Source organism: Bombus vosnesenskii, unplaced genomic scaffold, assembly GCF_011952255.1.
Source record: "Bombus vosnesenskii isolate JDL3184/JDL3185 unplaced genomic scaffold, Bvos_JDL3184-5_v1.1 scf7180000013301, whole genome shotgun sequence".
Taxonomy (NCBI): Eukaryota; Metazoa; Arthropoda; class Insecta; order Hymenoptera; family Apidae; genus Bombus; species Bombus vosnesenskii.
Window position 1 is genome coordinate 1,185 of NW_022882950.1, and position 104,025 is coordinate 105,209.

The 104,025-nt window shown below is 41.4% G+C and overlaps 20 protein-coding genes and 1 long non-coding RNA gene across 21 annotated transcripts; 3 read left to right on the forward strand and 18 right to left on the reverse strand.

Annotated features, from left to right (window-relative positions):
* Positions 1–8,217: 8,217 nt before the first annotated feature.
* LOC117233948 lies at positions 8,218–10,196 on the reverse strand. The gene is made up of 2 exons (XM_033494689.1): positions 9,302–10,196; positions 8,218–9,170 (listed from the first exon to the last, which is right to left on the reverse strand). Exons 1-2 carry the CDS (start codon positions 9,855–9,857, stop codon positions 8,908–8,910), a joined length of 819 nt encoding a protein of 272 aa, XP_033350580.1. The 5' UTR covers positions 9,858–10,196; the 3' UTR covers positions 8,218–8,907.
* On the forward strand, positions 9,092–16,798 carry LOC117233951. The gene is made up of 4 exons (XR_004493457.1): positions 9,092–9,178; positions 15,818–16,283; positions 16,337–16,460; positions 16,687–16,798. It is a non-coding gene; the product is annotated as an uncharacterized LOC117233951 (long non-coding RNA).
* Positions 12,564–13,705, reverse strand: LOC117233949. Its single transcript, XM_033494690.1, has 2 exons — positions 13,451–13,705; positions 12,564–13,215 (listed from the first exon to the last, which is right to left on the reverse strand). The coding sequence occupies exons 1-2, from the start codon at positions 13,649–13,651 to the stop codon at positions 12,667–12,669; spliced, it is 750 nt and encodes a 249-aa protein (XP_033350581.1). The 5' UTR covers positions 13,652–13,705; the 3' UTR covers positions 12,564–12,666.
* Positions 15,629–16,750, reverse strand: LOC117233950. The gene is made up of 3 exons (XM_033494691.1): positions 16,647–16,750; positions 16,154–16,515; positions 15,629–16,076 (listed from the first exon to the last, which is right to left on the reverse strand). Exons 1-3 carry the CDS (start codon positions 16,748–16,750, stop codon positions 15,796–15,798), a joined length of 747 nt encoding a protein of 248 aa, XP_033350582.1. The 3' UTR covers positions 15,629–15,795.
* A 713-nt stretch (positions 16,799–17,511) lies between the features above and the next one.
* On the reverse strand, positions 17,512–22,108 carry LOC117233947. Its single transcript, XM_033494688.1, has 4 exons — positions 20,648–22,108; positions 20,318–20,550; positions 19,478–20,229; positions 17,512–18,776 (listed from the first exon to the last, which is right to left on the reverse strand). Exons 1-4 carry the CDS (start codon positions 21,291–21,293, stop codon positions 18,638–18,640), a joined length of 1,770 nt encoding a protein of 589 aa, XP_033350579.1. The 5' UTR covers positions 21,294–22,108; the 3' UTR covers positions 17,512–18,637.
* Positions 22,109–27,845: 5,737 nt separating this feature from the next.
* LOC117233932 (keratin, type II cytoskeletal 1-like) lies at positions 27,846–28,602 on the reverse strand. The gene is made up of 2 exons (XM_033494671.1): positions 28,577–28,602; positions 27,846–28,539 (listed from the first exon to the last, which is right to left on the reverse strand). The coding sequence occupies exons 1-2, from the start codon at positions 28,600–28,602 to the stop codon at positions 27,846–27,848; spliced, it is 720 nt and encodes a 239-aa protein (XP_033350562.1).
* LOC117233955 lies at positions 28,502–30,053 on the reverse strand. Its single transcript, XM_033494696.1, has 4 exons — positions 29,887–30,053; positions 29,183–29,601; positions 28,865–28,963; positions 28,502–28,792 (listed from the first exon to the last, which is right to left on the reverse strand). Exons 1-4 carry the CDS (start codon positions 30,051–30,053, stop codon positions 28,632–28,634), a joined length of 846 nt encoding a protein of 281 aa, XP_033350587.1. The 3' UTR covers positions 28,502–28,631.
* Positions 30,054–31,158: 1,105 nt separating this feature from the next.
* Positions 31,159–33,510, reverse strand: LOC117233981. The gene is made up of 2 exons (XM_033494732.1): positions 32,167–33,510; positions 31,159–32,083 (listed from the first exon to the last, which is right to left on the reverse strand). The coding sequence occupies exons 1-2, from the start codon at positions 32,687–32,689 to the stop codon at positions 31,701–31,703; spliced, it is 906 nt and encodes a 301-aa protein (XP_033350623.1). The 5' UTR covers positions 32,690–33,510; the 3' UTR covers positions 31,159–31,700.
* A 2,923-nt stretch (positions 33,511–36,433) lies between these two features.
* On the reverse strand, positions 36,434–41,443 carry LOC117233963. Its single transcript, XM_033494705.1, has 2 exons — positions 39,996–41,443; positions 36,434–38,499 (listed from the first exon to the last, which is right to left on the reverse strand). The coding sequence occupies exons 1-2, from the start codon at positions 40,459–40,461 to the stop codon at positions 38,162–38,164; spliced, it is 804 nt and encodes a 267-aa protein (XP_033350596.1). The 5' UTR covers positions 40,462–41,443; the 3' UTR covers positions 36,434–38,161.
* Positions 41,444–42,162: 719 nt separating this feature from the next.
* Positions 42,163–45,022, reverse strand: LOC117233960. Its single transcript, XM_033494703.1, has 3 exons — positions 43,924–45,022; positions 43,535–43,720; positions 42,163–42,749 (listed from the first exon to the last, which is right to left on the reverse strand). Exons 1-3 carry the CDS (start codon positions 44,144–44,146, stop codon positions 42,358–42,360), a joined length of 801 nt encoding a protein of 266 aa, XP_033350594.1. The 5' UTR covers positions 44,147–45,022; the 3' UTR covers positions 42,163–42,357.
* Positions 45,023–47,039: 2,017 nt separating this feature from the next.
* LOC117233962 lies at positions 47,040–49,281 on the reverse strand. Its single transcript, XM_033494704.1, has 2 exons — positions 48,473–49,281; positions 47,040–47,741 (listed from the first exon to the last, which is right to left on the reverse strand). Exons 1-2 carry the CDS (start codon positions 48,657–48,659, stop codon positions 47,422–47,424), a joined length of 507 nt encoding a protein of 168 aa, XP_033350595.1. The 5' UTR covers positions 48,660–49,281; the 3' UTR covers positions 47,040–47,421.
* A 1,744-nt stretch (positions 49,282–51,025) lies between these two features.
* On the forward strand, positions 51,026–53,388 carry LOC117233958. The gene is made up of 3 exons (XM_033494699.1): positions 51,026–51,861; positions 52,082–52,547; positions 52,959–53,388. The coding sequence occupies exons 2-3, from the start codon at positions 52,289–52,291 to the stop codon at positions 53,144–53,146; spliced, it is 447 nt and encodes a 148-aa protein (XP_033350590.1). The 5' UTR covers positions 51,026–51,861; positions 52,082–52,288; the 3' UTR covers positions 53,147–53,388.
* Positions 53,389–53,852: 464 nt separating this feature from the next.
* Positions 53,853–55,958, reverse strand: LOC117233959. The gene has a single exon (XM_033494700.1). The coding sequence runs from the start codon at positions 55,206–55,208 to the stop codon at positions 54,426–54,428; it is 783 nt and encodes a 260-aa protein (XP_033350591.1). The 5' UTR covers positions 55,209–55,958; the 3' UTR covers positions 53,853–54,425.
* Positions 55,959–58,460: 2,502 nt separating this feature from the next.
* Positions 58,461–61,213, forward strand: LOC117233944. The gene is made up of 3 exons (XM_033494684.1): positions 58,461–60,143; positions 60,771–60,953; positions 61,035–61,213. The coding sequence occupies exons 1-3, from the start codon at positions 59,858–59,860 to the stop codon at positions 61,181–61,183; spliced, it is 618 nt and encodes a 205-aa protein (XP_033350575.1). The 5' UTR covers positions 58,461–59,857; the 3' UTR covers positions 61,184–61,213.
* Positions 61,214–61,394: 181 nt separating this feature from the next.
* LOC117233942 lies at positions 61,395–62,591 on the reverse strand. Its single transcript, XM_033494682.1, has 3 exons — positions 62,225–62,591; positions 62,068–62,127; positions 61,395–61,980 (listed from the first exon to the last, which is right to left on the reverse strand). The coding sequence occupies exons 1-3, from the start codon at positions 62,589–62,591 to the stop codon at positions 61,739–61,741; spliced, it is 669 nt and encodes a 222-aa protein (XP_033350573.1). The 3' UTR covers positions 61,395–61,738.
* A 2,182-nt stretch (positions 62,592–64,773) lies between these two features.
* On the reverse strand, positions 64,774–67,155 carry LOC117233952. Its single transcript, XM_033494692.1, has 2 exons — positions 65,931–67,155; positions 64,774–65,396 (listed from the first exon to the last, which is right to left on the reverse strand). Exons 1-2 carry the CDS (start codon positions 66,514–66,516, stop codon positions 64,975–64,977), a joined length of 1,008 nt encoding a protein of 335 aa, XP_033350583.1. The 5' UTR covers positions 66,517–67,155; the 3' UTR covers positions 64,774–64,974.
* A 78-nt stretch (positions 67,156–67,233) lies between these two features.
* Positions 67,234–69,169, reverse strand: LOC117233954. The gene is made up of 3 exons (XM_033494695.1): positions 68,542–69,169; positions 68,244–68,416; positions 67,234–68,161 (listed from the first exon to the last, which is right to left on the reverse strand). The coding sequence occupies exons 1-3, from the start codon at positions 68,793–68,795 to the stop codon at positions 67,842–67,844; spliced, it is 747 nt and encodes a 248-aa protein (XP_033350586.1). The 5' UTR covers positions 68,796–69,169; the 3' UTR covers positions 67,234–67,841.
* Positions 69,170–73,784: 4,615 nt separating this feature from the next.
* On the reverse strand, positions 73,785–76,413 carry LOC117233953. The gene is made up of 3 exons (XM_033494693.1): positions 75,262–76,413; positions 74,632–75,134; positions 73,785–74,377 (listed from the first exon to the last, which is right to left on the reverse strand). The coding sequence occupies exons 2-3, from the start codon at positions 75,113–75,115 to the stop codon at positions 74,088–74,090; spliced, it is 774 nt and encodes a 257-aa protein (XP_033350584.1). The 5' UTR covers positions 75,116–75,134; positions 75,262–76,413; the 3' UTR covers positions 73,785–74,087.
* A 1,234-nt stretch (positions 76,414–77,647) lies between these two features.
* LOC117233933 lies at positions 77,648–80,568 on the reverse strand. Its single transcript, XM_033494672.1, has 3 exons — positions 80,037–80,568; positions 79,630–79,805; positions 77,648–78,504 (listed from the first exon to the last, which is right to left on the reverse strand). Exons 1-3 carry the CDS (start codon positions 80,291–80,293, stop codon positions 78,110–78,112), a joined length of 828 nt encoding a protein of 275 aa, XP_033350563.1. The 5' UTR covers positions 80,294–80,568; the 3' UTR covers positions 77,648–78,109.
* A 4,617-nt stretch (positions 80,569–85,185) lies between these two features.
* Positions 85,186–86,666, reverse strand: LOC117233965. Its single transcript, XM_033494708.1, has 3 exons — positions 86,240–86,666; positions 86,053–86,155; positions 85,186–85,937 (listed from the first exon to the last, which is right to left on the reverse strand). The coding sequence occupies exons 1-3, from the start codon at positions 86,573–86,575 to the stop codon at positions 85,603–85,605; spliced, it is 774 nt and encodes a 257-aa protein (XP_033350599.1). The 5' UTR covers positions 86,576–86,666; the 3' UTR covers positions 85,186–85,602.
* A 6,330-nt stretch (positions 86,667–92,996) lies between these two features.
* On the reverse strand, positions 92,997–100,486 carry LOC117233956. Its single transcript, XM_033494697.1, has 5 exons — positions 99,979–100,486; positions 99,248–99,599; positions 94,192–94,634; positions 93,994–94,110; positions 92,997–93,337 (listed from the first exon to the last, which is right to left on the reverse strand). The coding sequence occupies exons 1-5, from the start codon at positions 100,484–100,486 to the stop codon at positions 93,069–93,071; spliced, it is 1,689 nt and encodes a 562-aa protein (XP_033350588.1). The 3' UTR covers positions 92,997–93,068.
* Positions 100,487–104,025: the final 3,539 nt, after the last annotated feature.

Sequence of the window (104,025 nt, forward strand, 5' to 3'; positions counted from 1 at the left end):
GAAGCTTATTGAGATCATGTTAGAGCTTATAACTTTTCAATATCTTCAATATCTTATAGTGTCGCAAAAGTAGAACGTTAAGCAGTTTAGTACAGCGACTCGTATGTCCCTTCTACAAGACACGAAATGGTATATACAGTGTCAGTAGCTACATTTTCTTCTTTTCGTTCCAAGTTAGATAAATGTGTGTTTGATACCGAATGCCGCCAGTAGGGATGCGAATTATTGTATGGTATTTGTACTGATCGATGTAATCGTTGTGTGGGAGATGGATGTTGCGTTACGTAGGCTTTGTTCTACGTTTGTAAAGATTCATGTAAGCGCTGCGTTGGAGATATGTGTTTCGCAGTTAGGCTACGAAACAACTATTTCCATACGCAGGCCCATGGTTACGTAGAGTCAAAACTCGTCATTCTGCCAACGGGTTGAATGTCGAGATCGATATGTAGTGTTACATAACCCATGGGCGGGTCTCGTGCGTAGTCACCTCCTCGTGGTGAGACCTGGTAATTGGCATCCTTTTCCAAAAATTAATCAGTTGATTAATCTTTGGAAAACGATGCCAAGCTAAGAACTACGCACCAGTCCGGTTTGGATCTCCAAATGCCGCCAAAAGAATTTTGGACGATCTAGACTGGACTGCACCGTGGGACACCGTGGGATACCGTCGGTCCAGTTTGGGTCTCCAAAAGCCTCCAACAGAATTTTGGATGATCTAGACTGGACTGCAACGTGGGACATCGTTGGACAGCGTTGGACACCGTTGGACGTCGTTGGACATCGTTGGACACCGTTGGACATCGTTGGACACCGTTGGACATCGTTGGACGTCGTTGGACGTCGTTGGACGTCGTTGGACATCGTTGGACACCGTTGGACATCGTTGGACACCGTTGGACATCGTTGGACGTCGTTGGACGTCGTTGGACGTCGTTGGATGTCGTTGGACAACGTTGGACATCGTTGGACACCGTGGGACATCGTTGGACACCGTGGGACATCGTTGGACACCGTGGGACATCGTTGGACATCGTTGGACACCGTTGGACACCGTTGGACACCGTTGGACGTCGTTGGACGTCGTTGGACGTCGTTGGACGTCGTTGGACGTCGTTGGACGTCGTTGGACGTCGTTGGACACCGTGGGACACCGTGGGACACCGTGGGACACCGTGGGACATCGCTGCACACCTTGGGACACCGTGGGATGCGTACGTTTTGTCTTAATTAATCGTAAGGTAGGTACCTATGTTAAGTGCATTGTGAGCTCATTCTGTACAACGACATTTATCCACCTTAGAACGAAAAAAAGAAAAATCTCGTCTCCCTTCACTCGCTTACCACACAGTACTTATTGTACTCGCGATTTATCGGATCGCGATCACTCAGTTCTTTCAAACCGTAGCGTGACGTACTCGCTCGCGCGTATTCCGCGTACGTGCGGGTCAACGTGCACTGGATAACTCTTTGGATTCGTAAGTCGCCCCAAGGACACCTCTGTCTTCGTGACTGCTCGACGACTGCTCGACGTTCGCATCATATCGCGGGAGTTGTCGTCGCGCCGGTGATGCTAGCGAATCTGTTGGGGATTCAGTCGTGGATCTGCAGTCCTGTCCGATTGGTACTTTGGTACTCGGTCAGGGACCTGCAATTTCACGTCCTCCGTAATTCTGTTCGGGCCCGCGGGAGTGGACCCCACTGTTCAGTTGAGGTCAATGCCTTCGTAATCCTGTTCAGCGGTCCCTCCCCGTGAGTGGACCCCACTGTTCAGTTGAGGCCTCTTGCCTTCGTAATCCTGTTCAGCGGTCCATCCCCGGGTTCCACATGTTCAGTTGGAGTGTGTTAAGTTGCTGGCCTATGTGCTGGATCCACGGCTGAATTACCAGTGGATCACTGGCATCATCGGTCGGCGCCATCGACCGCGACTCGTGTAAGTTTCGAACGGCGAAACAGGAATCGAGTTACGGTCAATTCTTGGCCTTTCCGCTGAACCTCGGGGTTATCCCGTGTACGAGGGTACGTCGCGTAGGTTTGTTAGTTCTTTCGAGAGATCGCGATCTCGTTCGTTTCGGGCGCGCCGCGATTTTTTCCTTTATCATCTGATTCATCGGGCATCTTCATGCTTTCCCATTTTTAAGGGAAGCTTATTGAGATCATGTTAGAGCTTATAACTTTTCAATATCTTCAATATCTTATAGTGTCGCAAAAGTAGAACGTTAAGCAGTTTAGTACAGCGACTCGTATGTCCCTTCTGCAAGACACGAAATGGTATATACAGTGTCAGTAGCTACATTTTCTTCTTTTCGTTCCAAGTTAGATAAATGTGTGTTTGATACCGAATGCCGCCAGTAGGGATGCGAATTATTGTATGGTATTTGTACTGATCGGTGTAATCGTTGTGTGGGAGATGGATGTTGCGTTACGTAGGCTTTGTTCTACGTTTGTAAAGATTCATGTAAGCGCTGCGTTGGAGATATGTGTTTCGCAGTTAGGCTACGAAACAACTATTTCTATACGCAGGCCCATGGTTAAGTAGAGTCAAAACTCGTCATTCTGCCAACGGGTTGAATGTCGAGATCGATATGTAGTGTTACATAACCCATGGGCGGGTCTCGTGCGTAGTCACCTCCTCGTGGTGAGACCTGGTAATTGGCATCCTTTTCCAAAAATTAATCAGTTGATTAATCTTTGGAAAACGATGCCAAGCTAAGAACTACGCACCAGTCCGGTTTGGATCTCCAAATGCCTCTATGAGAATTTTGGATGATCTAGACTGTACTGCATCGCAGGAAACCACGGGATATGTCCTGACTATGTCAAGTCCATCGTAATTCCATTTCGTACAATGATACTTATCTGACTTGAAACGAAATATAAAAATGTATCCTTCTTTTCCACTGCATCTTGCGATTATTTTGTGCACGGGAGTGTAACACGTGGGTCCATTGATTCTTTTGAAAAATAGCGAATTCGTTTATTCGCGCCGCGATTATTATTTTATTCTCTGATCGATCGTGATTTCTCTGTCGTTTCTTCCTGCATACTTTGAAGTGAAATTTCAATCATATCGGAGTTTACAATTTTTCAATATTTCCACAAGTTTAATGTCGCGAAAATAGAATGTTTAAAACAGTTTAATACAACTCGTTTCTTGTTCCTTTCGCAAGACTCGAAATTGTATATACAGTGCCAGTAGCTTTATTTTCTTTCTCTCGTTCCAATTTAGACAAATGTGTCTTTGATATCGAATGCTGCCAATAGGGCTACGAATTATTGTACTATGTTTATAAAGTTCGATGTGATCATTGTGTAGGATGTAAACATTGCATCTATACATGCTTCGTTTGATATTTGGAAAGATTCGTGTAAGCGCTGCGTAGAAGATGAATGTTTTTGTTGATGTTTATATTTTTTTTGTAGATCGTTAACTGTGTTCCTGATTGTGTCACCGGCTCGTGCGTCCCCTCCCCTTCCCCGCCACTTTGGAAGATGCACAGCGAAACTATGGTACAAGAAGTCATTCAGTCGTCTGATTTCGTACCGATAACATGGATCGCGTTGTGTCAGGTTTGTAACGTATTCTAACCTATTGGTGGTGTCGGTTCTTTATTGTTATTATTACTATGTTTTGTACTATTCATTATTATATCTTTTACCATCGTCTATATCTCATTATTAATATCGTTTGATTAATACACATTTTAATTATTTATACATTTGTTTTAACTTGTAGTTATTCTTTGTGTAGGTTATTGATCGATAGCAGGGATAATATAGAAGTAACTGGAATATTAATATGTGGACGCAACGACGATTAATGATGAATCCGATGAATTTTCATGGAAATTTAATAGTGTTTAATTTATTTTAACCAAGACAGCTGTGTATGAACAATTCTATTGCCTTGTTATACGAGCATAGGTAACATTTGATATTCAATTTATATTTACTTTATAATATATTTGATACATATTTCATAATGGATAATTTCGTAATTACTTGGAATACTAAGATGAAAGTAAATACGATTAAAGAAATCATTGTTCTAGTTCGAACATATGAAATCATTCTCCTGTTCCAAACGAATTTGCAACGAATTATTTTACTGTTTCAATGTAATTTGCGATATAGAATTCTTGATAATTTAACGATAGCTTCTTGTAGACAGTTTAAAACATAGAAATCTTAATAAAAATAGCTTTAACTTATTTTGATAGGCATTGTAACATTCACATATCGAATTAAAATTATTTTGGTATATTATGTGAATTTGCTACAGTTAACGTCATATACTTGTAAATTCGTAGCTTATATCTTTTTCATAGAGGTGGCGCGCTAGTAAGCTCAAACACTTCAAAGCAAAGTTTCGTGCGCATTTCTGTAGTATTCTTTAAGTATATTTAGTTGTGAACTTTTGGATTCTTGCAAATATTTCCGAATATTTATAACACGCTACTACAGTATCGTAGTGCAGTGTATATTTCATATTCTAGTAACGAACATTTACAGTATAATTCTTGTAAATGATTGCATTACATTCACGGTATTTGTAAACATTTGTTCAATATCGAAAAATATCTTATAATTTTCAACTAATATTTTTCATACGTATTCCAAATTCTTAATAACAATTTTTTAGGTGCACAAAGAATAGCAGTATTTTCTAAATAAACGTTCGATAGAAAAAAGAAGAAAGATACCGAAACGATATTTCGCTTCGTTTACACCCCCTCCTCAGTCCGCCATTACACAATTTTATTTTTAGAGAATATTTGGGACCGAGCACAATGCGGCTTGCAGAGTCAGTGTTTGCTATGCAAAAGTATTTTTTAATACTTCCAAATCATGATAGTTTTGATGAAATTCAATCGAATAATCACACACGAAAGTAATAAAATTTTAAAAAAGAAATTTGTACGCTATATTAGAGTCTTTATATATATACTCCTTTTTTTTTTTTTTTTTGAACATTCGTTTTCGGTATTAGAATCATTGCATCTCTTAAGAAGATAAAGCCTATCCAGGAGCTCAAGAATGTAAGTAGTTTTATATATTGTACTTCACTTTGCTCAGTTTTTTGTATTTTGTTTCAATTATTGTTAATTACAGAATAAAAGTGATCGATAATTTAAAAAGCTATAAAGGTTTTTTTTAAATTGAAATTGTCTTAAAGTGTTAACATTCAATTACAATAAAACTGTCTGACACGCATCAAAAGTCAGTGAATTCTCAATTTTTTTATTTCAAACTTTTATATTAGAATTTCAATTTACACTACTTATTGAAGTTTATTAGAATTTCAGTCCTTATTATTGCTAAAGTTCCAAGTTTGTTATTATGTATTAACAATATTAATGATATCTTATGTTTTGTTATAGACATACCATTGCTTCGACTTCTTCATCTTTTTTTGGAATGTTCTAACAGTGACTCGAAAGCCAAGAAGTAAGTATTTTTACATATCGTACTTCAATTCTGTCTATTCTGTATATTTTTCTTTGATCACTATCAATTAAGAAATACAATTTGATTGTAATTTGAGAGGTTAGGATCTTCTGAGGTTATTCTTTTATTAAAATAATATAAGTGTTAAAGTCTTAATACTGAATTATGAAACAAATAACTAACATATTTAAAAAATCATTAGATTCATTAGATTAATTTTTAAATTTTAAACTTTCATATTAGAGTTTAAGTTTTTACAGTTATCAAAGTTTATTAGAATTTCAATCTTTATTATTACTAAAGTTATTAAAATTAATAAACTTTCTAATTATTATAAATAATAACTTTCTCCAACTTTTCTAATAGTCAGGAATCACTCATCGTGTTTTGTTTTGTAACAGATTTTTCGCAACCTCCATTTCCACCATTGGCCTTTCAACGGTTCCTGACTGATGTTAGTCTCCCTGATGATATTCGCTGGGATGGTGCAGCATCCATGGTACGTCCTCTGTTTCTCCGCTTCGAACATCATGTCGACAATCATGTCGTAGGATGAAAGGTCCGAATCGGCACGGGTGACTGGTTGTATTACGTAGAATTTTTTGCGAACGAAATGACCGCGGGTATTTTTTATACCCGTGAGTAGTAACAGTCTTTATTTAAATTTATTAGTTTAGGACATGTCTTCTTACACAGCGCGATTATAATAATTAGTCTTTTAATAATTAGTTTAAATATATACACTTGAGAATATATTCGTGTTATTTATAAATATGCATGTTAACATTCCGTATGAATATTTGCAAATGGCAAATATCTACACGAATATATCTGTATGACATAAATATACTTGATCTTAAGCGATTAATTTATCGTGACAATATCAAGTCACGTTCGTTTATTTCATTTCGGTTAGAATTTAAAATATGAGTCAAAATTCATTTTTCCCGTACAAGAATGTGTGAAATTCTACGTGCAAGAAGACACTTCGCGACAGGCAGATTTTTGAATCAAAGCAATAATTTGGAACACTGCTTCTGCACTTTCGAGTATATGCTTTGATAAAGAGATCGCCTGAGATTATTTCTTTCTTAGTAATATATTTAGAGTCAATTATTCCATTTGATCGAGTCTCAGTCTTTTAGAATTAACGCTACCTTTTTTGCAATATTAAAGTTTTGTTCTGATTTATTAAATTAATAAAGTAGAGTTACTTAGTTACTATTAAATTAATAAAGTAGATTTAATCAGATACGAAGTAGTAAAATATAAAATCAAAGAACGTTAAATAATAAAACAAAGTCCGTTAAATAAAAATTACACAAACTAATCATTTCTTTTAGATCAGGATTTTCAGGTTTAACCCTTTCCGTGCCCATTGTCAGGATCTCATTCACGTGCCCAGGTGCTACTTGAATGGGAGAAAGACACTGGGCACGATGATCTAAAATTAAGTAATGTAATAATTTGTCAGCGACTGACGATGTGTTAGTGTATCGTGCGCGACGTATTTCCCACATTGTGTGTGTGTGTGTGTGTGGTTAGGCTGTGGAATTGCGTCGTTTTTTTCATTCACTACAACTTAAACTATTAAAAATGTCGAGACATATATCGATTCAATTTACGTCTCGATACAATTACAATTTCTGATAATATCATCCACGCGATTAAGTGTAACCACGCTTTTAATATTGCCGCAAATTACAATTATAACTCCAAGTTTACTTACATTTATTTTAACGATATCATTTCCTCAAACGTGTTTTATCACGTTTTACGCAATGGTTATTAGCCTTCGTCAGTCGATTTCAGGAAAACGGTACATACCTTAGAGTGTGCATGCTGTGTGTTAAGCTCGGGTATCGGAGGCGTCCCGGGACGTCCTCTTTAGTGTAGGACCTTTGCGCCCCGAGCGTTTGTCTGAGAACTGTGGAGCGAGTGTGTTGCTGTGGAAATTCGCGATCGCAAGGTACGCTTTTATGAATTTCCATGAGTAAATAGATTTAATGTTCAATCTACCATTTCTTTCGCAAAACGTCGCGCGGAATTGTCTACGTTTTTGAATATTGTGTTCTTCTTCTTTATGATTTGTACAAGGTAAGCTACCGCCCATGTGTCGTTCGGTTTGATGATTACACTGTCTACCCCGCTGCTTAGGCTGACCTTCTTTTGTTCGTGTAAGGAGGTTTGCTCACATGCAGGGATATTTTTGGCCGATTTTTAATTGTCAATAACTAAGAAACAAAGCCGAAAAGGCTATCATGTTATTGTTGATTTTCGTCTTCTTGAATCATGGTTTATTTCGGCTTCAAGAATCACCTCTTAAATTTTTTGACATCTGTAGCCGAATACACTGTATATATGATTTCGAAACGCAGCTATGTACATAGTACTGGTCAGTAGATTTACACACTCTGTTTGAAGATACGAAATTAATTAATATTTGGAAATTATAATCAACTATTTCTTTTTTATATAAAATCGAATAATTTTTTTCGTGAAAACTTTCGGTTTTATCTCGTTAATGTTTATAAGTACTTGTTATTCCAATATTCATACTGTGTTTTTTGTATCTCCTTCACCAAACTTTAACAAATAAAAATGTTTATTCATATCAATTTGGGAAAAATTTATTAAAAATGACAAAGACTGGGAAGAACGTATGTCTTTTAAGATTACCTGCCTTACAGTAATTTATGGAGTATGGCACTTTCTGGCGCTTATACTCCCTACGCGATCAGAATTATTTAACTTTAATTAAAGGAGAAAGCACATTTGTCTGCACGTCACATACACGAAATTTTATTAATCCTTTTCTTGGAACAAAATTTCAATGAATACAATTATTCGCTAAGGAAAAGTGTGTAAAAAATAGGAAATCATACTTTGTTATTCACATGTCTTTATTAACAAATGCGAGGGGATAATAAATAATCGTGTCGCGCGAGTAATAAATAAAATACAACAACGTCCTGGCGATTGTTAAAAAATGAAAAACTCTTAAGCCAGCCTCGAAATTCGACCTCTTCGACTCGTCGTCAATCGAGCCAGGTGCTCGTCTCTTTATCCTATCAATTTCTTACCGAATCAGTTACCTTTTACCGCGTACACGTGTTGTTGAACGAACGGTCCTAATGTTCCATTCTCCCGTCTCTAAACTATCAATTTCTAATTTATCAACTTTGATCTCAAAAGAGTCATAAATAATTTGATTGTTCGCACGACGAGATAATAGAACTTTTCTTCCGCTATGTGTGGCAGAATGATCGACAATCTTCGATCGATCGGTCGTATAGCACAAACTAGCATCGATCGACGATCATCCATTGTGGTTCTGGTGGTTATTTGGCGTGCGTCTCTTTGGTCTCTCGATCGTACGATCGATCCATCGTTAAGAATATGAGTTAATCATAGAATGAATCATGGCGCCGATGGCAATCGACGCATTTTTGTAACCGCGATCTAATAGTTTCCTGATGAGCTACCGGAATTGATCGACGACGAGGAGGCCGAGGAGGACGAGGAAGAAGAATACGAATTCGATCCGCTGCCTGGCGAATAATAGGAGTATGCGAGATTCTGGGCTTCCACACCGTTGGTCGGCGTCCAGACGCGGGAATACGGTCCATTTCCGTCCCATGTGTTCGCTGGATCGTAGCTCGACGTGGTCGAGGGCATAGGTGGAGCTCCGTACGCCGGTGACGCAGCTGGTTCCATCGACATTCCTGCAACAGTAAGTTTCGCTGTTCTCATCTTTTTCGTCGAAAATTGTTGTTCGCATTGTAATGATATTGAATAAAATGTCGGTTTTCTCGATACCTAATGGAATTTATCTGATTATAGTCGCAATACATACCCATTGGCATCATCATTCCACCCTTCTTAAAGAACTGCACAGCGATGAATCCAACGACTAAGAGGATCGCGAGTTTCGAGAGCACTAGAGCCTTCAATGCTTTCAAACCAATGATAGCAACGAAGATAGGCATCAAAGCCTTCAATTTTAGTTTCAACAACAACAGGAATGGCAACAGCAGCTTCTTCTTTAACATTCCCCTAGCTTGACTGGTCGCAACTTCGTTTCCTTTGAATTCGATATCCAAATCAGCCAAACTTCTGCTGGGTCTGTACTTGAGACTAGCATCCACGAAGGGTAAATCGATTCCATAGTCAAAGCTCTTCAGGTACTTGAAAGTCCTCGCAACGATAGCTTCGTCCACTGTATCCAACGACCTAGCTTCCGTGCTAGTCCCGAGTTTTCCATCTAAATATCCAAGCACCTCTTGCTTCAAGCAAGACATCCAAGAGTCCGCGGCGATGCACTCGTTGAGAGACTTGGAGAGGAAATCTTGACTGGCCAGGCAGCTTCCTGCCATCAACACAACTGCTACTGTCGCTACGAAAATCCTCATGTTGATCCTTTGATTATCCCTGGAATTAGTTATCCCAAAGTGGTCTTCGCTGCACGACTTCTACACTTTGTTTCTCGAACAAAACGCGAAACGATCGATCGTCCACCCGTATGTGTGCGAGCGAGCGATCGCCGATCGAACTGCGACTGGCAGAGGAGTGGCCCGCCCCTTTTATTTAATTTGCCCCCTGTGAATCTATGTTATTCGGTCGCGCATGCCAGGAATTGACGATCGAAGGAAAATTATTCAAATTTCACTGGCACATAGAGCGGCTTCTCCTCTACACCCCTCTCTCTCTCCTCCTTAAGTACGTGCGTGCACGCGTCCCGACGCGTTTACGACCGCGTATACGTATGTAGCGTCGCGTATCGCGTACACGATGGCATGCGCGACGCCTCGCCACACGGGAAACGGAACTTGTCCCGCGTTCACCATCGATTCGTGCTCTCCTCAACTTGGATGTCGTTCCTAACGCCCCACTCGCAAGCACGCGATCTCTATGCCTTCTATGATCTGTAAAGAACACACGCTTTGGACAGCGAATAACCGTTCTCGTTGTACGTCGACAGATGGCCGGTGAACGGGAACGTTTTAGTTTCCACCGACGATTTTTGATCGTTTGACACGATCATATATGGATCGATGGAATGTTTGCTGGGTTTTAATAGATTGTGCTATTTCAATAAGTCGTTGGTATGCAGGTTTCTTGGCTGGTGTTACTGTTATAGGGCATTTCATAAAGTGAACCGATCTGGTTATATTATTATTTATTTGTACAATTATTTTCATTAATATTCGAGCTCTTTAAAACGGTATAACTTTTTTAATATTGGACTAAACGACTTGAGTTTTTTTAAGAACTTAGAAGAATCAGTTTATTAAATGTCGTGTAGGAAAGATTTTGAAAAAGCTGCAATTGGCCAGAACTGGAAAAAAAAGGAAGAGAAATAGTACAATACATTCTTTACAATGTTTTTTATCTTAGTCTGTACTGAAAATTCAAACAATGCATTTCGTAGATTTTTGTCAGTTGCATACGTATTAAAAATTTCATCGAGATCGATTGATTGACAGAAACAAGCGGCAGGCACCGAAAGAGACTAACAATTTTAAGACTTTTTATTACAATTATAGGTCGAAAGTTATGAAAAACTGCGATTTTCCCTAGCCTTAACTGTTTGTAGCTCATAGCAACGTTTACAGATTTTGATGATATATTGTACACGTATATAACTTACATGAATTTACAAACGTATTTAAATTTTCATAAAAAAAAAATGAAGGAAGTGACTTCCGCTACGTTTTTCAAAATTCTGACAAACTGCAATTTCCTTAGAATTTTTTCCACATCTAGTAAATTAATTCTTCTAACTGATCTTTCAAAGAAAAAGAAACTCGTCGTGTAGTCCAATTTTAAAAAAGATATTCTGTTTTAAAGAATGTCCGAATATTAATGAGAGTGATTATATTTTTTAGGGAAGTTTTGCATATTTGAAAAGATTATTTCACAATTAAGCTAAATTTTATATATCAGTTAAAAAATTCGATATTTCAAATGACGTAAAGATGGAACCTTATAATTTCAACTGTGCGTACGAGATTTACTTGCAAGAGATACGTTAGACTATTGAGTCCGATTTAAAGCTTCAATTATAAAATATCAACTGTTACTCCTAAGATGATTAAAAAATCGACGCTTTAGTGGCCTGCAAGAAATGTGTATAACTTTAAAATGCTGTAAATCGTTGAGTGAAATGTTGCACTTCAGTGTGATAATTGCATATCATCTACTACGATAACGACATAATCGGAAAGCGTAGTTTCGAATAAATGATGTTTAAGGGTTAAAGAAAAAGGAAAGCACAAGGTGCTGGAAGGTCACTGCAAAGACGAAACTGGATTTCCATTTTATAGGAACACATGTGCGGAACAAAGCGATGATTTCCAAGCCAAGCGAAGTAATAGCTGCGTCTGATTATTGTCGGGCATAATCTTCTTGCAAAACCGGACTGCGTCTGATTCTACTTAACAATAATTTTTTATCGTGTTTTTATAATTAATTGTCGACAAGGATGGATCGTATCAATTACAGGGGAGAAGTTCCATCGCCATTCATGCCGTTGAGCTATAAAATAAGCTACACCGTTAATGGGCCATTTACGTTCATGATGCGATAAACGTTGCTTGAAATAGTTTCACGCATTACCGTGAACGAAGATCTGATTTCTTGCGTGCTAGATGAGACACGGGGCCATTTAATAATATCATTTAATGAATCGTTTTGAATCTTCGTCGATGTCTTTTTGTTCTCAAGATTGGGTTCCAGGGCTATTAGGATAATGATAGTAATAACAGGTACATTCTTATTGTAACACGGTTATATTAGATCCTACAAAGACATCATTGTAACGTGATCAAAACCTAAGGCTACATATTATTACAACGATAATCTAGATTATCATCTTCTGTGAATTATTTCGCAGGTTAACTTTTATTATGAAGAACTTTCTATTACTTTTACTTCAGACTCAGATTGCTAATTTTAATCTGAAATACTCCTTTCAATCCTTATAAATAATGTTCTCTAACAGATTTCATCCTGTTATTATCCACTACTTATACACATTAAGTAGATACTTCATAAGGATTATGAAGTTATTATTGCAGTATAGGAGTCTATATAAAGAGAAAGTCAAACAGGCCGAGTAAATTGCAATAATAATTTATTAAATAAAGAGTATAGAGGAAAGGTGGAAGACAGGTATTTTACAAAAGTCGCGACAGTAAACAAGATGTACGGGTGAGTGTTCTACGATTGCGCGTGTCCAGAATACGCGAGGTTTTGCGCGAACGACGCCAATGGCTGTTCGTCGTCTTGGAAGGATCTATATTGAGCTTGGTACTCCCATGGCCCGTGAGCGGTCAATGGAGCTGCATGACCGTCAGCGGCAATTTTCTTGCACAGCTGGAAGATCGCCATACCGACGGAGACGATGAAGCTGAAGAATGAAAGTTGAAGAGCGTTCCAGGCTTTAAGACCAAGGACACCGATGGCTAGGGGGATGAGAGTCATGGCCTTGAGCAAGACGAACACCAGAATGGGGATGACGACCTTCTTCAACTTGGACTTGCGAGCCTCTTCGACGGCACGACCTTGGCCAAACTTGACGTTGAAGGTGAGCTGATCGTCGTCAATGTCCCTGGCGCTCACCTTCACGGACGAGTCCATAGGCAGCTTAAAGGTCACGTCGTGAGAGGTCAGGTAGGTCTGCACATTGTCCAGGAAAGAGCCCTCGCTGCGAGCCGAGACTTCTTCGACGGGGTACGAGTTGCGAGTCACCTCCACGGTTTCAGAGACCTGCGACCGACAAAGAGGAAAGTGAATCTACTTTCGTGAGCATTTCGTCAGCAGTTCAAACCAGGTTAAACGGAATCATGCAACGCCATTTCACTCTCTAAAACTACCAAACCGTAAAAGTGATTGGGTCACAACCACTGTGGTAACTGGTTGTGGATAAGGTGATAAAAGTAAAGCGAGAATGGAAAGATGATTGCTTGCATAACCGGGTTGGAACGAGTTAGCAGACACTTGCCTTGAAGCTGTCTTTGCGGAAGATCTGGTCCAGGAGATTTAAGACCTTGAATTTCATGCAGGAAACCTCGTCGTTCTTTTGAGAGCACTCGATTTTCGTCTGATCAACCATCTGGTCTATACCACTACCCTTCCAGAGGTCGTTCTTCGCGGGTTGAGCGGCCGCCAGGGCCAACATGGCGCACAACACAAACAGCTTCATGATTTTCCAAATGTGGAGACGAGAACTCGTGGTACCCTGAAGAAGGTCTTGAGGACGATTGCACGACGACTGATGCCAATGGGTTGGGCATCAGGCTATTTATACGGAGCCCCCGTCGTCGAATCGTCGGACGTTCGTCGCGTAGCGGAGCATCCGACATACACGACGCCCCCACTTTCATCCGGCCACGAATTTTCTTTTCGTTCAGTATGGTGTTCGATTATCGAGGCCTCGAGGTGATCGTGACGGGAATATGGGATTGTGCAAGATCAGCAAAGCCGAAAGAAAGCTTCGCCGCGACCGATATCTGTCAAGAGGGTCGCGTGCTACGTTAAAGACACGCGATTATGCTACACGATAACGGCAAGTGTTACGTTGATTCCCACCAGGAAGAATTTTGTTAACTATTAGCTGTACGTGTTTTGTGCACTATTTTGTAATCTACTCTCGATTGTGAGATCAAGTTTAATATTGATTTAGTATAAATTACATTTGGTATTTATATCTTAGGGTTGAAATGGAAAATAAGACATGAGAAAGGTAACTTTACCATATTGCGGTTTCGGTTAATAAGTATTATATCTATGATTAGTTTTTAAAATTTCTGCTATTGACATAGAAGTTGTACAGTTGATATTACTCTATGTCAGAATTGAGGGTTCGCTTGACATTCATACCAAATTGATCAAAATATCTATCATTTCATTAACCTCGATCATGTATTCATAAAAAAATCCACTCACGCATTAAGCTGGGCGAAACTTTCGAATATTTGGCCTGCTATCATACAGCATCGTTTTAGCTAGCAAAGCGGAAGTGGCGTGCGCAAGCCAGTAAGAACAGAAGACCCTTCATCCTTGGCACCAATGCCACCGTAACATTGGCATTGAATCGATCGTTCATTCATACCACGAACACGGTACTTTCCACACGTCTGTTTCATCAACACTTGAGTGCTCCCCACCCCGTTTCGAATGACGACAAGATATCTACCCTTTGAATCAATCTTTGAAAATTAGGCATACCTGAACGATACAATTTTCATTTTATTACATATTAATCTTTATTTCATATAGAATAACCTTATAAAGTTTCCAATTTTATTACAATTTATAAAATTCACGAAATATCTTAAATATAATAAAAAATGGGATCTACGAATAGTATTTATAGACACAAATTTCCTTCGCTTCGTTTATTTTCTGAAACTAGCTTTTGAGAAGTATATTTATTTGATTTATTTGGATTATGATGTTTAATGAAGTTTAATGAAGATTGATGCGTACATTTTACTCTTTAATGTTTCAATTAAACCACGTATACTATCAGATTTGATAAAGAAATTGTTCTAATCACATTAGAGATGCGCGTTGCGTGCGAGTTTCTCGTGTGAGAATGTGCGCGTGGGGTTGTGACAAGACACTTTTGTCCGCCTTGCCGACTTCCTTCTGCTCGTAACAATGAACCGGTAATTGGAATTTTGGGTCGAGTTTGCATAAGCATTCAGGACGTTGTAGTGCCATCGATGTCACCTTTCCGACTCTTCGAACACTCTAATTTTTCCTTCGTGAATTTCCACGCTCACGACCTGTATTTTCCCCGTTTACGTTCCCTTTTGGCTTCCTGTCCACGCAGAGCCGTGGTCGATATGGAATCATGGAACACGGGTTTATTGTAATGAAATTGCACTCTGAAATTCGCGGAACTATTTAGAACGGAAATGAAGAATTAATTCTAGTTAGCTTCATACATCGATTTTGACAAGAACAATATCTACTTTTACTATGTCATGAACGATCTCAGACTTTGCTGTTCGAGTTGATCGATTTAATTACTCCCACGATACTCGATTTCCAGCGGATCTACCTGAACGACCACTGAATGCCAAAGTAACTTTTTCCACTTTCTCGGTCATTAAACACCCACTTTGATCGATTCTCATCGCGTAGGCAAATGAAAAAAAGGAAAGTGATCAAATTCGCCCATTTCTTTTTTTCTTTGATGATTAGGGTGAGAATGACAGATGGAGACAAGATATGATGAGACCATGTAAGAAATTTTATTTATAAATAAGTCAGAGTCGCGCTTTAATAAATAATAAATAGAACGATTCTAGGGGGAGGAAATTGAGGTTCTTCGTCAGCTTATTTTCTGTACCCCCTATAGGGACCATGAGCTGCCGTTTCCCAGTGTGGTGGGTGCTCTACTGGTGGGTGTCCGTAGTGCACGACCTCGTAGGCGACCTTGGGTTTCGTCAGCTTGAAGATCATCATCGCTCCACTGAGCACCATCGAGAGGAGACCCAGGGTGAGAGCTTTCCAGGTCTTCAGAGCAATCAAGGCAAGAGCGAGCGGCACCAGAGCGGTAGCTTTGAACTTCAGACCCAGCAGGAACGGTATCATAACCTTCTTAACGAATCCACGGCCTATAAATATCATCCAGATAAGTATATGAGATCAGTTGTATTTTATTTCTTCCTCTTTATAAAACAAATTTTGTTACCTTGACCGTTCGAGGAGTCAGACAAAGGAACAGTCAAGCTTCTGGGCATGGTATCCACTAAGGCTCTCGGCACAATATTGGAGCCAACGATAGCCTCAGGCAGCTTAGCCTCCAGCTGGTGACTCGACAGGTACGCGTCTAGTTTCTCCAACATCAAAGACCTAAGAAGTTCTTTCCTTGCAGGATCTACTGAGTCGTACTGCGGAGGGTAGTATTCTTCATTGCTTTCTTCGGCCATGTTTCGCGATTTAACTATTGCTAAGTCGTCCGTAATGGCTAGTCTGTCTTCTTTCACAGCTTGGCTAAGGTAGGCCAGAACTTTGGGTTTCACGCATGATAACATGGACTCGTTGTCGATGCATCTGTAAGATGAAATTAATTATTGATCGCTAAATCCAGAGCATAATTTTATTATCTTTGTTACTTTTAAAATATATTGCAATAACTTCATTTTTTTAATGAATAAATTTTTTGTTTTCATCTTCGAGCTCACCTGTAATAAATGTTTTGAAGAGCGTCAGCTGTTGTTTCAGTCCTCTGCGCAGCGGTGAGGGCGGCCAGAAGGGCGACAGATGAGACGATCGTTGTGAACTTCATGACGGTACCCACCGATTTGCGAGTCTAAGCACCGAATGCCGACTCGAATGAAGACGACGCGGTTTTATAGTCGATGGAAGCCACGCACGGCCGATGAATTTTGATCAGGGACGTGTGCCCGGCTGAAAAGAAAGAAGAAAGCCTCATTATCTAGGGTGCCGATGTTTTCACGGCTCCGTATCCTTTCCCTATGGGACGATTTTGGTTTCGACATTCGCTATTTCCGGCCCATTTTAGCTCCACATATGACCCGAAACTATATAGAGGAAATTTTTCGTTTCTAGCTGTCGTGGCGCTCGCGAAATAACACGATTATGGACGATTCGGGAAGACAGCGTTTAAAAAAGAAGGCACAGCGTGATAGCTACTTCGAGCAAAGGAAAACTAACGACGACGAAGTGAAATTGTACGAGGGTCGATCGTGAGAGGAGAATAGATGAAAGTAAAAACTGTTTATGTGTGAGGAGTAATGAGGGCTAGTGGAAACTGGTAGAAAGTAATTTTATACGAGTATTTGGCTCGCGCTTGCGTAAGATTCGTGTGAATGGGTGGCGCAGTGTTTGTTTTCTTAAATAAGGTACGAATCACGAGCGTAAATTGATCTTACCGTAGTAGAATTTCAGCTCTGCACAGTGAAAGATAGATGATTGTCGATATATTAATTAAATGAGTTTGTCATTTCATTCTTCTAATAATTATGATAGAAATGTGTTCGTGGAATGCTTAGCAAATAATAAATTTATAACATCGACCGAGGTTTTGATAAGCATTGCATTATATTATACTGGTTTTGGTAATATAAAGTATGATACAATAGCAGTTGTTCTTTTTACATCATTTATTACGAACGAAACAATAATATACGTTACAACTTCGAGGTAGTGTAATCGAAGTATTAGTTTATCTTTGTACAATACATAACTTACAGACTATACATAACCTAGTTGTTAACGCGTACAATAAATAATAGTTGGGTATGGCACCCGAGAAGGTAATAATAAATAATCATATCTAAAAATAAATAAATCATTGGATGTAGTATTAAGATTCCCGTATTCGATCCATTCGCACGTATAATGTATCGACTTACATTTGAATTAAATTATTTATAAATTACACATACATAAATTACCACTTTCTTGTGACTACACAACGATATCGTACTGGGTAAAATGTCACAGAGAAAATATTTTTAATTACATAAAATATGTAAGAAAATCTACTATTGAACAGTAGTACTTGGAGAAACGTGAAACTATCATAATCACGCAATCCAGTGCATGATCGAGGATTGTTATCTAAGAGTTACATTTCTGTTACTTTCCTGACAAAGTGTCAAAAGAACGAAGTTTGACATTTCATCAGAAAATTTCATTCTGCTTCAGATAGTACCGAAGATTGAACAAGTGCTTAAGAAACACTTCGTAACAAAAACTCCAAAAAGATCTTGTATTTACATTCCTAATAGAAAGTATTTAATGAAATCGAATAGAAAGCTCGTTTCTTCTCGATTTAGTATTCGTTCCATCACAAATTCCACGTAACGCTACCATGACTGCAAGCACTAAGCTTCACAAGGAACAATCGAAGTACTTTTACATATTACAAAAAGTGTCCTTATTATCATAGAATACTTTAATAAATTGGACGTAAAATTATCTGACATTCTCTACCCAAATAATCAATTCATGGCCTTGACACTAACTAATAGCCTACAGCCGTGTCCGTGGCCGCCTTGATAACGCCTAGCGGAACAGACCCACCAGTCGTACCCATGTCGGAGACTTCAACGCGTGGCGATGTGATGCCAGAAGTTGGTGACTTCAACATATGTTCTTGTCCCCACGACAATTCTTCATTACTTAGTAACAAAAATTCACACCGAGTTTATTCGGTATTTATGTGACATGGATACGTTCTCAAGCAATCTCCACCATCTTGACCCAATCTAGCCGCGTTGAAATATCTGTGGAACTTCTTGCTGGACGAGCTTTCGGTCCCCGTACGTTTCAACTCCTGTGGATCTCTGAAATAGAAAAGAAAAATTAAAATCAAGTTGTTAATGTACTCCTGACACCTTTTCGCATCGAAATCAGTCGATAATCATGTTATAACATAAACCCTGACCCTGTTTTCCTTACCAACGCTTGCATCTAGTCGACACGCGTGATACTTTCGCCATTTAGCGGCTCTAGGTTCGCTAACAAGATAATTTCTCTTTAATAAACGAACTACGGAAGAATTTGCCAAGAGATTGCATTACTTCCTGCTGGAACTAATGGTTCTTTTGTGAGCCGCGTTTATTGTTGTCAGAGAACAGTCAACGGAAAGAGCGTAAGAAGAAAAAGAGTCGAATCCGCATGGAACGTGATTCAACGTTCCGATTCGAGCGATTCGGAGTAGTGGCCACCTTTCTCTTTATGATTGACGCCCGAAGTGATCGAATTCGAACGTGGTACACAGGTGAATGAATAATTAATAGCACGATGATCGATACGACAACGATCGAATTTTTGCATAATTTATAGATTAAAAGAAATTAGTTTTAGAAGAACTCCAACGGTAGTGGAAGCTATTCTTCGTATTTGTCTACCGGTAGACGAAACTACATAAATTCGTTCTCTTTTCCACGCTTTCCAGTACGATCATAAATTAAATCAGCTTCCTTTGGATAATAATAACGAACGATGGATTTAGTTGACCGTACGATTCATCTTTTGCTCTTACCTGGACAGTTCGTTCGAAACGAGGTTGCTGTGCGGCGTATACACAGCCGGATTCTTGTACATACTGCACACGAGCCTCTCTTTGCAACTTTCTTCGACGAATCTAAGTTGCTTAAATATATCTTCAAGTCTGTTAATTATCGGTCCATAATATTCATCGTCGTATCCTGATCGTTGCGTAACCACTGTTGCTTTCGAATCTATCTGACTGCTCTTCGCCGAAACTTGTCTCGCATTTTGCTGTCCAAACGCAATGTACGAATTCTTTATATTTGTCGCAGTTGGCAACATCGTTGACGGCAGATTTGCAGGATTTAAAGGGACATTGACGACAGTTGGCGAAGCTGGTTGAACAACTGTTCTACGATTATTATCAACGTATGCTGAGTAGGCCAGATTATGAGCAGATGTCAGTGGACGTTTTTCTAAATACGGAGAAGCTATTGGCTGCGCGTTTGGCGCATATTGAGGAATACCATACGTTCCAGAGTAAGTGGGCGCTGGGAATGGCGCCGGCAGCACTCCTGGCGGAGGTCGAACTGGCACCGTGCCAGCTCCTACAGGCTCGGTTTGAACTTCGTAAGGCTCTTCGTAAGGTTCGATGCCCCATTCCTTCAATTCCTCGATGTCTTTTCGATATTGAATATGAGGATGAGCATAATCGTAGCCATCGAATTCGTCGTCGTGATGGTGATGGTTGTAGTAAGTTGGAACTGGTACTGGAACTGGTACGTGGTGATGGTGATGCGCTACCTGGAATAGTAATGGAATATTAATGGTAATATTCGAGAGATCAGCCCTTATTGACATCAAAGTGTCGTTAGAGTGATGTAATAATCACCTGATGATGATGGTGGTGGTACTTTGTACTGTGCGCAGAATAGTAGCTCGAGCATAGCTTAAAAACGTGCGCAAATGCTGGGATAAAGAAAAGTAACAATTTCAGGAAGAGCTTCTTCGCTGTGCCGACGCCGAACAGGAACGGTATCACGAACATGAACTTCAATTTGATTAGCTTGATGATGAGCAACAGGGCTAACAAGCTTGTCATCAGCTTGTTCTGTATAAATTTTCCTGAAATAGGAAGGGTCGATTAAATCCTTCAGAATGTTTAACTCGCTAGAAAGATATTGATATGTATTATCACAAATTAAATAATTATTCATCGTACTAATTTTCTTGAAGATTCTTCCTTGGCTTTCTAAGCCTTGCTGACCGAAGTCTACTCTAACCAAAGCGCCATTTTCATCAATCTCACGAGGACTTATTCGAATCGTGGCTCCTTCGAAGAAAAAATCGGGTAATTGAATCTGATAATCCCTGGTCGCGAGAAATTTCATCGCCCTCTTCCGCAGCGCGTTAGTCACTTCCTCCAAAGGTGACTGCTCCTCGCCGAACTGTCGACCTCTTTCCTCTCCCTTCTCCTCTTCACTTTCCTCTTCGTCGCAATTATCCTTCCTGGACCTTTCCACCAGATTCTCATCCATGGAATCATCTTGATCACTCTTCCTGCGACACGTTCCATAATCCAAATTATTTTTCGTCATAGTCAAACCCTCAAACACTGTGATATTGTCTCTCTCCACGAAAACATTGTCTAGGTATGTGTAAGCATTTTTCTGTATGCAGGAGAACGTTACGGATCGATCACAGTCCCTGATCAATCCTTTCCACAATTCATTCTCAGTCTGGTTTAGCGACAAACCACTGAAGTTAAATATCTTTGCGTAATTCTTCAAATTCTTAACATCGAAGAACTGGCAGTTTGCATGCACCACGCACAAATATACGATCACGATCACGGATCTTAAATGCATCCTTGACGAAGACTAGATTTCACCGGATAAGTATTTTTTAAATATTTAAATAGAACTTCACCTGTATCTGATTGAACAAGATTTAGCACAATCAAAGATATAGATAGTTGAAGCGTGTATAGACCAGAAATCAGAACGACGATTAATACACTTTTGATTTCGTCACACCGATATTACCCTATCCACGTGCACCTTTTATCACTTCCGTTGCCCCCTCCAATGATCACGACCTCGATATCAATCTGAATGGATCACACCTCCTTCAAACGTTTTAGGGATCGGCGATTCCTTCCTTCGATTTCAAACAATCCAGTCGCATCGTAAATTGTTTATCGATTCGTTCGACATGTCCGTGTCATTTAGCCGGCATGTCAAATCATCTTCGCCCAACTTGTTCGCCTTCTCCGTTCCTTCTCGCGAGACGCGTTCCGTTCGATCTCCCGCTCAAAACTAACCACAAGCTTCTCGGTTCTCGGTTACAATTCACCTGAGCGTCAAGTGTGTCAAAGACCCTCCTACTCCGTCTACGGCCGCTCCGTGGAAGGTCATTATCGTCTCCTCTCTGACTGCAACCGGCCACGCGTCCAGCTACACGCGCGCGCGTGTTAAAAGGCGTTGACGAAGATTTCGGACTTTGTATGCACCGTCAATCCAAGCTCCTTGGCAATGCGCACGGTGAAAGCGGCTGGGAAACCTGTCAACTTCTCTTCGCAACGTTTTCAGTCGAGTTAAACCGCGTGAATCGCATTATGGTCACCGAGGCATTTTGGTCACGTGCGACGGCACTCGACGCTGATATGAAAATTACAAGTTATACCAAGTACTGGAATCTCTGTGATTCAGTTTGTTGCTGCTATTATGAATATTACGGGTATATAAACTCATTAAGCATTAACTTAAAGCTTACTTGCATTTAATGGCAGGGTTATGAATAGCGCTAGATATTATTAACTCGTTTTATTGTTGTATCTGAGAGGACTCGAGCCTAACAATTATTTTAGAAGTTAAAAAGCTACTGCAACGGTATTAGATAAACAATTTTCTATGTAACATATTAAACCGTTAACAAGTATCCATTGTAACTGTCGTGACAGACAAAAAGAATTCGCAAACTTGCGACAAATGTCGTCGTTTCTCGTTAAACTTCTTCTATGGATTCAACAGAAACTGCAAATCATTGGACCGTTGCAGATTGCTGTTTATGTGCCATCAGACCGGTCTGGTGCGAGTTCGCAAGTGATCCCGTTTCGATTATCTCTCGATTATAGCCGCGGGACGTCTAGGATTGCTTCTTGCGGTCGTAATCGGCTACCAAAGAGTCACTGTATATTCGAATAAATGCAAAACATAAGACAAAAGTAAAAAAGTGGAACGCGAGAGTGAAATTCAGAGCGTTCCGTGAAAAACGAAGCGCTAAATGAAAAAGTCCACTGTGTGGAATATTAAGTAATACTATCTGTTCGTTACTTTTCATATCGAGGTTAATTATCGTGGAAGATCGCAGCAAAATTAGAGATTTGACTCGGTTAGGAAGAGGAAGTAATTATTACACAGCGATCTGGAGCAAAATCCAAGATGATCGCCGGGTCTTTCCAATCAGTGTCTGTCGCTGTGTTCATATTTTTCGTTTAAATAGCGTCGTCATGTACTTGGAGGATACTTTAATTGCATTGCGTTTCTCCTTTAATTAATCGTGATTATATTTTTAGTAAGCTTTAGCAAAGGAACAAGTGTTGTTAGTTGTTCTACTTGTTAGAATAAATTCGTTACATCATTCTGGTGTTATCTACAAACTTCATCTGTAAATAATAATTCTTTAGTTCTTGTTGATGAATGTAATAGCTCTATCATGGACATCACACTGTTACGAATTCTCAGCCAGGCTCCACACCGGAGTTTTCGCTAATAGATTGTTGGTGAAGGTGTTCCCATTATCGGGATCGACGACTCCAGCGTCACTTCGACAACCTACATTCGAGAAGAACGGTCGATAAGCGTATCATCGCGTGGCTACAGGCACAATTTTCATCGATCAATGTTTTTGTCAAGGAAAAATGATTTCAGTGTCGTTTCTTCTCGGCTAGGAAAATGCGACCTTGAAACGGGAAACCGGAAACGTAGCAACAACATATTTCACAGCACGCTTGAAACACCTTCTAGATTACGGATAATTATACAAGTAAGTGAGTTATGCATAGTTACAGAATGTGGCTGTGAAAGAGGGCAATTTCACTGGTACTCTACTTCCTCCAATTCTTCTTTTAAACCTTATTCTTCTTACGTAAAATGTTCAATATCAATTAATTTACAGTGAAGAGAAAGAAACTTCAATACAAAATCAATCAACATTATAGAAACTGATTACTACTACTATTACACCTCATTTACATCATTTATTACTTCCGCTTGAACTCAGAAAAATGTTGCATGCTGAGAACTATCTGAAGTACCTTATACAATCTATACATCTTGCTACGAAACACATGACGTGTCGAGTAACGTTATTCCACCTTGCTTGGTTATGTTGGGTTCCAAGATCGTAAGGAGGATCGGGTGGGTCAATACTGGCGAACGTGGTCCGGCCGAATGAATTCCATTGACCTACTATTGATCTGGCCGGTAGGTAGGTAGGTTGAGCGACGACCGGCTTGGTCGCTCAATGACCGCCGAAAAGCGATCTTGTAGAGCGTACACGGCATTCACGGAAACGAACGCTCGTACGCGCGACTTCTGCCTCTTTTTTTCCTGCGGCCCTCGATACTCATGGAGGAAGAACGGGTACGTTTCAACCAGCCTAGATATTAGTACCAATGCGTAGAATTCCTTAACAGTGGTTTCACATCGTACACACTCTACCATCTAATTAGTCAGGAGGATATTCATAACAGTGGATCGCTTTAACCCTCCGATCGCCATTGCTCAGATTACGAACTTGTTCATTTTATCAAATTTTGCTCATTTCTACCTCTATTGAAATATTGATACAAAACATCAGGCATAATAAAAAATGGACGAAATCAAACATAATGCCAGCAGCATTATGAATTAATATATCAAACCCGATAGTAGACTAAAACGTAAACTGAAACACATTGGAAACTATCAAGTTATTTATGTTGTTGAATAAATGAAAGCTGGTATCTGCTGGTATCTACGGAAATCGGAGAATGAAATCTTTTTTTACTACAATTCCTAGGGAGATATGAATCAACAGAACTCAATTAGATTGGAATTTTCTGGTTGCTTGTTTTATGTAAATTTCATTAACGATTTCATGAGATTCTAAGAACCGATAATAAATAGGGGTTAGACAGACATGGATGGACTTGAAAAACGACTAGATGTGGCGGGTAAACAAAAAAGAGAAACTCAAGTGTCGAAGTAGGCTGAAAGAACTGTGTCGCCATGTACGATAGGAAATTCCCCAAAACGCGCGAATCGCGCAAGCTGCTTCAAATCGTAAGCCTATACGCGTTTTCAAGTGAGAAACCCAGGCCGCGTCGCGTCGGCCGGCTGAAAGTATTTGCACAGACACGGTGCATCGGAACTGGTTTGCATGTGCTTGAAGTGAACCAAGCAACTGGGACACGTTACATATATTGGGTGGACAGAAAAATTTCGTGCGTACATGGCACTCCTGTTCGACGTCACGTACACAATCGAAAATTGAGATCGAGAGTTTAATACGTATTATTAATCATGTTCTGTGATAGCTTCGAATATTTGAAATAACACGGGATGATTAATATCGGAATGGTAAAAACGGCGGGAGGAATGTCGAAATGGTGAATTTAAGAATTCAGAAACACGTATGCTGTCGAAAGTCCTAAATTTATGATTTATGTTTCTATATGTATAGGCAAGATTGACCTACGAAAGTCCAAAAATTGCCATCTGTATATTTGATTATTAATTTTATGGAATAAAAAATAGCATGAAGCCATTCGATACTTTATGTTTAACACCCCGTATACAGGAACAAACGACTAAGTGGTCGGTGAACTATAATCGTTTCCATTGAAGCTTGCGTAACGTTAATAGCGTATTCAAAATAATTAATAAAGACCTTCACCGAAATAGAAGGTCAAGAAAGTTTGTGTACTGAGAAAAAATGAACGGGACATGACATACATTTGTAATACGGAAGAAGAGTAAAATATAAAACGAGGCTTTTACCAGGATTCATCGGAATCATCACCATGTGCGTTGAAAACATACAAACATCGTGTACATGTGAAAACAGATACAATTTCTGTACTCTTTAATCTATCATCCGCGATTTACGCCGTCATGGGAAATGATCGCAATAAATAGATCACAATAAAATCGTTTCACATTTGTGTTCATTTTACTCTCAGGTTGCTTCTTCGTGCGGGTAATTTCTGTTACGTCAACGAAGGATCGGGCAAAGATTCATCGCGAGACACGTGCTGCGCGCGTAGGAAAGTGAACCGATCCGCGAACTCTTGGCGTGACACGTTCTACCTATTTCTGGCGTGATAGCAGTCCCGTCTGGACTCCTACACTGTAACTTTCACCGATTTTCCAATTCTTTGGTTTCTGTTATTCTCTTGTCGATCGATGACTTAATACTCTCTCCATTAAATAATTAAATCCTTCACTTTACTTATCTTATCACTTACTATAGACGTTTTTATCGTCTAAATTTCTTAATTGAGAGTTCAGTACTTTCTGTATTTACGTTACTGATTATGTGTGTTTGAATTATCGATTCTATGAAAGTTTTCAAACGTGTCGTAAATTTAATCTAAAATATTTCAAGCTTAAATGAAGATAGTTTGCAGAATTAATGTAACTTAATAATTCGAAGTGATCTTTGCGGAGAACAACCTAACACTTCGATTAAATTAAAATTCATTTGTATTCGTAATAGTTTCGAGATATTTGAATCTTTCTACGAGAGAAGAACGTTTCTTTGAAGTTATTGACGACGAAGAAGCAGTTGAAATCGTCAAGCGTCGTAGCTGAAAAATCCGTTATACCTTTCAAATCAGATCGCGTTGTCTCCAAAAATGCTACGTGTTATGAGTATAAAGTGGCTAAACTCGTGGACCAATGTGGGTCAGTTATTGTGCAGGGTCGATTCTAAGACGAGCTCGTCAGCACATTCTTATGTACAGCATCGAGACACGTATTTCGATGTGCGGTTCAATTCCACGACGTACAGTTATCACTCAATTAATGTGTGTACGAGTCATTTCTATGCGTACCGGTTGTGTACATTATGGAATCATCGATCTGTTACGTTGCTCAAGGTACTCGTTCCATGTGGGTTACCTAGATGGTAGCTAATTTGAGATTCGCACGTTGCATACTACTATCATCTAATATAAAATATCTAATGTAAACATCAGACATGTAATATAAAATCGCGATTTGCATAGAATTTGATGCAATAAACGCGATATTTCGATAGAGAAGGATTAAATAGAACAGAAAAAGAAAATTGAATAGATTAAATGGAGGGAGATTTTAAAAAGTTTCCTTGATAATTTTGCAATTTAAGATCGTTGAACGAGTAATCCAGATTTCGCGCTAAGAAAGATGCCTATAAATTATAAACAGACCTGATACTGGATCGTAAATTCCACTTCCTTATGATTACGAACCACTGGAGAAGGAAGAAAGGAACGTAGAAAAAAGTTTAATGATTATCAATTATACAGTCTTAGAAGACATCGCTGCAGCGTCACAAATAAGTTAAAAGGTGTACGACTTTCTGAAGATAACTCACATTTTGTAGACCCAGCTATACCGTAAATATTATTATTGTATACATATTATTTGAACTATTCTGAATTTCACAGTGGAAGTCGGCCGATGGCTTTGGACACCTAGTGACAGTGTTCTTCAACTTGTAACATCTTACTCAGTCGATACCGCGCTATCCTGTAGTCACAGACAAAAGATAAAATCTATTCAGAGATCAGCTGAGAACCATAGCACTTTTTTACCATATATGTAGGCAGATATCTTCTTGATTTCTTATTATCATATTTAGATATTTATGTAGGTAGGTGGTTTTCCTCAAAGCTTCTTCTCTTGTTCATTTCTGATAACGATCGTAAGATCAAACATTTCGCAAAACTTATTTAAAAATGTGAAATTTATGTGGTATTGGTAACGTTAGAAATTGTTCAATCATTAAAGTGCTAAAAGTGCTCTAGAGTGTTGGAACGTACATGGGACGATAAGTCTATCTTGTACCTCACCTGCATTTATGCTTCCTCTTTGCTTCAATGCTACGAGGAATACACCTAGCGAGAACAGGTAGAACTCTCACCTGTGAAGAGCCTTAGTCAATTGTTCGAAAGATTGCGCCACCGCCTTGCGACCAGTGATACCGAGTTTGAAATCACGGTCGCTTACACATGAAATTATTTATTGGTTTCAAGCCACTTTCACAGACAAAATACTAAACTTTCAATATTAAATTTATTTCCAAACGATACATTTAAATTGACAATTTCTCTAGGATTATATTACATTCACCATACAGAAGAATTTTCAATATTCGAACTCCTCACTTTCTCAAATTCTGCTCAAATTTGATGAGAACTTTTCCTCCGTGGGTTGCCATTCGTCATTATATACCGAATGCATTACACTCGTATCATGATTGCTCGCTACATGATTTGTCGAAGTGACATGACCACTATTGTCCAAATAGTTTGGCTTTGAATCTGTCACATAGCCTCTCGAATCACCTATCGAATCATCAACCTGATACGTTTCAATGTCGTAATTATCGGATTCTGAGCTCGATGATGGTTCCATTTTATCACTGTTTACCACATTAGCGACGTTGTTAGTCAAATATTGGTATTTCTGTGGTTCCACGGTATTACTGGAGTTCCAGTTCAAGTATGTAATATTGGCAATAACAGAAGGATGTCCATAATTCTGATAGGCAATTGAGTCTGTCCTTGATACAAGTTGTTCTGTTTTGAGGGACGAATCTTTCGATTCTGTTGCATATCCTGTTTTCCCAAGATTGCTTGTTATAAACCGCCTTCCGAAGCTGCGACCCCAACCACCGTAACCACCACCACCACCGCCACCGCCTGACGGTGCACCATAGCTCGAAGGCGGTGGAGCACCATAATCGCCTCCACCACCACCATAACCTCCTCCACCTCCACCACCGTAACCTCCTCCACCTCCACCACCGTAACCTCCGCCGCCTCCACCACCATAACCTCCTCCTCCTCCTCCTCCGCCTCCACTAGATTTTGTTAGAAGAACGATTTCTTTGTACTGACCTGAAAATATTAAAGTGATATCGCATTTAATTCATATCGTAATAAAGTTGGCAATTTACAGCAATTCATGATAATGTTGGTAATTTGTAGCATTACCTCCTCCTCCTCCTCCTCCGCCGCCATTGCCTCCTCCTTTCATATACTTTTGCATCAGCATTGCCATGGATATCATTAGGGACATCCCAGCCATCATCATGCCCTTCATCGTCGCTACTCCTGATATTTAGAAATTTGATTAGGTATTTTAGAATGTCGTAAAGAAATAAAGGGCTACAATTTATGCGTTACCCATGAATTTCATTTTGAGCATCATAAGACCAGCCATCATCATTGTCTTACATTTGCCACCTTTGTCTTTGCCGCCTTTGCCTCCTCCTTTGCCTCGCCCTAAAGGAGAGCGTATGTTTTAACTCATTTAGAATCAATTAAGACAACACTTATAATAATGTTAGAAATACTTCAATTATTTTTAAATTTTGTAAAATTGTAAAATCTTGTGTAGAAGAAGCAGTGATGCAAAAATTATTAAACGAATCCTTAGTATTTCTTTCCATAGTTAATATAACATTTAATTATCACTCGTACATCAAGTATTTTGATACAAACCCTCGGAAACAGGAGTTTCGTCAAACATAACATCTATCTGATTTTTTTCTCGGTTCCCATTCCACCTGGGTAGTGTAATTCTTAAAGCAAACGTATCGAAGAAGTCATTGATACTTCGTTCTATAGTGTCACTGCTATCATTCACGGATCTATGGTCGTTAATCATTCTGGTTTTCACTAGTTTAACATCTTGACCCATTAAATAAATCTCGTTTAAGTCCCTAATAGAGTCCAGGAATCGGCCGAGACGTTTCTTCGCGCAGATTAGCGAGAAATCGATGACACAGCGGCCTATGTCTGTCGTTGGGAACTCTGGGAAGTCATCGTCTTTCACAGAATCGTTTTTCAGTGACGGTACCACTCGAATATCCACTCTAAAGCCGTTCCTTCGGAAATCGAGCACTTGTCGACCAGCGTTACTAAAAATTTTAATACAAATATCAAAATTGAATTAACCATCATTTTATTTAATAATTCAACGAAGATTTTATTTCTTCGACTATCGTAGTTATTTCTTTAATTATTTCACTCATCAGAGACTATTGCACGCAAGTTGAATTAACCATCATTTTATTTAATAATTCAACGAAAATTTCATTTCCTCCACCGTTGTAGCTAATTCTTTAATTATTCCACTTAGCAAAAGCTACATAACACTCAATAATGAAATGGGAGCAACGATTACAAAATAAATTTCACAGTACTATTGACGACCGCTGGTCCCAATAATCTTGTACGGATCCACGTTAACGTTGCCATCCGTGTGTGTTCCATTGTTTACTTGATTTCGAACTTGCTTTACGATCGAAAGCACTACAATCGCGACGAATATGGATCTGTGCACTACGTAAATAATCTTCAGCGTTGACATTGCTCGAAACCCGATGATCGATCTCGTACTTTACCGTCAGCAAAGACTGAGTTCCGTCAGATCGTAATCGCTTAAATACAATAGGATTTATGTCATTTGTCAGATTTTTTCAATGCCTTGTCACGATTGCCATTTACTAGGCCGCTAGAAAAATAACATAATAATACGTCTGCCTCGTAGTTTGGTCTTACCGCGGTTCCTAACCTGCGAAACAAGATCCCGCCTTTCGAGATTTCAGGGGCAACTCGATGACTTCCTGCGTGAAGAATAACGAGGGCTCAAGATCTAGTCTATAGAACTGAAATATTTTTTTGTCGGCTATTCGAAAGTTGTTAGCGTCCGCTGAGTGATGGTTGAAAGAATCTAGAATGTTTAGAGGAAGTGGTATGTACGTTGCTGTTCAAAAGTCTTAGGATAATTTAATTTATTTTTTATAAAAATGTAGTGTATTTGATGCAGATTGTGAATTTTAAATTATATGTATTTTTTAGTAGTATCGTTAATTGATTAGCTACTTTCTTTGTCATATAAAGTATGTTGATTATAATTTTTAGTTCACTTTTTCTTTAATTTCGAAATAAATAATAATTAACTCGTGGATGTTTGCACATATTTGAGTTAAATCGGGATATCTGAAGAAAACCAAAAGAAATGAAAGATCTCTATCCTTCGAAACGAGGTGACTCACTTGTGTATGTTAAAAAATTCCTTTCTATTCCTTCTCAATAAGGAACGTTCGAATCCGATTACATTTGTTGGCTGCACCTGAGAAATTATGACCGTGCGCACCTCGATGACCAGAGAATGTCTAGGTAGCCTAACGTACGCGCCTAGAAGCGGACGACCTTGTTTCGCATCAATTTAATTGAGTAACCATTCGTCTCGTAATTACGATGCGACACATATAATTTTCTTTGCAGCAGACCGAGCAAAGAGCTGTCTTTATTTTGCGCAAACTGCTACTTGATTCCAGCCACCTTTTCTTCCACTATAATCTATCATATAGTGAATCAAACAGAAGAAAGATTCGTCATAAATCTTCAGAAATCATAGTTGGTTCCTTTCGTGAAACGTAATGCGATCTTATAAGAACGACAGGGCCAGGGAGCTTCTTAAAAACGTGATTTATTAAAACTTTACACTGCGCATAAATACATATAAATAACAAGAAGGAGAAATCATGTACATGATACGAAAATGGTCCATGTGCAACGACGACCAGCTCGAGCCGTGTGACCGTGGGGAGTAGAGGTACGTGGGAGCATGCTTGGCAAATAAATACCTACGAATCTACGAATATAAATTGGTGATGGTGGTGATGGTGATGGTGGAGAGACGGGGCGATGAAATGAGACCAGGCGATGTGACTGAAGTGACGGACAGAGGCGCGAGCAACAAGAAAGCGAAACGAAGTTAAAGATGGGAGAGACGTGAAGGAGGAGTAGGAGAAATATAGTTGATGGCAGTGGAGAGCGTGATGAAGAGGTGGAGGTGGAGTAGGAGCTAGATACAGATTGAAAGGAACCGTGAAGTGTGAAAAGAGGATAAACGGAAACAAAGTGGACTCGGTGAGGTAGAGACGTGCTACTAGATCTCTCGCGTGCCACCAGCTGCTCCTCGCTGGCGGCTCCTCCGATCACGAGTTCGTTAATTTTGCCGGAATAGCGATCGACGATCCCGCGCGTTGCCATATTTCAGAACGGCCTGCTGGACGCTGTCGTGGATCGTGTCCAAGGATCTCCCGTATCCGGAATGTCCATAGCCGTGGCCGTGGTGCTCCTCGGAGCTGTGAGTATGAGAACTCGAGTATACGGGTTTACTGACAATCTCGTAGGTAGTCTTCTTTTCGCCACCACCGGCCAAAGATTTCAAACCAACGATGGCTGATAACATGAGGGCCATCAGGCCAGTCATCAGAGCTTTTCCGGCGAGTAGGGCGAGGGCACCGAAACCGATAGCGCCGAGGGTACCCTTCATCATCATCAGACCAGCAAATAAACCATTCATACCGCCCTTCTCCTTCTTACGTCCTATATGATGATCAATGAAATCGTTATCATGTGTTTTCATTCACGATAATCTTAATCTCTCTCTAAGAAGAGTAATTCCTTACCAGTTCCGACACTTTGTCCACCGCCAAGGCCAAGTTGAGCCAACGTTTCCTCGTTAAAATTCCTAGCAGCCTCGAAGGTCCTGGGGTCGAACAATTTGATGGATATCGAGTGGCTGTTCAGGTAGCTTCCGACCTTGTGAACCAGATACGCGTCCAGTCTCTTCTCCACGTCGTTAGGGAAATCCCTAGCCAGATTGGCGACAACCTCGGAAGCTGGCATACTGGCAGAACTATTTTCTTTGATCACCGACACTCCCGGTAGGATATTGATGTCTTCCTGTTCAGATAATCTATCCAGGAAGGACACCACGTCTAGTTTCAGGCAAGTGGCACTGTAGGACTTGCCACAATCCTTGCTCAGAGTAGAGGCTAGAGTCTCCGGAGATTCCTCAACCATTTGTTTCGAGGTACGTCTCTCGATCTCGCCGACAACGGAGCCGACGAGAAGAAGAGGAAGCAGCAGCAGCAACAGGGCCTGCTGACGATAGACCGACGACTGACCGAATACCGCAAATCCCTTCATCGTGCTGCGCGAATTATACGACGTTTCTGAACCCGGACGCGACAAACTCTGATCTTAAAGAGATCCTGCTGGAGAAGGTCCGGCGGTTGGGATAAACGGCGTAAAACGGACTTGTTGCACGTGGTTAGGATTCGATCTGCTGACTGAAGCTGACGGACGAGACGCGTACCGTGCACTGGACATACCCTCGGATAGTTGCAGTATATATAGAGCGAGTCACCGGGTAGTCCTTTTTCCTTTTTGCCTTTCGGCCGTTCCATACATTCTCCTAAGTCGAGAGCAACGCGCCGGCGACGGTGTGCTCTCTTCTTTCACGGTGGTCCAAGAGAGGAGGCGAGGGGCTCTCTCGCGTCCACCACCGCCGCTGCCTTGTTCGTACGCGGCGAGAGGGAGCGTCAAATAGAGCGGAGAATTCGAATCTCTGTCGAATTTGCGGAAAAAAAAAGGATACCGGAGACGTTCTAATGAGAGCGAAGCCTCGTGATCTTGGACTTCCATTCAATTGTCGCCACGGAATCATCTCAGTGAATTCGCTCAGTGGTCATTGTGGATGCTGCTCGGCCAAACTTTCTTCGATATCGATTCCGTTTGCTCTAGAAATCGTTACACTCGCAATCTGGATTCAGAAAGTACTCGTATCGCGCTTCGTACGCTGATCACAGGGAATTATAGACAGCTGTTAAAAGATGGAGTGGATTCTTCCTGCATCGATAATTCCGTCACGTTTAATTATATTTATGAAGTAAATCAACATCTGTATCACTAGTTGTTAAAGTTTAATTCATAGTTTTACTGGGAAAAAGTAGCTCCTGTATCTATGGACATATATTTCAGCTCGTTTGATCGATTGGATATTGCTAGCAGTGATTTTTTTCGTACTCAAACGTACAGATCAATCGAATAAGCTAGGATCGCAGATCGTCTGTGGCCGATGGCGACAGTGACGACCCGACATGAACCACTTTCGATCTCGACGACGAAATCGAGGCGGTCGATGGTCGGACAAAATCGAGCCTCCATATCCGGCTATGCGAAGAGCATCTGAATATTTAAGAAAACTACAAAGGGAGAGGGAAATCACGGAGTATTATTTCCCTCGACTAAGCGAAACGAGACGGAGCAGGCCTACTTTAAATTAGCCCAGTTAACTCGCGGGAGATCGGATTTTCGCGCCACGCTCGAACGACAGCGCAACAGACGGATCTGACGGCGAGAAAGTGCGCGGTCAATTTTCACAGGATCCACGCGCGAGAGATGCATCCAACGTTTACTACGCTTTGGAAATCGCGTGGCCACTTACGCGTTCGAGGAACTTGCATGACTTTAGACTCCATATAGTCTGTTCGATTTTATCGAACTTTTGTGGGTCAATCGCGTGGCGATGGTTAAGAATATTGGTTTCTTGAATGATTTCGAAGAAAAGGAATTGAAAATAACAAAGAAGATACAGTACGAAGAATAGAATAAAATAGCAATATTTATATTATTGCACGTTAATTTTTTTATGATCGACATAATCTTGATTATAATCCTGAATATAATCTTGATTGAGTAAAGGTATCTCTTCCAAGTAATTGATAATTGAAGGAAGGACAAGTTTGGATAAATCGATTTCTATTTTGAAAATAAAGGAGAATCATCGCTCCGAGCTACTGAAAATAAATTCCGATAAAAGTCAGAGATACGTATTTGATCAAGTTTCACCAAACATTGAGAGCTTCTCATCGTCGCATTCGAACTAAAGTGTTACATTTACGCGGCCGCACGCGAACTCGAGAAAAATTCCAGGCTGCGCATTCCGTTGAAATTATTTATCGTCAATAGGGCATGCAGTTTCGAGCGTGGTGAATTCGCGGCGTGAACACCGCGTAAGGCGTTCATGGACGTTTCGTACGGCCGAAACGATGCGCTCGCATGCTCGACCAGCAGGTGTGTCGGAAAGGAGAGGATTAGCCTTCTTTTCCAGGTATCTATTTCGCTACTTGTTACTTCCTTTTACCGCAACGCCTTCCTTTCGTTAATAATCGCGCGATCTCCGGTGAGCTACTCTTGTTTCGATCCGGCGCAGAGTCGGCCAGTGGCTCTGTCCTTTGCGACCGTAGTCTATCGAATCGTATAAGTTCCCATAACATATCATATTCTTTCAAATTTACAGTAAAACTCTATTTTAGACAGTTGGCTGAAAAGTGAAACCCCATTTTAAACAGTTGAGACGATTGGCGTGAAATTTGTTTAAGAGCTTGCAAAAGTTTAAACGTATAATATCGATATTGGTAGAGTTAATGGGAAATGTCGTGTTACAATGTTACGGTTTGCCGATTAGATTTGATACTTGATTTTCATCGATCGATCCTGGTCATGCCTTTCCAATCACCGGCAAGTACCGAACGTACGCGAACTGTGCCGCAAGTGAAACGTGAATGGGCGCTCCTCCTGTTTCCCATAACTGTTCCTGATATACTGTTACTATCCTTTTAATACATTTAATACGTAACTCGAACGAGTATATCGAACATCGGCCGAATTTCCTCGACGGTGTCGATCGCGCATTATTAAATCTTTTTGTCCTCGACAACCTTCTGTTGGAGAGTCACGCTGAACAAAAAGTTATAACAAATAGAAACGACATTTCCTACTCTACTTTCCAGAATCCGCGAAAGCGAAAATTAAAACCATTTGACGATTTTACGATCGATTTGCAATTTTATAAGCGTCCTTAATTCTCTGGCCAAGTTTCTACGACCATCATCCGAATGATATAACAGAATTTGCCAGCTTTCGACCGCTTGAATTATCGAAATATCGTACGACAAATATGAAATAAGTTGGACGAATTAGTTGGAAAACTAATAAGTGGAAGGTTTTCAACTTCGTAATAATTAACATGGAAATCAGAGAAAACAACCGATTAAAGCGATCGAGTTGTCCATTCAGTGGATAGCTGTTCGATTTTACTCCACTGTCCCTGTCAATGCCACAATTGGGACAGATCTTGTTTCCGATTTCTTCATACGATTCTGTTTTGTACGTGTTTAGTCGCTGGATTCGATTCAACGCGTTGTACATTGGAAACGGTGAACGTAATTACATGGCATTTGCCGATTGATCGCGCGCGGTTAGCCCATTTTCGTTTCGAAAATCGAGATGGACGTTGAGAAAGTCGCTATTAGTCGCTAATGCACATGGACCACGAGAATTCTCGTAAGATCCACTGGAGATCCTCGAAGGAAACGGCCCGATCGTTTCCCGGCCAGGATCGCCGGTGAACGGCGCGTTATTTGGAAAACCGTGTCGCTTGGAACGAAGAGCGACCGCGTGTCTGACCAGGACGGATCGCTTTATTGTTCCGTTCGGAATTGGGCAATTTGCGATTTGCGTAGTCCTTATGGATTTGGAACTTTCAATCCTCTGCATGCAGGAGAACGTGCTGATAGTACTTTTTGTAATATCGTTTTTGTTGATATTTTTTGTTTTTTTCTTCGTTCCAAGCTTTTACTTGAGATACGAAACTTTCATACAGACGTATTTGCAGTATTGTAAATTTTCAAAACATACGGGAGCCCCGATTTGTCTGAAAACATTCGATGTTCGACATTCGTACGTTGAAGAGCAATTCAGGCTTGAAAACTGTTTACAGTATTAAAAGCCTGCAATATTTTGGACATTTCTAATTCCAGAAGCTTGCAATTGATTAAATTTGCTTCACCAGAATAACATTCCAAAGTAGAATATGGATTAGGTGAAACTATCCTTTAATCCACCTTTATTTTATATTAATATGCTCTCATTGTGATTTACACAAATATCGTGTAGTTTCTTTAAACCGTACACCTTCTCAGGCTGTTCATGCGCACGTGCATTCGGTTAGTTTAATGTTCTCAAGTTTGTTGAACGCATTTGCGTTATCGAACCGTGGGTCAGACGGTACAAAAAAAGTCCGAGGTACATCGACAGCGACTGATGCCGGTTGCTGGCCGAGTGGCTGCGTAGACCTCATTAATTCGACACAGAGCACCCGTTATGCGCTCAAAATGCATCGTGCGCGATCATACTTTCGCATTTTTTCAAAGTCAATTTGTAAACGTCATGAGTTTCCCGTTCATATCTAGCCATTGTCCGAGCGATCGTTCTGGTATCTACATTTTAAATATTCAGCAATGAAAGCATTGAAAGATCAAGTTTACCGAAATCTCTTGAAAGTTACGAGGATTTAGCCTGAAACTATTTTTATGATAGTTCGTAGAATGATGCGAAGTGTGTTAATTGAAAGGACTTCGATATAGTATACTTTAAATCGTTTGCTCACTTTACTTATCAGAGAAAATCTTGCTTTTTTGAGAGATATATACATGACTAGTATGTTTTAAATAAAACTTTTAACGAATTAAAAAATCACGGTTAATAAACTTTTTATCGACTTCGGAAATCAACAAAGAGCATTCAGAAATATTTCAATCAACTTCTGAACTCGACAAAGGAAGAGAAGCAAACTCACTCTTAAACCAAGACATTTATAACAAAACCAATCTTCGATAAAAATGAAACAACAAGTTCATTAAATTAACCTTTTCCTACTGAAGATAGAGAAGAGAAGATTTAAGAGAGAGGAGACTTTGTAAAATACTCCAAGTATGTATTCTTATCGATTTCCCGAAATACTTCCAAAGAACTTTAAAATGCCCGGTGGTAATCAAATTTATCAACAAAACCGTAACCCAGCATTCGACTCATTAACTTCTTTTCGCCTCGAGTTCTCCATTCTCTTGACAGTGCTGTCCTCTCGATCGGCTTGTATATACCCAAGGTTTCTGCCCTCTCCACGCAACCTAATCACAACTGATACCGTTACTCGCCGTCTCTCCACTCTGAATGGGGGGAGGCAATGATCGCTCGACGAAGAGGGGAGAACGCAAGGTGGGAGTCCACGTGGAGGTAATGACCCAGTGCCCTTGATCCTGAGAATTCACCCAGGGGGAAGCAGAAATGGCCAATCACCAGCTCGGCCACTTTTCCCACCTTTCCTGTCACAGTGACCCCGATTCCTTCCTGTTCCTACTCCCCTACCTCTTCCTTTCTCCCCACCTGTCGTTCTCTCTCCACCGTGCGCGTCGCACGACTCCTATTTGGGTCGTTAGCCTTCCCCGTCTCCGTGATAACCTGCTTTACCTCGGCGGTTATAGATTTCCAATTATTTATTTAATTATTTTAACTGTCAATGGCTGTCCGCTCCAGCGGAGAGAGGAAAGTGCATCGATGTGTTCGATGGTTCACGTATTCGAACACTCGTGGAAAATTCGAGGAATGAGAATAACGAAAAACACGAAGATTAGGAAGGGTGGAAATTAAAAGAAAGCGCAAGATCGTAGAAACGAAAGGACGCGATGTCTTTATTCAACACAATGGGAGTAATAGAGAGGAGATAATAAATAAAATGAAGGGATGAGAAGATGAATCTTAACTTGAAGACCGAATTTAAGGGATGTCTTGGTAGGGATACTGCTCAGGCCCGAATTCCGGGGCCCACCCTCTGTACGGTTGATTCACTTCTTCCTGTGACCTGTGCCAATGTTCGTGGTGAACTTCAGGTTTTACTATTCCGTACGAGACCCTGGTGGGATAGGAGGGTGGTGGTGGTGTTAGTAGAGCCTTGAGAGCGACCGCCCCGGAGAGAAGAAGGGACAGTAGACCTGCACCGAGTCCCTTGATGCCTATCAGACCGATCAGAGTGATGGCAATAGGAAGGACGATCATGGCTTTGAGTTTGAGAGCCAGTAGTAACGGCAACACGATCTTCTTCAGCTTGGTTCGGGCTGGAACGAAAGCGAAACGATGCAAAATCTAAAATCCACGTAATCGTCGTACATTACTTTTATCGTAGATACTCCGTAGATCTTAGAAATTTGTTAACAAATACAAAAATAATAAGAAGAAATTGAACAAAAAAGAACAAAAGTGTTCATTAATGCGTGTCGACGAATTTGATGGATCCGATGAATCGTCAAGTGAAATTCATCAAGCTGATCAGACTGCGAATCTGGAAGGGGTATCTAGAAGCCTCTAATGGCCATTTATCGGCTATCTACTTTCTTCGACATGTGGCACTCTCGTTCAAGGTCCTCGTTCGTCGTGTTCTTCAGGCAGCTGTCCCAGAAACCCGGAATCCCATCGATGGCCCACTTTATCTCAATCCCTGCCACACTAACGTTTTCGCGGATGCAGAGGAAGTGGGACGCGTCTTCGTGGCTTTCTATGCTCGACGCACTGCTACTTTCCTCCCTCCATTCTTCATCGCGTTCCAAGCGTTTATTCCTTGCGTGGGGAACGCAGGATACATCCCGACGACTCAGTTCGGGGAGAAGAAAAAATTTGTGAAAACTTCGAGGCGCGTAAAAGAGGCCGAGAAAAAGAGCAGCAGGCAGAGGCGTTGGTTCGTCGACGAAGCCAATCGGAAACATCGCCATCTGAAGTCCCACTTTACGACCAATCGTTCCTCGTCTTCGTGGCTTACTTCCATCGTATTGGAGAGAGTTTAGAAAGGCGAAGTACTATAAGTTCGTGGCCGTGGTCCAGTCGATTCACAGCAGCGATTCGACGCGACGGAGATCCACTTGTCTTGACGTTGAAGTATAAAAGTGTCTCCTGGAATTTAGTTCCTCCTCGAGATCACTTCGGGAAATCATGAATATTTCCCCTTTCTTTCAGTGTTTTACGCTTTGGTAGTCGAGAGAGTGAGTCTCGAATGCTGAAGATGTTAATGTAGGCTAAAGGAGAGATCGAAGGAATACTTGTAATAGAAAGTTTCTTCGATCTTTCTTCGTGATAGATTCTTACTTCTGTTGTCTGTTTTTGATTGGTTCTTTTTCGAGCAAAAGCTTCGTACCTCTTGCACGATTTAAGTGAATTTTCGTTTTCTTCTTGGGACATAGTCTCCTTTTCTCTGTAGATTTTTCGATGATTAAAAGAGATTGAAAAAAAGCTGTAGAATTTAGCACATCGTGAACATCGTAAACAGTACATGTGTCCAAGCTCGATCTACGATCGAAATCTTTAGAATTACAATCAAGATTGATGTTCATCGCGACTGCAAAAGTTGATTACCAATATTTAAAGAGTTATATAATTAGAATTTCGCCTAGAAAGTAATCAAATACTTCTAATAACCTTCATACCAATACTGAAAAAGTTTCATACAATCAAAATTATACTTAAACCTCACCGTTTCGAAGCAAAATGACGTTTGGAAACATTAAATTTCTTCAACCAACTTAAAAGTCTTTTAACATATTTTCTAAAAAATTAATTTTACCTTCAGAAGCTCCTGTAGTCAGACCTCTAAGGCCAATCTCCATGTCCTTCTGTCCCATAGCTCTGCCAAACATGTCGGCAGAAGATCCATCGCTTGGTAGATGTACATGAATTTTCCTGTTCCTCAAGAACTGTTCGATCTTGCTCACTAGAGGGTCCTGACTAGCTCTTGCAGCCTCTTCATCTTCCACAATGTCTACCTTCTCCAAAGTGATCATATCACCGTAGATCTTGATGGTGTCCCTTTTATTCAGTTCGTCCATCGTCTTGGTTAGGCTGATCTCCACGCTTCTGGCGTCTTCAGCCGCGACGATGGCGATCGAAAACAACGCCAATATCGCGATCAATGATTTCATCATGATGATCGATTGAACTGGACGGACACGAGGATTTTGACTGTTTGTCTCGAGGTCAATTTTTCTTTTATACTTCGACTCGTGATCGATGGTGGGGTCGGTTTGAACCATTTGGCAAGCGACGTGCAAGGGCTGTGGTGTCAAGAATTTTAATTTCGGCGTCTCACCGGCTAGCCACTGCACAACGCGTACATTTTCGTGACGTATCGTCTAACGATAGAAATTAATTTTCCTTTTCAGCGAGATCACTTTCGAGCGATCTATCAACTTCGTCTATGATCTGTGTTTAAATTAGACTTTAATCAACTGAAAGTAAAAATCGATGGAATACTAATTTTATTACTTCCACGAGTGATATAAGTTTGACAGTTATTGTACTGAAGCCGTCGAATACCAATTTTATTAAACTTTAATAACCACTTTTTGCGTTCGAATTAAATTTTAATCGACTGATAAAGGAATCGATGAATTACAGATTTTACTACTTGTTGGAGTGGTAAAAATTCAACAACAGTACTGTTCATTTTTAAAGTGCGAGAAATATAAACGTGAAACACAGGTTTGTAGAAACCTTGAGGATAAATAGCTGTTAACTAGAATGGACTGTCTTTAGAGTGATTGAAACCTGGAAAAAGTTGAAGGTTTGTCAAAGGTGCGACTGATTTGTTTTGGAGGAAAGTAGGAAGTTTTCTTTCAAGCATTTCATTTACCAAAGAGAAAAGTTGGAAATTACAAGCGTGATTTATTCGAGAAGTGGGACCAATCCGTGGAACTGTTGTTCCTCGTTCAAACTGTAAAACTCTCTCTAAATTCTGTCCACGAAGCGGTAAGGGACAGAAGACAGTATCGTACTTCAGCGTACAATGGAACGTCTCGTTTCTGGAGTTGGAAGAATAAAAGGGAGGCGCCGAAACGAGCGTTCCTTTGTCAAGTTGACACAATGGCGTGTTTCCACGACCAGAATCCGCTCTTTCAATCGTGGCTTCGACAATGACAGAGCCACTCCCGCGTGTTTCTCGCGGTACATCATATTCACGTGACAGTTGGTAATAAGTTCTTCGGTGAAAATTAGATTTCCGTGTCTGTTCGCGCGTGTGACACGGAACGGCATGCAGAACCGACTGTCGTGTCCCGAATCTGTTTTCGGTCGGAAGTGGGAGAAGGAGAGAGAAAGAAGGAGAGAAAGGAATGGAAGGATAAGCGAAGAAAGAGGAAAGAGAAGGCGCAAAAATAGGGTACAACCGCGGTGGGAGTGCAAACGAAATGGTATGTCCGATCGGAATCGCATATGAGCCAGACCGATTGTCGGCTCGATCGACGATCATGTCGATATTTCGCGCGCAGGGCAAACACTAATCACGTACATACCGTTTTCTATGCACCTTCTCTGCCTTGCGTCGCTCGCACATGCATAAATAATCTCTTTAAATTAGAAATCGTCTTTCCTTTCGATCTAACACTCGATCCCAGTTGGTTAAAGAGATGAAAACTGATAAACGAACCTCTCAGAAGACAAAATGACCAACACCACCTTCGTAAGTGTCACAATTTGATTGTTCAGCTACACGATTAATCGTCGATTCTCAAGAAACGATTGACTTACTTTCGCTTGTTGTATTCTATTTAGCTATTCGCATATGACATAAATGATAGCAAATTCCAAGATGAATTTTCAAAAACGATGCTTGTAACGTTATTACTTTTCTCTACTTTCCAATTCTGAAATCGGTTATATCGAACTATTGAAATTTTGCAGCTTTCTCAGTGACTTTCAAGTGATTCAAATACACGACAAGTATGTGATAGACAATCTGCAATAGTACAAATAATTTATTAATACAAAGGATTATTAATAATTTACTCGGTCCATAAGTTATTCGCTTAAATATTAATCTAACAGTCGAGAACGAGTCTAGCGAGTATTACACGCACTAGATTCGAGAGATATGGCCCCCAGGTAGCCTGGAGTCTTTCGTTTCTCATAAACGTAGACTCAGGATCGTCGTTTCAATTGGTTTCGTTCGTGATCGGCGCCTGCGCAGAGTATGCCATCGAATGGGCGTCTATTTTTCCATTTTCAGCGTCGAAACTTCTCTTGTAGTAGCCCTGAGGTTGAACACCTGCTGCGACATTGGCTGCCCAGCCTTGGTTGGCGTTGTCAAACCATCCAGTCGATGGTTGAGGGTTCTTGCTGAAGAAACTAGTAGCTCCAGAATTGCTGCTGCCAAATAATCTCTGGAAAGCCAACACTCCAGCTAGCAGAAGGGCTATTTTGCCCACGAAAAGGGCCTTCATGACCAGGAGACCAAGACTTCCGAGGAGAATTGGGATTAGGGCAAACAATTTTATTCCTGCGGCGGCGATCAGAGGAAGTGCCATTTTCTTTATTTTGGCGCGACCTGGAAACAAGAGTTACGGAGTGAAAATTAATTTCGGTAGCGGAGATATCTCTAATTTAAAAGAGGTGAAATAGACATTTCGAAACTTTGCTTTAATAGATAAATTTTAAGTTGAAGCATCGAATTTAGAGAACAATGGATAATCGTAGAAAAGTAGATTTGGAAGTTTTATTCTAAATTAGAATTATTTTAATGCGAAAATCTAAAAGAGAAAATTTTAAGCAATTTTATCTCAATAGAAAGATTGAAATGCGTATATTCTCAATGTAGGAGTTGCTAAACGATCTAAAAGTAATGATATCACCATTCTTTAAAAAATTGCGAATATATTCCCTGTATATTTCATATGTTTTGCTTAAAAATCGAATACCACAGTACTAAAAATGAAACTTCACTTCCTCGAAATTTAATCTGTAAACGGAACATTGAAGAATAAGAAGACACGAAAGACAACATAACAAATGAAGCATATTTGCTCACGTCACTTAGCTACCCGATCCTAAGTGTCGCTAATTAATAGCCTGCGTGTTATCAAGCGCAGTGAGCCCCTTTTTTTCTCTCTCTGGAGGCGATGTATAATTTCAGAAGGAAAGCGAATGGAGGAGGTAGTGCGCGAGGAACGGGTTTATCCGGAACAGGTTACCGCGGCGCGTATAGATATCACGAAGGTGAAAGGCGCGGTGAACAGTTTATTCGTTCATACCGGTGACGCGTCGGGGCGTCATCAAGGTGGGAAAGATTACGTAATAGAAGCATCTCTATCATAGCGCAAGATAGAAAGTTACCTTCATCCAGAGCGCGGGATATCGAGCCCTCCTCGGGCATGCTCAGCTTCAAACTATGGGACTTCATAAACGACAGGGCTGATTCTACCAGCATAGTGGCGAGCTTAATGGCCCTGTCCGACATGTCTCTTGGTAATTCATTCATAATATCGACCTCCGTCTTCAAATCTTTTCCGCTACGTTCCACTAAGAAGAAGAATGACATATAAAACTTCAAGGAACTCAACGATGTTTGTTTGAATGTCAAAATTTGCAAATCGTAAAATAGATTAGATACAATTTATGTGACATTATCAAGGGATTAAACTTCCAAGAACCAAGTAGCTATAAATTTAAGCAACTCTGCGAAGGACTTAAAAAATGTTAGACAGAATTGAACTTAAACTTACTCGGTGTTTCCCTCACGAACTTCACACCATCGATGATCTCGATGTCGCTAGACCTGGCGGCTCTATCCAGCGCGCTGACGGTCTTGACGAACATGCAGCTAAACAGCGCGTTCTCTTGCTCGAAGCAATCGAGATTCCTGTTGAGCTCAATGTTGTTAAGTTCCGGCGTGGGCACAGCCACGGCGGATGTAGCGAAAAGACACAGTATCACTATTTTGTTCATCTTTTGTGTCTGATCCAACGTGTTAACCGATAATTGCAAAGAAAACGTATTGAAGAGGATCGAGCACGTCCCTCGGAAAATTTTCGGAGCAAAGTGTGATCTGACCCTCCGTAGCTTCTATCTTTATAGGTCTTCACCAGCTGGGACCCTCCCCAATATCCCCACTCTAACCGATGACGCATGTGACGACGACAAACGACTAAGACACACAAGGCGTCATCGCTGGTACATGTCGTTGCCCACCTCTCCGTCAGAAGAAACTTTCTTCAACAATTTTTTAAACAAACGACCGACCACTTCCATGGATCAGCGGAGTAGTTGAAGCTGGGCGGACCTTAGCATCGGCGATCCCTGATATTAGTGGCCCAGCAAGATTCTAAGAATTAGGTTAGTAGGGGAGACGAAGACGTTATAGACGAAGGGATTTCGATGGTCCATCGATGCACCTCGAAATGAATTATATTAATACCATGGTATAAACGAAGAGAAGCTGAATTCTTTGAGGGAAAATCATTGTTTTAATAATTATAGCAAAAATTAGGCTCATAGTTTTATTAATTATTGGAAAAATAATACAAGAGATTCCTATTTTGTATATCCAAATAATTCTAACAACCTTTCTCGAACTTATCCACCTCTGAGAAATTAAGTTGCATCGGTATTACTCTTTAAATTTTGTGATATGTGTATATTGTATATTGTATATTATTAATATAAATTGCAAAGACGTCAGACGGTTATAGTGTACCCATCGATAAGTTACCGTCTTTAACGTCGAGAACACGTTTGATCGAGATTCTGCGCATATAATTCACCTTAATCTTCTCAGGCATTCAGTAAATTCTATTCTCTAAATATTCCTACAACTGGAAAATCTTCCATGATCGAGATCGATGTCTTCAAATATTTCCACGTGCAGCAAGCAGCTCGCCTTGGCCCACAGACATGGCCATCGGTCATGCCAAGCTAGAAATTGCATCGTGGATATATTTTCTGATATAAGACCCACTCTAAACAGTTTCCCTCTTGTGAATACCGGTGTCATTCTCTGTAACTTCTGCGTATTTTATTCAGATAATCGTCTCCTCTCGGTGTAAACTGTTAAGTACAATGTTTACAAAGTATGTTTTCGTGAGGGATGGAATTTTTTGTGCTTTTAAGGTTGTACCATTCACAGATCGTCGAAGAAAATTCTACTTTCTCCGACATTGTTTGCTCTGTCAATAGCCGGTATACTAAAGTGTGGCTCAATGGGACAGAGTAAAAATTACGATAAGCGAATTTCTTGTCAGTGCTTCAACAGTTGCATTGGTAATTATTCTCGATATTCCTTTTCGATTGCTTTCTTAAATAGTGCATAATAGCAATTATTAATTAGATATTATACCTAAACACTTGGATAACTGTTCTCTTTTTAATAAGGATTTAACGCGAATTCCTGATTCGATAATGGGCGCGAAGTAGTCCAGCCGATGTCATTCGTACAGCAAACAATGTCCAGCAATGCGTACATCTCATCGGGACCGTTTCTTTTTTTCGAATGGCGCATGCCTCGGAATGGCAACTGCCTTATTCGCGAGCGCTGCTCCATTGTCTCGTTCCGGGTCTCTTTAAATATTTAACAGTCGCGCGGAACTTCGTCATCTTCGCGTTAACGGTATCCCTTCGATGGATTTTCACGATTAATTTTCTAGGTTACGTCCGTTCATGAAGTCGGTGACTTCCGATTGTTACAACGAACCATTGTGCCTTCCACCAATTCTATAGAACCTCATCACGTTCATTTGCATGGTTAACGCAATAGAATCATTTATAGTAGCGATCCTGTAATTATTTCTGGTAGCGTAAATTTTATACAGTTATGGAGAACAGAAAAGAATACATCGAGAAAAGTAGAATGAAGATGCTGAATAGGTATATCGGATGTTAAATGGAGAAATTTCTTCGCGACTGCTCACTTTGCTTTCAACGATGATTCAATTTCTGCTGTTGCGTCTGAATGACTTTCTTCTGATCGTCGTCTCATCTGATTTCGACTTTCAACCGGCACGGTTTATCTAAACGCGTGATTAATAAGTGTTTCGAGGTTTGAAAGCTATGTAATATTAGGAATTATTGGAAGGTAGTGAACAAAAGTTTGGTGAATCGGATTACCTTTCCACGAATTTTAAAGCACAGTGGAAGGTTGTAGGTTTTAAGGTCGACGACTTGTCCTATTTAATAGTGGCTCATTCCTTTCTTATCTTTATCATTTCCTGGGTTTCTTAGATGGTTGTGGTATCTTCCGTGGTTAATCTTTTTGTCTATTCTCGACAACGACGATTTCACAGTTTTATAAATAATAATCTCCAACTTAGAAAATATCTGTCAAAGTTCATACTTCTTCCTTCTTTAACCGTGCTACGGTCTTGAAACTTTTTATTTCTCGATACCGCTTTAGTTTCAACCAAGAAGACTTTTAATGTTTTAAAACGATCTTTATAATACAGTTGGAACAAAAAATTATGCGTATTACGATAAATGTTTTTTCATATTTCCTTCAAATTTAGCAATCTTTGTATCGATGTTAACCTGAAGTGAATAAATTAAATGAAAAATACGATTCGGTCGAAAATGATCTAAAAGACGCAGGTTAATTACTCACAATTTAGTGAAAGAAGAGTTACGAGTAATTTTTAAAATAAGGTATAAAATACTTAAAATAGTTATGAAAATTTAACAATGGAAATATCGATTTGTCGATAAGGTTTATCAGTAGCGATGCTTGCCACACGAATTTATAATTCTGGTAATTCGAGATGAACTTTCACTTAGCGTACCAGCGGTGCAATTAATCACAATCATGACAGGTTAGAGCAATTAATTATACGCATTGTATAGAATTATACGCACTGTATAGAATTATACGTATCGTTTCCAAGGAATCGAGCATCCCTTACAGCAAGCACGATTTGATTTGCAAGCGTAAAATGATGATTCGCTACCGTTCGAAAACACTTTCTACGGTTCGCTTCGTTTTCCGTTTATTAACCTCTCGGCTTTTTTCTGTTGCATTATGGAATAATTAGCAAGTTTCGTTTGCGTCAGTTTGAACGAGGAAAGTTTTATCAGCTTTAAGCTTGTTTGACAGAACAGGCAATGGATTCTCTGCGTATAGTTAAGTCACGGAATAAAATTAATATTTGATTTTCTATCGACCGACGAATTATAAAATACGTAGGGGTCGAGGGTGAAATGAACAAAACGTTTTTAACATTTTCAATAGTAATGAGTCTTTACTTTTTCCTGTGGCGTTCCCTATAAAATTTGTAAGGCTCAGTGTCCACCGTGTCGTCGCCCTCGAAAAAGTCCTGTCTCTTGTATTTATTCACGGGCATATTTACCACCTCGTAGCTTGTGGAGTGAGCCTGAGCGACCTTCTTCAATCCTACTATAGCTGCCAGAATTAGACTCATCAAACTCAGAACCACTGCCTTCCCACTTAATATAGCCAAAGTTTTCAACGCTATAGGCAGAAGAATCGATTTGATTAATATAACTCCTACAATCAAGGGGAGGATGTATTTGTTCAGCTTGTGTCTCTTCTTCTTGCGAGCTGCAACAAAAATGAATGATATGTGTATTATAAACTAATTTCCGATTCTAGTGAAAAAGAAGTATTATAATTGTAGTGAGAAAGAAATATGATAATTGTAGTCAGAAAAAAATTCGAGTTTAGATTTGATTATTTCATGATATTTGGTCATTTAATGCTTCATATATTGTCGATCGCTATAAAATCGGGTACCGTTTCTATGTCATCGGAGATGCACCAGAAAACGCAGGTCATCGGAAGCAAAAAAGAAGCACTTCTTATTAGTCACGTTCATGAAATATACAAGGTAATAAGGTGAACTGGAGTGGAAAGCATTTATGGCTTTTGTGTTAACCGACCACGCACTATGAACAACCGAGCTTCACATTATGATACACATTAGACGTCGCTAACTAGCTGGTGTGACGTTCCTTTGTTACATGGAGCCAGTCGACTAACACATCAACGTAACGCCCTCCAAGCTATCGATCACACGAATTTCTTACATTCACATTCTTACATTCACGAAAAATACTCGATTTTTGACAACTAAATCCACTAAATCGGATTACAGTTGTTAGTACTAATGGATTATTATGGATTATTATAACTGGTAGTAAAAGCTCAATTAAATCAAATTACAATTATTAATAGTAACGAGTCACTAATAACTAGTAGTTAAGGAACTCTAGTATCTAATAGTAGAAAGATAAATAAAGGACCATTGAGAATCTATAGTCTAGTCCGTATACCTTCGAAAGAAGAACGTGTCACAGGAAGAACATCGTCCACAGCGTTTAGAATGCTGTCACTGATCCAGTCCGCAGGAGTCGTCGAATTTTCCAACTGAGGCTTCCAACTCTCCTGCATCATCGTGGGCTGCGTGGTTTCGGTCGCCGTTAACAAAGGCAGAAGAAACAGCGGGTATACCATCAGCATTCTTCTGTCTCATCTGAGAATTTCCTTCACCAGTAGTTAATATTCTACGGAGAATCGAGAAGCAGCGCGGCACACACTTCGTGAGAAATAAAAAGATTCAATTTATCTTACTAAAATTCATAAAAAGAATGGATGCCACCTGAAGGCTGTAGTAAACTATGATTCACGATCATCGAAGGATCTGACGATGAAAAAAGTATGACGGCACAAGATGATGACAGGCGAACTGTCCAGCTGGCAAATGAAATGTTAACTGACATTCGCCCTAGGCCGGACCATTAGTTTATATAGGTGAAACGTGAAAAGCCCAGAGAAGGAGACCGCCATCTAACTTGGTACTGACGCGTGACGAAGGATTCACTGTCCATTCACGTCCACCTCCGTCTCTGTTCTCTCTGATCATTGGACGACGTCGAAGACGATGGGTCTTCGTAACATTTTCAGCGGTGGAAGAATCTGTCGATCGTCGACGACGATGAGACGATGCGAGATTGTGTCCCGTTCTCGATCGTTAATCGAGGTTCGTTTCACACTCGAGTAATCGATCTGGATTGTTCAAGCGTGGTCTGTTTACAGGGCGGTGTCTTAGCAAAGTGGCGGCTGGCAATATAACTTATATGACGACGCGATCACATCGCGAAAGGAAACGTTCTGGCTAATCGTAGAAATCGATTTTGTTGAGATATGGTGACTCGAATTTTAAGGAAAATTGTTGGTTAATTCGTATAATTGGATCTGGAAGAAGAAGTATTTTTGTGTTTATGCATGCTTTGTTAATTGCTTGATTAACGTGTATGAAATCATCTACTCGTTAATTACGCAGAATCACGTAAGAAGGATCGTCTATAAATTTTCACGGTGCATCATGCTAAATCGCCGAGTAATTGCAAGTAGAAGGATAAGCTTTCGTGATTCCGGATGTAAACACGATCTGTTTAACGTGTTGCGTGCGCACAACGGATCTCCCGATTATCCTTAATTATAATATGTTTTACTATGGGATCAATTAAAATTTCTTGCCCTCTGAATCAAGTGATACGCACAATTACTTAATTACGATTGATCAAAGAAAGTATAAAATAAATCATCTCTCTGATTGAGTTCTCTGAAAAGATATCACGATCGTTCTGGTTATCGCGCTGTTTCCGATAGTTTTTGCACAGACATCTAGAATCGAGTTCGTGTTCTTCTCCATTTAATCGTCAACAACACTCGACCGTTATATTTCTTTGGAAATAAAGCGGCAATATCGATCATTATAACGACATGCAACGCTCGAAACAAAGAACAAAAGAGGACCGCAATGATGACTATGACTTTGCAGGTCTAGGCTTTTCGTCCTTCCTTTTCTTTCATCTGTTTCCCCTTCTTTTTGCTATTTGTCCCGTTTCTCGCGCAATTATTCGCGTCACCGTATTCACGCAGGAAGCTACGAAATTGCCCTTCGCTTCCTCGTGGAACGTTACAATGCTTTTTCAGCTGGCACATGAATAGAACTGCTCCGACAACGTTTCTGTTTTCCTCGATTTGTACACGACATGACTATTTCTGCTCCGGTGGCTCTTTTCTGGAAGACTCGTTTCAAACGAGACTTTTGTGTTAATCTTCACTCCATTTCTTCAATTGAACGTTCATTCTTAGTTGAACGTCCGACTTCTTAAAATTTCATTTTCACGAAAATCCAAGCTTTTGAGAAATTATATTGATCTTAATTGTGATCTCGAATAATCCTCCCCTATTATTATTAGCTTACTATTATTTTTAACGATAACATTGTGCATCTCTCTATTATCTCAAGCCATAGAAAAGAAGGTTTGGAAAGTGTGTTTATGGGCAATAATTGTAACATAATTTCCCAATTAACAATACGATGTCAATGCTTGTGATGTACACTGCATTTATTCAGAGGAGAGCAACTTTCTACGATTATATTTGTACATACGCGATTAACACAAGGATTCTGTCTTCATGTTAGATCGTCGTAAACTGTATCGCGTGCTGTCCGCCGATTTCCCGTGGAATCGCGGTTCCTCAATTCCAGGAATTCCGCGCTACAAACCTCGTAACAAGCGGAACTGTTAAAACTGCAGACCTTTCATCCCTTCTACTTTTATCTTTTCAAAAATTCGCTATCACTTTTTTTATCTCAGCTTGCTGTCATTACTCTATCAAAATAGATTCAATTCTTCCTATCTCACACTAACACCCAAATACATTTTACCCATTTCAACTATGTTCTTTTACAATCTCGAAAATTGGCATTTTTTCCCCTCTTCGTTATTATTATTCTATGCAAACTTTTCTTTTGTAATTTTGGAAATTTATAGATATATTATTTTTCTCGCCCCGTTACTACTATTGGAAGGAAAAGGCTTCGGTTCTTGTCATTTTTCATCCCCAATTTTCTTTCCCCTTGTTCTTTTACCACATAAGTACCAGCATTCATACGTGTTATTTTGACTGCACCACCCAGATTCAAAGACATTCAACTTCACTTTACCATTTTTCGTTCTCAATCCCCTTCCTTTGTGCTTCCATTATATAAATACCAACGTTCATACATCGTACTGAGACTGCACCACCCAGATACAAAGCAGTCATCGATCAATCCCACTAGTCGGCTTGTCATCGGCCCGGTTAGCAGTGCAGCGTAACTAAAAAATCATCGTTTACATGGCACAATCTTTGGTACTATGTGATTACTCGCGATATCCGCGCGCCCACCACCTCCCCATTGTTTTTCCTTCTTCGTCGTGAACGTCAGGGTAATCCGCTGTACCGTTCGGCAATATAACCTGACACATATATTGCCGTCGACAATTTGGATCATAGCGCTTACCGCACGCATATATTGCCGCCTCGTCGCACGGTGCTCATTTTTCACGGACTGTCGATCCTGCTGGTAACTGAAGCGTGCCCGGCGTGGTACCCTGCCCAGCCCCCCAGGTCGCCGTCGAGGAAACAAGAGCGCATCAGTTAGTTCGCGGTCGCGGTTGCACGCTGTTGCCGTCCGCTACAAACCTGGCAACGACCATTTCGTCATTTGCATTCGAACGTGAGTGTTGTAATTTGCTATCGCGAACGTTTCTCAAAACAGATCAGATACAGGCGTTGATGGAATTCGAGGAACACACGAAGGAGCACTCGCACTGTGTTTTTGGAAGCTTCGTCGAATGATCGTCTCCGGAGATTGGATAGAATCGTAAGTTATATACTTTGATATGGCGAGTATTTGAGATAGCTTCCCTTTCAGGGAATCAATCTTCCCTTTTCTAATTTTTAGATGAAATTAGTTCGTTGAGCAAATTTTAATATCTTTGTAATTTTGAAATATTATTTCGCAAGGCTATGAGTTTAGCTTAATAGTTATTCTTAAAGTTAGTCATTCTACACCAAACTAAGTTACCATTTCACGCTTTCAGAAACATCGAAATAGACAATTAAGGAAAGCCATGGTTCGGGTAGTATTGGAAGAAACGGCTTTATCGTGATCGCTGGAAGAACGAAACTTTTAACGGATCGAATGCGGTTGAGGATCGTCGTAAACCGAGGAACTGATTGCGAATACATCGACGATGTAAGTGAGAGTCGTGTTTGATCGTGAATAAAACTCACACGAGCTCGAGAAGATGAAATCGAAAGTGAATCTAGTTACGATTTTATTAACTCTGAGCTGCGTATTACGCGTGATGGAAGCTTTGAAGTCGGACAATCAGCATGCGAACCACAAGGAGTATCCTGTTGCGAAAAAGGTTATCAAGGAGGTTCACAATAAAGTTGCACCTAATAGTGCGGCTCTCCTGCGTGGGGAAGATAAAACGAAAGTGGTGAAAACTCTAACCAGGAATACTGGTTTGAGTTTGTCGAAAGATTACTTACACGCACCAGGTAATATCGAATCCCCGTATTCATCCAACAGATTTCTCTTAATATTTCTGTATATAACAAGTACATAACGTTGAGATCTCTTTCATTGGAATTATCTAAATTTCGCACGTTTACAGAGCTTAAATATCTTTGAATATTCATTGGTAAAAATTCAGGAATTAATCGATAGCGATTTTATGATCAAATAACAACGGTTAATAATACAATTTTCAATGTCATTTATTAATTCTTTAACATCTACATTAAAACACACACAGAACTTCTCGAAAAGATACGTAGTCATTAGTTACGAACAAAAGGGAATTCATTCTTAAATAAATAATTTTCTAACATCTATAATAGACTGATCGATTGTAAAACAGCGGCAATCAACGAAGAACTATGACAATTACCTCTTCCAATCGGTTACAGACCGTCCTCGCCGAAAGAAGCGGAAGATGGATCGCACAATCATGGCGCTGCTAATGGCCTACAAGCTGAAATTCGTCGCTCTGATTCCAACCATGATCGGAGGGTTAATCCTGTTAAAGGCCACTGCGTTACTCGCGGGCTTCTTCTTCGCGTTATTCGCCGCGGTTCTCGGTCTGAAAGTAAAGTGAGAACAACACCGCTGTCAAAGAACGAGATCGATACTGTTCCTTTCGGTAACAGAACGATCGTCACGATCGGTCGATGCATTTAATTTTGAATTCTCGATCGCGTAAATCGCGAACACGTATCGTCTTGCCGCGAACCACATGCTCCTATCGGACGTAGGCGTAAGAATGTAACATATTATGTATCTCGTTTGTGTAGCGAAAGAATAAGCGCTAAAAATGATTAAATCGTTGTATCTTCCTTATTCACGTCGATTACGTGCCTGTTTATTCGATCTCAGTCTTGATCCATCGGCAAAGTCGATGTTACAAAAATCAATGGGTTAACAATAGTTATATCGTAGTAATAAATATCATGGCGTTCAATAAATATTATATAATTCGTATCTTAGGTAATTAAATCATTCGAGATGTGAAGCTCGGAGTATTTGCGAAAAAACGATTACAAATCGGATTTAGAAGCTATTTTCGTTGTTTACAGGTCGTTTCGAACGCAAAAATGTCTCGACTCGGTTCCGTTAGAAGCTCGCGTGCGTGGAAACCATTCCGTAGCTATTATCGTGCCGAATGCTTTCCCGGTTGACGGGAAACGAAAATGAGTGACAGCTGGAGTATACGGTGTATCGACCGTCGCGTGACGGCATCTGAAAATGTCACTGACGTTCACGGTATGCATTTAGCTAATGATTATCACGCTTGTTTTCCGCATTGTGATAAAATTTCGGCTACGATCACTGCTACGTGTGTCGCCTAGATACTTCTCAAATTAATTTCTACAGGGTAAAATTTAAAAGAAAATAATTAACCAACTTTGAGAGTTAGATGATTCGCATGTTTCTTCATAAATGATTGAACAATATACATCGAAACGCCAACGATTTCTTGAAGAGAGACTTGGTGTTTCTCGTGGAAGTTCTCACGGCTATAATATTCCCTTCCACGAAAAATCTATAAACGTCTAACGCTCAACGAACATCTCTCTATGTAACAAAGAAAATCGCATCGTCGCTGTAGAATTGTTAGTCGAAATTTCTGTGCAGAGACGAGAAGATGTATATCTTACGTATAGATATAGAACTGTATCATACGTGCCTATTTTTACGATTCCAATGAATCTATCAATTAGAAATTATCAACCAGATCCGCATTCTTTCGCTTACTTATCTTCTCGTCTATGCACTGTAAATACGTCGGTCAGTCTAGAACGTAGAACGGCTACCATTGAGGTGCCATGCACGCCGAACGAAACCGGAAGGCCTGCTATTCCCCTCGTTTGCTGCGATCAGTGCTGATGTCGCGCCGAGTAGGCCAGATTCTGCGCGTAGTTGCGGGTTAGTTCCGTCGTCGTCGACGACTCCGTGGAGCCGAAAACATTCTTGAGACTCCTGTCCCAACCTCCGCCACCCTGCTGCCAACCACCGTGATCGTGGCTCTGCTTCTGACTGAAGAGTTTCTTCAGTCCAATGATGAGAGATAAGACAAGAGCGATCTTGCTGATGATCAAAGCCTTTCCAGCTAACAAGAAGAGCACTCCAAGGGCAATGGGAATCAACGCAGCGAGTTTCATGGCCATTCCCATCATCATCATGCCCATCATCTTCTTCATTTTACCACGTCCCTCTTCCATGCCTTGTTTCAATTCACCAGGGCTGGTTCTAGGCAATCGAATTTGAACGTTGAAGCTGTTCAGTAGCGAAGCCACTCGGTCGAATAGAATCTCGTTCAGAATCTCGTCTTTGCTGGACATAGTTCTACCAAGGGTGGCTTCTAATTCGGACACAGAACTCTTCGGCGTTTCGTCCGTGATCCTGATTAATTCAAAGTTCTCCGACAGAGGAAGAGTATGCATTCTGCCTAACCTCTCGAAGAACGCGATCGCCTTCTTCTTCAAGCAAGGCGAGACTGCTATGTTTCGATGCTGGCAGTCCTCGTATACCCTGTACATCGCTCTGAAGCTCCTGTCCACGAGACTGTCCTCCTCTTTAGCAATCGAAGACGCGTAGCAGACCACACAGCACGCCAACAAGACGAACACACACTTGGACAAATCGATCATCTTCATCATTCTCCTGGTAATAATCTTCCGCGAGTGTTTAATCCTCGACGAGGGACACGGACGAGCGTTGTGTCACAAGAACGTGAATATTCACGAGATCACTGAGCGCACTTCCGCGGTCTTCAGGATCTAGACAGGGTACTGGCGGTAAGCAGCATGCGCCCGGACAAATATATACCATCCAGCGATCCGCAGTCCCTCGCGAACCGTGCTGAGTTGTCTCCCACGTAAGGAGCTGTGCCAACAGCCCGAAGACTGTACCACTGGTACACATGACAATGCCCCGCGCATCTTGAGGGTTCCCCTGGAACGGCCTCTAGACAACCAACCTTCTCTGTTGTTCTCTTTGTCGCTTCGTCTAGTCGCACTCGCTTTACTCTATCTATGTATCTCCTTCCTCGCGTACCACTCGCTCCCCGCGAAGATTCTCTCACACCGCGAGCATACGATTCGCTCTGACACACAGACCCACTCAAGCATCGAGATCAAGATAGAAGAAGGTGGAACGACCTGACATTAAGTTTCGCTGATGTCTAAAGGAATAAGAGAGGGGGATAAGATACAGAAGGATGTATCTTATAGAAGCGCCTGGCACCGTGACCTTGTTGACCTCTCATCACGATGGTTGGAAGTAGTTTTAGGTCGTGGACGAACCGCGGCCTTAACTCTCGCGCGTGTCCCTTCCACCTATCGTTTCTTCGTCTCCGTATCTTGCGACATCCCGGTCCAGATTCGGTTTATAGTGAATCGAATGATATTAAAGCGGCCGTTACACGAGAATTTCCTTGAATCGTTTGATTGGAATTATTGATCAGGTTTTCTTTGATAAATACGCGTATTTAATCTATGAATCGCACGAAGCATATGAATTTGCATAAATGGTCATTGTCTATTAATAAATTGATAATCCTGTTTGACGCGGTTTTCAGTAATATGCACAATACGCAATATGTTAGGATAACAGATGTAGTAATAGAGCGATGGAAATTATTTGGATCGTTTCACCGTGAATGATGAATTAGAGTTTCGTTAGACAGGTTGTAATTATGGAACAGGGTCTGGAAGATTGTTTTTCGGTGTGTAATCCTGAGATGTAGACAGTGCAACGAATCACGTAACAACGAGAGCAAATTACGGTCGTCTCGTCAAGAACGAGACCTCGCTTTGTACCTTTTTCGTCTGTTGCACTAGACTGCAATTCCTCACCTTCACTCAGTCTTCCTCTTTTTCCACGGCCAGCTGGGCGTGTCCGCAGCGAGGAAAACAAACGCCTGTAGACGGTGGAGATTTATTGGAACCCAGTAAACTCACGATCTTCACTCTCTTATTCTAAACCGCTATCATACCTGAATACAATTTTCATTCCATTAATTGTCTATTTTGGACTTGCAAGTTTCCATAGAGGTTGATTCATAAAAATGAATATTCATAAAAATCTGACTTAAATTTCTGCCTAAAGAAATAAGGGACAATGTGGATTCTCTTGACAAAATCTGGTTTAAGATGTTTTTTCCAAGTCTGCAGATTTAGAAGTTCGTTATTTCTAAAGCGTAAAAATTTAGAAAGAGCAGCGAAACGCTTAAATCGATAAGAAACGGTCACGATGCTTCAGACCAACCGACCGGACTGCACGTGACGTGGGTTGAACTTGAAATTTTGAAAGGATTATGAAAAACAGTTCGATCGAACGGTATGAGTCACCGTACCGATCTCGCGGCGATACTAGTGTACACCCGATCGAGGTTAACGCATCTCTAATGCGACAACGACGCATCCTCGATGCTCGCTTACCTACTTAGCGATTATCCCATAGCTAGGGTCGCGGCGAACCGAGACGAACAGTGTTAACGCGCGTGCCACATTCGCGGCACGCAGGTGAATTCACACAAACATCGCCGTGGACGAATTCTATGGCAAAGAATAGGACGAAAACTGAATCTCCACAACGCGTAAAGGCACTAGCGAGATCGGACAACCGATGCTCTAAGGAATCATGGAAATTACATTGAAACGTGTGAAAGTACAGGTGTCTGGCTATGATCTGATTTTACGGTGAGTTTGTGAGAAAGGTGTCAGTGGTGATTGGAAATGTTATCTTCCTATTTCAGATATATCGAGAATATGTACGTAAATTGGGCGTTTCGTTCGAATTAATGTAATAAAAACACTGCTCTTTTGATATTATGCTTTATAAGTTCTTGTTTTTCTACCTTAGAAATATTGCTAATATGTGAAAGAGAGTGTTCTATTTGAGAATTAGAAGTTTCGTGTAATAGAGTGGTCGCTCATTTTGGTACTCTGCTTTCTTTCTTTATTTCTTTTCCTTCTGTAATAATATCATTGTGCTACTTTTTTTTTAATACCGTAGTTTATATGTCTTTCTTTTTTATTTCATAATTATGTTATGCTTATAGTCATAATAAAGTCATTATCATGATTTGATGTTTAGAAACTAAGAAATTCGTTTCATGTTTGCTAGGAAGACGCAGTCTACTTTGTTATAACACAATCAAGTAGTAAACGTGACACTGGTACGTTTCCTATTGTTGGGAAGGAAAGTTCTTGGTTTACTAGTAAACGGGGACGCGCGAAATTAATGACCGAATACGTTAGTGTCACAGCATGAATAGTTCTGCGTGTTTCTTTTCAAGTGGCTTTACAAACGCGAAGATTCACTTCCATTCACAGGATACAAAAGCTGCCTGAACGCGTTTAAAAGACGAAAACGTGTCCACGATTACAGATATCTCCTAAAACGTTATTAACAATTCTCATGACACAAAGAAATTCTTTAACTTGAAAGTGCTATACATTTCACATCATAAATATGATGGTACGTAACAACGCAATTGTTAATAATTATTTCCTATAGAAACTTGAACGTGTGTATTTTTTAATCTAACTCTTACTCTAGTTTATAATTAATCTGACATTATGTTTTAGACAATTATTCTTTAAATCGTTCATTTTGAATTCCTCATTGTTTTATCGCACTGTCAAACAGTGTAGAAGCTCGTTTCCAAGTATCTCTTCGATCATTTCTGTCTGTAATCTATTTTCCTCGAGTTTACACAAACGTTTATACGTGTGACACAAAATTTAATAACTTCACAGAAGCTGGGTGAACATTTCAAAGTATAAGATGAGGAAACTAATCCAATACCGACGAGAAAATACTCTTCGGAAATAATTCTCGGCAAATAATCGACTCTCGTTAGATTGAGGTCAGCTATCCGCAACTCGGAAGGTTTTAACCTGGCTCATTAGCTCCATGAGAGAGCCACGAATTTATGCTCGTTGTTTAGCTACTGTTTGATTTCGCCTCGAGCTAGCTTTCTGCCATAGATTCTCGCGGCAATATACTTCTCGAGATATCATGCTCGAATCTCTATCATGAGATGAAAGTTCACTGATGCGTGAAATTGTTCATTGGTTGCCTTTAGCAGCATAAATTGAATAGCGAAGGTGAAGCAGTAAGCGTAATCTTACGATGATCGATGTAATTTGTGCATTAAGTCATCCACCGGTTGTTGTGGAATTTTGTACTATTTATTTGTTTTACGTTGCAATCGTACTTAAATCGTGAGGTTCATAATCAAGGTTTATTAGATAATCTTTACTCGTTAATTAGTTAATGAGAATAAGTTCTTGTCTTCCATTTTATCGAACCCCTTGTGGATAAACAGTAAACACTTCCAATGTGAAATTTTCATAAGAAAAATAGAATATTTCGTGGAACAAGGTGTGGAGAAGTTTCGTTGTTTGCACAGTTTCAAGTTTCAAGTCGCGCGTAACCCGCGACCTTCGCAAGCTACGAGGATAATCCTGCATACCTCCAAGCAGTGAATCGAGGATGCTCGATCGGCCCAGTGGCACACAAAGCTACCGAAGAAAAAGGTGCTACCTTTTAAACCTTGTTTTCTACTTCCTGTCGTATAAACCACGCGGAAGGCGAGGCTAGGGAAGTTGTCTCAGCTTCGATACAATGTTTCATTCTATCTACGATCGCAACTTCCAGCGATAACTTTGCAGTGGTTAATAGACGCGTTAAGTGCTACACGTTTGAAATGTTCTCCACGATATGCTTTACAAAACCAATCTTTGATTCCTACTTCCAACATCAAGTACATGTTTCTCGTAACTCATCGTCAGCCGTGATTAATTTCTGCTACTTGATGATATTTTCCATTCGAAAAAGTCGAAAAATTCAAAATATGGAAGATGGACCTTAGCTAAGCAGTAAGATGTAACAGGTGTTAATTGGCACTTGGTGTTTGATGTTACGTTCAATATTCTGCTCAACATTAATTTTTTTTGTACTAAAAAACGGTTTATCCCACAGAACAGTAACTCGACCATCATGTTTCTTCTAACAGTTAGTTACTCCGTGTATTACGCGCTTTTTCCAAACCTCGCGTAATTAGCCCAGATCCTTTTGATTTCAATGCATCAAGATATCGTTTTTTCACACTGGACGATCATGGTGCAATTAACAGGGAGTACAGAGCGTGGGTTGGTTTTGCTAACGGACTAGGCATGTATCGTATCCGCGACGTAGGATCGAACGATACCGCAAAACAAGTTGCATAGAAAAACGTTCCGCAGCTAGATTCACGGTCTGTATGTCGTAATCGCTAATTATATCTGTTTCTATAAAAATGACCATTCGTTCGGCCGGTCAGTTCGCGTCGAACATGCTTCGGTGTACGATCTTCGTCGTACAGCTGTTTGGTCTTCTGGCCACATGCTGTTGCACCTTGCTATATAGAAACACGTATAACGAGGTGCCGACTCCGATCAATTGCAGTCAGGGTAAGAATTCTACCGAATGTATAACCAGGACTATGCAGCATACTGAACATAGAAGGAATGAAATATCGGATAGAAAATCCAGGATGATTGAGAAAGAAGAACTGGGGAACGCTAACTCTGGTGTCGAACAGGGTGAGTCGTAGAATGTGATAAAAATAAAATAATTGAAGAATTGAAGTGTCCATTGATAGGAAGCATTCGGATGTTTCTATAGATACTTGGTTCTTATTAATTAACTCGAATGTAAATCTAATTTAATATCTTCTCTTATCCGTATTTCTATATTTTCTATATTCTTTCTTATCTATGTGTTCGTTTATTTTATATTTTTATTTATTCTTTTACTATCATTCATAAAAGATCTTCATTGCGAAATTTACTTATGCGCGTGACATCTTGCTTTAAGGAAAATGAGAACGTTCCGGTCAGACACTGAGTAACTTCATAGTAGACGTGTCGAACGATTCTTTTTACGATATCTTGCTTCGTTTTGTTGTGTACACCTCGTAGAAATATGAAGTCCCGTTTCATGAAGATGATTTTAAGTAGTTACTTAAGTTACATGGTAATCATTCAATTAACGCTACCGTTCCAGTGTTTCCTTTTAACGCTATCTTTACAAACAATCTTGCACATCGCGTGACAGGACAAGCTTTTTGTTATTCATGTTTTAGTTTCTGTTGTAGATAGATGTGCATCTGAATTTAGTATTGCGGCAACCGTATTATTAACAATTAATATACAACTTCGTTTTCTCAGTTACTGGACGAAGAAAAAAGAACAGAGGGTATGGACAGATGTTGCTGTATTTCTTAGGTGCGTCTAAGCTGACTATGCTTTACGTATTAATTAATGCTGTTGCTGCGATTGCTGGGAAAGCTCTAATTGTAGGCAAAGTTGCTCTAGTGATTGCAGCCGCGGTCGCATTAAAGAAAGCTTTTGGTGAGTGAAATGTATTAAAATATACAAAGAGGAATATTCCTTTATTCCTAGAGCGTTAATAAATGTTCATTTTGCTTTCAGAACACAAAGAGAAAGTATCGTACGAGATAATCAAACATCCATATCATAGTTACGAGCATAGTTTCAGCACAGACGTGGACGACGACCATCAGGGTGGATTTGGAGAATATGGTTATAACTATCGGAAACGTCGAAGAATTTTCTACTAAGAAATCGATTAATTAGAATTTAAAGTAGAAATATATAATCCGAAATATTTAATGTTATAATAATGTTGGATAATAAAAAGTACAAAATAAATTTGTCGATTATTATTTTATTATTGAATTAAAAAACAAGGAAGGTTCGAAGTTCTCAGAAAATATAGAACTACTTATATATAGAATTACTAGAAGATATATATTCAGTTAACATTGTTTATTCGTGTTATGTTTATATAATATATGGGTGACGTATACCCAAGATAAATTAAATAAATACAATATTATTAATTTTTGGTATAGAGTATTTCACTAGCTATTCTGAACAAATAGCAAGTTACTTAAGAATATCTAAATTAAAAAGTACACTTAAACTCTTAATAAATATTACGTAGTCGTATTTCACGTAATAATTTCTTCAATTAATATCACTCAGATACAACTATCAACAACGTCAAGATTTATTTTATATACAAACGAAAAACATCTCTATCCGTTATACTAGCTTATCCTAAACAAAGTATCGTACATGAAATAAATTAAGTTTCACAGGGTTTAATCGATTCAAGTAGGAGAAACACCGTCGACGGACCTTTGCCAGCCACCCCCGTATCCTCCTCCGCCATAACCACCACCATGATGTTCGCCACCTGTGGCGTAGATCACTTCATGACCTCCGCCTCCTTGACTGGACACCAGTTTCTTCAATCCAATAATTGCACTCAAAACTAACGCTATTTTAGCAGTAAGCAAGGCAGTACCAGCGAGGAACGCGATTTTAGCGTAAGCTAACTGCGCCATCATAGCTAAAAATTAAGTTTTCACCAGTATTTGAACATGTGATACTTTTATATTATAATTTTTGTTGTATTTTTTATTAATTTGTAGTTTACCTCCCACTGCTAGAGCACCCATCATGAGAGCACCGTATCCTTTGTCCTTCTTCTTTCGACCTATAAGTGAAGAACCCAATTTTTTAATTCTCTTTAATTAAATTTAATTTTATTCGAAAGGAATTTATAATCTAAATAACTCGAATAATCTGCATACCTTGAAACGCATCTCCAGGAATAGTAAGCTTCACGTTCCTAGAAGTAATATACTCGTAGAACTTGTTATCCAGCTTTTGATCCAGAGTAAGCTCCGTTCCATTTTCATCCTTGAACGACCTATCGCTCCTGGCAATCGCTGCAGGATCCCTTCCAATGGAGACGTAATCGTTCAACACGTACACGGTATCATCGTTGATCGCTGAATCCAGAATGTCCAAAGCTTTTCGTTTTAAACAGTCGAAGGCGTTCTTCTCTCTGACGCATTTATCGAATAACTTGGTATACTCGTTCTTACTCAGCGCCAGGTTAAACAATAGCGTCAAGTGAGTGATAAAAATGATGTAACGAGTCCTGTTTTTTCCCATCGTGTTTCAAAATACGCGATATTATAAAATGGAGAAACACCGAAGAGTTTGGTCGCGTAACATTCCACGCCGATCAAGTTAACCGCTCGAAAAATATCGCGAACTAATTCGAATCGCTGCGTCGTCGCTCTTATATAAGGGTATTTCACGTTTCTCCTACCATCGGTCAAGTTGTCCTTACGACGTTAACTCACACCTGATCTACGCGCTGTTTAACGCCTCCTCCTCCAGGAGTAGGGACTCTTGAACCAAAACAATGTCGTACAGCCCCGTAAGTAAGTATCCCTCTGACCCTGTTGCCAAGTGAAGCAGAAACCCTCGTGGAATGGCTCTCAAATGGAAATTAAAGGCCGCTTCTAACAAGTATCGCGAATCCAGGCTAGAATAAAGTTCCTTGCGTTTCACGCATTATTTTTTATATATAATCACCGGTTTCTCTGTTTCTTAATAAATAATCTAAAGGATTTGATATAAGAATTCTTTGGTATAGAAGTTCTTAATTTATTTACGGTTTAGGAGTTTTGGCGTGTAATCAGATATGATTTGAAGATCGCAAGTATCTTGTAATAGGATAAAAATTTATTATGTAACAAGAATTGAATAACGAAAGGAAACTAGAGAAATCAAGTTTCATATTCGGAGTGTTTTTATTAGGCGGCGAAAGTTCATGTTTGCATTCGTTAAAGATGAATGCTCGGTAAACGATGCGTCGTACCAAACAGATGATTCTTTAATTATGCACGCCGATGAATTAGTCACCACAAATTAGTTAACGCAATTCGCCGAGATACTGTTAATCCGACACGGATTACAGACCATGACGTGCCACATCCGACAAATGACCGGGGCAATTATGCGCGCATGAAATTTTATATGAAAAATGTCCACTGTTCACGGCTGTTCGAGTTGTGGCCTGAAAAATCCAGGACACTCTTCTCAACATTTATCGTACCTCCTTGTCCGATGGTTCGTCATCTCTCCGTGCGTCATCTCAGGTAGCAAACGCAATTACCCTACTTCGTACCAGAGGAAAGAAGAAACCTTAACAGCCTTATCACGGTGTCTGGCAAAAACCAAAATTCCGACGTGTCGTTGGAACCTCGACACAGATAACAACGAGTATTGTCTCAAAATTCAGGACGCCCTTCTTTCTACTCGTTATCTCGTCGATTTCGTCGTTTCTTGTTGTAGATGATGACCACAATTACCCCACTTCGAGCGAGGGAGAACAATTACCAAAGGAAATGGATTATCACCATTATTCGATCTTTTACGATGAAATGATTTTATAAAAGATTCCTGCGTTTAAACGCGGGGAGATTTAAGCATGATAACGAATTCCATAATGACGGAAAAGAATGAACCGTTACATCGTAACGAATCCCGTCGTCACGCACGTTCGACCAGGGCAGCCAAGTGCAGAAATAACTCAAACAGCGACGAAGAATAGTAGAAGCTACGAGCTATGGCGGTGGCGGAAAACGACTAACTTTTACGGTCGATCGTCGATCGTCCTGGTAATGTATGCCGTGTTCATCGTCACACTTGACATAAGGAGCTCTGCAATCACGTGGTGAAGCTATGCGAGCGTTCACGGGACCATGAACGCTATTACCTTTACGAGCAAAAGCATTTCCCGGACACGATACGTTCCTGCGAAGGAGGAAGTCGACGATACAGTTACACGCCACAACAGTGAACTGAGAGTGATGGATCTGCGGAGGAGTGAAACCCGTTCTTCCTTTAGGACGAACTCCGAAAGGCATACGAAAACGACAGTGAGAGATATGAAATGATGTGGTATATGAAACAGAGATCAGTGAATGGAGAGGATGTAAATGTGGAGAGGATTTTCGACTAAAGCGGGTTTATTGAGGTTTGGATTATTACTGAAGGATAATTGTAATTTCAAAGTTTTTATTAATTCATCTTCTCGATTCCATCATAATTAATTATTCTCATCATCTGGAATTCAGGCGCTAATGAAGTTAAATGCGATTCGGTTGAAGATATTTAATTGTCAGGAGTATCCTTATTTGGAAAATGGGGAAGAAAAGCAATGATATTTATTAAGAAGGAAGGAAAATTCTGTGTAATTGGGACGAGCGCGTAAGAAACGGTTGCGCGCTGAATAGTTTTGTTCTTGAAGTTAAGCTTTATTCAGTGTTTCATTTTAAACATGTACGTTTCATGGAAAAGGTTGTAATATTGAATAAATACATCCTGTCAGTATCAACGGGTATATAATACTGTGCAATATTGTGCGAATTTAAAAGTTTCTTCATTTTCCAGACTACGTTATGTAGAAATATTCAAACGAAGTCAACTTTTTATGAGATATTACCCATATCGATCACAGTAATAGAAAGCATAAATGGTCACATCAGCTACTTTTTACCCAGACGAAATTCTTGCCATTCCGTTTGTTCTTCCCCACTTCCTCCGTGTTATCGTAAACGTCGACGACCTCTCTAATCACATGCTGACTGTACGGTTCGAAGTCGTTGCCCTGAAATACCCTATACGGTCTATGATGAAAATTATAATGTTCGTAGTACGGAAATCCTCCGACTGGTATCTCGTGTCCATGCGTATGGAATCCTCCCCCTGGATAACTAGGCGGACCAGTAGACAACAAAGAGTTCCAACCCAACAAACCACTAATCACTAGTGCTACCTTCGTCAATAATAAAGCTTTCTTCGTGAGAATCAGCAAAAATCCAAATAGCAATGGAATAAGAGATGCCAAGTTGAATTTAAAGCCTAGGAGGAACGGTATCAACAGGTGCCTCATCATTTGCCTTCCTGAAAAAGTTGTATGACAGGATTTAGGCATGCCGTATTCACATTCTTAACCTTGTTACCCAAAAATAGAAATATTCAAAGTGGTAGAAACTATTAATAGGCAGCAGACGTAGCGAAAATCAGATTCGTAATGTCATAGATATTTCAGTAATATGTTTTCTATGAATATTAAAATATTCTAGAATTATGAATGGCGCGTTAAGCCTCTTCAACGTGAATGGCCTTGACCGTGCTGCCTACTAGAGGTGCTTCCTGAAAGTAGCACGTGGCGAACGCCGCCTCAGCGAGGATGCAAACCCTGGAGAACGCGGGTTCGTTTCCGCGCTTATTTCAAGGTTGAACGAATTACTTATCATAAAATCGAGATAATTTAAATTTTTCTTAGCACTGATCAAATTTAGAACATCTAGAATTTGCCTGGACGATACAGATTCTACACGACGTCTAACAAATGTACGGACGATTAACAAATGATAAGAACAGAAATTGGGAATATTTGATAAGAAAATAGTTCATAGAGCATCTAGGATTCACCTGGACCAGCTTGCCTATCACCAAAAGACGTTGCTCTTTCACTGATGACGAATTCCATAATCCCATTCCCATTTAACATCGGTCCAGCTCGCAACTGCAATCCTGGATACAGGTTATCTAAATTCCATTTAAGACTTCTACGTTCAATCAATTTAGTCGTCGCTTTCACGATGTTCCCAAAATCCTTTGGATCGTAATCCCAATCTAGAAGTTGTCTACTTTGACCATCAGCCCTTTCCAAGTGCACGTTTCCAAAATCCAGATCATCCTTGTGATTAAGCGATTGAAGAGCACTTAGGGCACCACGATTGACACATTCGAAGGTCCCAAATTCTTTTCGAGCCAAACAGGCAGTGAAAGCTTCGTTGAAGCTGGTTGGATCTTCGCTAGCCAAGATTGATTCCTCGGTTGGCTCCATGATCGCTGTGATACCCGTGGAAATGAAGATTAAAAGACACGAGCTTCTCAATCCGTGCTTCATGACAACGATATGGGTTTCATAAATGAGAACAAAACTTTTAGAAGATCGTAGAGAAAGTTGATAAAGTTTTCGTATGGATTGTTCCGTGACGGAAGTTTCCTGCATGCGACTAGGCCGATCGTTCCATTCTGCGTAAAAGAGTTCGCGTTTCAGTAAATTTATCGAACGTACAATCGATCCATTTTCCCTCAAAGTAGTCGATTCTCACCTAACGAAACTATTCGTCGTCATTTTCGTTGTCGAAGGAAAGAAATTACGTGAAGATGGAAAATTTCTTAAGATAGGAACAAAGAACGAAGTGGAAGTAAGGCGACCGGGTTCCAAAACAATACTGTTGATCCAACACCCACGATCAGTCGACTATATAGGCGCCAAGGGGGCGTTCACACGCGACGGAACAATCGGTTTCACTCGGCGGATCTTACGAGCAGCGAAAGTACGTCTGGCTCTTTTCATTTCGTACGAGAGATCGAGGGTCCCTCGATACACCGGATGCACCCGAGCAGGTCAATTTCGAGAGTACGAGAGGCGAATCTCGTTAAACTGTCAGAACGTCGGTCGGGAAGCAACGAAGAGAAATTCTGCCACGAAGGACGAATAAAACTAATTGTAAGAATGACGATAGTTTATATTGACGTGGACCGATAGAGAGTGGATATGTTGGAAGAAAGCAGTGTTTGAATAAATATCGATTCGTGTTAACGTAATAATGGTTCGTTAGCACATTCGAAGAATAAGGTTCGGAGCGTCACACGAGACACGTGAAACTCAATTTACAAGAAAAGGAGAAGGATTATAATATAATAACATAACAAGCGCTGCTTCCGTATAAAATTATATTTATTTATAAATAGTTCGATAAGTTACATGGCAACCCGAGAAGGGTGTGATATAAATAATCATTGGATGAAATCTGGTAGCCCTGTAAAAGTACTGACTACAAGTCCGAGCGCGTTCGACCCGAGATCTACGATCGAGGTCGCTTCGAAGCGTTAACTCTTAGAAAGATACCACAATTCGGGGGTGAGTCGGGGGTGACTCGAATACCACCGTCCACTGTTACTAGTAAAGTCTGTCTGACAGCTTGCTGCTTGTGTCACCGTAATGATCGTAATCCGGCAGTGAATTGTCCGGACACCACATTTTAACAACATGTCTTTAACAGTCTGAGCTAACGTCGAACAGTCTGATCGATCGTCAATCGTCACAGTTCGTCACGTTTGGTCACTGGTCACGCGCAATGGAACGATAGCCTCTTAATAAAGTGTTTACTGGTCGATTGAAACGTTCAATCAGATCGATTACACGTAAGTTTCGAAGTCCTCGAAGGATCGAGTCGTGCAGTCCTCGGGTGATCGTCAGCGGCTGACCGATCACTTTGGTGAACGAAGGTAGTGAGTTGAAACGAAGAAACTATGGCGGCAAATAAACTATTTGGAGGGTTTGTACGCGTTGTACGCGAGATCAGAACCTGCTGATCTCGCCCATCCGTGGTGGTCGTGGTGTTCTTCGTGGCCGTATGAATGCACTGGGTGAGCCACTACCTCGTAACTTTGCTGTTTGTTACCGAGTAGTTTCTGAAGACCGATGATACCGCTGACGATTAGAGCGATTTTGCCGATTACGAGAGCTTTAAGGGCCAGGAGAGCCAAACCACCGAGCGCGATAGGGATGAGGGCTGCAGCCTTAAGCTTCAAGAGCAGTAAGATTGGCAGGAGAGATTTGACGATTTTTTTCTTCTTTCCTCGAGCTGCAGTAAAACGAAGAAGGTTAGAGCAACCAACTCGATACGCAAATTTTTCTTATTAATATTTTCTTATTAATAATTTTACCTTCGTCGAAAGAGCGGGATATTTCTTCAGGAAGACTCAGTTCGACAGTGTGGGTGGAAAGGAACTTGGAAGTTCTGTCGAGGATGGCCTGGTCGATGGCGGCTTCTTTGGCTTCCGTTTCGGCTGGTAAAGTACTTTCGATGTCGTTCAAGGATCTGCCGTTGTCAGCACGGCTGAAAAGTAAAACCCTTGCGTAAATTATTATGAAATTGCACGAATCGATCCAGAACTCCCACTTATCTTCATTCATCTTGAATCGTCTCTACGATCCATTCACTTTTTCACGGGCGAGCCTTACCTATTCTTAGCTTCTTCGGTCTGCACGATCTTGAATCCATCCACAACATCGATATCCGCAGATCTGGCTACTCTGTCGACGAATCGCAACGCCTTCAGTTTCAAACACACTGATATGTCCTCTTCGCCGGAACAGGATGCGTACACGTCCAAAGCTTCCTCGAGGATCGACGGCTGTTGGCCGTCATCTTGGCTCGCGGGGGCAGCTAACACCGAGGAGGCGACAAGTGCTGCGACTACCACGAACTTAAACATCTTCTACGATCGTATACTCCGGAATCACTAGGTGAAAAATCCAAAAAGAGATGTATATGTATATAGCTGTATACTGGTCCTTTCACAAGCGTGCACAGCTGGAATTATTGCAACGATCGTATCGACACTGACTGAAAGAATCACGATTGCTTGCCTTTTATCCTCCTCGCGAAAGGGGTCCGCGTACGTTTTTGAAATTTTGATGGCCCCCACCGACCTGGTCCCCGCCTGGGTTACAACCCATACGAGCTATTGGTTCTCCTCCAGGCGGTCGTCCCGTGTTTCCCTGTCGCGCGCGTCTCTCCCGTTGACGCGCCTCTGCGCGCTTGCTCGCTCGGTCCTTCTCGCTTCTCTCCTCTCTGGCTGTGGCAAGCTCGAACCAGCCCTGACGCTCTCTGCACACGCGCGCACTCGCCCATCAGATGATTGGTCATTGGGAACCAGAGAGAGAGAGAGAGAGAGAGAAAGAGAGAGAGAGAGAGAGGACATTACTGGAAGAAGCGTGCTCACATGTCGCAGCCCTTTCCGAGAAAATTCGGGCCTCTGGCCTCAGGGCTGCAGTATGTTCTATGACTTTTTGATAAAGAATTCTTGGCATCATTAAATACCATTTTGTACTATCGACGAGGGTGAAATTGTGATTTCGGTTATTTAGGAAGTAAACTGATTGACTACATCGGTTTGGTTGTCTTGAATTTGTTAATTAGTTGGGTATATTTTACTGCTGTGTTCCACGTTGAATCTTTAGGTAAATCAGTGTTAAAGCGTGATAATTATTTGTGTAAACGACAAAAGGTTCGTAGAACTCGGTTACTTTCTCGTTCTAGGGTACCGTATTTGTTTCTGGAGAGAGACGAGCAAGGTGTATTTAGAAATCGAATATTCAGGGTCAATGATATTCACGGGGGATCGCTGGTGCTGAGAACTCGGTTGTAATGGTTTCTCATAGCGTTGTCTCAAAATTTCTTCTACAAATATACCACACAATGGAGTTACTTTCTCACAGAATATTACTACAAACCTGTCTGTATTTTAGAATAATCACCTACATTTTAAAATATTGAAACTTGGTTTTGAATATAATTACCACGTCCACATAGTAGTAGTTCATAAAATAACTTTGCGAGAAGCTTGCCCGAGAAAATCATAAAATTTCACGACCCGTAATACTTTTTGAAAGTCGGGGTACATGGAAGGATCGAGAAGACGGAGGATCGAGCGATAACCGCCGCGATTTCGCTTTCAACAAACCGTATAATACCTCGCATTATGTAGAAGATACTTCAATCTCACGCCTCCGCAACTTTCCTCGCAGCGACCTCCTATTCAACGAATCATACGCACCCAGTTCGCGAATTCTTTTCTCCTTCTTCCTCCTACCTATTTAAAATTCCGTTGTTCTATTTCGCTTCGGTGTACGAACGAATCTCGATGGATTTTTTTTCTATGCCCGTAAGTTATCATCAAGTCTCGCATTCTTGGGTAGATTTTTCCACCTGTTCAGCATCTTATTCGTTAGAATCGAATATCAGTAGCGATGCGACAGGTTCAGGTAGACTGTTTGAAATTAATGTATTCCTGCGACAGTCGAGCGTAACGTTTAACGGTTTTTCATGGAATGTCCGTAGTGCGTGGACGAGTTGGGACTGCGCCAGACCTCGTCAAGGAGAACAACCGGCCGCGCCTCGACGTGACCCCGAAGACACCTAGAAAAATGTACTGAGAAGCAAAAAGATGAGAGGGCAAAGGCGTCGTTTCCGATCGACGCGAACACGAGATTGGATCGCCGCTACTTTCTCCGCGAACGGACTTCCTTGCTTCAAATTCCTTAATTCCACGCTGTCTTTATTTATGACTTAATTCTGCGAAGAGTTTTTTTTATCTTGCTTTTTAATAGAAAGTAATTTAAAGAAGATATTAGTATGGTAACGTGAATCTCATCTATTTTTTATTTTTTTTTTATTTTAGGTATATTGCCCGCCATGAATATTAAAACACCTACTCGTATTTAATACATATTAAATGCTCATTGCTTTTACTTTCTAGTTATTTTATCATGAATCTATCATTCCTCTCATTTGCATCACACACATGTATTTTATAACGAACAGTAATAATTAAGATAAGATTTATTAGAATTTTTCAGTGAATATAACGAGTAAGTGTCTTATTGCCGATGAATGTTAATAATTTTTTATTAGACTGCGGATTTTTATGCAAAAAAAGTAGGACCTTTGCAGAAAAGTGTTTTATATGCCAAGTATTATAGGCAATACTATACTTTGGATATGCCATATATTTTTTCATATTGTATGCATTCTGTGCCATTTTGCGCTTTGAAATTTCCTATAAATGCATGAAAATCCGTAATTATAATAAAAAATTTTAAGATCATAAGATATAATGTAGAAAAACATCTACTGAAAAAATTCTTCGGTAATGATTGAGCAATTACAGATTCTAACACAGCCATCATCCAACCACCTAGTCATTAGAAACGAGTTTCGCGATTTTCCATTCCATAAAGCGAAAGTGTGTGCAAACATCTCGCGTATCAATAGAACCAAACGACGAGAAAACTCAACAGGACCAAAATAAGACAAAATCGCCAATGTTACATTCTCCCAAGAAGAACTTTCACTTTATCTTCATGGCTGGCTACTAACGTCGCGTCGGTTAATTTCGATTCTCTCTTAAGGTAAAACTTTCTTATCATTGATAGATCGAACGATCTACTGATCGATGAAACGTATCGTGAATGAAAGTGCAACGCGCGTTATTTTGATGATTATTACGGATGGTTTGTGCGACTGTGCAGATATTCTCGATGACCAAAACGCTAATCTCGATGGCAGAACGAGGTGGCTCAGAACTGAGCGTGGCTGGTAATGGAACACTTTCCTCTCGACGACGCCGGCGAGAGTGAACTCGTCCGAGGATCGAGGTCAGGTCAAGGCCCTCACGAAGCGAGGCTTCGAGCTTCTCGTGCTTTTCTCTTTCTTCCTTGTGCTTTCTTCTTTATCGTACAACCCTGTGAATGTAGAAAATGTCGATCCGTACGTTATAGGAAATGGTTCCTTGTGTTTAAATCATGTCTAACCCTCTATAATAGAATTTCTCATTGAAACGATCAGTCACTAAATTCTAGAGAAATAAAGTTTCAAGTTGGATGAATTTAGTTCGTAAAGAGGTTTCAACGTGTACGATTATTGGTTGTATTATATTATGTGTTCGTTGACAAATTTGTTAACTGATCACTTTTGTACGGAGTGAATCTATCGTGATACAGCTTCGCAGCTTCTTGATTACTTTGGTACTCGAAACAGACGATCTTCCAGCTTAAATTCAGTCTATGAATGAAACTACTCCGGAGAAGAAAAAGTAGCACACGGCGGAGAATCGGAGACGCGTCTGGCACTAATGAATGAACACGATTTACGTATATCTGATCCGACAACTCTGATTCGCGCATTTTGTGCCCAGTTGCTATTAGCCGAAAAAAGAAAGCTTTCCATATACATATATGCACCTACGTGAATGAGTTCTCATTCTTCTCTTTCTACATTCTTGCTTCTGTAATCTATAGCATCATCATCCTATACAATCTTCAAATACATAATGGAGAGGAAAACAACTTCAATTGTTACCGATATTTGTTCCACTTTCCATCCCATTTTTAACGAATCATAATCGTACGATTAACTACTGTGATCTATTCTTCTGCAGTCTCATATTAACCCCCAAATATAATACGAACGCAATAAAGAAGAGAAAGAACTCAAATGGTAACGCACATTCGTTCTACTTTCAGTACTACTTCTAGCCGATCATAACTCTAATTCCAAATACACAATGAAGATAAAGAAGCTCGAACCGCAACCTATATTCAGCACAAATAACTCAATAAATTCTAATAATATCATACTAATAACCAATTAATACCATATCAATGATTTTAATTCAATCTTCTACATTACACTCCTACGTTAGCCTCTCACATTCGAATAGAACGAAAGAAAGAAAAGAAACTGTATTCGTTCCACTCTTGATACTACTTCGAACAGATCATAATTCTCATATTACGCACCAAACAGAAGAACCTAATCCACTCTTTTTCAGCAATCTTCCCATTAATGAAATCTCGTGCAACACGTGGAACAGACGGAAAGTCGGTGCGGAAAAAGGAGGTAAATGATTCGTGGACTCTCGGGACGACTTTCGGAAGTGTCGAAAAGGGCCGAGGCATCTTCAGAACGGGACCACCTGACCCAAGATGTGTTTGAGGATCGATGAAACTCACATCGTCAAGAAGGTAGAGGGAGAGGATCGATCGACCGATGGGTAGGAGGGGATTGTGCCAACGCATGCTGGGAGAAAGAGAGACACAGCCTTTTCTTCAGAATGATAGAGAGTGTTAAACTCACGTTGAAAAGGCTCGGCGCGGATGCTGACTGGCCTGGTCGGCCTGCTCGGCCTGGTTTACTTCTCGATCGTGAGTCTGGCTCGACCGTGCGTGTGTGTGTTAGTACGCGAAGCTTCCACGTCCGAGGCAAGTGCGTAAGGTGCTCGCGCGTTTCCAGTATGTAGGTAACGCGTCTCTACTCTCTTCGTCTCGTCTTTGGCTTGATCGCGACGCAAAAGAGGAAGAAGACGGAAGTAGGGGCGCTCTCGTGCCCTGTATCGAGATACGCGAAAAACACGATATCGAATCTTCTGGTCGTGTCGCGGTTCGTTTCATTCAGCGTTACTTTCGATGAGCCTTGGAATTCGCGGACTGTAGAATCTCATACGGATCTGCCGAAGCTTTACTCCGTGGCATCGAATTGCTCGGAGTTCCTTCTTCGACATATGTTGCCACTTTATTGATGTTATTGTTCGATTAATTGAATTGGGAAATTGTTTAGAAATACGGGTGTACGAGCAAGGTAAAGAACAAGTTCGCCGATGGTACAAAGAATCTTAATATATTTCCATATCTATAAATATACATTGCTGCCTGGCAGCTCCACGCAGAACAATAAATACTGTGAATGAGACGATCAAATGGTCGATAACGATGATCATTTAGTAGATATGAAGAGGGAAAACATGATAAAGAGAGCAAGAAACGATAAAGAGGGGAAAGAAGAATGGAGCGGAACAAATAGAAAGAAGGAGTCGTAGAAAATGGGAAGATGAGAAAGGTGAACGGTCGAAGAGGAAAGCAACATCCGACAAACATCACACGGATGCCTCGTGAAAGCGAAGTCTAACGAGATTGAAAATACGTCTCGCTGTTGCCCCTTTGTTTTGCTAAGTAGACGATGGCTTGTAGGCGGAATAGGCGAGATCGTGACTCGATCTCGCCCATCCGCTGGATCCGTGGCCTCCGGCAACTTGAACGACTTCATGACCATGATCCCCGCCTCCTGACACTAGTTTCTTCAAACCGATGATGGAAGCCAATACTAAAGCCAGCTTGCTAACGATCAAAGCCTTGCCAGCTAAAAGAGCTAACGCTCCTAAGGCCAATGGTACCAAAGTTCCACCAATCAACAGAGGAATAGCTAGCAGACCCCCCATATTCTTCTTCTTCTTACGGCCTGCAAAGAAATATAATCGAAATTTAACTAAACGAATTTCATGGTTTATATTAGAGTGCTGAAAAATTAATTTGGTACGAAAAAAAAAATGTTTGTTGTATGAAAGACTGCAGCGGGAAAAAGAGTGGGCCGTACGGTCTACTGGACCGGGAAATCAGAACTGGAAACTTTCTTTTTTCGGATGAATGCTCTAACGAGTTGACACGATAAGACCAGTTCTAATGTTGTATATCGACAATTGTATAAATTCTCACCTTCTTCCACCAAACTCCGTTGAAGTTCTTCTACATTGGGCAGCTTCAATTTCAACGTATGGCTTTGGAAAAATTTCATCACCTTGTCGAAGATCATGGTATTCAACGCATTTTCTTTGTCGTCCAAAGCCCTAGGTAGCCCGGCCTCGATCTCCTGAAGAGATTTCGGTGGTTCCTCCGCGTTAGAGATAGGCTCGTCCTGAACGAAGGTAACACCGTCGGCAACGTTCAACTGCGTGCTCCTAGACACCCTGTCTACGGCCGACAGCAACCTCACTTTCAAACAAGAACTGATATCCTCGTCTGCGCATTCCTTGTAAATCTGGTACATCTGTCGAAGATCTCCAAACACGTTGCTGTTTCCGCTAGACCTTGCTGTCTCTTCATTGATGGAATTGGTCGTGGGATTAGTCTCGGCTGATCTAGCCGAAGCCATGGCCAGTAAAAAGGCCAGGTACACGGAACAATAAGCAAAATCTCTCATTTTGTACAATCTAAAGAACCTGGAAACAAAAAAATGTCTATATGTTCCAGAGAAAGATCTTTCGATGGGAAGTCCTAAACCCTCGCACCCACTAAGAGGGAAATTTAGCAAGAAAATGTGCGCGAGTAGAAACTAACAGAACCTACTTCTGTGGAATTCTGCGCGGTATTTTGGGAACAAGCGTCGAAGCTTGTTAGCCACCGGTACTCGAGTTGTTTGACACTTTGGGCCGCGAGATGCGTGCTTACACAGAGCACTGTAACTGGACTGTCCGTAGCGGAAGCCCTGCCCTAGCTCTATATATCTGGTCAGGTGTACCTCCGTGGCCGGTGATATTCTCCCCACCGTGGCGGTGCGGCGAGTACGAATACCACCATTGTGGGAGAATTTTCATTGCCAAGGATCATTTGAGAGCGGAGACCGCGTCTCGCTAACCACCTGGGGTCCACCACAGGTAGAGAGCAGAGTTGCTCTCCGGATCAGTTCGGAATTCGCATCCCTCCTCTCCTACCGTCCCAGCCCCACCAACTCGCCATCGATAAAACCGACGATTCCGGCGAATCGTTTCGCTACTCTCGACCGGATCGTCGTCCTCGCCCTTGTCGTTCGACTTCTTCCGCTCGACCGGTCTGACCAGATCAGATGTCAGCGTTTCTGATCGGAAGTTCGTGGCAACCAGGTGTGTACATGTCTTCTACACGAATGTCCTTCTACTATGATTTTCCCTCGTGTTATCGTCGTGTCTCGATAAGCCTGAAATCGAAAGCATCACGGCAGAGATGGTGGTTGATCGACCTGATCCGCTGGAAGTATCGGATTAACCAGATCATGATACGCTCGTATGTTGTAATCACAAATAACTAGGTTCTTTCTTTCTCTTTCTTTTTATTCTATAATAAAACGGAGGTATAACGATGCGCGTAATATATGTTTTGTGACGATACATTCTACATTTATGACACGAACAAAAATAGAAACGGAGCTGCGTCAATTAAAGATAACCGTTAGTCATTGCCAGCGTTTCAGCCGTCCTGGTTAGCGTTCCCAGCGGCTGTTTTCCCTCTTATCCTGCGGTACCACGCATCCTTGCCATCTTCGTCCTGGCTGATGGCGACCGGACTGGTTAACTGGGCCACACCAAGTGAAAACGCGTTACATGTGGTAAACACGCGTAGGCCACGGACCCTCGGAGGGGGTATCCTTCTCTTAATGTTCTGGTTCATGAGCGCAGTGAAGCATCGGAAAGCAGCGAGCCAGCAATGAAATTTCGGTGGGGAACTGGCCCTGATCCGCCTCGATTTCTTTTCGTTCTTTCTAGCTCGTTCTTCTCCCACGCTTGACTATCGTTTTGATTCGATGAGTCGGTCGATGATTTGACGATTGTTTCAATGACTCAACGAATTGTATAATTCGAATGCTAATGAATTTTCGCGAATCTAACGAGGTCACTGATAGAGGAGAAACAAACGAAGAAATCTCCGGTCAACAGAACTTAGTATGGTAAATTAATAAAATTGATATATTATGTCTCGTCACGAGTTCCTCCATGACGAGTTCGCGTCACGTACGTAAAAATGATGTGAGAAATGGCGAAAGCGAAATGTCGCGAGCGCCACCTTGACATCGGTAGGAACCATGATTTCCGGTTCGACAAGCTAAAAGCGTGTACACCGGCGACCCCATGATTTTCTGCATCGCCATGTTTATTAATGAAACCCCGTGTCACGCGTCACTTGCTCGCCAATGAGACCGTCGTGTTCACTCGCATTTGGCCTTGCTCCGATCAGTGAACACGAGCATGCACACACAATCCACGTGTGTCAGTTTGCCTCTCATTATACGGTCGGTATGCAGGTTACCGGTTGGAAGTTCGTGGTGCATCCGGTTTCACTGTACCATGAGTAATCTATGCAGTAGTAATGAGGGTGCTTGGCGAAAAAGAGGTAAACTTTACGAGCCATTAAACGACCGCTGGCCGGAGCTAGGTCAGTAGCGACACGGTCGAGCGAACGCTCGCCATTATTTACTACAGAATGCCCTGAAATTGACATCGCAATGTGCCTGGATGTTACTAGACAAATGGAATGTCTCGTCGATCGATGGTGTCAGAATAAGACGAATTACTACGGGGAAATTTCCGAACTTGTCCTTTTTTCTTTTTCCCCTTTTTTTAAAAAAAAAATATAATTCAGTTGCATGAAAGTACTTTCTACTGGTTTATCCGAAATCCTCTATAGCGGTCGTACTTGCTAGCAGCTCATTAAGTCGTATCTGGTTCGAGTATCAATGGATGCACCGACGCGTTCCTATACTACTTTCACTCGTTTTCATAAATATCAAACTCGCGAGAGTCCTGTCACGTGACGTATGTTGCACGTAGAAGAAGATTTCTTGCCTAGATCGTTGGATCCGCGCAAAATTCCGCCAAGTGTAAGTATACGGCATAAATAAAAGAGAATAAACGGACATAACCGCAAACGATCCTGAAGAGGGTTTTACGTTCTCCGCATTCTCACACTCACGTATGTTGTACGTTTTCCTTTGGACAAGACGCAGCGCGCCATTCGCCATCTCTTTATTATAAAGAACAAATGCAGGCAATAACAAATAACACACGTCAAATGAATAAAATTAAATAAATACTAAATCATATTAGGCGCAATGAATAAATAACAAAGGCTCGAGTTACGCTATACATGGAACGAGTATCTCGTGGAGGCACTGGTTCGTCGTAGAAACAGAAGAGAATGATTCTAAGGAATTTCTAGGGAATTAATTTCTAGGAAAGAATAGGAAAACAGGACAGAACGTATGAAATATTCAGGTAGCGACGAGGATAGGAATAATAAATATACATAAAACAGAGAGCGGTAGAGTCGCGAAGAAAGGAAACAAAAGAAAGAATAAAGGAAACGAAAGGGAAGAGATGTTGAGAGGACGAGGAAAAGAGGAAAGTGAGGAACGTCGAAGAACAAAAATTTTTTACGAGATTCTTCATGCTTGTGATTGAGGTTGATGAGCGCGATAAGCCAACTCGTGAGCATCTTGAGGTAAACTCCTGGCCCAGCCGTGGCCACTGCTTCCGGAATAACCACCGCCATAATCAGCACCACCGCCACCGTAACCACCACCATGGCCGTCATCGTGGCTGACAATGTGGCTACTGCTGTGATGAGGATGCGACACAACTTCGTATGTCACGTGCTTTCCTCCGCTAGAGCTGAGCAGCTTCTTCAACCCAATGATGGCGGAAATTACAAGGGCGATTTTGCCGACCAGAAGAGCTTTACCAGCAATGGCGGCGATCGCACCGAGAGCCAAGGGCAACAGGGCTGCTGCCTTCAGGGCCAAGGCCATCAGTAACGGACCAAGGATCTTTTGTGCCTTCTCTGCAAAGGAATTCGACGATCGTTAAGTGAACGGTGGTAACGGTAACGTTCGGTAGAATTTTGTGGGTTAATGTCCCCTTGAAACAATCGAAAGAATTTTAAAGCGCTGTAATGTTAAAGCCAATGTGTATAACAATGAAGAAATTTCAATTTCTCGACCATCAAAAAATTTATGTTCTAAAAACTTAGAAGCATTCGATTTCTTCGTCGTTTGGGTAACACGTTAAAGTTGCAGAACCGAGGAGCTCCTGGAGGTGGTGGCCGTTTTATTGGTAATTTTCTGGTCAGCCGCGCGTGGAAACGACGCTTAACGTAGCGTGACTACAATTTCTCATCGATTACGAACATACAATGTACGGAAACCGAAGTATTCTCATGAAGTATTCTCATGAACACGGGAATACGACGTTTGAATACTCTGAATTTCTCACGAGGAGGCTGAAAACGTCTCACGAAAGAACACGACCCGACCTTTCTCAGGACGATACGCGCGGAGAGATCTCGAAGTAAAATAGGCGAAGGTCAAGGCGACGTACCCCGCGTACAAAGGAAAGTATGTCAAAAATCTCGCGCGGTGAGATCTCGAGAGGCCTTTCTGTCTTTCTCTCTCTCTCTCTCTCTCTGCTCGCAGGTAATCGCATCTTCGTCGCTCGAGTCGCTTCAAGGGGAAGCGGAACCAGTTTCTCAGTGGGTCAACGTCTCGCGACCAGCTTCACCGGCTTCGTCGTCAGCGTTGTCATTGAATAGTGCCAACGACGAGGCTTGGGAGCTGGCACGGTGCTGTTGACTCTAACATCGAGTGAATCCCAATTACCCATGCACTTGTTGCGTTAAGTAGCGATCTGATTAGCCTATCGTGCGAACCCCGATCAAAATACTCGACGATGCCTGAGTTCTTATAATTAATAGATAGCCTCTTAAGGCCTATTAAGAAAATACTTTGAGTTTGGAATAGATAATTGAGTTAATGTCAAATGAAAGAAGTATATTGTAAAGGAATTTCGTAATTTTCTAAACTGAATAGATAGATTTAGCTGGAGTCGAAGCGAATGTTTTCAAGTGCCTTTTGTCGCTAATCGATACGGTTGAGGGCTCGAGTTAGTTGGAGGATCAATTTATACTCACTCTTCTTGCCACGACTTTCAACAGCATTGTCGGTAAAGTCCTCGAAACTTCGACCGGCAGACTCAATGGCGCCAAGGATATCGGTTCCCTTGAGGTCGACTTTGACAGAGTGCGTCCTCAAGAACCTGCCCAGACGGTCGAATAAAAGAGTATCCAAATCGCTAGACTCGATTGATCTGCAAGAACACGTTAATCGATTAATGTCCATCAAAATTAATCAAATAAATTAATCAAGTAAATTAATATAACGATAGAGACAACTTGGAATGTACCGAACAGACAGAAATATCCAAATCATATTTGAAAAGTATTCTACGAAACACAAAATTCCATTAAATCAAACTCGAGACTGATGTCCGCTTTTTAAATTTCGTGCAAGGTATATCTTTTCACGAATGAAAACCGACCTAGGTGCACCTTCCTCGGCGTTCGACGTCTTAACCACAGTGATGCCATCCGTGAGCGTGATATCCTCCTTATCAACGAGCATCTTGTCCACGTACGAAAATACTTTGTATTTGATGCAATTGATCGACTCCTTCTTCAGACAGTCGCTGTAGATGGTAGCCATTAGGTCGTTTTCGTTTCCAGGTTTGTCATTTGCTGGCAGGGCTGCGGCCAGCACCGGAAGTAGCCACAAAATGGTCACAAAGTACTTGCTCATGTTCCTCGAGTGTCGATCGAAACGTACAAGGTAATAAAGAAAAAAAAGAAAGAGAAAGAGAGAAAGAATCACCACCGTGCGTCTACAAAAAAGTTCGAATCGAAGAAGGCGAAAAAGTTGCTGTATTATCCTTGATACGATCGCGCGGTGATGTGTCGTAGCCGATTCACGGTTGGAGAGGACGCCAGGATGAGCGTCGATCGAACCTCGTGTGTTACATCCAAAAGAGGTTGCTTTGCTTTTATACCGAAGTATCGCACGAGGGGAGACCTCGTGGGCACAGGCCACCGAGAGTTCGCGTTCGCGTTCGCTTACTAAGAGCTGTCTCTCTCTTTCTTACTACTTGTAATCCCCCCTATGTCCTCTCTACTTGCGCCTCCTCGCTCCTCTCTCCTACCCCTCTCTTCGACTCGAATCCTCGCAGGCCTCTCTACGAGGCTCTCCTTCCCCTTTCGTCATCCCTCTCCTCGAACGAATCTCGTTATTTCGGCGATGCAACAATTCTTCTCTAAACTCGAGGAGGAACAGAGTAAAACACACAGGACCAGGATACCGGAAATAGCCGCAGGGGAATAGAAGAGGGAGGCACTTGCATTTTCTTCCTCGTCGTTTTCCACCGTCAATGGCCCCCATGACTTTGGTCTCCTTGTTTCCTTCGTCCTCTTCTTCTTCTTCCTGCCGCCTGCAGCAGACCTACTTCGGCCTCCATTAAGGTTTGATGGTAGAAGGGAGGCTCCCTCCTCGGTCGAATGGAGATTCAACGAGGGAAATCTACGCGGTGGAGGTCGTGGGGAACACGAGCATACACGGCAGCAGCTCCCTCGTGATTTCTCGCACGACTTAACGTGTCTCTCTTTACCGATTCCTTCGATCGTAGCTATTATTATTAGCAGGAGAGCGCGATACCAATGCTCGTCCACCGTACGTCCAATCCCTTTTTGCATGCGACAGAAGAACTCGTAAATAAACGGTTGACAGCGAGAATCGAAATCATGACAAGGAGACTAGGACGTTTCTCCTTTAATCGTTCCTCGTGGTTATTTTCTCCGGATGTCATGGGATGCACGAAACTTCTTATCGACCTATTTTAACGAACGTTTATGGTTTAACATTCTGGGTAAATTGGTAGCGTTGTCGCACGGAGATTCGGAAATGTTACAGTCTTCCGGAATAGCATGGCACGGGCTTTGAATCGAAGTTACCTAGACTGGTATTGGGCCGTTTACAGTTACCCGAAATTTAATGTCGTTAAATTCTTTCCTTGAAGCATATTTCTACGTTTGGGTGCTCTCTGCCCGTTATTCGTCGGCATAATTTACTTTAGGGATCCTAAGTTCTTTCTGTAGCTTCGTAACATCAAATTACGAATTAGAAGTATCGCCTTATCGTTCCCATAGAAAACTACGTGTGAATTTCGTCACTGTTAGTCCGAATGCAAAAAGTATCGAAACGATTCTCATAGTAGGAGAATCGTTAACGACCACAGAGGTTGACGTGAATGGAGCATCAAAAAATTCATCGGCGAATGATGGACGCGAGATATTATCTCGGGAACGGGGTCGCTCACCCATTTACAACTGGGTCGAGTGCCGGGCGTTCATTTCGGCTGTCTCGTCTCTTTTTATCTCTCTCGTTCTTCCAACGCACCTGTCTTCATCTCACCTCGATCCATGTCTCTTCCCCTCTGGAAAGACGGTCTCCATTGGTCCAGCCGGTTTCGGGGATCAAGATCTGCCGATCCTCGAGAGCGAACGTCGCCCCGGGCGGAATCATCCACCTGACGCGGCGTTCACGACTCGCCGCGCTGACGAACGCGTGCACGTGAAGAAAAGCGAAGGTACCTCGGCCGGTGGATGGCCACCCTGAATAAAAAAGTTGTGAACTGAACAGATATCGTGAAAACAGAGAAACCTGACGGAATGAAGAACGGTTTCTAGTGGCGGAAGTCGCGGTATCGAGGACATTATGGTTAGAGAACTCAGGAATCAAAGGTTAAGAGCCCGTGTGAGAGAGTAGCTGAAGAGAGACAACACACTTTCATCCGATCAGAAAGCTGTCGTTGAGCCTCGAGACGTACCAAAGTTAGACGGTTATCGAAAGTCCGCGTATTCAGAGACTAGATGAGAGACGCGAACGAGACGAAGAGTGTAATTTGATACGCGGAAGAATCGTGGTGGTAATTAGATTTGGATGGAATGCAGACGAGCAGTCTGTAAGGCGACCTGGACGAGAGCGAATGGAACTGCGGGAAAGAGTAACGGGTCGACTACAGATTGTTGTTTCGAAATTCACGGCGAAGTTCAAGGTGTTGCGTGCCACGCCACTCGAAACGTCGATGGGACACACGCGCGATGGCGTGCATCGCACGACTTCCTCGGGAAATTGGAATTTTCGTTTTGCTTCTCTCGTTTCCGCGTAACATAACCTAAGAAAACACGGAGTACAAAATTACAGAGGATGTATAGATTCCCTTACTTATGCTGGTCTTCGTTTAGCATTGATTTTCTTGGTATAAAATTATTCCAACGAAAAAACGGTATTCTCAACTACGAAACGATGAAGCAACGTTGCGGCTCACGAACAGAGCCGAATACGTTATTTTCGATAGGTAACCTGGTTCAGAAGAGGCTTCTGAAAATCGAACATCGAAACTTTCCAATTTCCAATCGAGTTGTTGGAAACAGACTCCGAAGCAGCGTTCCACGATAGAATTCGTGTCGCGCGCTTTTACCAGATTTTTACAAGGGCCAGCATGATTCGAATCACGGTGACCTGTCGATGTCGACGAACATCTGTCGGCGCACGGTGCGGGCCGGTATGCGGCTAATAAGGCACTAGGAAACCTACAGGCAACCAGAGAGAATCCAGTAACCCAGTGACGCATGAGAAACTGCCGGGGCTAATCGTGACGTGAGAACCGTACCGAGATTTAGATACGAGCAAAGCCGTTCGTTCGGCTTCACCACTTTACGACTCTCTAATAATGAGATAGAAGGCTCTCGCGTTACGAGCACAAGGTGAAATTCCACTTTTGTGACATCCAAAAGAAAGCCTCTATTCATCCGCTTGCAGATCCGTGACGCTCGCGGGGCGCAGCGCCAATTTTCATGGCTGCTTTTTCTTTCTTTCCTTCCTTCTTTTCTCTCTTTCGTTCTTTTCCTTTCTGTTTGCCCTGGCCGCGCCGCCCCTCTTTCTTAATGGACGTCGCGTTCCGGTTTTTCTGCTCGCGTTTGCTCTCCACGTTCGAAAAAATTGGACGATTTACAGAATCGGCGGTCTTGAGTACACGTCGACGAATAAAAATATTACACTCCCGATGCGTTTTTACAATAAATGGACAAATTGTTTTCGTTGATTCATCGATTCTAGAAGTTGGAACTAGTTCCGTATCCTTTGACGATGTTTCAACGATTGTGACAGGATAGCTTACGTTCGCGGTGGTTAATGTACTTTGATCGTGGAAAGAGAGACAGCAGTCTGAATAAAGACGAGTTGCCTCAACACCGCGTCGCGATTAATGCACCGTGTCTCTCGCCGCGTGACTTCGCCACTAACGAAAGTCTCCTCTTCCTTTCAAAATAATTCCGTATCTTTTTTCCTTGGGATCTCTCGCGATCCTGTCGCGGTACGGGCAGACGTAACGAGCCGTGACACTCGTGTTCTTGCTATTCCGATTCGTTTCACCTTCGTTCTATCAAACGGTTCTATCCTTTGACATAACTCTTACTAATTATCTTAATCGTTAACTAATATTTTCCCCGATATGCAATTTATATTCAATACGAATATCGAATGAAAATTGCGAACAGATCGTCGATCTTTATTTTAGAAGAATTCGAAAAGGAAACGTAGGTATAAGGGGCGAATTATACTTTTTCGTTTCTGCAAATATTGCGATTCTCGTCAAGTCTGAATGTTTAGTGGCAAAGTAGTGGAGTCACGTCGAAGCTCGTGACATTAACAAACAATAAAACTCGAGCAATCCATCGTACGAATCGTGACTGTTTTACATTCGCGCCTGGTCGGCGGCTGCAACCACTAATCAGCCTGTGGGTCGCACGTCGAACGTTGGCCCAGAAAGCCTCGGCAAAAAGGATTTTTACTGGCGGGCCCCGGAGCGACTTGACCAGCGACGACGGAAGAAACGGCAATTTTGCGTCAACCTCCTTTCCAGCCGCTCATTTTCCTCCTCTATCTGGGACTTAAGGACATCGGTCGTGGAAGATTTAGTAGAATGTCCGTCCTCTCGACCCGATTAAGAATGACGAACGCGAGCCTCGGCCTCTCGACCTCCGCGTGTGTCTCGTGAGGAAGCTCTAGCGCGTCGTCGTGCGTCTCGCTTGACCGGATGTGCACCTTGCCGGTGCACTTTCCCCTCGGCTGTGGTCCGCCGCGCACTGCTCGATCGCGATAACCATCTGGCATTTCCATCTCAGCATTGCGTCGGCTCGATTTCGTGACGCGCGGGGCCGGTTTCGAGGCCGACAGCTCTGAAATTTCGCCGGCGAAACACGCGAAGAGAAGAGAAAGAAAAAACGAGTCAGTTTCGGAGGTTCTTGGAAGTTTGGAAAGTCGGTGAGTGATTTCTCTTTTCGCAGTGGATCCGGGAAGATTTTCGACGATGAGAAACTCGTTCGACAATTTGATAGATTGCTTTTTGTTTCGATCAACGATAATTGAACGATTTTTCCTTTCTCCCTTTCTTAAGGAACGGATGCATGATCTTTTTCTAAGGGAAAGATTCGCTGGGCGGGCGGAGAGAGGATAGCCGAATGAAAATATCGTTGTATCATATAATTTTCTACAACTTCTGTATTTGACGGCTGAACATCAGTATTACAATGATTCTCAGGTAGGAGTAATTCAACGAAGTTCATCTAAATCGTATTGGACTAGATGTTGTTTTGTTCGGCTGCGATTGGGAAGAAAAAATGGTACCGAGCGACATTGGTCACACCTGAACGAGCTCCGGATTGATGCGGAAGCGTCGCGACTAGCCTCTATGTTTGATTCCAAAGTCCTTTGTCTGTCCATTCCATTCGTATACCCTTACAACGATAACATTATTTACACGTGGGACCACGAGATGGTGGTCGCTTAACTATTCAAAAATTGGATAAATAAACAATAAATAGCTTTAATCGATCCAGTAATTATCGACACTTTCATCCATGCTTCCATAATTCTTGGATCGACGATGAGAAGGAAGGATGAAAGTAAAAGGGAAAGGAGAAAGATAAGAGGAAATGAAAAGGAGGAAGAGAAAGAGGGAGAAACTGATAGTTTACACGAATAGATCTAATTTAAAATTAGTGATGATATCCGGAGTACGCTTGGCTCTGTCCGTAATTGTGGGAATCGTCCCAAGAGCCACCGGAAGACCATCCTCCGGTCGCAACTGGCGCGGACCATCCAGCATTGCCGCCGTTCCACCCATTGTAGGGGGTGACATCGGATTTCTTCGACCAAAGTGCCTTCAAGCCGATGAACGCAGAAATGGCAAGTGAAATGAGGGAGGCGAAGATGGCCTTCTTAGCTATGAGACCGATGGCAAGGTACGCCAGGGTAGCGAGGGCTCCGACTTTCACTTTCGCCGCGATCAGCAAAGGCAAGATCGATTTCAGCATCTTCTTCCTGCCTCGACCTACAAATAAAAATGAGAGAATAAAAGCGAAAGGTCTCGTGAAATTTTTTAATTCTACAGATTTTGTAATATAGATTTTGTTGGTAACTAAAAGTACATATATACGTGTGTGTACCTTCAACGACTTCATTGACGGCTTGGCGAATCTCTTCCGGCGCAGAGTCACTGATGGCACGGGCAGATTCTCCGATCTTTTCAAAAACGGGAGCGAAATTGATCTACGAATCGAATAAATATTACGTCAAATATATCGTATTGAATAAGATAAATACAAATAATCGCCTTGAGGATCGTCTATTTACCCTAAGACTGCGACCAGTGAGGAACTGTCCAGCTTCCTCGCTGACAAAATTCTCGAGAGCACTTTGTCTATCTGTGACACTGTTAGCCGCGTCGATTTCCTGCTCGTACATCAACTCTTTACTAGTCCTAGAGCTTCTTCCCTGACTGTCCGCGCTCTTCACCAAGCTAACACCACTGAACAGTTCGAAGCTGTCCTTGTCGAAGAACTCCTTCGCCTTCCGATACAAGCTCTTCTGCACGCAAGAGATGCTGTCGCTCTGCAGACAATCCTCCAAGCTTTGCCCGGCGGCCAGAACAACGGCTGATATTAGAACCACAACGGCGATTATCTTCATGATTCTCGTGCGACGAAACGGAAAGTCCAAAACACGAAAACGAAATATAACGGTCGGTGTCACGGCGATTGGGATTATTTTCCTTTTTCGAAGCCCGTCCCGTCGGTAGTGAAATTTCGTGTGGTCCATCGTGCAATCTCTTTAGCTTATATTTGGCGGGCCCCTCCTCTGCGCCCCTACACGTCACCGCCCCACCTTGTCTCTTTTTTCTTCCTATTTGCCATACAGGAGTGTCGTCACGATGTTTCGACCGCATCGCCGTGTTCCATTCGGACCGTTTAGCCGGCCTAACCGACGAAAGTATTCGGACGGCGGACGCGGATAGGTGTTCCTCCACGCGTTACAGCCGCCCATCCATCCGCTACGACCTGCGACCTGCCCACGACCAACGAATACGGGACGACCGTGGGACGCCCAAAGAGACCTTCTCTTCCGTTGTTCCCTTTCATCTTACGACCACGTACGTTACTTTACTCCTGTCGCCTTACGCTTCATCCATAGTTTGCTTGTAGTACTTAACACGGAAGGTTAACTTTCATGTGGAAATTCGTTGGGAAATTAAGGGCAGATGAAGGCAGATAGGGTAGATTGAGATAAGGGTGACCTACATTTAGGAATTGTCCTAAAATTACAGCTAGTGGTTCAATAGCATGTTGGCAATGGCTTGTACTTGGAGGTTTAGGAAGAATCTTGGACTAAAAGATGACTAACTTAAACTACGTATCTGAAGCCTAAATTGATCTAAAGGTACAAAATCATATAGTTCGATACTTCGACATGCTAACACGGTTTCTCTTGAGAGAAGTGTTATGAAGCCAGGAGGAGCAATTAACAAGAATCCAGCAATTAACTATAGCTAGTAGAGAGTGGTAAAACGTGTACATGAGCTAACAGCACTAACCGCAGCAGATAATTAAAAAAGGTATAAAAACGAAGAAACCATTGGCGTAGACCACAGAGCTGTACCAAGACAAAGGTCCTACTAAACGTACAAGTGACTCCATCCGATTCGAAGCAGTAAATTCATCGTATCGGCGCCGGTGTACATAAGTGAAGAGTCTCGTAGTGGCTTGTCGATCGTAATTTCCGCAGGAAGAGGTCAGAAATTGGTGTGACTCCCTCCCTTCGTGACCATTGCGAAGCGCAATCGTCATGAATGAAAGAAAACTGGTATAGATCAGGTTCAAACATCCCGGATCCGACCTTCATCGCGAGGCGAGGTATATACGCAGACACCACTTTCTACTCTGACCCCTCGCGACTCTCACGATCCCGTGTCGATAACACGACTCTTGTCGTTTTCGTTTCGCTCCTTCCGACCTGAAGCGGTTACAAAGCGGTCGTGGAATTTCGGTTGCGAAATAGCGGCGCGTGTAGGTGCCATCGGTGGAATTTCGTGCCGACCACCGGCCGCTAGGTCATTGAAATTCCGAACGCGTGCCACCGACACTCTCGTCGAACAAGTTGGATAAATCCGGGAAATCGATCGTAACAACGATCTTAGAAAGTAGTTACACGTTTGTGAAGTTTTGGTTTCGATTTCCATTTTTATTCTTCATCTTGTATTCTTATCTTTTCACGTTTATTGATGTTGTCCCTTTATGTTCTGCTTCTATTCTTTATGTGTTGAATTAACTACAGAAGTTTTGCGAATACGGAATCAGTTTAATTATGAGAGAATCACGATTTTGCAATTTTTATTTAGTAAAAATAATTATACAAAAATTTTAATCACCCATAACATCGGTATAGTAGTGTTATACATCGGTATAGTAGTAGGGTCAGTCTGACCGAATACCTTTATAATCTCCTCCGCGATGAATAATACAGTAGGCTGTCCGATCGGGCACTCTCCTAATCTCCTGCTGGCAGATAATTTTTAATCCAGTCAAATCTCCATAATTCTATATTCTATGTTTTATAGCTTTGAATATATTAATTCCCCTATACTAATTACTCAAATTCGATAATTACCCAAATAAACAAAAGCGTCGCGTAACACAACGTGTCGCGTTGACATAATTGCTGAGCGCGACGGTCGTACTAATAAAACGAGACTTCTTCCCGCACAATGACGGTGAAGGGATCGGATCGGAAAAGGAAATCCGGCTGATCTTACGTCAGTGCTCATTCATCCTTTCTCGAGCATCGCAATCCTTTCGTCGATCCTTCGTTCTCGTGAGGAAGAAGAGCCGTTCAAAAGTAAAATGAAGGTTTCTCCTCCGTGGCGTGCAACAGAAAGGAACAGGCACGCCCAGCCGCAAGTAAAATCGCGTCTAGAGGAACGCTCGGATTATCTGAACATAGATCGCGAAATTAGGTGTGCGCCTGATATCGCTCGTTAAACGGATTATGTAAACTTTCACCAAGCCTCCACGATTTCTTGCATCCTCTTTGTGCGTTTTCCCTTGAGTTTGCTCGTTGGAGGGGATACAAGCGCCTTTGTCGCTATTGAATGATTATCGAAATTTGTTTGAGAAAATTGTTTGTGGCGTAATTTGGAAGGAAAGATTTAAGAATATATTTTAAGGCCTGAGAGTGCTGGAAATAGTGTCAGTAGGGCAAGCAAGCTTCTCGTACACCAGAGTGCAGCCACTTTCAGTTTTAGCAGTAATTCCAAGGGACTTGAAAATGCTGACACGCGATAGTTTGCTAGGTGTAATAATCGTAAGAAGAATTCCATACATAGAAATTGATTTGATGCAAGATTATTTGACGCATGAGCGAAGTGTCGCATCGTAATGGAATGTTTCGTGAATGGCTGATGCGACCTACAAAGTTTTTGGGTTTGACTATGTAGAAGGATAGAAGAAATTCGTTTCTTTCATTTACAATTTTATTTCGTGTTTACCTCGACTTATTGTCATTCTAGCGCTGCGGAGTTTTGTTTCTAATTTCGATAGCGATTCAAAATAACTTATCCATATTTACGTTTAAACGCCACGTTTTGTCATCTAGATCGAAATATTCGAATTTTGTTGATTCCTTTCACGAATTCCTTTCGACGATTCGCAACGACATTCCAAAAGAACGAGAACTCGAAATAAGTGTCATAGCACATACACGTTAGCCTGGACGTTAACGTTTCTCTCTGGCTCGACTCGCCTGGCATACACGTTCGAAGTTTCACTTAAACCAGAGAAACGTCCGATGACACTCGTCTGCTAATGGCGGACCGCGTATTAACCCAGAACAGCACGCATCGTGCACGCAAGATTTCTTGTAAATTCCCTGTGATTTGTCTTGCACTTCGACGAACTTCTAAATTGCAAACTTCTCGTAAAAATAGACGAGAGCGAAGTCGGTCGGTAAGAAACAGGAAAATTGTACCAAGTAAAGTTTTTATGTTCTTCATAGCCATTGCTGCAAGAAGCGTTTGGAGGAAATGGAATTTCCATCTTGTAACAGTAAAATAGAAAATATTAAATGAGAATGGGCTCAAGGCCGGTCAAACGAAAGAGTCGAAGAATTTCGCATAGTCCACTTTTTGGAATAAGTCACCGATTTTGATAACTTGTCAGTTCTGTAATTCTGTGACGTACCTTTATTCTCATGACACAAATCCGAGGTGGATTGTCGACAAACGTGCATTTATCCACTTTCTTTTGTTCTCGCTAGTTAATATCAGGTTTATGGACTAAGCTTTTGCACATTAAGATCTTTACGTCTTAATTAATTACCATCATCTGGTGATTTTTTAAGTTTCTTGTCGTTCGAAACTGAGTTTAAACAAGCAACTATCGCCTTAGAAACTCCGTCAGAAATTCCTTAAGAAATTTAAAAATTCCACAACAGAAGAATTCAAAGAATTCGAGATTCCTATATCCTCCTCTATATATCAAATCGTTAATCCTCTATCTCCCATTCATCACTAGCGTAATTCACACGATCGCGCCACTTACACAGCTACAAATATTTCTATTTTCAAATTAAGCAACTTCCATTCTATAATACCTTTAGCATGAACACTTCAACCAGCAATCTTAGATTATTCAGAGCAACGATAGGTCATCGTTGACACGCGCGCCTTCGTAAAATCGGTCGACGTCGTCGCATTTGAATTTTAAATTTTCTTTCGATCAATAACGAGCGTGGAATATAACGGACTACTCTTTCGTACCAAAGTATTTTCTTTATGTTCGGTCTTCTTGGATGTTGCAATATCGATGAAAATGTCGCGTAGAATTTTAAGAAGAGGAGACTTGCTGGATCCATTGACCTGACTCCGCTCCTTTCGCATTCGGAAACGAGAAGTGTCGCGGTTTTGCCGGTCCATTCACGAAAACGTTCTAACTTTCGTTTTCCCTTGGCGATGCAGCTGACGTCAGACGCGTCGCGCTCGACTTTACGGCGCTACAAAACTTTAATCGCCGTGTCGCTGCCTGTCCTCGGGCGGAGAAAGAAAACGAAAGCAAACCGAGAATTACGTGCCGATTTTGATAAAGCCAGATGCCCGACAGGGGTTTGTCGAATGCAAGAAAGGGAAGAAAATGAAAGCAGAGGAAGTTGCGGGTATAGTAAGTAAAGATAAAATTTCAAGAAGAGAAGAAATTTATTCCCGTTCGTGATCTATTGCAATTTATGGTAGTAGTCGAGTGAGTAAAAATGAGCGAGGAATTCAGTCGAAAGAATTTTCCATGTACACACAAAGTCGACAGCGAGGTACGTAACTTATTTCCTAATGAGAAAAAGAAAAATACCTAACCCATCGATGAATAGTGAGAAAGCTTATGGACGTCCACAATAGCAGAAAAATAAGGAAAAGAGTGAAATTATAAATTATACTCCATCTTTAAATAGACGAAGAAATTCTCGAGAAATTTATGTAGCAATAAATTTCAATATTAATAGCAGAAGATTACATCGACGGGACGAAGAATGGCTGCATTTCCGCCATCGGTTCATCATCCGTGAGTTACGCAGCGATCACTGCGCGATCTGAGTCGATTACCAGCGCGTTTCCCCCGTTTTATGATATCTCAGACGTAAAAAAGGAAGCGTCCGGAATGTGTGCCAGTGGGTCTCGGCCCCCGAACACGCTTTTCCTCCCTCCAGACCTCCGTCGAGGAGAAGAACGCGGAGAGCGAGCCTAGTTTGAAGAAAATCACGTCGAGTAGGGGAGCAGGTTACCCCGAGTGGGGAGGAGAAGTTGCATAGAAAGAGGAGCTCTGTGAAACTGCGCCGATTCTCTCGATCGACCGCTGAGCGGTTTCGATCGTCGCTATTTCTCTTGCGAGGAAACAGTCCGTATCGAAACTTGCGTCACGAAGAGTTTTCCAAAGATAGGAACTGATCGTTCAAACCAATAATAGAATCGATTTTCGTGGAAAATGTTTTAAAATGCCAAACAAGGAATAATCGTATTCGTATATACGATCGAATCGCAAGAACGATAAACGATATTCACGGTTGTTTCGTTAAGTAGGTACGAACGATTAAATCGATACACGAATATCGTTAATTAACATCTGGCTGATCTAATACCGCCTCTTATGGTAATTGCGATCACACTACGGATTACACTGTTCTTAAAGGCTTCAGTTCCTCGAAGAACGTTTCACTTTGCACGATTTCTTACACAATCGCGTCGTGCTACTTGCGAGACACGCTTACCCACAACCGTCCCACCAACACGGACATCCGGATTACGAGCGGTCAGGAAGAATTCTTCGCACAAAGTTTATTTACCGCTTTATGCTCGTTAATCCGTTCGATTAGAAATAGACTAGACTAGAGAGTTTAATCGCGAGCTTCAAGCATCGTAAGCACGAGGCAGAAAGAAATATGCAACGCAAGGTATGGCGACTCGTTGGCACACTTACTTCGATCGGCTCCGATTCCATTGCCCGATTTTCCTACACTTGATCAAATCCTACCGGCCGATAGATCCTCGACACATCTGGTCCATCGTTCTCGTTTACGAATTTTCTTCTAATAGATGGAATTTACGAAGATATTTTTTCTATCTCTCTTTTCTATCTTGACTGGGTGAATTGGTTGAATGGAACACACGCGCGAACTTTTGGTCAGGTAATTAGTTGGATACTTTTTATTCGATTGCGCAATAAATAAATAGTACAAAAGAGGCTGAATGGATGAGTGTGTAGAGAATGAAGAATAATAAATAAACATGCTTCGACAGGGTGTACTTTGGTTTTTTCAGCGTCCGTCCGTGTCGTCGATTTTCCGTCCCATAATCATCGTGGTCCACAACTGATCGTTACATTTTCATCACTATACTGTGTATACGCGTTTCACGTGCAAAACGAATCTCTAAAGCGTCACTTTCGAACATTCTGTCCGTCATGTCTGTCACTACTACCGTGTCGATGTCATTGTCACTGTTGAGAATGGCCGTCTTTGTCTCGTGTGGTATCTCGCGGCACGCTCGTAAAGTCTCTTCGAACGCGGTTTAATTATACTGTATCGGCTTGACTCTCGAAGAAGATCTACGACGAACGGCTCTGTGTACGTGTGTGGAAGATCGATTGGATCAGGACACCCGCGAATCACCGAACAGGTGCGCGTAGCCTCTATACGGAAGATCGTGGTCTTCCTCGCTGAGGGACCGTTTCTTCCGGTAGTGATGGTGGCCGACGTCCTGCGCGTAGACTACGTGATGTCCACCGCCGCTGTCGTGGCTGCTCGCCAACTTCTTCACGGCGACAATCAACGAGAGCATGAGCGCCAGTGCCGACACCATCAACGCCTTCATGGCTAGCAAACCGAGAGCACCGAATCCTAGCGCCGCCATCATCTTGCCTGAAAATCACGAGAATGCTATTAGATAGTCAGCTTTCGAGATCCGGGAAACTGGATAAGGCGTAATTTAAAATGTTTAGCGTTTGACTCTGAGATTTAGATTTAGATAATAGATATTTCTGTAGAGATTCGCGTTTGTATCCTGAAATCTGAAAGTAGATTGATAATCCTATGTGAATGTTGGTGACTGGATTCTGAGATTCACGTATGGATAAATATCTCTGTGAATGTTGATGCCTAGATTCCAAAGTTTAAGTATGGATAGTTCTATAAACGTCTATGTTCGGACTTTGAAGATTAACTCTAAGCGGACATTTTTAACGATCCTGAGGAATAAGATTCCAGTTTGATGGAGTGAACTTCGAGCTTTTATTCGCGGGAAACTAGTATCAAATGGTACGATTGAAATCTAGAGATTTGTATCATTAATTACGAGAATTTAATTCCAGTTTAAAAAGAAAAAGAAAAACTATTCTTAGCTATCAAAAAACTTACAGATTTCGAAACATGAGACTGCGAGATACTACTCAAACAAGCAACAAGATACTTTCTTTACAACTCTTCCAAAAGCTATAAATTGTACAAGTTACAGAATAAAAATGTATCCAAAGATTCATCTAAAATTCTAATGTATTATATTTAGCGAATCATTTTACCCATCATCAGCGCCAATAGCATTATTCCGCCATTTCCGCCCTTCTTTCCGCCGCCGCCACCACCACCGCCGCCTCCGAATCCGCCGCCTCCAAATCCGCCACCACCACCTGCTCTGGCTGAAATTAAAATAAAATTTGTCAAATATCCGACTCCGTAAAACCACGATTATCGTCCCAAAAATGGAATCTGCAATCAACCTTGATCAGCCGGTAGACTCTCTTGGAGAGCACTCTCGATATTTTGCGGCAAGAAGCTTGGCAGCTTAATTCTGAGTTCTCTTCCCTCCAGAAACTGCATCAGGGTTCCCATATTTCCAAATCCTTTCATGAACCTTCCTTTACGAATGGGACCAGTTCCTGGTACCTCGACCAAACTAACGCCATCAAAGATCTCGATATTAGGCTCCTTGCTAGACTTCTCTAATAGCTGTTGCATGATCTTCCTGACTATCCTAACTCCGTAGCAGGATACAGATACGTTTTTGGAGTCCGTTGTGGAGCAGTCGGTCGCAAATCCGCTGAAAGAATCCTTCGTATCGTTGGCGTCCGCGGAGTAGGCCTGTTTCGTGGTAGAAAGTAGGCAAACGATCAGCAGACAGAGGGCCAAACAACGACGTTGCTGTCCGCGTATAGACGCGCTCCTGAACCAATCCATAGTGTCGATCGTAACCACGTCGATCCTCGATTCGAGATTTCCGGTCCGCTAGTAAAACGTCCGTTAAAATAACAAACTGTTGTGATATCGATCAAACTTCACGATTCGCGGGCAGATACGCGCTAAAAGATTAGAGATGCTACGGAACCTACGGCGGAGGTCCGAGTGTTGCATCTCGTCGGTCTTCAAATCTCATTTATATAGTTGTACGTGCCGGTCGGTGATTGTATTATAAAAAAAGCAACGAGAGCATCGCCACTCGAGACCGGCCAGAGACCATTCTCTTATTCGTGTTGTTGGCCGTGTGCATTAGCCTGCAATTTTTCGTTCGCTCGGCCGATCCTCTCGTAGCTTGCGTTTTTTTAATTCTTGTTTTCGAAGCGTTTTAGAGCGTTACGCCGCGGTTGGCTGAGAGGCCGCTCCAGCGAAGGAGCGAGCAGGCGCGACTAGCTCGCACAACACGAGCTTACGCCTCCACTTCCTATCTCCGTTCATCTTTCACTCGCCTCTCGATTTCTCTCCGTTGCCGGATCCCATACCTCTCATCTTCGCGTCTCTTTTATTCTAGATCAGTAGATATCAGCGTCTTCTGATATCGTACCCTGCCCGCCCCACGTCTCCGGATACGACTTCCTTTCCCTCTTTCCGTGCTTTAGTGGAGCAGAAGAGAACGTGGCCGATTTCGAATCTCTCTATACGCGCGTGCCTGCTCGTTGTTCATCTTTCAATATGCAATTAACAGACAGAGCCACGCGAGTCTCTCGCGTCCGCGCCAGATATTAGCAACCATGAAGTCTGTTTTCCATCGCCCGGGAAACTCATCGTAACACCGTGAATGCAATAGGATAATCACGTGAGACTCTAAACGACGATTGTTTCTGGTTCCGACATACGGAACCGGCGGGAGGAACGATCGGTCTGGCTCGATCGGCACCGGGCCAGATCGTCGAACAAAACTAGTTCATCTCTGCGCATACCTTTCTCTTCTGTTCCACTTCCCTTCGTGTGCTGCTCGAACGATACACGGTATACATATACGTAACGCCGGCTGGTAGGTATAACTAGGCCCGGTTCGAAATCATTCGCTCGTTCCTTGCCACGACGCCACGCCACACGGACGATCGTGTATCCTTGAAACCCGATCGACGATCGCATGGGACGATTCGCGATCGATTCGAGTCTTCTTCCTCTCTTCGTTTCTTTCTCTTCTTCGTTTCTTCTTTCACATTGATTGACTACCGAGGGAATGGGGAGGGTGCGTGAACGTTTCTCGTACTTGGATTTCGCGGATCCTTCAAGGGCGAAGGCGAGCTTCCGCCGCTTGAAATTGGGAAATTAGCAGAAAACTTTTGCGATAGTTTGGAGGTGTATACCTTGGATTCTTGAATAATAGAAAGTTTATGAAATTATACTGGATTAGGTGGGAAACTATGGGTTTTCAAAAAATTCGTTCGAGATTTCCTTTGAAATTTTGTCACCTATGATCTCTGTCAGAGTAACTCTTCGTCTTCGCAATTTAAAGTTTCATACACCTAGAATTATAACTATTTTTCTCAATGACATAGCAATTTTAATTAACGAGTAGTTTATTTTTATATCTTCGTTTAAAATGTTCATAGATATCGTTGTAACGTCAGTTCTAAATATTACGGTTCTATAGCATATGAATTTATCTCGATAAAATTCACGCACACGAGTGTTCCCGTTTCTCTGATAAAAAAAGCTAACAGCATTTAATCGATTCCAAGTTTCTCCAGAAACTTCTGTAATCTACCGTAGTGGTAGGGAGGGTGTTAGAATTTATCGCGGAGACGTTTTCTCCTTTCGATAGGCGAAATGTGTGTCGACACGGGGCAATCGATCATTCACAGACTCGTCGACACCGTTAACGCTCCTTCGACATCCTCCTGCGTCGGCAATAAGAAGATCCGATCGATACATCTAGATACTTTCTCCTCTCGCGACGAATTTCTCCGAATCCGGCGAAAACACGCTTCCGAAAAGAAACCAGGCCACGAATTTTCGATCGAGGAACGTATAATAATTACGATCATACGGGATAATAAAAAACAGACTAAAATATTAACTTTTAACAAGCATTTGTAATTCCTTTAACGTGGAATATGTGACATTTCGTTTCGATTAAAAAATTATCAAAATTAACTCAAGGCTGATTTAATTATCGAACTTTAATAATTAATAAATAATCAAGAAGTGTATATCGTGGTCGTTTGGAAAACGTATTTTCTATTTCGATTATATAACAGTTAGATCAAATCATATAAACTTTGAATCTCCAATTTGAAAAATTAATTCATCATTTTTCATGATCATACGATACGATTGACCCACGTGTCGATTTTTTCCGACTTACGAGCATCGGTAACTGGGTCAACGATGACGGCCACCTCTCTCCCGTACCCGAAACCGAAAGTTGATGTCACAGTGAGAGAGGAAGGGATAGAGAGATTCTTTCTCCTGAGTGTCCCTTATCGAGCCTTCATCTCCTTTCCGATCCTTCCCAATCGAGGTGGAGAAAGCGGCTACCGCGAAACGAGGACAACTTATTCGAATGAGAGAGATACTTTGTGCATCGCGGTCCTCCGGTAGTTTTCCCTTCGTTCCGGTCATCTTTGACATCTCCGAAAGTTGACATTCCTCAGAGTGGGGAACACCTCGAGGCGTCGAGAATTTGAGGTATGAGAGCCTGAGAACGTTTGTGCTTTTGTGAACGATGGCGTTGAAAAGTAATTTTTAATCTTTTTCCAAAAATCCCTCACTTGAAAGTTATGGAAAGCCTGCATATTTTTATATCTTTCTAATACTAATTTTTATTTTTATTTTTTAGAGGTCTAGGAAATGGCAATTATTTGTTTGAATAATCGAGAAGATATTTTCAGTGAATTGATAGATTTAGAAATTTGAGATGCTTCTAAAAAAAAGATGATACTAAATCAAATTTCTAGCATAAGCCGACGCCGTCGTCACACTTGATGTTAAAGTCCCGCTAAGTTCCGCAAAGCGAAGCACGACGTGACGAATACCACGAGACATTCGACATATTTTTACAATCGAACAGCTAGAAATACGCCATCCAACTTTCATATAGTCGATGCTACGTCTAATCGTACATAAATAAATTCTACAACGGTTAAGTTTTCTCTGTGTACTTTATATACTGGAAATAAATGATGACGATTGTTTTCCATCCAAATGTTTTGAATGAACATTCCTACATTTTTAACTACACTCCACCGGTAAATTGTCAATTAGTGAAATCATAAAGATTCTCAAACGGACTCGATTTAGATTTCCAAACGGTAAACAGACCAAGGATAACGAACTATTTAGTTCGTTAATTTTTCATGATAGTATAAAATACCTCAAGAATGTGAACATGAAATACTTGCGTCGAATTGAATATCCTTTTTCGTTCTTAAGATCCCTAGAAAAAATGGCAATCTTGTTTAGCGAAGCTACTTAACGAGTTCCGTTGCCACGTTCTTATTCGGATTTAATCATAATTGCTGTGCATAATAGCTGTAATAAATAATGATAAAATGACACGTGTATCTAAACGTGTAATTTCTATCGCTACTCACAAGTACCGTAATTCAAGCTAATAGTCCACAATTAACAACTTACCTTTTCTTTCTGGTTGGGAAAAGAAATAATTGAATTGTGTGTCACCTGTCTCTCTCGCAATGATTTTTAAATTATGTGAAAATACGCGAAGAACGAAAACTCGCACGACTCGTTTACCAAGAAGCGATAATAATAAATTAGATAAAGCATTTTTCAGAATTCAATGACCTTTTTTATCTTTTTACACGCAGTACTATTTTGTTTATTATTATTTTAGTTATTTTCAAAAAAGAAGAGGAAAATAAATATCGGACTAATTTTTTACACAGGATTAACCAGGCATACACGTTTTATAAAAAACAATAAATATTTATTTATACAAGTAAAATATGACATAAACAAAACATTATTGTACAATCTGCATCCAGTGATGGTGGAACGGGCGAATAAGTTAATCATAAATTAATGGATAAATAAAGTATAGTTACAGAGGGAATATGCAGCAGTCCGTTTTCGCGCGTCCGTAATTTTCCGTCTCTATGGGAGCGTCTCGTTCGTCCGTAACTTATCTACGATCGTGATTCGACTTTCTAATAGCTCGTGAGTATGCGATTCATCGCTAGAAGTCAATAGAACGACAAATACACACGAATTATGCCATCGTGTCATTTTAAGCAATCCATTAAATAGTCGAAATCTTTGTTTAAGTTCTTTTTGTCCAAAGTACACTGTGTCGCATGCCGTCTATGTCTATTGTCCGTCCACAGTCAAGAAAGGAAGATCACCGTTGAAAAAGGTAGAAGAATAGACCAAGTAGGAAGGTAAAGTTCGAGAGACGAGGAATAAAAAAAATGAAGAAGATAGAAAAAAGAGTGACAGAGAGGAATTAGATACTAAATCTAACGGCAAGAGAGTGTTGGCAAGAATCAGTGGATCTGACAAGATCTGAGAGATAGCAGACGGTGTCATCAGGTACCACGAATTCGAATCCACGGGTCTAACACCTCGACTCACTTTGCGTGCGCCGAGTAAGCTAGATCGTGAGCGTCTGTCTGTCCGGAAATCGGACCTTGACCATGGAAAGTTCTGGCCCAGCCGCTGGAATAGCTGTCCCCGTGTCCATGATCCAACGTGTGACTGGAAGTGTGATGAGGATGAGCGACCACCTCGTAAGTCACGTGCTTCTGTTGTGAGAACAGTTTCTTCAGACCGATTATACCGGCCAGTAAAAGAGCGATCTTGGAAAGGAGCAACGCTTTGCCGACAAGTAACGCGAGCGCCTTGAAGGCCAGACCACCGATCAGACCGATCTTCAGCACCGCCGCCGCGATCAACGGACCCATGTTATTGTTCTTCTTTCCGCGACCTGAAAGTTGGATGTTGGATGAGCCTGTGATGTCACTTTCCACGAGGAAGGCAAAACGCTTAAGACTTTCTATGGCAATAAAATCTGGCGAGGCGTGACAAGATTGCTACATCGAAGGATTTGTATTTGAACGTAATCAGAAAACAAAGAGTAAAAGTTAAGATGAACGATGTAGGTGTCAAAGGTAGAAATCTCTTGTTCTAAGATGAAAAGGAAAAGTTTCGGATGAAAGAAAGTCTTTAGATCTCATGAAGAACAGTTCTCTATAAATGGATTCGTTAATCTTTTGGATGGAAAAAAAGATTATTTCGTTTCTACCACCACCTTAAATTTTACATCCTAAGTGTCTATTATCTATGAATAGCAAAAATATTATTACCATCCTGCACTGGAATATTGTCCGCCCTTTCGATGGACAAGCCAAGATTCAACGATCCGTTCTCATCCTCCGAAGCGGAAACAACTACGTCATCTTCCGGTAGAATTCTCCATTTGATACTTCTAGACTTGATGAACGCATACACCTTGTTGGCGACAAGGTCGAGGACCTCAGACTCATCGTCGTTGCTTCTGCCAGCTTCGAACGTAATCACCTCCTCGGAGGCTTGGCTGGTTTTTCTGATCTCGATATCGTCTGTCAGCTCGATCGACGCCTTCTTCAGTAGCTTGTTCATGTAGGTAACCAACTTCAACATCACGCAGCTGCTCATGTCGTTTTGCGAGCACTTGGAGTTAAGCTTTCGAAGCAACTCCTCCTCGTACTTGGCCCGATCCGTTAGCGTCACAGACTGCTGCTCGAGCACGCTAATCTTGTCGAGCTTCTCCAATGGTGTCGCCAGGCACATAGCCAGCCACGAGATCGGCAACAATAGCAGAATAATCTTCATCTTGTTTTTCTGTAAAAACGCGTACAATTTAGTTATAAATAGTAATTCGATTCTTCTTTGACAGTGGTGATTCTGTTTGTTGAGTTTGACGAGCAATGAATTCTAAATTTGACTCTAGAAGAATGTTTCTAAATTATTAATTAACTACATCATTGACTCGAAATAAGGCGAACAACGTAACTGTATTCGCCGGAATATAGGACTCTCACGAAAGTTCAAAACAGAGAGACAAAAATCACAGAGGAATAAAACTAGTTGCTTAGTTAACGATAAAGAAACAAACAAAAAGGTACAGATGACCGGAATGAAGGTACCCACCAATGTTTCGATCGTCCGATTAGGAGAACGGAAGCTGGGAGTCGAGGCCACGCTACCGAGAGACGGCACCTCTTGCCTGTCCCTTCCTGTTTGAGCTTATCGCTGGGCAGAGGTGTCCCTTGACGGTGTGGTGTCACCCGATGCGTGGATCGAGCGTAGCGAGTATTCTGAACCTATCGTCGCGCCCCAACCACTTTATATACCTAGACGACAGGCCGAAGTTGCGTATGCGAAAACGTGGTACACAAGCACCACCTTCCTACGGGAGGCGCGGAAACCTACAACACACACGGGGGCGGGTGGTGCCCACTTTTGCCTTTGATACGAGCTGGCTGGCTGACTGGTCGACACGGTACCAGGTGGTGGGATCCATCGTGCACGAACTACCTCCTTCTACGCGACTCGATCTCGCTGAAAAGAGCACCGACCCGAGAGATCCCAAGGCGAGGGCTCGCTTATCCGCAAACTGGTTCCCCCTTTGCCGGACACCTTCGGATACGCCATCGACGGAGATCGACCGCCGTCGAGTCGTTTGTTGCCGTTTTACGTACACAAACGCGCAGATTCCTGGACGCGTAGGGACCAGCCACGACCCACCGCGAGAACCGTGTCACGGATGTGGAGCACGCACGCCAGCGGCCGAATGAGCAGCCGCTTGCGGGCGCAATAACTGCGACACGATCCGTCGATGCTATCAGTAACGTCTCGATCACGATCTTTCGCGTCGAGCTATTGATAAGTTTGTCCAATATTGATAATAATGTTTATAGTGTATGATAGTTATTTGGAATCTTGGTTGTTGGTAGAGTATGTTAGGGCTGGGTTTGATCTATGATGCTCGAATGCTACTTGGGTGATACTTTGGATCACTTGAACGCTAACTTGGCTATGGTACTTGAACTGTTTTTTCAATATTAATTTATGGGTCATAATTTATGGATTATATATTCATAGGTTTGAGGAAGTGTTAGTAGAAGATTCGAGGGATGAATTTGACATGAGAAGATTCGGATGCTAACCGGGTGGTAATTTGAGTCGTTTGAACGTTAACTTGGGATTACTGCACGCTGCTTGAATATATTGTTCTTGAATATGAATTTATGGATCAGGATATATCGGAGGAAATCTGAAAACATAATCATTTTCTGGATGTAAATGGTATTCGGCTAACGATCATTATCGCTCATCATCTTTTCACCTACTGATTTTTCGGGCAGAGAGCGTAGAACACGCACGTAGGATGCGTAAACAACTGTTGAAGTCGGAACTGGCGGGGAAAACACGATTTATCAATGCCATTTCACGGACTCTTTACTCGTATAATTCGTGGGCTCGACCTTTTTATTTCTCGTCAGTTTTCCCGACTTTTCCTCTTGATTCGTTATACCGGCAATTAAAATGAATTCACGAACAAAAGAATGACGCGACACGTGCACGGAAGCGATTCCGTGACTACGGGCAAGCGAGAACTCGAATCGAGGTGAAAAACACGCTAGAAAGCAACGGGCCAGCGTTATATTACGCTCGTAAAGAAAGTAAATATCGCGGCACCGCGTGCCGTAACAAGAAACAATTACGCCAGGAAGAAGGCGTGTGTGACGAAGTGTGCCAAGTTCGAATCCCGTGTGCTCGTGAGACAGTACAACTTTGTGCAGGTGACTTTGTTCACCTGATTTCCTAAGAAAGAAAAGCTTCGACTTTGGATGTTTTTAAAAAAGTCTTTGAAAAATTCAAGTCCTCGTCACATAGGTATAATTAATAATTAAAAAACTCGATTACCTAACTTTTGTGGAATTAAAACAATACTTTCGAATATTAAATTTTAGATAGAAGATACATTTCTATTTATATAAAAATAGATAATAGAAATGAAAGATATTTGTCGCGTGTATTAAACATGTCTTCCTGGATATTAAAACATTTTTCTAACTCGAAAGAATTATGCTAGAAAGCTGGAGCTAGAATTTCTGCGTGTACGTCTCTCATAACGTATAGTTTTGTATAAGAACAGTTAGTCGTTTTTAACGTTATTGCCGAGATCGAACAATCGCTAAGCGATATCGCGAGTTCATCTTGGGTTTGTCTCGTCGAGATCGGATCGGCCAGAGAGAAGGGGAGGAAGCATGCGGAAAAACAACGATATCCGCTTTTCATTCTTGAACCGGGGACGGTTCCTAATACAAGTTGTTTTCGCGAACGGCAAACAAGTGGTCTATTTACAAGCATTGATATCGAACAGTAGATCGATCGAAAATTACATCTGTATTTCAAATGTCCAAATTTTCACGTTTTCACGTTTTCAAACATTAAACTGTTACAATGTTGAAGTACTTAAAATATCAATTACTCTAACTGTTGCGAACATTTGGACTTGAAACTTTCCAATATTCCGAACTTTCAAATATTCAAATTCGCTAAGATAATCGGTCAACCTCTCAATAAATCACATAGTGAAACTAAATTCCAGCAATAGAATTTTAATTCGATTGCCAGGCCAACGATCAACCTACGAAATCTAAAATGAGCCACTAGAGTATCATTGGCTCTGCAATTTACATTACACACTTGAAATTGCGTTGGACTCGTCGTCAACTGGTTGTTCTATATTTCTTATCCATTTTTCAGCGCCCTGCCACCGAAAACTCGGACACCGTTCAGAAATGACGAAACTAAACTAGCCGGAGGCCCGATCGACGAAACAACCGGTGTTAAAAAAACAACGAAAAGTATGCCGCCGTGGAATCGTATATGGTAACCGATTATTCGACGTCGACTCGATCTCACAGTCCCCGGAAGGTGTTTTGATACGGACCGTTACATCGAATTCCAATCGGACGATTCGTCAGAACCCGGGGCCGTCTTGCCATCCAGACGGCGTGGGTGACCGGTTTTCAAAGAAATCCACAAGTTCAATTTAGAGCCTCATATTATACTAATAGATATTTTTCGTTACTTGCATATTCGTGCATATTCGTATTTTTATCAAGATAGCTAAGCCTAAGTGGTTTTCATAAAAAGATATTTGTCTACACCTATTACATAGCATCACGAGTACTACGTTTTAGATATTTTATATTCACCTAGATCCTACGTGCATTCTGCTAATTCTTACATCTTAAAAGTTCTCCGGTAATAACTATACTACGAATGTTTATGCGAATTTATATCTTTATGAATAGAAATGAAGAAATAGAGCCTAGATTCGGATGTGTTTTATCTAG

Excerpts from the sequence above, each read along its gene's own strand:
- LOC117233948 (XM_033494689.1), bottom strand. The coding sequence starts at position 9,857 with ATGAGGATTTTCGTAGCGACAGTAGCAGTTGTGTTGATGGCAGGAAGC. Across the intron at positions 9,171-9,301 it reads TGGAATGATGATGCCAATGG|GAATGTCGATGGAACCAGCT; the intron begins GTATGTATTGCG and ends TTACTGTTGCAG.
- LOC117233949 (XM_033494690.1), bottom strand. The coding sequence starts at position 13,651 with ATGAAGCTGTTTGTGTTGTGCGCCATGTTGGCCCTGGCGGCCGCTCAA. Across the intron at positions 13,216-13,450 it reads TCCGCAAAGACAGCTTCAAG|GTCTCTGAAACCGTGGAGGT; the intron begins GCAAGTGTCTGC and ends TGTCGGTCGCAG.
- LOC117233950 (XM_033494691.1), bottom strand. The coding sequence starts at position 16,750 with ATGAAGTTCACAACGATCGTCTCATCTGTCGCCCTTCTGGCCGCCCTC. Across the intron at positions 16,516-16,646 it reads CTTCAAAACATTTATTACAG|ATGCATCGACAACGAGTCCA; the intron begins GTGAGCTCGAAG and ends TTCATCTTACAG. Across the intron at positions 16,077-16,153 it reads TGACTCCTCGAACGGTCAAG|GCCGTGGATTCGTTAAGAAG; the intron begins GTAACAAAATTT and ends TGATATTTATAG.
- LOC117233947 (XM_033494688.1), bottom strand. The coding sequence starts at position 21,293 with ATGCATTTAAGATCCGTGATCGTGATCGTATATTTGTGCGTGGTGCAT. Across the intron at positions 20,230-20,317 it reads ACCACCACCATCATCATCAG|GTAGCGCATCACCATCACCA; the intron begins GTGATTATTACA and ends TTACTATTCCAG. Across the intron at positions 18,777-19,477 it reads GTTTCGAACGAACTGTCCAG|AGATCCACAGGAGTTGAAAC; the intron begins GTAAGAGCAAAA and ends TTTCTATTTCAG.
- LOC117233932 (XM_033494671.1), bottom strand. The coding sequence starts at position 28,602 with ATGCGATATCACTTTAATATTTTCAG. Across the intron at positions 28,540-28,576 it reads TATCACTTTAATATTTTCAG|TGGAGGCGGAGGAGGAGGAG; the intron begins GTCAGTACAAAG and ends AACAAAATCTAG.
- LOC117233955 (XM_033494696.1), bottom strand. The coding sequence starts at position 30,053 with ATGTCAACGCTGAAGATTATTTACGTAGTGCACAGATCCATATTCGTC. Across the intron at positions 29,602-29,886 it reads GGGACCAGCGGTCGTCAATA|TAACGCTGGTCGACAAGTGC; the intron begins GTACTGTGAAAT and ends TAAAATTTTTAG. Across the intron at positions 28,793-28,864 it reads GCTCAAAATGAAATTCATGG|GAGTAGCGACGATGAAGGGC; the intron begins GTAACGCATAAA and ends TCTAAATATCAG.
- LOC117233981 (XM_033494732.1), bottom strand. The coding sequence starts at position 32,689 with ATGAAGGGATTTGCGGTATTCGGTCAGTCGTCGGTCTATCGTCAGCAG. Across the intron at positions 32,084-32,166 it reads TGGACAAAGTGTCGGAACTG|GACGTAAGAAGGAGAAGGGC; the intron begins GTAAGGAATTAC and ends ATCATCATATAG.
- LOC117233963 (XM_033494705.1), bottom strand. The coding sequence starts at position 40,461 with ATGGTTCAAACCGACCCCACCATCGATCACGAGTCGAAGTATAAAAGA. Across the intron at positions 38,500-39,995 it reads GACTACAGGAGCTTCTGAAG|CCCGAACCAAGCTGAAGAAG; the intron begins GTAAAATTAATT and ends CTTTCGTTCCAG.
- LOC117233960 (XM_033494703.1), bottom strand. The coding sequence starts at position 44,146 with ATGAACAAAATAGTGATACTGTGTCTTTTCGCTACATCCGCCGTGGCT. Across the intron at positions 43,721-43,923 it reads GTTCGTGAGGGAAACACCGA|TGGAACGTAGCGGAAAAGAT; the intron begins GTAAGTTTAAGT and ends TCTTCTTCTTAG. Across the intron at positions 42,750-43,534 it reads ATCCCGCGCTCTGGATGAAG|GTCGCGCCAAAATAAAGAAA; the intron begins GTAACTTTCTAT and ends TCTTGTTTCCAG.
- LOC117233962 (XM_033494704.1), bottom strand. The coding sequence starts at position 48,659 with ATGCTGATGGTATACCCGCTGTTTCTTCTGCCTTTGTTAACGGCGACC. Across the intron at positions 47,742-48,472 it reads GACACGTTCTTCTTTCGAAG|CTCGCAAGAAGAAGAGACAC; the intron begins GTATACGGACTA and ends TTTTTGTTGCAG.
- LOC117233958 (XM_033494699.1), top strand. The coding sequence starts at position 52,289 with ATGAAATCGAAAGTGAATCTAGTTACGATTTTATTAACTCTGAGCTGC. Across the intron at positions 52,548-52,958 it reads AGATTACTTACACGCACCAG|ACCGTCCTCGCCGAAAGAAG; the intron begins GTAATATCGAAT and ends AATCGGTTACAG.
- LOC117233959 (XM_033494700.1), bottom strand. The coding sequence starts at position 55,208 with ATGATGAAGATGATCGATTTGTCCAAGTGTGTGTTCGTCTTGTTGGCG.
- LOC117233944 (XM_033494684.1), top strand. The coding sequence starts at position 59,858 with ATGACCATTCGTTCGGCCGGTCAGTTCGCGTCGAACATGCTTCGGTGT. Across the intron at positions 60,144-60,770 it reads TAACTCTGGTGTCGAACAGG|TTACTGGACGAAGAAAAAAG; the intron begins GTGAGTCGTAGA and ends TCGTTTTCTCAG. Across the intron at positions 60,954-61,034 it reads CGCATTAAAGAAAGCTTTTG|AACACAAAGAGAAAGTATCG; the intron begins GTGAGTGAAATG and ends TTTTGCTTTCAG.
- LOC117233942 (XM_033494682.1), bottom strand. The coding sequence starts at position 62,591 with ATGGGAAAAAACAGGACTCGTTACATCATTTTTATCACTCACTTGACG. Across the intron at positions 62,128-62,224 it reads TCCTGGAGATGCGTTTCAAG|GTCGAAAGAAGAAGGACAAA; the intron begins GTATGCAGATTA and ends CTTCACTTATAG. Across the intron at positions 61,981-62,067 it reads GGGTGCTCTAGCAGTGGGAG|CTATGATGGCGCAGTTAGCT; the intron begins GTAAACTACAAA and ends CTTAATTTTTAG.
- LOC117233952 (XM_033494692.1), bottom strand. The coding sequence starts at position 66,516 with ATGCAGGAAACTTCCGTCACGGAACAATCCATACGAAAACTTTATCAA. Across the intron at positions 65,397-65,930 it reads TGATAGGCAAGCTGGTCCAG|GAAGGCAAATGATGAGGCAC; the intron begins GTGAATCCTAGA and ends CAACTTTTTCAG.
- LOC117233954 (XM_033494695.1), bottom strand. The coding sequence starts at position 68,795 with ATGTTTAAGTTCGTGGTAGTCGCAGCACTTGTCGCCTCCTCGGTGTTA. Across the intron at positions 68,417-68,541 it reads ACCGAAGAAGCTAAGAATAG|CCGTGCTGACAACGGCAGAT; the intron begins GTAAGGCTCGCC and ends TTTACTTTTCAG. Across the intron at positions 68,162-68,243 it reads ATCCCGCTCTTTCGACGAAG|CTCGAGGAAAGAAGAAAAAA; the intron begins GTAAAATTATTA and ends GTTTTACTGCAG.
- LOC117233953 (XM_033494693.1), bottom strand. The coding sequence starts at position 75,115 with ATGAGAGATTTTGCTTATTGTTCCGTGTACCTGGCCTTTTTACTGGCC. Across the intron at positions 74,378-74,631 it reads ACGGAGTTTGGTGGAAGAAG|GCCGTAAGAAGAAGAAGAAT; the intron begins GTGAGAATTTAT and ends ATTTCTTTGCAG.
- LOC117233933 (XM_033494672.1), bottom strand. The coding sequence starts at position 80,293 with ATGAGCAAGTACTTTGTGACCATTTTGTGGCTACTTCCGGTGCTGGCC. Across the intron at positions 79,806-80,036 it reads GCCGAGGAAGGTGCACCTAG|ATCAATCGAGTCTAGCGATT; the intron begins GTCGGTTTTCAT and ends GTGTTCTTGCAG. Across the intron at positions 78,505-79,629 it reads TGAAAGTCGTGGCAAGAAGA|AGAAGGCACAAAAGATCCTT; the intron begins GTGAGTATAAAT and ends ATTCCTTTGCAG.
- LOC117233965 (XM_033494708.1), bottom strand. The coding sequence starts at position 86,575 with ATGAAGATAATCGCCGTTGTGGTTCTAATATCAGCCGTTGTTCTGGCC. Across the intron at positions 86,156-86,239 it reads TCACTGGTCGCAGTCTTAGG|ATCAATTTCGCTCCCGTTTT; the intron begins GTAAATAGACGA and ends TTCGATTCGTAG. Across the intron at positions 85,938-86,052 it reads CGTCAATGAAGTCGTTGAAG|GTCGAGGCAGGAAGAAGATG; the intron begins GTACACACACGT and ends TTTTATTTGTAG.
- LOC117233956 (XM_033494697.1), bottom strand. The coding sequence starts at position 100,486 with ATGAAGATTATTCTGCTATTGTTGCCGATCTCGTGGCTGGCTATGTGC. Across the intron at positions 94,635-99,247 it reads GCTTACTCGGCGCACGCAAA|GAGCGCGTCTATACGCGGAC; the intron begins GTGAGTCGAGGT and ends GGATTGGTTCAG. Across the intron at positions 93,338-93,993 it reads GCTATTGGCGCTGATGATGG|GCAAGATGATGGCGGCGCTA; the intron begins GTAAAATGATTC and ends CGTGATTTTCAG.